Source organism: Myxine glutinosa, chromosome 2, assembly GCF_964187855.1.
Source record: "Myxine glutinosa chromosome 2, kmMyxGlut1.1, whole genome shotgun sequence".
In the NCBI taxonomy this organism is placed as follows: domain Eukaryota; kingdom Metazoa; phylum Chordata; class Myxini; order Myxiniformes; family Myxinidae; genus Myxine; species Myxine glutinosa.
The window spans coordinates 136,094,790-136,221,392 of NC_136262.1; the positions used below are offsets into that span (position 1 = coordinate 136,094,790).

General features: G+C 45.8%; 3 protein-coding genes across 8 annotated transcripts in view; 2 read left to right on the forward strand and 1 right to left on the reverse strand.

The window, feature by feature from the left end:
• Positions 1–9,541, forward strand: part of LOC137421217 (ubiquitin-conjugating enzyme E2 Q1) — a 122,189-nt gene extending 112,648 nt beyond the window's left edge. For all 4 annotated transcript variants that reach the window (XR_010983277.2, XR_013622379.1, XM_068107043.2 and 1 more), the window contains one exon: positions 8,402–9,541. Coding sequence is in view for 2 of the 4 variants with exons in the window: in XM_068107043.2 (XP_067963144.1) it covers positions 8,402–8,433 (32 nt within the window). In the remaining 2 variants the exon portion in view is untranslated. The remainder of the gene's footprint in view (positions 1–8,401) is intronic.
• A 26,972-nt stretch (positions 9,542–36,513) lies between these two features.
• On the reverse strand, positions 36,514–118,702 carry TM2D3 (TM2 domain containing 3). 3 transcript variants are annotated; one of them, XM_078771703.1, is made up of 6 exons: positions 118,551–118,702; positions 73,960–74,016; positions 73,661–73,815; positions 51,620–51,794; positions 43,850–43,925; positions 36,514–36,888 (listed from the first exon to the last, which is right to left on the reverse strand). In XM_078771703.1, the coding sequence occupies exons 1-6, from the start codon at positions 118,654–118,656 to the stop codon at positions 36,723–36,725; spliced, it is 735 nt and encodes a 244-aa protein (XP_078627829.1). In that variant the 5' UTR covers positions 118,657–118,702; the 3' UTR covers positions 36,514–36,722. The 3 variants fall into 3 exon arrangements, with proteins under 3 accessions (XP_078627829.1, XP_078627830.1, XP_078627831.1); XM_078771704.1 differs by lacking the exon at positions 118,551–118,702 and adding an exon at positions 78,999–79,137; XM_078771705.1 differs by lacking the exon at positions 118,551–118,702 and adding an exon at positions 78,999–79,131 and having other exon boundaries at positions 36,514–37,956.
• Positions 79,917–108,010, forward strand: LOC137421220 (neuroplastin). Its single transcript, XM_068107049.2, has 7 exons — positions 79,917–80,191; positions 80,622–80,817; positions 88,129–88,220; positions 88,351–88,490; positions 91,334–91,610; positions 96,543–96,561; positions 107,369–108,010. The coding sequence occupies exons 1-7, from the start codon at positions 80,110–80,112 to the stop codon at positions 107,433–107,435; spliced, it is 873 nt and encodes a 290-aa protein (XP_067963150.2). The 5' UTR covers positions 79,917–80,109; the 3' UTR covers positions 107,436–108,010.
• Positions 118,703–126,603: the final 7,901 nt, after the last annotated feature.

The window sequence follows — 126,603 nt, forward strand, 5'->3', positions numbered from 1 at the left end:
AAGCGTGTTGTATGTATGGAAGCGTGTTGTGTGTATGAAAGTGTGTTGTATGTATGGAAGTGCCACCGTGTATGGAGGTGTGGTTGGATTGTTGTTGCCGTAGTTGTATTTCCGGCAACAAGATTTGATAAATGCATTTGGGAAGTGGTTTTCTCCCAGTAGTTGAGTGACATGCAGCATTTCCATCCGGAGTTGTTCATGGTCACTGCAGTGTATTTTGGCACGATCAATTAAGCTACGAACACAACTTCTTTTGTGGCAGGTGGGATGGCCACGACGGTAATCCAACACTTTGTGTTGGTAGGTTTACGGTACACTTGCGTGTGTAGCTTGTCGTTTCCGTCCCTGGAAAGATGTACATCCAGGAATGGTCGAGACCCAGTCTGTTCTACTTCACATGTCAATTGTATTTCTGGCCATGTTGAATTGATCTTTGTGTGGAAACGGTCAACAATACACATTCAGGTCATTGGTTGCGACACACATACACAGAATAGGTTCAACATGTCGCAACCCGTGTGTTGCGACACACATGGTATTATTTTTTAAAAGATTTGTTTGTTCTGCTGATTGGTGCTTTTGTGTGTTTATTATAATGTAGTCAAATAGTCATGGTCTTTCTTCAGTTGGTGTCATTCGCACCTCTATCTTATTAGCCAGCTCCTCTTCCAGATCACGTTGTTCCTCATCATCCTACCCTCCTCTACCTCCTCACCTCTGTCACTCTTTGCCTTTCTTCCCATTATCATTTGTATCTGTTTGTGTTGTAGCCATTAATTGGTGTCCTTCACCACGCATCCCCCTCGCTTCAGATGCAGAGCACCTTCTGAGTGGAAGGACGTCCCCTCTCTCCTCTGCATTCCAGCTTTCATTATTTTTTTCATTGCTGTCCTGCTTGGATCTTTCCTTTGAGACAGGCAGTGGCGTCGTAGCTTTGCACTTTGATGCAGGACTCTGTCTTTTTTAAGGAGGTGCAGCTTTCTTAGCAGAATGCACCCCAACTGCCTGGTGTGTCCACACCGACTTCACAGAGGGCTTTCTGTTGGGGGCCTGTGACCCTTTCTTCACAGTTTTTACTCCTGCCAGGGAGTAATGCATTTGATCGTGTCCGTGCGTGTGTGTTTGTGAACAAGTTATCAGGAAAAGTTCTGAACGGATTTGGATGAAAGTTGGTGGGATGATTGCCCTTGGGATAAGGAAGAATTGATTCGTTTTTGGTGAAGCTCAGGAAATTATTCCAGATCCAGGAAGTTTTTTGGGGAATTTTTTTTTCTGTTTTCCTTTAAAAACCATTTCCTCTGCAATAATTGGACCGATTGAGAGCAAATTTTTACCATAGGAGGGACTCTGTCTGCAGAATATTTTAATGGTAATTATGACGTCACAGGTCACGTGGTTCGGCCGCCATATTTTTATGAGTGAAAAACACTAAAATCCAATTTTCTCCAAAACGCCTGAACAGATCGAGGCCAAACTTTGCAGGCAGAATCGCATACCCATGACGAACAAAAAAGTCAGCGAGCATGACGTCATGCATCACATGGTTTCAGAGTTATGACGTTTTTAAGCACAAACATTTAAAACCTAGCTCCTCCCTCATTTGTGATCCAATCGAGGGGAAACTTCACAAATCTGTTCAGCATATCAGTCTACTAAAATGTCCTTTTGGAATTTGCGATAGGTCACGTGGTTTGGCAGATATCGTTAATTAAACGCAAATAATGAAAACATTTCTATCTCTTGAACCACTTCATTGATCCACGTGAAACCTCATACTGTAGTAGAAGTCATGAAGAGTAACAAGTGTGCAAAATTTGAAGATGACTCGATGTACGGTCTGGAAGCTAGAAGTTGTTATTGCGTGAAGAAGAAGAGTCTTCGACTGTGGACGATTAGTTATTTATTTATCACATGTACAGACTTGCAGCCTGCAGGCATCGTTTGACACAATGTCCCGGGTTAATTTGAATCTCAAAAAAAATTATTATTCCAGATTTGTCAATGGCTGAGGTATATTAACAAACAAATAAACAGATTTGGCCGAATTCCGACTTTTTTTTTTTTAAAGATCGCACATTCACCCAGGGTTGTGAGAGGCTGAAGAAGAAGAAACCTCGCAAAGGCTTCCCAGACCAAAAAATAATTCTGGCTCTGCGATTTTCAGGTTTCTTTTTTTGGGGAGAGGGGATGTTAAACAAAACGTATTATTCCAACTAAACCCACGGCGGGAGTATGCGCTCTACTGAGTGGCATTCTAGTTTTGTTAATGCTCGCCAACACACCCGCCCTTTCGAGCGTCATGAGCGGGGTTTCCGTTGCACTACCGGAGGCCTCCCGGTAGCTCCCTTGGTTGTTCGCATCATGTGGTATGTCTGCCACGATGTTCGTCGCTTTGCTCAGGGCCGTATCGTCTGTTGTTGCAAACTGTGTACGTTTCTCTGACCTTTGGCTGCATGCTGCGATTTATCTCCAACTCGACAGCTGTAACGCTCCCATTCCTCATGCACGTTCTCCGTAAACCCACTTGAGGCCTCCTGATAGCTCCCTCGGCCGTTCGCACCATGCGGTCGGTGTCTCCGCCATGATGCTCCCACTTGTGCCCGCTTTCTTCCTTCTCCGAGTGCCGCCATAGGGACCGCTCAACGTCTCGTCAGAGATGGTAGTTTGGCCGATTTGTTCAGGGCCGTGGTTGTTATGAGGCATGCACGTTTATCTGACCTCCGCACGTGCATGAACGTGGGTGTGTGTATGTATATACAGTCACGTGAAAAAGTAAGTACACCCCAAGTAAAGTTTTGACTTTTTCAACATATTTTAACATACAGCTATTTGATCTTCATTTCAACAATATTGCTAGATAAAGGTGATATAATATAACAAATATCATGAAACATTTACATTTTGTAATCCATTATATAATTTAAATTAACATAAATGCAAATTTCGCATGTGGAAAAAGTAAGTACACCCCGACATTAATCACTACTTCAAATACCTAAAATAAGAATCAGGTGCATCAGCTCAGGTGCAAATGATTAGAACATCGTTTGAGAGGATCTTGGAGGAACCTGTCTTATTTAAACCTCAGACATTTCGTTTGGTTTGCTCTTTGTTGTTGAAGTGTGTGGCGTCACCATGCCTAGATCAAAAGAGCTCTCTGAGGCCTTCAGAAAGAAGGTTATCGATGCATACGAGTCTGGAAAGCGATTTAAAAAGATCTCCAAACAATTTGAAATCAATCATTCGACTGTCCGGAAGATCAGCTACAAGTGGAGAAAATTCCAAACAACTGCCAACTTGTTCAGGCCAGGCCGCCCCAGCAAGTGCAGCCCGAGAGCAGACTGCAAGATGCTGAAAGAAGTCTCTAAGAACCCCAGCGTGTCATCACGGGACCTACAGGTAGCTCTTGCCACTGTTGATGTCAAAGTGCACGAGTCTACCATTAGAAAGAGGCTGCACAAATTTGATCTACATGGGAGGTGTGCCAGGAGGAAACCTTTGCTGTCCAGAAAGAACATCAGGGCAAGACTAAAGTTTGCCAATGAACACCTAGGCAAAGACCAGCACTTCTGGAACAATGTGCTCTGGCCAGATGAGTCAAAGGTAGAGCTATTTCGCCACAGTACCAGAAGACATGTTTGGCCAAAACCAAAGACAGCATTTGACCACAAGAACCTGATACCAACTGTAAAGCATTGTGGTGGAAATATGGTTTGGGGCAGCTTTGCTGTATCAGGGCCTGGGTAGCTCACCATCATATAATCCACTTTGAATTCTTCATTGTACCAGAGGGTGCTTGAGGATAATGTGAGGCCATCTGTCGGAAAGTTGAAGCTCAACCGAAGGTGGACCTTGCAACATGACAATGACCCTAAACATACCAGTAAATCCACCAAGAATGGCTGAAAAGAAAGAGATGGAGGGTTCTGGAATGGCCAAGTCAAAGCCCCGATCTAAATCCCATCGAGATGTTGCGGGGGGATTTGAAACGAGCTGTGCATGCAAGAAACCCCTCAAACATCGCACAGCTGAAAGAATTCTGCATGGAGGAGAGGGCAAAGATTTCTCCCAGTCGATGTCAGAGACTGGTAGACAGTTATAATAAACGCCTACTTGAGGTTGTTTCTGCCAAAGCGGGCAATACCACCTATTAGAGCCAAGGGTGTACTTACTTTTTCCACATGCGAAATTTGCATTAATGTTTATTTAAATTATACAATGGACTACAAAATGTAAATGTTTCATGATATTTGTTATATTATATCACCTTTATCTCTCAATATTGTTGAAATGAAGATCAAATAGAGCTGTATGTTGAAATATGTTGAAAAAGGTCAAAACTTTACATGGGGTGTACTTACTTTTTCACGTGACTATATATATATATATATATATATATATATATATATATATATATATACAGTGGTACCTCGGCTTACGAGTGCCCCAACGTACGAGTTTTTCGGGATACGAGCCGTCGCTCGGGCGGTTTGTTGCTTTGGGATACGAGCCGAGATCCGATGTACGAGCTCAAAAAATTTATTTTTTTGAATTTTCCGGTTGTGGCTTCCGGTTCCGGTCACGCGGTTATCTTGCCGTGAAAGCATCTCTGCTTGGATATAAAACACGCAATCGTCGAAATACATGAGCGAGGAATCTCCTTGCTCCAGCCGGTGACGTCATCGGCGGGGATCCCCGCCTCCAGAGTGGCTGGTCACGTGACCGCCAAAGCGTGTCGCGCGTGCGGGTATAATGAGCTACACCTGTGGATCACGTGACCACGGAAGCACGCCTCGCTTGAGAGGCATGGCTTTCGGTTTGCGTTTTGCTTTATAAGGCGCGATAAATGGGCTTTTGAGTGTTAGCGGTTCATGGCGTTGACGGTTCATGGCGGTTCATGGCGGTTGACGGTTCATGGCGTTGACGGTCAAAAACCCATTACATCAATTTTACCAGGCACTGTACAGTAAGTACAGTGGACACCAAATGCACGGTGGAAGGCTAGAAGTAGAAGATCGTCCAAGACAAGTGAGAATAAGCCATACTTTGGAGGAGATGACGTCATTCGCTGGTCCGATAACCAAAGATGTGGTATAAAAAACCAGGTGAGCTAACAATGCAGCAATGAAGGAATTCGGCCAAGGCACCGGCACACAACGACCTACCTACATCGAAAGACTCAATGCCAATGGTGACAGAAGCCAAGACGGCCGGCTTAAACACCGCCGAAAGACCACGGTGTACCAACTTACGATGCAGAACATCTTGCACTTAATATGATGACAACAGGTGCCATCCTCTGACGTACCATTACAGGTACAGGTACAGTACACGTGAGCACAGAGCAAAAGTTCACTGAAACCGAGATTAAGAAAAAAGAAAAAACACCTCGTGGTCCGTGCTCGATATCCGAGTTTCAATCTTTTCAAACACATGATGCTCTCGGTCACGGTATCTCCTGCGAGCTGCTTCTCCTTCAACCACACAAACAACAACTTCTCCATATCTTCATGGATAGAGGTCCGGAGCTTTGAAATAATCGTAACGCCCTTGGCTGGCGTTATAGCCTTTATGGACTCCTTCTGCTTCAAAATCGTACATATCGTAGAAGGAGTACGATCGTACTGCCTCGCCAAGTCGACAACACGCACACCTCACCTGGCATGCTCTTCTCCTCTGCTTAATAAAACCAGTTTATTTCTTTACATTCTCTTGTATTATGTACAGTATATACGAGGTCGTGCTTGTTTATACATTATTTGTTATTTATAAAGTACATTTTTGTTATTTAAAAGCACCTAACAAAAAAAATTGGTGTTTTTTTTTTGGGGCTGGAACGGATTAATAGCATTTCAATGCATTTGAATGGGAAAATTTGCTTTGACTTACGAGCGATTTGGCTTACGAGCTCCGTCACGGAACGGATTAAACTCGTAAGCCGAGGTACCACTGTATATATATATATATATATATATATATATATATATATATATATATATATATATATATATATATATATATATATATATATATATATCTCTCTCTGTGAGAAATCGTAGAAACTCCACAGTACGAGCAGGGCGTCTCATTTGCATTAAATAAATAATCGGGAGATTAAATCAGACGCGGACGTAGCTTCAGGACGGTCGATCTTTAATTCTCGACAAGCTTTCGACCAACAAAGGTCTTCTTCTTAGTTGACCCCAAGTATAGACCTCTGCTGTTCTTCTTAACTTCTTAGTAGCTTCTTCGTTCTTAGTCGTCCCCAAGGATAGACTTCTGCTGATAACAAACAGCACCACAGAAATGTGTCTTCTAATGTTACGTTTACAAACAAAACAATTAAATTCAGGATTGAGCATTTTGAACAATTCTTTCATGTTTTGCCCCAAAATATCACTTGATATTGAGATGTCAATGGTTCTGGGAGTAATAATAATTTATTTATGATATATTTGGTTTGTTAGAATTAAGTTTTTCCTTCATCATTGCTCAAGGAACATAGATAAACCATAATGGCTGATTGTCGCTAAAGGCGCCGTATTCGCGTATTGGGTCATGTTGTTTAGAGGCTTCCTATAGATTTCCAGTAGCTTGTTGGCAAGCTGGTCCATATACATTTTGTTCCTAGATATATATATAATGATTTTTGGCAGCCAACCTTTTACAACACGCTATATCTGTTAAATCCATTTGGCTCCCTGGGTATAACCAGGATTGAAACAACCAATAGCAAAGAAGAAGGTCACCATAAAGCCTGAGGCCACATATGGGAGTGTAAACAGCAGCATATTGGAGATGGGCACACCAAGTCGATCCCTTTGCATATTAACAATAGATAGTTATAATTCATCGTAGCATATATACATTTGTGGATTTTTTAAAACGTCACTACTCTTTTTCATATAGTTTACTACACGAGGCACAGTGCACATTGTTTACTGACCCCCTACCTGAGGGAGGAGGTATTACTCGCCATAGGCACAAAATAAATTTGTCCCATCACCTTCCACCTCCTGTATTGTTCAATGGTTACGTCTGATTTTTCATTTAACTGGCAGGATAATGACATTTTGAGGGCATCACCGTGCAACAAACACTAATGCCATCAAGATGAGAGACGGTAAACATGAGATTCATGCATGGGGCGGGTTTACAGCATCATGAGGAAGAACCACCTTTGGAGGCCATTTTTCATCCGCAGAGCAGGGGGTGGCCTTTTTTGGGCACCGTGGTCCCATTTTTGAAGCAATGTTTTACAGCTGGATGCCCTTCCTGCCACCAACCCTGTTGGTCGCCTCTTCCGACACGCAGGGAATTACCAGTGAACAGGTACTCAATTTGCTGATCTCGGAAGGATGACAGGCTGAGTCAACCACCCTGGTGTTAATTCAGCGATCGACCGGGATTCGAACCCAGGATCCTAGGATCCCAAGCCGGCACCCTAACCGCGTAGCCAACACCAGGCTTTTACAGCATCAGGAGAGAAGTGTGTTTAAGGGATCAAACAGACCAAGGATTTAAAATATAAGTGGTTTCAGTCATCCTGTCTCGATTCTCGTAAAGATTAACTTATAAAATGGGAAGTGATATCTGGTTGTCCGTCTGTTAACTTTTTCCTATTTTTGCTACTCCTCCCTTATCTTATCACACTGCCGATTGTTCTGAAATATAACCCATGACGAGAAGACACCAACCCGCACAATTGCTCGGTATCGATTCTTCGATTTAGGATCATGAGGGCTCCCATGCAGGTGGCGGCGGGGGGTTACACCTTAAAACTTCGGATCCAATCTCGTCCGTTATTTACCAACTGATTCCTCTGAAACGCAACACAGCCCTTCAACTCAATGGTCCGCAAGATCACTCAATGTTTGATTTTTAGATTTAGTATTTTTGGAATTCAGATCATGGGACTCCAAAGTAGGGGTGGGGGATTGGGTGGGGGAGGGTTTGGATCCCTATATATCCCTTATTTCCCAACCGATTGATCTAAAACCCGATAAAGCAGTTCTACTCTGGTCCGCAGGATCGCCCGGTCTTAAATGTTTTGATTTCCAATCAGTCTCCCTGCATATCAGCTGTGGTCTAAAGTGAAACCTCAACAGACGACTCTCAGCCCACTTGGGGTTATATTTTATATTGGATTGATGCTTATAAACAAATGTCTCCATCTGAAAAGTATTTTCAGCACACCACTTACCCCACTGAGCAGAACATCAATCGTCAGGATAGTATCCACATAAAGTACACAGAGAGGAGGACGACGAAGAAGAGGTGTTAGGAAGTAACTAAAATGAGAGAGGACTTAAGGGGGAGTTCTGGCAAATCAAGTTACAAATTTGATATTTAAAATGCAAGGTGCATGCAGGTGACTGACTATATATTGTTCTTCCCCCAGGTTGGTTCACACCTCCAAAGGAAGATGGCTAAATCCCACGTTTCTGTGCACTGATGGACTATGTACAATTTCCACGTCGGATGTCTTTTGCTCCCCTCTGCCCTCCTGCAAGATCTTTCACTCCAGTATATGAGTGGTAGCCACTGGGGTTGGGCCGCATCTGACGAACGGATGCGTGCGCAATCCCGCGGCCAGTCGGAAAGTAGGACTCACGAAGCTGAGGGAACGTTTCTGACTTTGCCGCCTCCTGCGAAGCTGCTTTCGATGTGACGATCCACGGAACTCCTATCAATTCTGCCTTTTCATTAGTTTTTTCCCATTTCCCCAATTTTTGACTTCTGGTTGTAGACATTGGTAATAGATTTAATCACTTTTGCTTGTCACATTATTGCAGATTTAATATCGGGCATCATGCTTTTGGTGCATATAGCATGACATTGGTAATCCTTAATATGGGATTGTACTATAAAAAAGACAAACCACTACCTGCTGCAATTAAAAAAAAATTCAGTATTATTACTTTGCTTTTATTCTTTTTTGATGATGATATGCATAAATGCCATATTCAGATATTTTGCAAAACTTGCATTTGTAGCAAGTGAAAACTGACTTTTGATTTGGTTTCTATTGTAATTTGGCCTCTGGTATGTACATGTAAAACTTTTTTTTCCCTCTTACTGGCACAAATATGAATGTCTTCCCCCTGCAACAGAGGTTTAAAAAATAGAAAAGAAAACCTTTAAAAAAAAAAAAATTTTCTCATTCGATTATTTGCCATTTAAATGTACACTGTTTGCAACTCGAGATTCTGCTTTTTGCTCGGTTTACAATGATATATTTCCATGAGCTGGAGCCATGTGAATATCCGTTCCGGAGACGATGTGCGGATCGTGCAAGTGTCTTTGGAACGCAGCGTGTATATTTACCTTGTCTGCCCCATTTTAACAGGTAAGTATTTTCTATATATGGGACGGTGCACCACTTTGGGTACGTCGGTGGCTTGTTCTTCGAGCCGCTGTGTGGCAAGTGGTTGGGATTAAACTTATGGACCCAAGTCTTAACTGCTTTCCCCACAGCTATCCGCTGAAATGTTGACATTTAATTGTAAAGTTGCGGTTCCATTAAAGCTTGTTAATTAGTCTTCTGTGTTTATATTATCTTTTTATGGTGCTGCTTTGGCTTGCTGTGTAATTTTTTTTACGGCATAGCCCGTAGGACAATGGCGTCTGGAATAACCATTTGTCCGAATGTCCCCACAAACATCCACCAATGAGAGCTGAGAATCTGGTCACATGACAGGGGGACACGTTTAGTAACCATGACAGTTTCATATTTTACTAAAAGGAAATTTCACTAGAACAACACTTCGACATCACGACGTCGACCGATATTCCTCCGCCCACATTATTACATAATAATACTTGTACCAAGTTTGATTTAAATTGATTCAGCTGTTCTCAAGTTGTCACATTTTTTACCTCACATTACTTCTGACCTCTTGACCCCAAAATGTAATCAGTTCATGTTTACATCATTATCCATAGCTGTACCAAGTTTTAATTTAAATCCCTTCAGTTGTTCTCGAGTTATAGACCCATTACTGACTTTGACCTCTTGACCCCAAAATGTAATCAGTTCATGTTTACATCATTATACATAGCTGTACCAAGTTTTAATTTAAATCCCTTCAGTTGTTCTCGAGTTATAGACCCATTACTGACTTTGACCTCTTGACCCCAAAATCTAATCAGTTTATCTTTCCATCATTTTATATAATTGTCCCAAATTTGGTCAGAATCTCATCACTGGTTCACAAGTTATTGTGGTAACAGGACTTTTACCTAACATGACCTATGACCTTTGCCATTTGACCTAGTGACCCCAAAACCTAATCTGTTCCTCTTTATATCATACATACCTGCACCAAGTTTGAATTAAATCACTTCAGCCGTTCTCAAGTTATAGACCTATTACAGACTTTGACCTCTTGACCCCAAAATCTAATCTGTTCCTCTTTACATCATTATACATAATTGTACCAAATTTGGTCAGGATCTCATCACTGGTTCACAAGTTATCATGGTAACAGGAGTTTTACCTAACATGACCTTTGGCCTTTGACCTCATGAACCCAAAATCTAATCAGTTCCTCTTTACCTCATTACACATACCTGCATCAAGGTTGATGAAGATGCCTTGAGCCGTTCTCTAGTTATCGCGGTAACGAAAACCTATCACGGACAGACATACATAATGCCTCCGGCGACTTAGTCAACGGAGGCACAACAACCTTGTGTGGAACGTTTTGGGGTCCCAGCAGGTGTTGTAAGGTAGGTCGGAGGTTTCAGATATTCCGAAATACAATTGATTTTGAAATGCGATCAACACGGATCTTGCTCCCGAATCCACAAGTGAACAGATGGTTCATTGGTTTGATATCTCGATACAATTGTGATTTAACATTACTAGTGCACCCGCAGACTCCGGGAGGGGCAGCGTCATTCCTCTTTGGGGTAGATAGATTACAGTAGATCTATGGTCGGATCTCAAGAACATTGGGTGTGTGTTCATTTACCAAGTTTCTTGTGAAGAGATCGCAAAGTGGTTTAAGCATTCGAGCAAGCACTCCATTCAAAACCCTTAAGGAACGGCTGGCTTGGCAAGCGCTAGCTAGCTGCTTGGTAAATGAGCACACCCCGGTCTTCCTCCCTTTCTGTTTTATATCAAACAGCAGGAGCGAGTTTCAAAAATTCGCTACCAAAAATGCCGCGGTAGCGGCAGAAAGGGCCATATTATTAACCCAACATTTGTGGGTCATAGTCGGCGAAGCCCGTGTTGTCAAGAAACGCGTACGTATTACGTCGAAAACCAGATTATGCTGTATCCCTTGGCTTGAGAATTCCGAAGCGCAATGGAGGCCGCCATCTTGCGGATGCGGAAGTATGCATAACAAATTGAAAAACGTTCAATAGGAGTTTGTTTCACCCGTCTTTGTTTGATTCACAATCTTATGCACCTCTAATTGATAATTAAAATACTTTAAGACCAACCTCGGCCCGCACGGGCCAGGTTATCTTAAACGAAAATCGTCACCAAACACCGGAACCAATGAGATTCGAGCATTTGAAAAATACTTCAAAAAAGCTTATTACGCGTTTCGGAGGCTGAAAACGGCGTCAAATATTCTAAAATTGACGAAGAATTATTTTTTAGAAATCTCGCGGCCGCAGGGGATAGTTTTTCACGGCCGGAAATATCCGAAGTTGAGACGGAATTCACCGAATTAATCAAGAAGAATGAATGAATATTGAATGAACTAGTTAATGAATGAACATTCACCGAATTAATCAAGAAGGAAATTTTAATAAAATTTAATCTCATCCAGAATGTAAATGGTGTCATTTTGAACTAGGTACGGTACCTACTACCAACTACCTAACCTTGAGTGGAGCCATGCGTGGAGATTTCCATGGATACCATAGGAGGAGAGTTTGGTGAGCAGAGCTGGGTGCCAGACCGTATCGAAGGCACGTGATATGTCAAGGGAGACAGCTCTGATTTCCTGTTTGGCATTGAGGACCTCCATCCATTGTTGAGACAGCAGAAGCAGCATGTCCAGAGTAGAATGACCTGGTCTGAATCCAAATTGATGATCGGAGATCAAGCCATTGGAGAAGAGGAAGGATTTCATATCCGAAGCAATGATGGATTCCATGACTTTGCTGATAATTGGGAGCAGGCTGATTGGTCTGTAGTTGCAAGGATCTGTTTTTGCACCTTTTTTGTGTAAAGCGGTAATGTTAGCTGATTTCCAGGATGCTGGCAGATGACCTTGAGCAAAAGATAGGGTGAAAAGAACAGAGAGAGGGTGAGATCGAGCGGCAGAGCAGGATTTTAGGACCCGTGGGCTGATGCCGTCTGGTCCAGTTGCAGAATCAGAGTCGAGGTTTGACAGAAACATGAGGTGAAACTTGTCACATTTTAAAGCAATTCCATTTTCTCCAGCCTTTTCAAAAACCCACGACGTTGGGTGTTGTTGTTGTGTTGCCCCACTCAGTTCTGGTTGAACAGACCAGGGCCACGGAGATACCCGATCGATCTCACAGGAGCGACCCAGAGATCCCTCACATTCAAGATGGCGTACTCTTGCCTACGTGAAGCCAGGACCGTGCAGTCTTCCTCGATATGTTTTATTGTGTGTGGAGCGGCCTGCCGGGGGTTGCAGGTGTCGTCAGTGGTGTTGTCGAGTGTATGTTTTGTCGTGTAAACGTTGTGAGTGGTGTCCAAAGCAAAGGCGTGAAAGGTGACCCCACCCATGAGTGTTTTTAATATGGCTGTCATCACCATCCCCCATCACCAGGATATCATCAATGTACACGCAGCACCCAGGAAGGTCTTTTAATAAATTATTCATGGTAATTGAAATATAGGGATAGCTGTATTCACACCAAATGAAAGCGTTTCGGTGTTTGTACAACCCCTGGTGTGCATTTACCTTCCTGCTCCCAGGAGCCAACTCCAGGTACTTGGTCTTGCTCAACTCAGAATATTGTTTATGGTGCCCGAATAATCACCACGAATCCGCAACTGGCCCTCAGGTTTGGTGACCGGCCCAGTGGGAGAGGCCCACTCCGAGTGCTGGACTTTCTCAATGACCCATCCTTTTCAAGCTTGTTCAAAACTTTCACAGACAGCAAAAGGAACAGTTCTAGCCTTCATGAATACAGGTACTGCACCTTCAGAGTAACCTGTGTCCCTTTCAGCTTCCTCAAGGCCTTGCTGTCGAACAACTTGGGGGTATTGCCTAACAGCATTGGTAGCAATGGGAACAGCAACATTGAATATATTGCAGCGTCAACGGCTATCATCGACCACCTTGCTACAGGAGGTTCAAATCCGGGGTAGCCAGGTGTTCGTTTTAGTTTTTTTATGAAGCGGTTTTAACTCCTGTGGAGATGTTCCAAATTATGGTGAACTACACATGCGCGGGACCCGAGGAGAGACACGTGAACCTTCAAGTTTTTATAAACCAACGGGTTTTTTTCCCAAACACACCAAACAGGGAAGATTAAATCTGACAGCGGCATGGGGGAAGGGAAAAATGGGAATGCAATCTACGATATAAAACAATATCAGTTTGTGTATTTGTACAGATGTCTGTCCCCCTTCCTCAGGGTACGTTTTAAAGGCCAATCTTTTAACCCGAATGTGTGTTCACTTAAGTCTATTTTCGAGGATAAAACAAACTCGAAAAAACATTTTCCATAAAAGAGTAATTATGTTTCTTACCGGATAATCGGAAAAATCACGTTTGTGAAGTAGAGTAGCTGAACTTCCTGCATCAATTTTCATTGGGCTCTCCGTTCCGTCGGCAAGGGGCACCCGACATGTATCGGTTAAAATACATTTACCCCTTCATGTAGCTGTATGAATCAAATTGGTGCCGCTTTATATGAACATTTCTAGAGCATTACTTGGTTCCTCCTAAGAACACAAGGGTAGTCCAGTGACGGAGATGTGGATAGAATGAATGTCCACACCTCAAGAACAATTTTAAACATTTAATTCTCTGGAGACAATTCACTCAAATATATAATAAGGATTACAACACAGTTTAACAGTACTATGCCGGCGTACCCAAACAGGACTCAACACAACGTATCCAGCAAATCTTCTCTCGATTCAGCTGACTTCACTCCCTTTATAGTGGATGAGGACAAAGGACGAAGCAGGGTTGGGCTGTCTTTGAAGTGGAAGTGTGAAGAGAGGGGGAAGATTGGGGGACAAAGAGTTCCTGATAACACCATCAGACATTCTTTTACCAGTTGGTCAGCAAGAAACACAATGGGAATTGCATCATTGAGGTGCCATGAGTCGCCAGTAAGACGAGATAAAGCATTTGTCAAACTCCATCTCTTAAGCTGGTATTTACACAGCGCTGCAAATGACAGATATGTAGATGCGGTTTCCATTACAAAGGCAATTTATTCACCAGGCTGGCGCCACTGCAGTCTCCGCTGAACTCAATTTAAACATATTGTTGCAGTTTTGTGAATAAAGGCAACCCCCCTATATTTAGTTAAACCACAACATGTAGCCTCCTATAGTGAGTTATTTCTTATTAAATGTAAAGCATAGACCCCTTTCCAGTGTTAGTATGCGTTGAGGCAGGCAGGATGATGGTAGGCCTCGTTGAAGCCTAAAGTGCCTCGTCATAGGACTAGGCCAGGTCCTGCAGGCCCAAAGGAGGAGCTAAAGGGAGTGGCCAAGGGAGTGGCCAATGAGAGCTGCAACCAATGGGAGCTAAAGGGAGTGGCCGAGGGTGACCAATGAGGGGCCGTCACGTCACGTGACCCCCGGCGGCCAATTGAGGCCCATGGAACATTCGGGTGGGGTTTCGGGGGGTTATAAAACCCGGCCCAGAACCTGCTAGCCGATCTCTCTCTTGCTGGGTTCCTGCTATACTCTCTCTCTCTGATGCGCGCGCTGGGCTCCTGCTATACTCTCTCGCTTGGCTCCAGCATACTGAACACTCCTCTGGTTCCTGGTACGTGCACGTCATTGATCGTCGTCCCTGCCGCTATCATTTCTGGCTGTGGTGTCCTAGGTTGGAGCGATTCTTGGGGCTTCCGTCCAACGAGCCCATTCGCACGAACTGTACGACCGAGCCCATCCGGGCGAGCTGCACGAAGCGGCCGCGCTTTTTGCGCATTACCCTATTCCCCCCTTCCCCGAACGAATGAGGGCCCTTGTCTGGGGACATAGGTAAGGCCGTTAAGATTCTTCGCTTTGTCCATGTTCTGTATATACTCTGTGAATAAATCCTGTGTTTGGTACTTCCAACCTGGCCGTCATTGTCCTTTCCCATATTGACCTAGCATTGCCCTGAATTAAAACTGCTCGATCGGGTTCGATAGCCTAAACGGCGTGAGTCACGCGACGCACAACCGCTCAGGCGTTAAGAATCAGCGTGACTCATGCGGGGTTCAGCCCCCGTTCTCACGGCTGCGTGTGTCTGAAGGTATTCAGGTTGTGACCGTTAACTCTTCCACGCGCAGCTGCAGGCTCGGCGGCTGGAGTTGCAGAGCAACCCGTCGACCACGAGTTTAGTAGTTGTGGTTGGCGGCCTCATGGACCCGGAGTTCGAGGGGGAGCAGGGCCTAAACCGCCCTTAGTACGTCGACGAACCCGGGATCCGCAACAAAATTGGTGTCAGGAGTGGGATTCGGACCTGGAGTGCGCTTCACATACTCAAAATTACGAGCATGCAAAATTTAGTTTAAAACAAATTGTTTTTCAATTCGGGCGATGGCGGGCCAAGATGACCAGGTACCGGTGGGTGTAGAGAATGTGGATGAATTAATGACCCAGGACCAGCAGGAACAATTGAAGGAGAGAATTAATGAGGGTTCAGCAGGAGGAGGTGCAAATGGCGTCGATTCGCACCCGGGGCCGGCCGGACGGGTTGAGCCCGCGGTGCCGACGGATATGGGCCTATTTATGGCACAAATGAGGGCATACATGGTCAGGACGGGTGAAGAAATGAAAAAGATGAGGGACGAATCAAGGTACAACATGAAAAAGATGGGGGACGAATCAAGGTGCAACATGAAAAAGATGGGGGACGAATCAAGGTGCAACATGAAAAAGATGGGGGACGAATCAAGGTGCAACATGAAAATGATGGGGGAGGACATTTGGCGTAAGCTGAGCGAAGAGGTGGCAGGGGTACGTGACGAGGTGAGGCGGTGCGAGGAACGTGTGGAGAGGGAGATAAAACGGAGTACAGCTGAACTACAAGGGGGAATGGAAGAACTGACTCGGGAAGTAGAAAAGCTGACGGTGGGACAGCAGGAGTTAAGGGAACAGGTAGAGAGAAATGGTAATGTAATCGGGGGGTTGAAGGCGGCGCAAAAAGAATTGAAGCGGGAAGTGGTAGCAACCAAGAGGGAGTGTAAAATGGTGCATGAGGGACTGCGAAGAGGATGGATTACGTAATAGAGACGATGGGAATGAAGGAACGAGAAATTAGGACGCGAATAGAGACGACAAAGGCAACCTTAGAAGGGGAGATTTCGGGGGCGCACCGGGAGATAAAGGAGGTGAAACAGAAGCTGGAGGAGGTAGAAGAAGGAATGATTGAAATTTAAAAGAGACGAAGCGAGACAGGGAATGAATTAAGGGAGGAGGTGATGGAATATGTGCAAGGTTTGTGTTCGCACCGTGATGAAATGCTTGCTGACCAAATAAAAAGTTTACAGGTGCTGGAAGAGAAGCGGGGGAAGGGAATCCCCGAGGTGAGTGGCGATGATTTCGGAAATGTGTTTGGTGCGATCGGGTGCTCGGCGAGCTTGGGAGAAAGGCGAGACCCGGGCGTTCGTGAAGGGCCCATTGAGAGGTGTGCGACTGGTACGGAGTGCGTGGAGAAAGAGTGTGCACCGGTGTGTGCAAGTACGAGTATGGAGTGGATAGCGAGATGTGATGACGCGGCTCAGGCATCGACAACGCCCCGGGTAGTGCTTCGTGGGACGAGTAGCGCACGCGAGCCCCCGGTGAGTGGTGCGCCGTGGGGACCGGAGGGAGTCGGTGCTGCGTCGGTCTCACAAGGACCGGCGTGCACGATTCGTGCCTCCGGCACCCGCACGGTATTGTTGGCGCCGTACCGCGGCAAGAGCGATCGGCGGGTTTTGAGGGGTAATTTGGAGTTTCGCAGCCACGCACCTTACTGGGTGAGGTGCTCTGACCGTGGCTCGTTGGGTCATCGTGCGTGGAACCGCAGGGCCCCGCGCAGGGATGGACCTCGGCACTTGGGCCCATCAATTCCTCCCCCCTCGGATCGTCAATGCCGGCCGGATACCACCCCATACAGGCGACCAACCACCCGCATGGATTGCTCGGCCCTTAGAGGCCGAGCCGCGACCAAGTACCTCCATGGATGGGGGCTCATAGTTTAGAAGACTGGGGGGAGTATTGTGCCCCCATGTGGGGGTATGGTGGTGTGACCATTCCCCACGAGGGGGAGCCCATGAGCACAAGTTTAGGGGGGATGGCAGTGTTAGGCCCATGGAGGGGCCAGCAATGGTTGCCTCCATGGGGCACCGAAACTAGCCGAGGGAGGGCTAGGATAATGATTAAGGATCTAGAGAGACCTTAGGGACCAAGATTTAAGTAGTGACATGAACAGTAGTGGGGACGTAGAGAGTTTAGGTGGTTGTTAAAAAAAAATGGTGTGCATAGTTTAAAGGGACGACGAGGGAAGCACGAGTTATAGGGGAAATCAGTTAGATAGATGATGCTGTGTGGTGGTGTGAAAATATTTGGTGTGGAAATAAATGGTGTATGGAAATAAATGGTGTGAGAATAAATGGTGTGGAAATAAATGGTGTGCAATGCATGGTGTGGAATGCATGGTGCGAAGGATTGAATGGGGGGAGTGGAACCCATTCACGGAGGCCCGGCGGGGTAGTTTAAAGTGAGGTAGAGGGTGCAGGTAAATTACCTGGATATTGACACCTGTGGTGCTGATTGCAGAAAGGTAGTGTTTTGTGAGGTGCATGAGACGGTGGAATGGCTGGGCATGTGGTTTAATTGGTAGTTATAGTTATTGGGACACTCCGTCACTGGTAGCTCGTCGGCCAGGTAAGGCCGTAGGTGGACTCAGGGAGCCAGTTAGGTTCGTGAGTGGGGCCCGAGGATCCAGGGAAAGGACCCGGGTTGCCCAATGCCAAGGTGGGCATCGAGGGGGTAAGCGCCAGGGAGGGCCTTCCCCAGGTAGGTTAGAGTGAGGAGCAGGCAAGCTCGGGAGGCGGCTCCAGTGAACGGAGGGGCGCAGGTAGGTAGACCTGCTGGTAGAGCCACACGACCCAGCCCTGAAATTGTGCGAGGGCACAGGTAGAAAATTTGTGGGGTTAGACCCAAATTCGGAGGGCACCACAAGTGTGGGCAATGGGAATTCGGGTTCTTAGAACCACATAGTTTAAAGAGGCCTACTGGCAGGGTGCGACCCCATGGAGTTTAAATGAGTAATGTTGTTAGTGTAGTTGGATGTGAGACCCCTTCGCACCATCCACAACCATCCACCACGGAGGAGAAAGCTCTTAGCTCTTTCACGAGCCTCGATTCAGTATACAAAAAAAACCAAAAAAAAACAAACAAAAAAAACTTTACACCGAGAGGCTCTGTAAGCTGTTTGGTAAGTGAGATGCATCACGACGTGAGTGGAACGTTGTTTTATTCCGTCCCTTCCTTCCTGGGAGAACCTGGAGGGATTTGGGGACGAATTTGGTGTTAGATGGGGACATGGGAGACAAGACGTAGAGACGAATTGTAAATACAAGGAGGGCTAGGGTAGTGTAATCAACGGTGGGGGTACGTACGGTTAGGGACGAGCTTACTCCGCCGCGTTCCTCTCACCACACCAGGTATGGTGATACCTGGTTACCTTGTTTTTGCGTGTGCCACTGTTGCTTTTCCTTGTGCTCGTTGCGCTGTCTTCCTCCCCGCCCAGGACCATTTGGAGACCCACCTGTCGCAGCATCTTGCTGCCAAACCATCACCTTATGGACCATGAGCCTTGTGGCCCCGCACCTCTGCTGTGGTAGCTCTTGGATGCCCCATCATCTTGCACCTTTGGACCACCTGTTGGGTGGCATTCTGGCCAACCATGGACCACCTGTTGGGTGGCATTCAGGCCAACCATGGACCACCTGTTGGGTGGCATTCAGGCCAACCATGGACCACCTGTTGGGTGGCATTCGGGCCAACCTTTGGACCACATGTCAGTGGCCCTGTTCACCAGAGAAACGGCTCGATTTTGAGGAGGTGAAAATTGAGATGCCCCTTTGCTTCAAATGGCCTGTATGCCGGTCTAGGGCAGCCGGTTTTTGTTAGGGAACCTCTCAAGACAAGAAGCCGCAAAATAACTCCAGCAGCAAGTGCCTCCATTTCCTTTCTCCATTTTTTCCCTCGAGTCCAGGTCCTGGGTTATAATGTTTGTAAATAAAGGTTAAAGTTTTGTAAATGTAAATGTAAGAATGTTGCCCACCGGCTATGTGTTTAGTTTCAAAATTCCGGAAATACGCGAACAGTTGTGGCTGTGAGTCTGTTCGTTAGCTGCTCAACACATTAGGAGGGACATATCTAGTGTAAATGATGTCGCACACATGGGGTTAGAGTTCAATGTTAGGGGGATTACATCTATGTGTCACACTAATGGTAAAGGTAAACTTTGAATGCCGACTACCGGTCGCTCCGCCTAAGGTCGACTCGGGATGAGTCTGATTGGAGAGGGGGGTAGTGTTGCAGTTTTGTGAATAAAGGCAACCCCCCGATAGTTACTTACACCACAACATGTAGCCTCCTAGAGTTAGTTATTTCTTATTAAATGTAAAGCATAGTCCCCTTTCCAGTGTTAGTATGCGTTGACATGCGTTGAGGCAGGCAGGATGATAGTAGGCCTCGTTGAAGCCTAAAGTGCCTCGTCATAGGACTAGGTCAGGCCCTGCAGGCCTGAAGGAGGAGCTAAAGGGAGTGGCCAATGAAAGCTGCAACCAATGGGAGCTAAAGGGAGTGGCCGAGAGTGAACAATGAGGGGCTGCCACGTCACGTGACCCCCGGCGGCCAATTGAGGCCCATGGAACATTCGGGTAGGGTTTCGGGGGGTTATAAAACCCGGCCCAGAACCTGCTAGCTGATCTCTCTCTTGCTGGGTTCCTGCTATACTCTCTCTCTCTGATGCGCGTGCTGGGCTCCTGCTCTACCCTCTCGCTTGGCTCCAGCATACTGAACGCTCCTCTGGTTCCTGCTACGTGCCCTGCCGCGATCATCTCCGGCTGTGGTGTCCTAGGTTGGAGCGATTCTTGGGGCTTCCGTCCAAAGGGGCCATTCGCACGAACTGCATGACCGAGCCCATCCGGGCGAGCTGCACGGAGCGGCCGCGCTTCTTGCGCATTACCCTCTTCCCCCCCTTCCCCGAACGAATGAGGGCCCTTGTCTGGGGACATAGGTAAGGCCGTTAAGATTCTTCGCTTTGTCCATGTTCTGTATATACTCTGTGAATAAATCCTGTGTTTGGTACTTCCAACCTGGCCGTCATTGTCCTTTCCCATATTGACCTAGCATTGCCCCGAATTAAAACCGCTCAATCGGGTTCGATATCCTAAACGGCACGGGTCACGCGACGCACAACCGCTCGGGCATTAAGAATCAGCGTGACTCGTGCAGAGTTCAGCCCCCGTTCTCACGGCTGCGTGTGTCCGAAGGTATTCGGGTTGTGACCGTTAACCCGTCCATGCGCAGCTGCGGGCTCGGCGGCTGGAGTTGCCTAGCAACCCATCGACCACGAGTTTAGTAGTTGTGGTGGCGGCCTCGTGGACCCGGAGTTCGAGGGGGAGCAGGGCCTAAACCCCCCTTAGTACGTCGACGAACCCGGGATCCGCAACAATATATTGTCGTAAGACAATGCAACATCCTTCAGATGAATAAAAATAATTATCACTAAAGTATTTCTGCAATCATAAGGAATTAGCGTGTTTCTCTCACGAGCCCTGACAATTAATTGGGGATTGGGAGCAAATATCGCATTTCGAGATGCAGGTAATAACTTGCCTACGAGAAAGAGAAATATTTGGAAGTCAAAAATGGACTTCCACAACAGCAAGCATACGAGATTTTTTGAATGCTAAGAAAACCCTCAAATTCACATTGGTGTCTATCAGTTCATCCGTCCGTCCCCCGAAAAGGTGATGTCGCTCATATCCCAAAAGCTATACATTGAAACTAGCTGAAACATTAAATATACATCTGCTAATATGTCTAATTAATGACTTTCAAAATAAATTCAAAATTTGTGCTCATTGAGGAGGTATATGGGGGAGGAGGAGGATTTGAGCCCTCCCCCCCCCCCCCCCCCCCCCAAAAAAAAATAGGTATTTGCTCTCTTCTCTGAAACCTTCGTCGCCCATGATGTACCAAAAAGTTTGTTCATGGCATAAAAAATATTAGGGTCCGAGTGGGTGTGTGGGGGGTTTGAATGACTGTTGCTCCTGATCCAGGTGAGCTTCAGGACCCATGGTCCTATTTTTGCTTGGCTCATAGGGGCCAATCCCCAAAAAGTTGAACACAGAAAAATTTCGACTCCGGTGGTAATTATTGGGAAAATGACAGGGGCATAGAAAAGGCCCATTATATAAGGGTATATGGCACGTGGCAAACTATAGAAAAGGAAGGACATTCCATAACTTGTAGAAAATACCAAACAACAGAAAATAAGGGAGATTCAAAAAATCCCGTGTGCATGCTGGACTACCCTTGTGTTCTGAGGAGGAACCAAATAATGCTCTAGAAAAGTTCATATAAAGGGGCACCCTACATGTGGCACATAAAATACATTCACTTCTTCATGCAGGTGCATGAATCAAATTGGCACCCCTTTGGACACACAACGGAGGTTGTAGCGACTTCGTTTTTTGCCCCCCTTCCCAAGGGGGTCGCCCACCTTTGGCAAAATCTGTCATTTATCATGGCATATTTCCAAGGCCGCTTCTAATAATAGATGCAACTAGAACGACACCAGGTAGAGCGCACACCTCCACCAGGCTGAGCAGTTTACGTTTTCTATGCACTGATAGGCCAGATCTGGATTCGGACCTGAACCAAAATCGAATCGGCTTGTTCTTATCACATAACCAACTCATCCACCAAGTTGTCATAACTCGCCCATAACTTTTTGAGATATCTCACTATGTATCATATTAGGCCTCAATGGTGAAGAATCACTGATACATTATAAAAATCATTGTATCCAGATTCGGATCTTCACCAAAATCTAATCAATTCTTCCTTGTTACACACCCAACCTGTCCAAGTTTCGTTCGAATCCACAACTTTGCCATATTGTGCTATATATATATATATAGTTGTTAGCCCTAAAATCACTGTGAATCACTAAAAAAAATCACAGTATCCGCACAGACACTTTATTAATGTTTATAAATCGCTTATCGTGACGTTTTGTGGCTATCCCAACAACAACAACAACAACATGCATTTTAAGGCCATTTTCCCTGCGAGAGCGGGGGTTAGCCTTGCGGTCCCCATGACAATCTTCTCCATCTTGCCGTATTTTCTGCATCTCTCCTTGTTAACCCCCTTGCCTGCATTTCTTCTTCCACCATTTTTGGCCAAGTCTTTCTCGGTCTTCCCCGTCCTCGACTTCCTTCTACATTCATTTCCATCACTCTTCTCGACCAGTCACTTTCATCCTTCCTCAACACATGACCAAACCATCTCAACCTGTTCCTCTTCACAACATCAATCACAGGCTCTATTCCCATCATTTTTCGCAATTCATCATTTGTCTTCCTCTCTCTCAACGATACTCCGCACATCCATCGAACCATTCGCATTTCCACCCTTTCCAACCTTCGTTGCTGCTCTACGTTCATTACCCATGTCTCGCTCCCATAAATCATAACACTTCTCACACATGCAGCATACACCTTTCCCTTCAGCTTCAACGACACTCCCCTCATCATCAGCACGCCACTCAGTTCCCGAAACTTCTTCCATGCACATCTCACTTCAGCAACCGTTGCCGAGTCTGATCCACCTTCTACATTCAGCATGTCTCCGAGGTAGCAAAATGTTTTCACACCTTCCAGCTTCACGCCGTCTCCAAGATCCAACTCAACATTTCCTCCATCTGCAGCTCCCTCTGTGCACACCTTACATTTGAATGTAGCTGCCGCACTGGTTAATGACCCTCTCAGACCACTACATTTTTGATGAACCCACTCAGCGCACATTGTACATTGAATGGAGTTCACTCCGACACCCTTCCTGCACACAGCACAGGGCCACTTCCCAGTTCTTTCCACCTCACCACATGCTTTGCCACTTGCCATCACCTTTGTCTTTCCGATATTCACCTTCAGACCTTTTGTCTCCATACATTCCTTCCACTTGTTCATCATTTCTTTCAGTCCATCCATACTTTCCGCAATAAACACCAGATCATCTGCATACAACAACTCCCACGGTAAACCCTCCTTTACGTTCTGAGCCAGCACCTCCATCACAGCTACAAATAGTAGTGGACTTGGTATCGACCCCTGATGCACTCCCACCTTCACCTCAAACTCACCAGTTCCCGTCCTTCGTCCTTACAGCTGTGAGCGCTCTTTTGTACATTGCCATCACTACTCTGATCAACCATTCCTCCACTCCTAACTTCCTCATTGCCCATGTCAATACTTTGCGTGGAACCCTATCAAATGCTTTCTCCAGATCAACAGATTTCTCCAGATCTCCAGAATTTGTGGGTACCCCAAAATATTATAAACCACAAACACGTTTAGTTACCTTTTGAACAGTCGCTCCTGCTGTTTAACACTAAAGTGAAAGGGAGAAAATCTGGGGTGTGTTCAATTTTCAAGCAGTTAACTAGCGCTTGCCAAGCCAGCCGTTCCTTATCAACAGTTTTGAATGGAGTGCTTGCTCGGATGCTTAAACCACTTGGTGGTAACTGAACACACCCCAAAAAACGTTGAGGCCTGAGCCGAGAGCTACTGTAATCTATTGTTATGTCGGTGGGGTAGGGATTACCTTAGAACAGGTAGGATGTATAAATTAACATGCTCTGGATGTCAGGTAAGAACCATCACCATGTATTAAGTTTTGTTTAGCCGGTTGAATAACTCTTCCATCACAATCACCAATAACTATTTTGTGAATAATTGTGGCCATACGAGGATGGCCCTTGTGTTAACTAGTTGTAGGGATTATGTTAATTCCCCTGTTCGTCAAACCTCAGTGATCTATCCTTTATCCTTTGTGGCACTGCACCATAGACACTGGTAGGAAATGGCCATTAAACCACACTAAATAACAATAAAAACCACCAGGAAGCCAGGACATTGAGCGCTACCGCTAATTACACCATTGGGAAGCACACATAGAGGTCAAGCAGGCTGAAGACACACCCCGAGGAGCCGTGATTGGCCAGGGCAGAGTAAGAAGGCATTCACTGATTGGTAGAGAGAAGGGCGAGCATGAAGCGGCATGCTGATTGGTGAAGAGCTGAGCCAGTGGTGTTGGCCTGTGGAGATTGGAAGAGAAGTGCCGATGACGTCAGGGCGGGACGTTAAAATAACTCTCAAACCGGCATTTTCTCTCTTGCTCTCTTGCCCCCTTGCTTCTTCTCCCTCACGCTCTTGTGCCCCTTGGTTCCAGACTCAGGTGGAAGACAGTTGTGCGTGGACGAAGGGCTCCAGGAAGCGATCGGACCGACCGTGTTCAGATGCCACCAGTAGTTAGGCAGCTCAGCAATTTTTGTGGGAACGACTTTACAAAAGTACCATTTTTATTTAATGGTTCATTGGACCATATGCAATAGAATTAGGACCGGAGGCAAGACATTTACAGTGTTTGACTTTTGCGCAAATACGACTCGCACAGCATAATATCGAGCAATACATTTATGCAAATAAATCGTCAGCTATTGGAGTTGGACTAAAATCGTAAATACATAAATTGCTGGACAAATTACCTTGAACAACATGTCGTCTGTTCTAAAGCTATATTGTCATTACATCCTTGTAGTTGCGTACATGTTAGATATATGAGAGGTGCGCGAGTCACAAGTATAACACATTTGTATAAACACTCGGTATTATATTACTAATTATTATTACATGGAAGCGTAAGATTTATTATGCAGGCATGCATAAGTTTTACAAATAACACTGCATGTAATGAAATAAAAGTTAGCCTCCTTGTTGAAAATATATACATAATTGGTTTTTGTCCTTGGTTTTTGTCCAATAAAAAGGTGAAGAACACTATATTTCTTGCCTCCGGTCCTAAATCTATTGTATATGGTCTAATGGACCACCAAAATAAAAATGGCGCTTTTGTCAAGCCGTTCCCCATTTTCGATAAATATGCTGCTAAGCTGCCTGACTACAGGGAGACGTGCAGAGGCAGCAGGAAGAGCCGTGGCCTGGAAAGTGTGGTTTTCCGTGCGAACGAGTGTACGAGAGCGGCTTACCACTGCAGCGTACGAGGCCTGGTTCCCACCAACGCGCGTGTTTCGCGCGCAACATCGCCAGTGCTCCGGACGACTTTTGACGAACCTGTCGAGATCCCACCAGTGCTAAGATCGGATCCCACCAGATCGGAGCTAAGTGCACACGCCCCATTATTTTCCAGTTTATTCTTCCCTTTGTCTGTGTTCAAGTCTGGTGTGGGGAACGTCCCGTTTAGGAATTTAGTTTTACCGTCACGTTTCTTGTTACCGGCATTCCGTTTAACAAACCTGTTATTTTTGTACATTCTAATTCCCGTCTTTGTTCAAGTTATTTTCTTTGCAGGCTTTGGGACTGCCGGGAGGATCGACAGGTAAGACCCTTCATCCCTCCCCCTTCTCTTTCTCCCTCCCGCATATAATGAAGTCCGCATTTGAACTGAATGCCTCGAAGTAACGCTTGATTACCATCCGCGACTCTCCCGGTGTTAACTGAGAACAGTCACGCGACACTATATACCCTATGGAGGAAAATAACATGAGACTTCCTGCCGCTCCCGTACGGACTGGGTGTACTGGTATCTAACATTAATCAAATTAAAGGTGTGTTACATATTTATGTGAATGTATGTGAATTACTATTCAGGTCTTTGCTTAGCAATGTGTAGTCAATTAAAGGTTGTTGTGATTAAAGGGTCAGGAGCCCTTCTGGGAAAAAGGAGACCGGAAACGGAAGAAGAAAAGACACGAGGTCCTGGAGAAGCGACGATTCTTCTTCTTCCTCGCCGAGCTCGGACGCGAGCGGTATCGCTATTGAGCAACGAAAGAGAATCGGCGTTTAAAAGCCCGTCTGGCGAGAGGAGTTACCGGGACGTGTAACTACCCTTTGACACGTCAAGTCACTGTGGGTTCGTGCACGGCACCAAGCGTCCGGCACAGTTCGCCTCACCGTCTACAAGGCCGCGTACGGGTCGCACCTGGGGCCTCGTGCGCTGGGCAAGCCGCGTGTTGCTTTGCCCGCTTTGCTTTACCCGCTTTGCTTGGCCAGGAGGTGTGCGCTGCAGCCGTTGTTCCCGGTACGGGACGTGCCCGGTGGAAGCACATCAGGAAGGGTCCGTTCAACCGCCCACGTGCGGAGATCGACCTACAGGAGTACGGAGACATTGAGAGAGACATTGACCATGGAGGGAGTCGGGAGTGGGGCTCACGTGAGGAATGTATAAGATGGCCATCTTAGAGTTACTGTAGATGAGTTTACATCTTTGTAAGATTGATTGCTGATTGTTGATGGTTGTTGATTGCTCGGGGAATATATCCTTGATTATTCCGGATCCTTGGTGTGGGGTTTCTTATTGATTGGAATTCATATTGATTGCGTTACGAACGCGCATAAATAATAGATCTTTCTGGCAGAGTTCCTCTCACGGTCCGGGGGTCACCGAGACCAGGTAGTCACCGGGAGGACCACGTAACAGAATTGGGGGCTCGTCCAAATTACGATTTGCGGATTCGCAATTGGGTCTACGTCCGGGATTTAAAATGGTATAACATAATAAAATAATATTTTATTAATTAAAATTAATTAATTAATTATTAATTGGTAAATTTTGGTGAAATTGTGGTAAAGTCTTGGGTGAAGGTTAACATGTGTTAACGATAGTCACCATGGCGTTTGTTGCACAGAACTTTGCGGTAACACCTAGTGAGGCACAGTTCCGAGCGTTACTAAAAGCGGACCTCTTGAAATTGGCCAAACATTTTAACTTGGAGGTCCGAACTAATTTGAGGAAGGCAGAGTTGCAGACCACGGTGATAGCCTATGGTGGGATTAGGAACATGGGACGAGTTAGCCTGGCAGTGGCTACCCGAAGAACCAGAAGACGTTGGGCTCCGGAAACGGGAGTTGCAATTACGGAGCCAGGAACGGATTAAAGAAGAAGAAAGGAAAGCAGAAGAGAGGAGAGAAGAGAAACAAGCAGAGGAAAGGAGAGTGGAACGAGAACTCCAGGAAAGGTTAAAAGAAGAAGAAAGGAAAGCAGAAAAGGAAAGAGCAGAAGAAGAAAGGAAAGCAGAAAAGGAAAGAGCAGAAGAAGAAAGGAAAGCAGAAAAGGAAAGAGCAGAAGAAGAAAGGAAAGCAGAAGAGAGGAGAGAAGAGAAACAAGCAGAGGAAAGGAGAGTGGAACGAGAACTCCAGGAAAGGTTAGAAGGGAGAAAAGCAGAGGAGAGGAGAGCTGCAAGGGACCTCGAAGCAGAGGAGAGAAAAGCGGAAAGGGAATTAAAGGAACGTGACATGGAGCTTCAGCAAGAAATTAAATTCAAGGAGCTGGAGTTAATGAGAGAACGGGGAGAGGTACCACCCTTGCTGACGGGGTCGACACCTAGCCAGAACACCTGGGATGTGGGCAGACATGTGAGGCTGGTTCCACCCTTCAGTGAAAAGGAAGTCGCTAAATTTTTTCCACACTTTGAGAAAGTGGCTCGACAGTTAAACTGGCCAGAGGAGGCCTGGACCATACTAGTGCAAAGTGTGCTGGTGGGAAAAGCTCAAGAGATTTATTCGGCGCTACCAATGGACCAATGTGCAGATTATGAGGTATTGAAGAAGCACATCCTCAAAGCCTATGAGTTGGTTCCGGAAGCTTACCGGCAAAAATTCAGGAATGCCAGGAAGAGGGAGAGTGAGACCCATGTGGAGTTTGCTAGAGTGAAAGAAAACATGTTTGATCGGTGGTGTGAGTCAAAAGGAGTCGGGAAAGACTTCGAAACATTGCGTGACTTGATCCTGGTGGAGGAATTTCAACAGTGTGTCCACGAGGACATCAAAGTGTACCTGCAGGAAAAGAAAGTACCGAAGTTGTGGGACGCAGCCACCATGGCAGATGATTATGCCTTAACACACCGGATAGGGGTCCACGAACCTAACTCCTCGCCTAGATCTCCGCAGGGGAGGTGTGGAACAGTAGGTGCGGAGAACGACAATACATGGCGGCGGCCTCGAGATGAATATGGGGACAACGCTGATACCCGAACTGTTCGAAATCAGGGGGCTACGGGCCCAAGACAAACTTATTTTTCGGGGGGCCCGAGGCAGACCACGAGTTTTTCCTCCGGGCCTACTTGCGCTTTTTGCAAGAAACCTGGACACTTGATGTCCAGTTGTTACCTCATGAAAAGGGAAAACCCAGAGCGGAGTCCGACTATTACCACTCCGAATGCGATGGCAAGCGTAAGAAATCGCCCACAGAAGAGTTACCAACCATTTATTTATGAGAGGTTGGTCTCACTCAAGGGAGACTTGACTAACCCAAGACCGGTTAGGGTTTTGAGGGACACAGGAGCCCATCAATCCTTAATGCTGGAAGGCATTTTGCCATTGTCAAAGAGTACCGCAACTGGTGATAGTGTTCGGTTACAAGGGATCGGTGGCTGTGTTAGTGCCCCACTTCATGTCATCCATTTGGAAACCGATTTGGTGTCAGGACCGGTCACCGTCGGTTTACAAGCCACGCTTCCTGTAGAGGGAGTATCTGTGATTATCGGGAATGATTTGGCCGGGGGGCAAATTTATGGTAACCCGAGGGTTGGTAAAGAGCACAGCAGGGAAAATAACACCACACCAGCTCGGGATGGCGACAAAAGTTCCAAGTTATTTGTAGGGGGACTGAACTTCAACACAGAGGAAGAAGTTCTGACCTCTGTCTTCAACAGGTATGGGCCGCTGGTGGAAGTGCGGGTGGTAAAAGACAGGGAAACGCAACGGTCAAGAGGGTTCGGCTTTGTCACGTTTGCAAGCACAAGAGACGCCAGAGAGGCAGAGAAGAATTGGAATGGTAAGGATTTGGAGGGTCGGACCATAACAGTAGGGAAGGCATTTCGTAGGCGTCGAGAGGTCTACAGAAGAGGACAACTTGGCAGTAGTTTTAGGGTTGGCAGCAGCCGATATTACTATGGAGGCTCCCAGAGTTACGGCACCTCCCGAAAGAATGAATGTCAGAGCACTGGCCGAGAAGGAGACCGCCAGTCAGGTAACGGCTGGGACAAGGGGTCCCACCGTAACTGGTAGGAGTCTGGAGAAGTTGAAGCCCTATATACGGGGGAGCCGCTGAGCCGGGGCTCCTACACGGACTAACCGTGAACGCCGCGTTCTTAAAGGCGTCCAGGTAGTGAACTTTCCTGCATGGACTAACCGTGAACTCCACGTTCTTAAAGGCGTCCATGTAATGAACTTTTCTCCCCGGACTAACCGTGAACTCCACATTCCTTAAGGCGTCCATGTAGGGAATACTCCGCTGGGCCTCCCGAAAAAGTGCTATAGAGAGGTTTAAATTTGGGGGCTTTGGTCACCACCTCTTAACCGTCATTCAAGAGAAACTAGAAGTGGTTGACGCTTGGTCCAGAGGGAATTAATCTGGGGGATTGTGTGAAATTTTGTTGCTTTATTTTTAAGTGATGACTGTGCCCGGGGGGAACTGATGATTTGGGGGGGGGGGGGGGTGAGTTATCTGGTTTGTTTATCCAAGTTGGCCGGCAAAGAAAGTTTTCGCTGGGTTCAAACTTTCTTTCTTGAAGGGGGGGAGTGTTACATATTTATGTGAATGTATGTGAATTACTATTCAGGTCTTTGCTTAGCAATGTGTAGTCGATTAAAGGTTGTGATTAAAGGGTCAGGAGCCCTTCTGGGAAAAAGGAGACCGGAAACGGAAGAAGAAAAGACACGAGGTCCTGGAGAAGCGACGATTCTTCTTCTTCCTCGCCGAGCTCGGACACGAGCGGTATCGCTATTGAGCAACGAAAGAGAATCGGCGTTTAAAAGCCCGTCTGGCGAGAGGAGTTACCGGGACGTGTAACTACCCTTTGACACGTCAAGTCACTGTGGGTTCGTGCACGGAACCAAGCGTCCGGCACAGTTCGCCTCACCGTCTACAAGGCCGCGTACGGGTCGCACCTGGGGCCTCGCGCGCTGGGCAAGCCGCGTGTTGCTTTGCCCGCTTTGCTTTACCCGCTTTGCTTTACCCGCTTTGCTTGGCCAGGTGTGCGCTGCAGCCGTTGTTCCCGGTACGGGACGTGCCCGGTGGAAGCACGTCAGGAAGGGTCCGTTCAACCGCCCACGTGCGGAGATCGACCGACAGGAGTACGGAGACATTGAGAGAGACATTGACCATGGAGGGAGTCGGGAGTGGGGCTCACGTGAGGAATGGCCATCTTAGAGTTACTGTAGATGAGTTTACATCTTTGTAAGATTGATTGCTGATTGTTGATGGTTGTTGATTGCTCGGGGAATATATCCTTGATTATTCCGGATCCTTGGTGTGGGGTTTCTTATTGATTGGAATTCATATTGATTGCGTTACGAACGCGCATAAATAATAGATCTTTCTGGCGGAGTTCCTCTCACGGTCCGGGGGTCACCGAGACCAGGTAGTCACCGGGAGGACCACGTAACAGGTGCAACAATTTTATTACCAATTTTTAAAATTTATTTATTACATTTTAAATGGTTGCAGGATAGTCGGGCAGGATCCTATTTGGCAATTCAAATTCTCTCATTGTAAATTGTGTGATTAAGTCTCCAATGAAAACAAGAATTTGTTAGAGTAGATCGCCTTGTGACCCTGGTCCTCCCCGTCCCCTAAACTGTTCAATCCTGTCTGAGATATATTTTGCAAGTCCTGAGATGTGCTATTGCTCATTTCCTTTACTCTCAAGATAAACTGAGGGATCAAAACAAATGAAATCTTTTTAAAATACCACATGTGGAACCGTGATTTCATGACCAGGTGCAAAAAAGACGAAATTTAATTGAACATCTTGATCCTCTCATCCAGGTTTCTTCCAGTACATTTTTAGGAAATGTAATCTATCTTATTTAAGCCGACTGCCGAACCACCCGTGCACTGTAGCAAGGTATATGTCATCACACCTACAAGGCAGCTCGAGCGGAACAAGCACACTCTCCAGTGAATGACTCGCCCAGATCACTGTCCCAGCATCAGTGGCCTCTCTCATCACACACACCTGCAAACCGAATGCTGCACACACCCCTGTGCAAGTACTCATTTGTTCACCAATATGCAGAATGAAGCTCAGGTTTGCATCACTTCTTGCAAAGGTGTGACTGTGCCGCTGATGCAGTGCTTCCTGTGTATTCGTGCAGGAATTAGGAATTTATCTCCGGGGGGGGGGGGGGGGGGAGGGTCAGATTTAGAGTGTCAGAGTTAACTGAGAACAGTTAACTCAGAACGGATCCCAACTGGAAAGAATTTTAAAAACTCTGAAATTTTGCTGAATCTGCACAGCTGTTTGCCATGTACCCATGAATTTGGACTTCCGGTCCGGTCTGTGAGAGGCCGCTGGCGCTGCTTGTTCGCCGCTTCTCCGACTGGATAGATGTACAGGGTCTACTTCTTCTACTTTTCCGACCTGACATCTCACACCTGTCCTGCCTTTTGTTGATTGTGGATTGGATTGTGGACTTTGTGGACTTTGATTTGTGGATTGTGGACGCCGACACATGCGCCGCGTATGGGGACGCTGGCGCTGTTTGTTCTCCAACAGAAGGCGCACGTGCCGCGCGTTCTCCGGCTGGATAAAGGTACGGAATCTGCTTTTCTAATTATCTTGGCAGCTTTTTGGCCGACGGGTCTGCTCTCTGCTTGATCTGCCCGGCTCTTCCACCGCTGCCTCCTGCCCGCTCCCGGGCATCTCACACCTGTCCTGCCTTTTGTTTTCTTGGGTTGCTCTCCTGTGGGTTGCCTGGACGGCTGGCTGGCTCCCTGTTGGCCACCGCTGCGGTCGTCGAGCTGCAGGACACTCGCTGGCTGTTGACGCTGGCTGTTGCCCGGCTGCCTCCTCGGCTCTCGGCCTGCACGTCCTCGGCTCTCTATTGGTCCTGGGGCTGCTCATCTTCATTCCTCGACCCTCCTCACGTGTCGTGCTCTGGACCAGGCTGTCGTGCCTGGCGCTTTGGTCAGCCAGCCTGTGGCTGCCGGCTGACCTCTCCGGGCTCTGTGCCCCTTCGCTCCTGCCCGGCATGGCACTGAGGTACTCTGCCGCTAGGCTTCTTCAACTCAACAACCACTCCACTCCACCCTGCATCTCTGTCATCAAAAACCACGGACTCCTACGACAACCCAGATACATCCAAAGAGGCTCCGGTCACAAGTTTGTTTACTCCCAGACAGGTCACTCCATCCCCTCACTCTGGTCAGCTGAGCGCACTCTCACCCATCGATTACGTCATCACAACAACATACACGAACGCGCCCCCTGTCTGCAAGCCCTGGCAAAATCACCTGAGTCCATCCACACCATACAAAGCAATATGAAGCTTACTCTGTTCAATACCCGGTCCCTCAACAATAAAAGCCACATCCTGAACGACTTCATTCTGGACAATAAACTGGACTTTCTCTGTCTGACTGAAACCTGGCAACAACCTCTGGACTACCTCTCACTCAACCTCACTACACCCAATGGTTACTCATACATCAATAAACCATGCTCGGAGGGCCGAGGTGGTGGAATTGCTGTAATACACCGACAGGACATCAAGACCAGCCTCATCTCCATCTCATCTGCTCCATCATTTGAACACCTGGCTTTTAAACTTTCTGGTCACACACAGTCAGTCATGGCAGTTGTCTACCGCCCTCCCAAACCACACCCATCATTCCTGTCTGACTTCTCTTACTTTCTGACCCAGCTCTGTTCCTTCTCCCCCTCAACCCTCCTCCTCGGTGATTTCAATATCCACATGGACTCCACAATAACCGATGACTTCATTGATATTCTTAATTGCTTTAACCTCACTCAACATGTCAACTTTCCCACCCATAACCGTGGTCACATTCTGGACCTTGTCTGTTCTATTGGACTAAATCTACAACATCTCTCTGGCTCTGACCTCACCCTCTCCGATCACTTAGCCATCACTATGACCATGAACATTCCCACCCCAGCACCAAGGCAAAAATGCATAATCAACTTCCATAAGCTAAACTCTTTCACCTACCTCATTCTCATCTTCCCTCTCCGAAAAAATGTCCTCCTCTCCCTTCGTTGATTTGCACAGCCCCTCTGACCTCACTGACTACAACAACCACACTCAATCCTCCTGCCTCGACCAGCTTGTGCCTATAAAAACCAAAACGGTTTCCTTCACCCATTCTGCTCCCTGGTTTACCCCTGAACTCCGCCTGATGAAAACCCGTGCCCGCCAACTTGAAAGACTCCGTAATAAAACAGGTCTCACAATCCACTCCCAAACCTACAAAGACCACCTGCAGCACAACAAAGATGCCCTCTCCCGCGCCCGCTCCACCTACTACTCTCAAATAATCCACTCTGGCTCCCGAAACCCAAAAGCACTCTTCTCCACAATAAACAAACTCCTCAACCCCTGGATACCACCACCCAGTCATTCACAGTCGACAACTGCATTTCTTTCCTTTCATTCTTCCAAAGCAAGATAGACAACATCTATAGCAGCTTAACCACCACCGCACCTGCTCCCCCTCAAACCATCTGCCCCCCCTTATCCTGCCAACCCCTATCTCAGTTTTCCCCAGTCTCCCCTACTGACCTCTCTGAACTCCTCACAGGAATGAAAACTGCCACCTGCACTCTGGACCACATCCCCTCCAGCTTTGTTAAGGCTTGCCTTCCTGCTCTCTCTCCACTTATCACTGCAACCATAAACTCCTCCCTGTCTACTGGCATCGTCCCACCATCCCTCAAAATCGCTGCTGTCACCCCCATTCTGAAAAAACCTGGACTCAACCCTGACACCCTAAATAACTTCAGACCCATCTCCAACCTACCCTTTCTGTCAAAAGTTTTGGAACGCGCTGTTGCCACTCAACTCAAACATCACCTCTCTGCCAATAACCTGTATGAAACATTCCAATCCGGATTCCGCCTCAACCACAGTACGGAAACTGCACTCCTCAAAATCACCAACGACCTTCTCCTCTCCTCTGACGCCGGTAACCTCAACATTCTCATCATCCTCCTTACCCGACTTGAAACCACCTTTAACATCACTGGCACTGCCCTTTCTTGGATCAAATCATACCTCTCCGACAGGCACTAGTTCATCTCCATCAATAACTGCAAATCCCCCACTGCTCCCCTCCCCCAAGGTTCAGTTCTCGGTCCCCTCCTCTTCATCCTGTACCTGTTCCCCCTTGGTCACTTAATCCGTCGTCATGGTCTCCAATTCCACTGCTTTGCTGATGACATCCAGCTTTTCATTTCCGCCAAGTCAATTTCCACCGTCACCCACTCGATCCTGACAAACTGCATCACTGAAATAAAATCCTGGCTTCAAATCAACTTCCTCAAACAAAACTGTGATAAATCCGAAATAATCATTATTGGACCAAAACCGCTCACCAAATCCACCCACAACTTCACCCTCAACATCGACGGTATCCCAGTATCCACCTCCCCTCACATCCGGAATCTTGGCATCATCTTTGACCAAACCCTCTCCTTCGACAAACACACTAAACAGATCACCGAGACAGCCTTCTTTCATCTGAAAAACATTGCCCGTCTCCGTCCATCCCTCTCCTCCCCAGCTGCAGAAACCCTCATCCACGCCTTCATCACTTCCCGTCTGGACTACTGCAACAGCCTCCTCTATGGTTCACCCTCAAATATCATCAATAAACTTCAATACATTCAGAACTCCGCTGCCCTTCTACTCACCCACTCCCGGGCCCGGGACCACATCACCCCCGTCCTTCACAAGCTCCACTGGCTCCCCATCTCCCAGAGAATCCAGTACAAAATCCTCCTCCTGACCTACAAAGCCCTCCATAACCTGGCCCCATCCTACCTGACTGACCTCCTCCCCAGACACACTCCCACCCGCACCCTCCGCTATGCTGCTGCCAACCTCCTGCCCCCCCCCCCCCCCCCCCCCCATCCGGACCAAACTCAGATCCTGGGGGGACAGGGCCTTCTCCATCGCTGCTCCCACACTCTGGAACTCACTACCTCAAACCATCAGAGACTCTTCACTCACCACATTCAAATCATCACTCAAGACCCACCTGTTCAACACCGCATTCAACCCCTGACCGTCTCTTCTCCTTCTCCTTCCTTTCTGTTTGGTTATTTAATTATGTATTTTTGTCTTTTTTGTCTTTGTTTTACGTACTATGTCAAAGCGTCTTTGGGTTTCTTGAAAAGCGCTATACAAAATAAATGTATTATTATTATTATTAGAGTGTTACTGAACTTTGGTTTCTGCAGTTACAACATCACACGTGGATTTACTGTATCCCACTGTGGGAAGGCTTACTTCCTGCTTCTTTCAAACCCTTGAAAAATATTCACAACATTGCAGCCAAGATTGTGGTTTCAGTCCGAAAGGTTTCGCTGGGTCGTACGATTCTTCGTTGTCCGTATGCAGCACAAGAAGGCCCTGGGGTAGCATCAATGCCTGAGGATGCGGATGGCCCACTGATGAAATGCCCTCTGCTGGTTAGAGCAGGAATTTGCAATTTGTCCAGGGTGGCAGAGATATTTTCACCTCCTCTTTGCCAAGGACACCATGGAATCTTTAACATGCACCAACAAAAGCTGGCAGATGGGAAGTCCGTCTAACGTGCATCTGAGGGACGGCAAACAGGATGAATCACCCTGAATGTGAAACACCAGGATGATAGTCTATAGCTGGGTCGGGATTCGAACCCGGGCCAGACAGCTTTGAGGCGAGTGTGTGTACATCTAAGCCATCCTTTCAGCCCTGGGTTCTACAATGCCAATGTATTTTTTTGTTTGTTTGTTTTTTTACTTCAGGAGGCCATTAGTACCATCAAAGCTTGTGTTCTAGTTGCCAACACATGGCGCTTGTCCGTGCTCTATTACATTGAAATGGAGAGCATCAAGCAAGGAAGCAGCACATACGGTTCCTAATCTTTCGTACACAGGTGCAGCAGATCAAGGTGCAGATCAAGGTGCCGAGCTATGAGACTCAGCGTGGACGCTCAAACCATTACACCACTGAGGCCGATCGATAGAGGACTATTGTATCATAATGCAGTAACTTTCTCATCACACAAATTCAGCCGACAACTGATGACAAAAAACTTTTATAATTTAATCAACTGCCACTTATTTCCTTTTACTACGTGGATTTTGCAGAATATGTACAAATTACAATCCCACGTCTGAGTATGTCACATTAAAATAAACTCGACCGTATGTACAAATGAAATTATAATTACATTCAGGCAATAATCTGGTAGGGTTGAAACGGGATGAGACATACGCGGGCAAGCAGTGCCGTCAGATATATAGCGAGCCGTCGGCTGGTCCAATGTACCCTATGGCGATGAGAATGGCGTCGAGGAGCGTCCATACACCCAGGCCACCGAAGCTGAACAGCTTGCCGAGGCCCTCTCGCCACTGGCCCAGGTAGAAGCGATCGGCGCCAAATCCCCCGAGGGTGATGCTGTTGCACCCCGGATTAGGAAAGAAGGGAAATGATGAACAATTTCACACAATGCAATTCAGGCCGATTCATAATACGCAGTCTCAGTACGAACAACACCCACAACTCATTAACAGTAGGCTCGGATAAATGTCAACAGAACATATTGTTACATTTGTGGGGGGTAGGGATACCTTGGTCCAGGTGGAGTGTATAGATTAGTGTGCTCCGATTGTCATGAAGAAGAAGAAACCTCGATGTATCATAAGTAGGGAATTTGTGTAGACTGGATGTCGGGTAAGCTTGTATCTTCGCCCCCATCAGAGGGGTGGGTCTTACTAATTAGCGAGGGATTATGGGTAATTAATCCCCTGTTTGCATTTGCCTCTGCAATTTATTCCTCTGTTCCTTATGACACCGCACTCGACACCTAGCCAGAAATCGCCCATTAAACACACTAATTACAAACCAACCGGAAACCAGGCATGAGGCATTACCGTGGATAACACCGACTTGGTGAGTGCAGAGGACAGGCAGGGCCATGAGCCAAGCCCCAAAGAGCAGTGATTGGCCGGGATTTGATTTGCACAGAGGACTGGTAAGAAGGGACTATGGGATTGGTGAAGCAGATACTGATGACGTCAGAGCCACGCATACAAAACTCTCGGAACGGCGGACATTTTTCTTCTCGGTTTGGGTCTGGTGGTGGACGTCTGGTGGTGCGATTGTGTGCCGACATCTTCTCGTTTCTTCTCGTTCTGGACTTTGTTAGCGAACGGTCGCATTTTGATTCTCAGCATCGACGTCCTCTCGCCCTTTTCGTTTTGGAACTGGTGGTGAATGGTCACTATTGCTGTTGCGCAAGGAAGCTTAATCGTGAACGGCCATGTTCCGAGATCTTGCTCGTGGTCGTGAGGAGAAAGCTGCGGACTGAGAGTTGCGGTTTCCCGCACAACGCCAACGAAATAAGCGCGGCTGGAAGAGCGAACTGTGCATGGGGGCCTGGTTTTTCCCGTCCACGCACTCCGCGCCAACGAACGTGCGTTTCCTGCCAATAGTGCCAAGGCCTCCGACGATCTTTGACGATTCCTGACGAGATACACGAGTCGATTTGAGATAAGTGCCACAAAATAACATTTCTTTTCAGTTATTTTATCCTTTGTAGTCAGGTTCACTATGTTTTTTCGTTCAAAATTTTGGTAGATTAGCAAAACTATACATTTTTGGAATATTCAGAGCATGAGGAATCCAAAACTTAATGTTTACATTTGCGTAGACACCTTTGCGAAAATGACACTCAGGACAGTGATGAAGATCTGTAAAAGCATATTCCTGAACGGTATAGACCTCGTAGATCCTGTGTATAGGACTTATAGTTCAATCTGATACTACCTATAACTTCCTATAACAACCTGTAACTTCAAAGGACTTGCAATATCATGTATTATGTAATACAGTTATATCACAAATATAAAGACAATGGTTTTCAATTACCTTTGTTTGTTGCTTTTCTATAATCCTGAGCACTATTTTGAGGCCTTTATTGGATTCCTTGACCCAGAAAACATAGGATTAGCATATTTAATTAAGTCTCTAGGTTGACTAGAAGCCGAGATCGCGCAAAATATGTATTTTATGGCGGCCATTTTCAAAATCCAAAATGGCGGCCATGCATGTGTCTGTGCAAATGCCAACATTGATTTTCAGATTCTCCATGCTCTGAAGATTCCAAAAATGTACAGGTTTGCTAATCCCAAAATTTTGAAAGAAATTACATTTGTTAACATAGTGAACCTGACTATCTTCATCACTGTCCTGAGTGTCATTTTCGCAAAGGTGTCTACGCAAATGTAAACATTAATTTTTGGATTCCTCATGCTCTGAATATTCCAAAAATGTATAGTTTTGCTAATCTACCAAAATTTTGAACGAAATTATATTTGTTAACATGGTGAACCTGACTATTGTCTGTGTTGGGGTCTGTTTGGGAGCACTCCATTTAGGAATTATAGTTGATCTTATCGTTATTATAGTTTATAGTGGTAATATAGTGATAGTATAGTGGTATTATAGTGGTAATAAACCTGTTTATTTTTGTACATAATTCCGTTTTCGTTGAGTTCATTGAGCTCACAAAAATGCGTCACCAAAAATATCAGCTCTATCAAAGCAAGCTTAAGGCACTGAATGCAACATGGACACCAGCATTGCGGTTTTGTTCAAAATGCTTTGGGTGCTGGTTTCTCTTGGGAAGCTTGTGTCATCTGAAAGAGCAGAGATAAGTCGCCATTTTGTGTCCCTCGCCCCGTCTGTGCTTGTGACTTGACGCCTTAGTTTTTATCGGATTATTTTACTTTATTGTATATATAGTTATTTATCGATTTCATTCTCCGTTTATTTGTTCGGGATTAAACCCGTTTGGTTTTATTCAAAGCTTTATCCCGGTGTGTACCCTGGTTAGAATAGGTACACCGTATCCCTGCGTGTCGTAAGAGGCGACAGAGAGGGTTGGCGTCAGGAAGGGCATCCGGCCATAAAAAAACATTGCCTCAAAAAGAGAACCATGACAATTACAACTACGTATGGGCAGGGTACAGCCCGAAGTGGAGATCGGTTTCTGAGGTTTGGGACATGGAATGTAGGGACAATGACAGGGAGATCAGGAGAAGTGGTGGAAGTATTGATCAGAAGAAGAGTGGACATATGTTGTGTGCAAGAGACGAGATGGAAGGGAAGTGGTGTGAGAATGGTGAAGGGTAGGCAGGGACAGAAATACATGTTTGTGTGGCAAGGGTGCCTGGAGGGCATGAATGGTGTTGGTGTCCTGCTTTATGAGGAGTTTGTAGACAGTGTGGTGAGTGTGACTAGAGTGAGTGATAGGTTGATGATGGTGAAAATGATGATCGGAAAGCTCTTGGTGAACGTCATTTCGGGATATGCTCCGCAGGTTGGTCGGAGCGATGAAGATAAGGACAAGTTCTGGTGTGTGATAGAGAAGCTGATGGAAAACGTGAAAGATGAGGAAGTTGTTGTGGTAGGAGGAGACCTAAAAGGACATGTGGGAAGGAGTATGGACGGTTTTGAGGGAGTTCATGGGGGTTACGGATATGGTGTGAGAAATGGAGAAGGTGAAAGGATTTTGGAGTTTGCTGATGGAGCTGATTTGTTGATTTGTAATACTCAGTTCCAGAAAGGGGATAAAAAGCTTGTTACATCCACGTCAGGTGGCTCGACGACAACCGTTGACTACCTGATGGTGCGTAGGCGAGATAGGGGGCACCTCCGGGACACAAAGGTGCGGGGGAGGAGGCTGTTTCACAGCACCACTTGGTTGTCTGCGACATAAGGGTGAAAGGTGCGAGGAGAGCTCGGCGGGTGAAGTACCAACCGAGAATGAAGGTGTGGAGGTTGAAAGAGGTGACAGTAAGGGAGGCATTAAAAGAGAGGCTGAGTAGGGTAGAGGATGATGTGGCTTGAACGTGGTTGGATGTCAATGAAAGATAGTCTGTTGGGAGCCGTTGGTGAGGTATGTGGATGGACAAAAGGACCACCGGAAACTCGGACACTCGGAAACATGGTGGTGGGATGATGAAGTTGGAAAGAGGATTGACGAGAAGAGGAAGAAGTTCAAGGAGTGGCAGAAGGCGAAGGGTACGGGAGCAGAAAAAGCAGAGCATGAAAGTTATAAGGCAGCCAAGAAGGCTGCAAAGGAAGAGGTAGCAAAGGCGCAGGAGGCATGTAGGAAAATGTTCGGAGAACGCTTGGATTCGGAAGAGGGTCAGAGAGCGGTGTTCAGGATTGCAAAGCAGATAGCGAAAGAGAGGTGTGATGTGATGGGGGTGAGTTGCTTGAAGGATGAAGTGGGACAAATCGTTGTGGACCCAGATGGAATTAAAGGAAGATGGAAAAGATATATGGAAATCCTGTTGAATACAGAGAATGAATGGGATGGCAACATAGAGAGTAACCCAGTTTTAGGACCGGCAGAGAAGATAACCGAGAAGGAAGTTGAGGAAGCGATAAAAGCAATGAAGAGTAGAAAAGCGGAGGGCCGATGGGAGTTGTGGGAGATATGTTGAAGGCAGCAGGAAGTTGGGGTGTGAAGAGAATGACAGAGATCTGTATTCTGGTGGTGAAAGAAGGCCGCATTCCAGTGCATTGGGAACTGAGTACCCTTCGTCCCTCTATACAACGGGAAAGGTGACCCTCTGGAGTGTGGCTCGTACCGAGCGATAAAGTTATTGGAGCATGGAATGAAAGTATTGGAAAGGGTGTTGGAGAGGAGGATAAGGAAGAAGGTGAAGATCGATGAAATGCAGTTTGGATTTATGCCAGGAAGAGGAACGACAGACGCGCTCTTTATTGTGAGGCAGTTGCAGGGGAAGTGCATGAAGAGGAAGAAGTTGTTTCTTGGGTTTGTTGATCTGGAGAAAGCATTCGATAGGGTTCCACGCGAAGTATTGACATGGGCATTGAGGAAGTTAGAAGTGGAGGAATGGTTGATCAGAGTTGTGATGGCAATGTACAAAAGAGCGCGCACAGCTGTAAGGACTAAGGACGGGAACAGTGGTGAGTTTGAGGTGAAGGTGGGAGTGCATCAGGGGTCGGTACTAAGTCCACTACTATTTGTAGCTGTGATTGAGGTGCTGGCTCCGAACGTAAAGGAGGGTTTACCGTGGGAGTTGTTGTATGCAGATGATCTGGTGTTGATTGCGGAAAGTATGGATTGACTGAAGGAAAAGATTAACACAAGTGGAAGGAATGTATGGAGACAAAAGGTCTGAAGGTGAATATAGGAAAGACGAAGGTGATGGCAAGTGGTAAAGCATGTGGTGAGGTGGAAAGAACTGGGAAGTGGCCATGTGCTGTGTGCAGGAAGGGTGTCGGAGTGAACTCCATTCAATGTACAATGTGCGCTGAGTGGGTTCATCAAAAATGTAGTGGTTTGAGAGGGTCATTAACCAGTATGGCGGCTACATTCAAGTGTAAGGTGTGCACAGAGGGAGCTGCAGATGGAGGAATTGTTGAGTTGGATCTTGGAGACGGCGTGAAGCTGGAAGGTGTGAAAACATTTTGCTACCTCGGAGACATGCTGAATGGAGAAGGTGGATCAGACTCGGCAATGGTTGCTCGAGTGAGATGTGCATGGAAGAAGTTTCGGGAACTGAGTGGCGTGCTGATGAAGAGGGGAGTGTCATTGAAGCTGAAGGGAAAGGTGTATGCTGCATGTGTGAGAAGTGTTATGATTTATGGGAGCGAGACATGGGTCATGAATGTGCAGCAGCAACGAAGGCTGGAAAGGGTGGAAATGCGAATGGTTCGGTGGATGTACGGAGTATCGTTGAGAGAGAGGAAGACAAATGATGAATTGTGAAAAATGATGGGAATAGAGCCTGTGATTGATGCTGTGAGAGGAACAGGTTGAGACGGTTTGGTCATGTGTTGAGGAAGGATGAAAGTGACTGGTTGAGAAGAGTGATGGAAATGAATGTAGAAGGAAGTAGAGGACGGGGAAGACCGAGAAAGACTTGGCTAAAGATGGTGGAAGAAGAAATGCGGGCAAGGGGGTTAACAAGGAGAGATGCAGAAAATAGGGCAAAATGGAGAAGATCGTCATGGGGACCGCAAGGCTAACCCCCGCTCTAGCAGGGAAAATGGCCTTAAAATGCATGTTGTGTTGTTGTTGTTATAGTTATTATAGTTGAATTATAGTTGTAAATTGATCGTGCATTTTCTTTGTGACCGGCGATTTCTTAATAAAGTCGGCATTTTGTTGTACATTTTAAACCTGTGTCGGTTTAATTAATTATTGCAGGTATGAGGACTGCCGGTGGGATCTGTGAAGGTAAGCTCTTCGGCTTCTCCACCACTTGCCCCGCCCCCATGGGATGGCAATAGCTGGTTCATTCTTTCAAAAGCGGGAATGCCACAAGATTGCCTGTAGGAATGGACAGCACAGAAAACATTTAGATTTGGTGGTGGTAAGGAAGCAACAGTTGTGGAGGGTTAAGTAAGGTTAAGTAAGTAAGTAAGTAAGGCAGTGACGGGAGAGCATGTTACCACCCAGCACAATCCTGTTGTGTTTGGTTATTCGGAGGGTTATTAGTTGGGGGAAGTGTTGGGAAAACGTCACCCAAGAGTAGAATGAGAGGATGAGGGCCAGGTGTGATCAACTTGGTGAAGAAGCAGAAGATCGACAGGAGAGCAGATGGGAGAATCTAGTTAAAAAGAGCGGTAGGCCTCATAAAAAACAAACTTGTGAGCATCAGTGTGGAGTCGATTGGAGGATGGTTGGAAAAGCACAAGTGGCTTTGAGTCAAGTGCGGTGAAAATGGACATCACATCGACGATGATACTATCAATGATGTTCATAAATCGAACGGAAAAATGGGTCGAGTAAGAGTAAAAGATTGTATTTCCCATTTATGTTTTATTGAGATAAAATAAATTTGGATTTGGCGAAACATTTTAGGACAAAATTGCAGACAGTTTATTCAACAGACTATTTAACCCTGGGTTCTCTGATTGGATGGTTAATTGACAAAAGTTCTGTCATCACGAGTTGGTAAAAGTGATGCTGGTTCACAATAAATGTTTCTTCCAGTCATACAAGTTGAACATGCTGAGAATTTGTGACGTCATAAAACTGCATCATAAAATGCAAACCGTTTAAACAAGTCATGGTACTGAGATTGGAAGCACCCGATGGTTGGGTCGGCTCAGGTCGAGAAAACTTAACGGTGAAGTGTGTGAAGTGACACTCCGTGTTGTGGGAAACAGTTGACCCAAGGCCGCCTTAAGAAACCAGAATGTGTCAGTGCCGAATGTTGTGAAACAGGCAGGTTGGGCCAAATGACCTTGTGCTTTCCCCCCCCCCCCCCCGTCCCCGTCCCCGTCCCCGTCCGATTTATCAGGATTTACCACACTGTTGTTCCAGAAACAATGCCAAACGCCCAGTGACTTTCCAGCCTGCACAACACACCTGAGAGCCAAAGCTGTTGACCACTTGTAACCTCCGGTCCAGTTGCAGTATACCATCTTTTGAAACGTGCGCTTTCCTAGTGGGAGGGGGGAGGGGGGGGAGAACATGAACATAATAGCAGCACATGCACAAAATGTACGTCCTGAGTCTGCTGCAAACAGACCAAGCCCGCACCGGTATACTGAACTCACCTTACAAGAAATTACCAAAAAAATGTAACATCTGAACGACAAATGGTAAGGATCGCAGCTCTACTTTGGCAAAGGAAAAACACAACACTGAACAACGCCTAGTTTACAGAGACCAATTTATCAGACTTTTTGATTCAAACCCACTCGGTCTTTGTCCCACAAAGAAAATTCATAAACTTAAATTTGATACTGTAGCCGACTCGGTCTCCCTAACAGGTGACGCGAGACCGCCAGAGATGAACTCCGAGACGATCTGCACATGCGGCGACTCCGCGGTTTCAGTGTGGTTAGGATATATAAATTTGGCCACATGGTGGGTTCGGCGTGTGCGTACGGTTTTAAGGGGATTTTGTTACGCCAGAGGGCGGTTCCATGGCTCAAAACGCACAGCGAATATACTTAAAAGTTTATTAAATAATGAGAATGGGGGCACAGCAGGAGAAAAATAAAACATGAAATATGTCGGGCAGAGCACAATACTTGAAAAATCCCTAAAATAAATTGTTGACCTTTGGCCGATGTTGACCTCAAGAATAATTGGTGGTTGAATTCATTGACCAGATATGCAAATCCTGTTCAAATCTCAAGTCAATCAGATGAAAATTGATGCTTTTACAAATTTGACAAAGTTGGTGACCTTTGTCCAATGTTAACCTTTTGACCCTTTGACCTCAAAAACAATAGGCTTCTTGCTTATGACCAACTCTACCATTTTGTGAAGATTCGTGAAGATCGGTTTCAAATTGTGACCTGTAGGTGATTTGACATACAGACAGACAGACAGAAGAACGTAAACGACTCGGTTTCAGTTGACCAAGTCTCATCAACATCGTGTGTGGAGTTTCAGAGAAGAGAGCAAATACCTATTTTGGTGGGGTCAAACCCCCCCCTCACGCCCCCCGTAGTCCCTCTTAATGAACGCAGATCTTTAATTTGTTTCGAAAGTTATTAACAAGACATATTGACCGATGTACCAGGGTGTTTCAAAAAGATTGATACAAGTTTGACTTCCTGCCATTTCTTTGCTTTCTGGCCTACACCGTTTTCCTTTTCAGGGTTTGGTGGTGTTATTGTGGTATTTGTTCCCTGGGATTTCTAGCCCCGTAGCTCAACTATGCCATTGACAGTGGAGCAGAAGACAAACGTAGTCACATCAACAACATTTTCTGGGGGACAGAACAACCTGAGGAAATCACTGAGAGGTACCTGAAAGGGCCTACGGTCACATGCTTCTGCACCTTCAATGCCAGACGGGAATTTTACAGCCTTACTGGTTTGAGAATGACAACAGCAGGACGGCAAAGATCAACGGTGAGCGCGACCGGACCGTGCTCCAGAAGTTCCATAATGATATAGTCCAAAAGGTCACCCCAAACCAGCTCAGCATGACCTGGTTTATGCAGGATGGTGCACCCCGCATACAGTTGGTGGCACCATTACTTTCCTGCAGCAGCTTTTTTTTTTTTTTTTTTTTTGTATACAAGATCGAGGCTCGTGAAAGAGCGAACATTAATCACACAGAAAGACAAACAGACACATAAAACAAATAACATCGGGAGTGGTAGACAAGATGGGGAGAGAGGGGGAAGGACACAAACACAACATTTGAGAGCAGGGACCGAGAGACATGGAGACATCGAGAGATCTGTGGGAGGGAGAGGGCTTTGGGGGGGAGGCATGTGAAGGGGGGGGGGGGTGGGAGAGGTATAAACATATGGACACTGCCAGGACTTCCAGGAAAGAAGTTGGAATTTCAAACAAGGTGGATCTGGGGTGAATTAGTGGGGGTAGAAAAGATCAAGGTTTTGGATGGGGGAAGATAAGAGATGGTGGTGAACAGCTGTTTTAAAGACCTGGAGGGAGGAGTGGGATTGAAGAGAGTGTGGGAGTTTGTTCCAGAGGCGGGAGAAAAGAGGAATGAAAGAGTGAAGGTGAGCAGAAAGCCGAGATTTCGGCAGTTTAACCATCAGAGGGTTGCTGGCAGATCTTGTGCGACCTGTAGGAATATTTGGGGGACAGAGCACAGAGAGAGCTGGGGGAGCAAGGCCGGAGAGGAGTCGGTAGAAGACAGAAAGACCACCTACCTGCCTGCGGTGAGTGAGTGAAAGGCCCTCAGAGGTAGCTTCATCGCGGGAGATTCCAATGATTTTGAAAGCTTTGGATTCAACAGCGTGAAGCCGGGCCAGGTGTGAGGCAGGAGCACCAGCCCATAGGGGAGAACAGTATTCCATTGAGCTGCGGATGAAAGCCTTGTATGTGGTGAGGAGCTCAGGTGTGCCGAGGAAGGACTTCGCACGACGGAGGATGCCCAGTCGGCGACTGGCTTTGGAGGCCAGCTTGGAAATGTGGTTTTCCCAAGAAAGATCATGGCAGATAGTGAGACCCAAAAGCTTGAGCGACAGAACTTCTTGGAGAGGATTGTTGAGAAAGTAGATGGGAGGGTTGTCCAGTCGATCTTTTCGGAGAGACAAAGTAAGAGAGTGAGATTTGTCAGGATTGAAAGACATGTTCCACTTGTTTGACCAGTCTGTGATTTTGTCCAGGTCTTCAGAGAGTGAGGAGGCTGCAGACTGCCGATCTGAGGGAAGAGGAATGGAGCGGCAGAGAGTGGAGTCATCAGCAAAGAGATAGAGAGGATTTTCCAGAGAGTCGGAGAGATCATTGATAAAGACCAGAAAAAGCACAGGGCCCAGCACACTGCCTTGGGGAACTCCAGCCTGAACAGGAAGGGGAGATGAGAGAAATCCATTCAGGGCCACACGTTGACTACGACCAGAGAGGAAGTCCGCAAGCCATGCATGGAGATTTCCATGGATACCATAGGAGGAGAGTTTGGTGAGCAGAGCTGGGTGCCAGACCGTATCAAAGGCACGTGATATGTCAAGGGAGACAGCTCTGATTTCCTGTTTGGCATTGAGGACCTCCATCCATTGTTGAGACAGCAGAAGCAGCATGTCCAGAGTAGAGTGACCTGGTCTGAAACCAAATTGATGATCAGAGATCAAGCCATTGGAGAAGAGGAAAGATTTCATATCCGAAGCAATGATGGATTCCATGACTTTGCTGATAATTGGGAGCAGGCTGATTGGTCTGTAGTTGCAAGGATCTGTTTTTGCACCTTTTTTGTGTAAAGCGGTAATGTTAGCTGATTTCCAGGATGCTGGCAGATGACCTTGAGCAAAAGATAGGGTGAAAAGAACAGAGAGAGGGTGAGATAGAGCGGCAGAGCAGGATTTTAGGACCAGTGGGCTGATGCCGTCTGGTCCAGTTGCAGAATCAGAGTCGAGGTTCTTCAGAAACCGCCTCGTTGCCCTGGGTACCGCTCATGACTGGGCACCCCATAGCCCAGACTTGAACCCTCTGGACTACTGGTTCTGGGGGGCTGCCAAGGGCTCTGTCTACGTCAACCACCCTGCCACAATGGATGATCTGAAACAGGAGGTGTCAGAATACCTCCAGGCAGTGCCACATGAGACCTACAGGACAGTTGGACAGAACTTTGGAGTCAGGATCAATGCCTGTCGAAACCGCAGACACATCGAGAACATCAATAACAAGGATTTTGCGTAAATGTCAATTTCAGACCATGGGCTCTCACTAACTCTAGCAGTGACTTTACTGCAATAGCAATCAGTGATAGAAAATACCATGTCATAAGCTTTCAATAAATGCTTGGTTCACGTTCCTGAGGTTTCTGTTTCTTTGTAAATAAACGTTTGAAGTTGTATAACTCTTTATGAAACACCCTGTATATTCCAAATTTCAGCTAGTTTCAATGTATAGCCTTTGAGATATGAGCGTCAACACATTTTGGGTGGACGGACAGACACCAACGTGAATTTGAGGGTTTTCTAAATAAAACTCAAGAAAGCGGAAACGGACGTTGCTGAAATTTGGAACATTTTACCTTCATGTACAAAGTATTTACTTCTGAAATTTGCAGCCAATTTCGTCCAGTAGAAGCTGAGAAACGTATTTTCAGTCGCCATGTTAAAGCTGCATACAGAGAAACGATCCCATGTATAAAGGGACGGGCGCTTTGCGCTTCCCTTGATACATCCTCCACAATTCCAAAGTAGTGCTGAACTAATATTCCAACAAAATACACAAAGCCCTCTGTATTCACAAAGGCTACATTTCTGGAAAACTTCACGAATGCAGAATTCGCGAATACGGACACCTTGGAATACGGTGTCCGCATCATGGGGGTTACGGATATGGTGTGAGAAATGGAGAAGGTGAAAGGATTTTGGAGTTTGCTGATTTGTTGATTTGTAATACTCAGTTCCAGAAAGAGGATAATAAGCTTGTTACATACAAGTCAGGTGGGTCGACGACAACCGTTGACTACCTGATGGTGCGGAGGCGAGATAGGGGGCACCTCCGGGACACAAAGGTGATCCCGGGGGAGGAGGCTGTTTCACAGCACCACTTGGTTGTCTGCGACATAAGGGTGAAAGGTGCGAGGAGAGCTCGGTGGGTGAAGCACCAACCGAGAATGAAGGTGTGGAGGTTGAAAGAGGTGACAGTAAGGGAGGCATTAAAAGAGAGGCTGAGTAGGGTAGAGGATGATGTGGTTGAGCTTGAAAGTGGTTGGATGTCAATGAAAGATAGTCTGTTGGGAGCCGTTGGTGAGGTATGTGGATGGACAAAAGGACCACCGAGGAACTCGGAAACATGGTGGTGGGATGATGAAGTTGGAAAGAGGATTGACGAGAAGAGGAAGAAGTTCAAGGAGTGGCAGAAGGCGAAGGGTACGGGAGCAGAAAAAGCAGAGCATGAAAGTTATAAGGCAGCCAAGAAGGCTGCAAAGAAAGAGGTAGCAAAGGCGCAGGAGGCATGTAGGAAAATGGTCGGAGAACGCTTGGATTCGGAAGAGGGTCAGAGAGCGGTATTCAGGATTGCAAAGCAGATAGCGAAAGAGAGGTGTCATGTGATGGGGGTGAGTTGCTTGAAGGATGAAGTGGGACAAATCGTTGTGGACCCAGATGGAATTAAAGGAAGATGGAAAAGATATATGGAAATGCTGTTGAATACAGAGAATGAATGGGATGACAACATAGAGAGGAACCCAGTTTTAGGACCGGCAGAGAAGATAACTGAGAAGGAAGTTGAGGAAGCGATAAAAGCAATAAAGAGTAGAAAGGCGGGAGGGCCGACGGGAGTTGTGGGAGATATGTTGAAGGCAGCAGGAAGTTGGGGTGTGAAGAGAATGACAGAGATCTGTAATCTGGTGGTGAAAGAACGCCGCATTCCAGTGGATATGGAACTGAGTACCCTCGTCCCTCTATACAAGGGGAAAGGTGACCCTCTGGAGTGTGGCTCGTACCGAGCGATAGTTATTGGAGCATGGAATGAAGGTATTGGAAAGGGTGTTGGAGAGGAGGATAAGGAAGAAGGTGAAGATCAACGAAATGCAGTTTGGATTTATGCCAGGAAGAGGAACGACAGACGCGCTCTTTATTGTGAGGCAGTTGCAGGAGAAGTACATGGAGAGGAGGAAGAAGTTGTTTCTTGGGTTTGTTGATCTGGAGAAAGCATTCGATGGGGTTCCACGTGAAGTATTGACATGGGCATTGAGGAAGTTAGGAGTGGAGGAATGTTTGATCAGAGTAGTGATGGCAATGTACAAAAGAGCGCGCACAGCTGTAAGGACTAAGGACGGGAACAGTGGTGAGTTTGAGGTGAGGGTGGGAGTGCATCAGTGGTCGGTACTAAGTCCACTACTATTTGTAGCTGTGATGGAGGTGCTGGCTCAGAATGTAAAGGAAGGTTTACCGTGGGAGTTGTTGTAAGCAGATGATCTGGTGTTGATTGTGGAAAGTATGGATGGACTGAAGGAAAAGATGAACAAGTGGAAGGAATGTATGGAGACAAAAGGTCTGAAGGTGAATATCGGAAAGATGAAGGTGATGGCAAGTGGTAAAGCATGTCGTGAGGTGGAAAGAACTGCGAAGTGGCCATGTGCTTCTGCAAGAAGTGTGTCGGAGTGAACTCCATTCAATGTACAATGTGCGCTGAGTGGGTTCATGAAAAATGTAGTGGTCTGAGAGGGTCATTAACCAGTGTGGCAGCTACATTCAAATGTAAGGTGTGCACAGAGGGAGCTGCAGATGGAGGAAATGTTGAGTTGGATCTGGGAGACGGCGTGAAGCTGGAAGGTGTGAAAACATTTTGCTACCTCGGAGACATGCTGAATGGAGAAGGTGGATCAGACTCGGCAACGGTTGCTTGAGTGAGATGTGCAAGGAAGACGTTTCGGGAACTGAGTGGCGTGCTGATGAGGGGGGGAGTGTCGTTGAAGCCAAAGGGAAAGGTGTATGCTGCATGTGTGAGAAGTGTGATGATTTATGGGAGCGAGACATGGCTGATGAACGTAGAGCAGCAACGAAGGCTGGAAAGGGTGGAAATGCGAATGGTTCGGTGGATGTGCGGAGTGTCGTTGAGAGAGAGGAAGACAAATGATGAATTGCAAAATATGATGGGCATAGAGCCTGTGATTGATGCTGTGAAGAGGAACAGGTTGAGATGGTTTGGTCATATGTTGAGGAAGGATGAAAGTGACTGGTTGAGAAGAGTAATGGAAATGAATGTAGAAGGAAGTAGAAGACGGGGAAGACCGAGAAAGACTCGGCTAAAGATGGTGGAAGAAGAAATGCGGGCAAGGGGGTTAACAAGGAGAGATGCAGAAAATAGGGCAAGATGGAGAAGATTGTCATGGGGACCGCAAGGCTAACCCCCGCTCCTGCAGGGAAAATGGCCTTAAAATGCATATTGTTGTTGTTGTTGATATACCGAATATTGTGTTTTTATTGACGTATGATCATCCTGGTACTCAATTAGCCGACCTCGGAAGGATGACAGGCTAACGCCAGGGGGGTTGACTCAGCCTGTCATCCTTCCGAGGTCGGCTAATTGAGTACCAGTTCACTGGTAATTCCCTGCTTGTCGTAAAAGGCGACAAAAAGGGTTGGCGGCAGGAAGGGCATCCGGCCGTAAAACATTGCTTCAAAAAGGGGACCGAAAAACAACAACAACCACGGTCCCCGAAAAAGGCCAACCCCCACTTATGGGGGAAAAAAATGGCCTCTAAAGGTGGTTTTTATTGACGTATGATGATGATGATTAAGATTACGTTCGAGGGGAACTCAGGACGATTTAGGCAAATTGTGGAGACACACACACCCATTACCAATATGTCAATACATTCACCTTTTCACTTAAACTCATCACCTTCTTCGGCCTCTTTCCAGCACATCATTCCCAATCTCTACCATTAACCCTACCTAACCCAATCATCCTATTTGCAGGTAATTGATTCCTTCCCCCCCCCTTTTCCTGTTCATTCACCCCCCTTGTTTGTTGTGTTCAGCTGTTCCCCACTGTGACCTCACCTAGATTAGGTCTAGAAAAATAAAAAACACAAAAGGATAGCTGAAGTGAGATTGCTGATCGTTAGAAATGTAAATGTTGAAGAAGAAGGGTTAATTGTACCCTTGGAAGGCCGACTTTAACCTTCTGATAACTATATGAAGACTTTACACATCAAACTACAATGGCGTTCTATACCATGTCTCACCAAGGCAATGGACGTCTGGCAGTACAGTGCACATGACAGTGTGCCGTTTACGAGGGCAGTTCACAGCACGGCACTTCGTCCTGTTCTCACACTTGTACAGCTCCGGTGGCAGTTGCCAGCAGTACCGGCATGGCAACGACACATGGAACACTCTCTGGGGGCGATTTCTTTCATCCTGTATCCATCAAGAAACGAGACAGAGAGCGAGACAGAGAGCGAGACAGAGAGCGAGACAGAGAGCGAGACAGAGAGCGAGACAGAGAGCGAGACAGAGAGCGAGACATAGAGCGAGACATAGAGCGAGACATAGAGCGAGACATAGAGCGAGACAGAGAGCGAGACAGAGAGCGAGACAGAGAGCGAGACAGAGTTACCAGATGAGCAGCAAGGGCAGATTATATATCAGGGCCAACAAAATTATTGCCTTTTTGGAGATGACATACATGCAATAACAAAAGAATATTATATGCAGCTCCTTCAACAATAAAATGTAAAATGCAGGTTATGGTTTGCCAACCGACCCCTACTTTTTTCTTTTTTTTTCTTTTTTTTTGTATACAATATCGAGGCTCGTGAAAGAGCGAAAACTTTTGCTTTGCGGGTTTGTAAACTTTTAAAATGAAATTGAAGGTATTTCAGAACTTTTTTGTTTGATTCAAAATGAACTCATTTGGATTTATTGGATGAACTCAAATTTGTTCAAAAGTTCATTCAAAATGAACTCATAATGAATTTCAGAATCATTGGAATCTCCTGCGATGTAGTCAACACCGAGGGCCTTTCACTCACTCACCTCAGGCAGGTTGGTGGTCTTTCTGTCTTCTACCGACTCCTATCCGGCCTTGCTCCCCCAGCTCTCTCTGTGCTCTGTCCCCCCAATATTCCTTCAGGTCGCACAAGATCTGCCTGCAACCCTCTTATGGTTAAACTGCCAAAGTCTAGGCTCTCTGCTCACCTTCACTCTTTCATTCCCCTTTTCTCCCGCCTCTGGAACAAACTCCCCCACTCCCTTCAATCCCACTCCTCCCTCCAGGTCTTTAAAACAGCTGTTCACCACCATCTCTTATCTTCCCCCATCCAAAACCTTGATCTTTTCTACCCCCGGTAATTCACCCCAGAGTCCTTGCAGTGTTCATATGTTTTATTCCTCTCCCACCTCCCCCCAAGTCCTCCCGATGTCCCTGCTCTCAAATGTTGTGTTTGTGTCCTTCCCCCTCTTCCCCCTCTCTTTTGTGTCCTTACCCCTCTCTCCCCATCTTGTCTGCCGCTCCCCTTGTTTTTTGTGTTTCGGTTTGTCTTTTTGTGTGATTAATGTTAGCTCTTTCACGAGCCTCGATCTTGTATACAAAAAAAAAAAAAAAAAAAAAACTCACAAAAGTTCAAGTGTCCTGAGCTGAGGTCGGTCACGCAATCCTGATTTTGACTCCGAGCTCAAGGTTCTAACACGCCGCACTCAAGGTTCTAACACGCCGCGCTCAAGGTAAACTCAGGGCCTGTATGAACCAACATCGTCGTCCAGCTTATGAAGAGGCTTTGAACTCTGCTGTGTATACCAAGGATGACACACACACACACACACACACACACACACACACACACACACACACACACACACACACACACACACACACACACACACACACACACACACACACACACACACGTTTTTTTATATTTTTGTTTCTCACAATTCTATCTCTTATGATTTTCAATTCTTATTTCTCTTTTTCAATTCTTATTTAAAAATGCATATAATTAATTGTACAGTATTGGTTGTTCCTAAACCTAAATCTTCTTACTATAATTCACCAAATGTCCATCTGTCCGTTCAAAGGTACCGCAAAAACGGCTCAACCGATCGCAACGACATTTTGGATGGGTATTCCTGGGACTAATGGGAGTAAAATAGGCTACATTGTTTTTCCAATTTTTCCAAGTTTTAGTCAGGTTCACGATGTTAACAAATATAATTTCGTTCAAATTTTTGGGAGATTAGCAAACCTGTACATTTTTGTAATCATCAGAGCATGGAGAATCCGAAAATCAATGTTGGCATTTGCACAGACACCTGCATGGCCGTCATTTTCGATTTAAAAATGGCCACCATAAAATACATATTTTGCGCTATCTCGGCTTCTAGTCAACCTAGAAACTTAATTAAATATGTTAATCCTATGTTTTCTGGGTCAAGGAATCCAATAAAGGCCTCAAAATAGTGCTCAGGATTTTAGAAAAGCAACAAACAAAGGTAATTGAAAACCATTGTCTTTATATTTGTGATATAACTGTATTACATAATAGATGATATTGCAAGTCCTTTGAAGTTATAGGTATGGGTTTATAAAGCAAGAAAGCAGCCTTGTTAGTATCAGATTGAACTATAAGTCCTATACACAGGATCTACTAGGTCTATACCGTTCAGGAATATGCTTTTACAGATCTTCATCACTGTCCTGAGTGTCATTTTCGGCATTACAGTCCGCGTCATTTTCGCAGTCACTTGATCCCACCAATGGTTTTCTTGACCCAGAAAACATAGGATTAGCATATTGTTACAGACACGACTTTGATGTTATGGTGGGCCGAGCGGAATGGCCGCCGTGTCCGCACAAGTTACCCGATTATACTCGAACGTTGCCGAGTCGCGCTACGCTAAATCAATGAAGGAAAAGGACACAACGGCTGGGATTAAAATGACACGACACCAGGGATACGGTTCTCAAGACCTCCGGAGGAGGTTATATTAGGGCGGAAGGTCAGATTACAACGACAAGAGGGACAGCATAGAAAGGCAGGCACTTAGACACACTCTTATATTAGCCCCGACAGACGACAGATAAACGGGACAAAACTGACTCACACGGGGATTGATGGCAAGGAGGGGCAGGTCTTCGATGGCTCAAGGTGCACCTTGGCTCAGGGGCAAAATCGACCCGGTCCAGTCCAAAGATGCGGGAGGTCTCACTCAGCGCTTGGAGGTGGTGACTTGTCTTCTCAAGCTGGGGGCGCATCTGACGTCACGTCCGGTAAGTCGCTGCGTATATCCGGCGGGGAGTGACACGCCCTCGGCTAGTTAGCTCCGCCCCAGATGGAATCGGTCCGCCCTTCTTATTGGGTGCGGGGGGGGGGTTACTGGCTCCGCCCCTGACGAGGAGCTGACAGCCAGCCCCTTCGTGGTAACCCCGTGGAGCGCATGGGCAATGGCGGCTAACCACGCCGGTGTTGAGGACGCACACTCCCCGCACGCCGCGCCGCGCCCCTCTGTTGTTGTAGTTGTTGTTGTTGTAGTTGTTGTTGTAGTTGTTGTTGTAGTTGTTGTTGCAGTGGACATGGGGAAGATGGGAGGAGGTAAGGGGAGGTCCTAAACTCACTACTGGTGCCATACGATCACATTCTGGTGCAACGAAGAGTCAGAATTAATGGAAACGAGTCCTTAACTGACATAGACTAAGAATAACTAGCAAAATGTCCGAAAGTTGTCTACGTGAGATGCGGTGGACCTGGGCACGACATTTAATGGGGGAAAAAGGGGAAGGTCGGTTCTACAGAGTGTTATTTACAGGCAATGGGACTAGGGAATGGGGGATTGGGGATAGTTGGGGAGTATTGGGGAAATAGGGGAGTATTTACAAGCGGATATTGAGGCCAAGTCCCATATCCGCAACATTGCACCCTTCTCTACCCTCGGGGCGTCCCGACCCGATAAATTTTTACCTATTTTAGTGTGGCACTCAGATGTAGTTCCCTCTACTATTAACTCTACCCTGAGTGCGACAGTTTTACAGATATTCACAAATGAGTAAATATGTCCCCCTGCGACGTTGCACCCTTCTCCTCTCAGAAACACACCCACAGGATAACCGAATCCGGAAAGAATTTGCAAACTAAACATACAGCCGGTAGGGAGCATTATTTACAAGACTACGCTGCTATTTACACTACGATCCAGGACCTGTTTTTGGAGGAACACATGCAGATGTTATGCATAGAGAGAGCACGCATGCCAGCATCGATACACCAACCCACGAGTGCTCTGTGGCCTTACGGCCTTTAATAATGTGCAGAGCACCCCGTCCAAGCACCAAAAGCACCACCCCATCACACAGTCAGCACCATCCGGTGCACCAATAAAGTGTCTATAAATCACCGGTGGTGTCGCAGCCGGCCGATGTTCTGCCGCTGGTCTTGCCTTCGTGTGGTGCACTTGGCCTTCTGGCTTCTTTAAAAATAAAGAAAGGCGCCAACCGCGTCCATTTCCTTATTGTGGCCGTCAGGGGGCCAACTCTTAGTGGTTCACCTGTTTGGCATAGGTGCCACGTTGACCCATAGATCCATCCACGGGTGGTGCTTGGCCGCAAAAGACTGCGGTCCATGGTGGGCGGCCACAAACATTGCGGTCCATATGGTGTATCGATCCAGGCAGCAAGCAGCGAAAGTGCAGGCCCACAACTGCGGAGCCAGCCCCTCTCGCTCCTCTCTCTCTGCCCCAAAGCCAGATCCTCGGAGGTGGGAGACAAAAGAAAAGACAAGTGAGTAAGGTGGTAAGGGCGCAAAAGTGCACGCAATGTAAGGTAATGCACACTGGGGGCACATGGGAACCAGGTGAGACAGGTACGTTCCTACCGTACGCTCCCCCCCCCCCCCCCCACCAGGTAACCTACATGGCCCCTCCCTTACCCCTTACTGTATCCACAAAACACAACACTACCCATAAACATCTATTTTACTAATCAACAAACGTCCCTACTGTCTTCCCCGTTCCTCCCATAAACCAAATTCGTCTTCTCTCCCTCCTAACCAATCAAATTTGCTATTTCTAACTCTCATCAAAATTTGCCATCGCCAACTCAACATCAAAATTTGCCATCACCAATTCATCATCAGTCCCTCCTAAGGAGGGAGAGATGGAATCACCCCAATGTCTCATCCACGTCGTGATGCGTCTCACCAATCCACCCAGCAATTCTCATTTCCTGCACACAGAACAAAGAAAACACAGGTGTGGAGTCATCATCATCACCACAGGTAAGTGGCTGCGTATGGTGCGACAGGTTCATCAATCCTAACTATCTCCTAAATGACTTTAACAACTTTACACTACCCGGGGTCTTTCCCTGCCAATCCATTGGCCAACTTACACTATGGGTTCTAAAAACCAATTCCCATTGGCCAAACTGTGGTGCTTTCCAATTTGGGGTCTCACTCCCCCGATTCATCTCCCGGTGCCCTCGCACAATTTCTGGGCTGTGGCGTGTACCTCTCCCAGCGGGTCTACCCACCTGCACACCTCCACCACTGCAGTTGCCTCCGAGCTTACCTGCTCCTTACCCTAACCTAACTACCTGGGGAAGGCCCTCTGGCGCTCTCCCCACTCGGTGCCCTCTCTGGCACTGGGCTACCCGGGTCCGTCCTCCGGATCCTCGGGCCCCACTCACAACTACCGGCTCCCAGAGCCCACCTGCGGCCTCACCTGGCCGACATCCTCACAGTGGTGGAGTGCCCAACCAACTACACACACTAACAGGCTACACGCCCAGCCATTTCCACAACACTAATGCACCCATTCACAACACCATTCTGCAACCGCACCACAGATGCCAATATCCAACCACAATTTACCTGTACCCTCTACCTAACACTAACACTACCCGCCCCGGGTACTCGTGAAAGGGGTCCACTCTTCCCCCATCCACACCTTCGCACCATGCACACCACTACGTACCACTTACTCCAACTCTCTCCACACACCTGTACCTGCACACCTGTGCTCTCACACCTGGTGCCACCTGCACCCTTCTCTCCCCAAGCGCATTCGCGCTGATCCACAACACTCATTACTCACACACTGCTCCACACACCTGTCCAGTTGCACACCTGTGCAATCACACCTGTCCAGTTGCACACCTGTGCAATCACACCTGTTCAATTCTCACACACACGGCATCATCTCAGCTAACTACTCCCTTCTGAAACTTGCGCTTCCCAGTCGTCCCTTTAAACTATTGCGCTCCCTCGTCATTATAATCCACACTAATCTACCTGCGTCCCCACTACAGGTATCAGTCACTAACTAACCTTAACGTCACCTACTGTCATCTTCGCTAGATCCCTATCAATATAACCTAACCCACCCGGGCTAGTTTTCACTGCCATACACCCCATAAGCTATTGCTCCTTTGCCCCCACCATGGGAAGGGTGGCAGGGATGCCCCCCCTTACCCACCGGGCCCATCGCTCACTACCAATTTTGCACATCAAATTTCAACAAATCAAAAATTTGCCAATCACTGCCCATCATCTGCCAATCATTACTGCCAATCCTTTGCCAATCATCAAATTTTGTTTTTCTCCAATTTTGGGGCCAAAACACTAACCTCATCACCCGTCTACTCACTACTGCCTCTCGGTGCGCCAATTCCCGTCCAAAGCCCGGCTTCGTAAAGCCGAGCAATGAATGCGGGTTGTTCCGTGCCAGCGGCTGGATGCGTCCGGCATTCGGTGCAGGGACGGGGGCTTACCCGGGCCGAGATCCCACGCACCATCTCGGCGTGGAGCCATCCAATGTCCCGATCTCGACCTGCCGGACTGCCTCAACAAAAAGTGGTCGCCATGACGACCCTTTCTATCGGGCTGCCCGCTCCGCCTAGTGGAGCACGGACGCGGCCGTTCAAAGCGAGGCCCAGCACGCACCGAGGGCCCGATTCGGCTAAAAGTCGACCTAACCTCTAAACCGGTTACCGTCGATGCTTCACCTGGACGCTTACACCCCGCAGCCCGTTCCTTGCTCACACATCCAGCCGTGCCCATGCTCCTCGTACCTTTCCTTACACACCTCGGTACACTCATTCCACTCACAGCCTTGGTCACACACCTGACCACCGAACACTTTGGCACACATTCGTTGGTCGCACACCTCACCAACACACCTCTTCGCGCCCCCTCCTCTGTCACCTCCTCTGTGACAATCACAGGTGTGCTCTCATTCGCACACCCAACCACATGCCTCACCACCAACTCCAGCGTGCATTCCCACTCACGCTCTACCATTCCAGGTGTGCTTCCTTTCTCACCTGTCACCACCAACTCACGCTCCGTGTCACTCTCACTACTCTCACCTCCATTCTTGACAGCGCACTCACCCTTACTCTTGACAGCGCACTCTTTCCTCATGCACCTGTCCGTCACACACCTTTCTCGCGCACACTCTCCCGTTACACCCTCTGTAACACTCACCACAGGTGTGCATTCTTCCTTGCCTTTGACAGCGCACTCTTTCCCCATGCACCTGTCCGTCACACACCTTTCTCGCGCACACTCTCCCGTCACACCCTCTGTAACACTTACCACACCGCGCTTCCATGTGCCCCCTCGCACACGCGCTACGACCGACTCACTCTCACTCCTTGGCACGCACTTTTTCCTCACACACCCCAGAGTCGGACTTTCTCGCACACCTCCTTTTTCGCACACCAGACCTGTCGCACACTTCACCAACGGCCTCTCACGAACACCCGGGTCCATCTCGACCCCCAAGCTTCTTAAATCACCTGGCGCATCATACGCACGACCATATTGGTCACCACTTACACCGGGTCCTCTTCCTCTTCGCTTCTCCTCCATCACCTGCGAATCCCTCATCCGGTTAATGAGCACATCATCACGATCCAAACACAGACTTTGGACCAATTCTTTTACTTCCTCTTTTATCTCTTTGTTATCCCCTCTCCGTCGCTTCTTAATTTCGCTCACCCCTTCTTCCACTTCTTCTAATTTCTGCTTCACCTCTTTTATTCCCCGGTACGTCTCCTCAAGCTCGTCCTCCAAGGCTACCTTGACCGTTTCCATGTGCGTCCTCACCTGCCGGTCCTTCGTCTCCATTACCTCTATCACCTCGTCCAGCCTCGTTGTCAGTCCCTCACGTACCATCTGACATTCCCTCTTCGTCGCTACCAAGTCATCTTTTAGTTCTTTCTGTGTCGCTTTTAAACCTCCTAATACCGCAGTGTTCCTTTGAACCTGCTCCACTAACTCCGTCTGTCCCACCGTCAGCTGCTCCACCTCCTGCGTCAGGTCCTCTATGCCCCCTTGTAACTTTACAGTCCCCTTTCTCACCTCCTTCTCCATGTGCTCCTTACAGTGCCTCATCTCCTCGCGCACTCCTCCGACCTCCTCACTCACTCCTCTTCTGATCTCCTCTCCCATCACTTGCATCTCCTGCCCAGATGCCACCCTCATCTGCTCCATTTCCTCCCTGTGAGCATCCAGTTTGGTTTCTACCCCCATTCTGACCCCCTCTATCTGCTGCCCCATTTGTTTAACTTCCCTTTCCGCTTGGTCCCTCATGTCCCTCAATTTGCCTTCCATACTGTTTTCTAACCCCTCTAACCCATTTTTCACTCCCTCTATCTGATTCTCCTGGGCAGCCATTCTATTTTCTACCCCCATTAACCCATTTTTCACCTCTTTTATCCCGTTGTCTAACCCCTCAAATTTGTCGTCTAACTTCCCAAATTTCTTGTCTAAACCCTTAAAATTATTGTCTAATTCCTTAAAATTATTGTCTAATCCCTCACCGGTACCCCTCGCTTCGTCCCTCATTACCCCCATTTGGCTTCCCATTACCCCCAATTGGTTTCCCATTACCCCCATTTGGCCCTCCAATCGCTCACTCTGAGCATCCATCCGGTTTTTCAAACCTCCAATTTGGTCTCCCATTTCTTCCATAAAGGCCCTCATTTGCAGGAGGAAAAGGTTCGAATCCACCAGGGGCGCTGCCACGGTCGCGGGCACCGCGACCAGCGAGGCGCCATTTTGCGCACCCGCAATGTCGGGCGCAACGACGCTAATTTGTGCGTCTGCTACCCTCGCTGCTTCGCTCTCCTCGCGTCCCTCAATTTGGTCCTGGACCGACCCTGCCTCACTCTCCTCTACCGGACCCCAGCTGTCTTGATCCGCCATAGCGCGACTTTCAAAATTCGGGTTTTTATATTTTGTAAAACACAATCAAATTTCGCCTTTATAATTTCGAGCGCGTAAACGCGCTCCGGATCGAATTCTACTTCCCAAAATTTGGGCCTAACAAATTTAGTCCCAGGTCCGAATCCCACTTCTGACACCAATTGTTACAGACACGACTTTGATGTTATGGTGGGCCGAGCGGAATGGCCGCCGTGTCCGCACAAGTTACCCGATTATACTCGAACGTTGCCGAGTCGCGCTACGCTAAATCAATGAAGGAAAAGGACACAACGGCTGGGATTAAAATGACACGACACCAGGGATACGGTTCTCAAGACCTCCGGAGGAGGTTATATTAGGGCGGAAGGTCAGATTACAACGACAAGAGGGACAGCATAGAAAGGCAGGCACTTAGACACACTCTTATATTAGCCCCGACAGACGACAGATAAACGGGACAAAACTGACTCACACGGGGATTGATGGCAAGGAGGGGCAGGTCTTCGATGGCTCAAGGTGCACCTTGGCTCAGGGGCAAAATCGACCCGGTCCAGTCCAAAGATGCGGGAGGTCTCACTCAGCGCTTGGAGGTGGTGACTTGTCTTCTCAAGCTGGGGGCGCATCTGACGTCACGTCCGGTAAGTCGCTGCGTATATCCGGCGGGGAGTGACACGCCCTCGGCTAGTTAGCTCCGCCCCAGATGGAATCGGTCCGCCCTTCTTATTGGGTGCGGGGGGGGGGTTACTGGCTCCGCCCCTGACGAGGAGCTGACAGCCAGCCCCTTCGTGGTAACCCCGTGGAGCGCATGGGCAATGGCGGCTAACCACGCCGGTGTGAGGACGCACACTCCCCGCACGCCGCGCCGCGCCCCTCTGTTGTTGTAGTTGTTGTTGTTGTTGTAGTTGTTGTTGTAGTTGTTGTTGTAGTTGTTGTTGCAGTGGACATGGGGAAGATGGGAGGAGGTAAGGGGAGGTCCTAAACTCACTACTGGTGCCATACGATCACATTCTGGTGCAACGAAGAGTCAGAATTAATGGAAACGAGTCCTTAACTGACATAGACTAAGAATAACTAGCAAGATGTCCGAAAGTTGTCTACGTGAGATGCGGTGGACCTGGGCACGACATTTAATGGGGGAAAAAGGGGAAGGTCGGTTCTACAGAGTGTTATTTACAGGCAATGGGACTAGGGAATGGGGGATTGGGGATAGTTGGGGAGTATTGGGGAAATAGGGGAGTATTTACAAGCGGATATTGAGGCCAAGTCCCATATCCGCAACAATATATTTAATTAAGATTCCAGGTTGACTAGAAGTCGAGATAGCGCAAATTATGTATTTTATGGCGGCCATTTTGAAAATCTAAAATGGCGGCCATGCAGGTGTCTACGCAAATGCCAACATTAATTTTTGGATTCCTCATGCGCTGAATATTCCAAAAATGTATAGTTTTGCTAATGTCCAAAAATTTTGAACGAAAATAAATAGTGAACCTGACTATTTTCCAATTTTCCAGTTTTTCCAAACACGATGGAATAATATTTACCGATATGAACAGTGATGTGGCTTTTATTGAAATTCTACAAATACTGTTTAGATTTTGATGACAATTATGAACCTTCCGCGAATGCGGAAGTGGACAGATGACGGCCAGATGCACGGGGAAGTGGGCAGATAGTGGACAGATGCGCGGGTTTGATAATATCCAAATACAACCGTTATTCAATCGTAACGTTAAATCGTTAAACGTTAATCGTGTTAATCGTTTTGTTAAAGTATCAATTGATGATTGGAATTGAGTGAATGCAATTTCGATTTTGAATTCGTAATTGTGTTCACCCAACCGTACGGAAATTCACATCAGGATTTAAATATTTGTTTATGTCACGAATGTTGTTAAAAGTTAATTTTTTTATATTAATGTTATTTCATTTGTGATTGAAGTTATGCTGTTTGGAATGAAAAAAAAGAGATAGAGTTCAAGTGAATGACGAAATGCCGTGATGGTTTCTACTTTCTAAACGTGAATTCGCGGATCCCCAAATGCAGATTCGCCATTGACTGGGTATGGAACAAACGTTTGACAACAGGTAAGTTTTTCATGGAAGTCCTTCACGAACTTGCTGTCCATGTCTGACGTGCGACTGAAGGTCCTACAGGAATGTGGAATTTATTGGTTTCATGCTTTAACATTCACCGTTTCTGCATTGTCTATTTGCTTATGGCCTCCCACCAATGCGTAGCACGGGTACCTCACTAGTTACTATAAATGACCAAATGTCCGTCCGTTCGAAGGTACCGCAAAAACGGCTCAACCGATCGCAACGATATTTTGGGTGGATATTCCTGGGACCCCTGGGAGTAAAGTAGGCTATATTGTTTTTCCAATTTTTCAAAGTTTTCCAATTTTTCCAAACACGATGGAATAATATTTACCGATATTAACAGTGATGTGGCTTTTGTTGAAATTCTACAAATACTGTTTATTCTACGTTCCAGGAGAGAGTAGATCGACTCCTGACGAACTCTTCCTATATAAACGTGCGGCTCCGAAGTAACATGGCAGCGTGTGCAAAGTGACTGAGAAACAGGTGTAGCGGCCACTTCCGTGTTACAGACATGGCACGCACTCTTCACACAAACGTGCGACTGAGAAAGACGTGTAGCAGCCGCTTCAGTTTTGCAGAATTCAATCTTTTTTCAAAATGGGCGCCATGTACTGTTTAGATTTTGATGATTTGCGTGTGATATGATTCAACGGATGTTCATATGAATCGTTTAAAAAAAAAAAAGGCCTTCAATTTCTGATATTGTACACCGCTCCTTTCCTATGCCATCTCCAGGCACTGCAAAACGTCATTGCCGGGCACCGAAGGGGGCTCGGCAGTGACGCACGCTGAAAGGGAGTACTCAGTTTTCATTCTGGTTGTTTGTTTGTTTTTTCTTGCTTTCTTGTTTGTCCGGGCTATATCTCAGCCATCCTTTGAGCTAGGAAGCTGAAATTTTGCCACAATAGTGAACACGTACTTTGTCAAAAAGGTTATTTTTGTTTTTTGATTAAACAATTAATTGAGGAGTTATTTAATTATTAGCGATTAATTAAGTACTTCTTTAATTAATTAAATTTACTTTCTCTTCTGGCCATTATCTCAGGCACCTTTTGAGTTAGGAAGCTGATATTTGGACATGCCAATGACCAGGTGATTTGGCTGCAAAGGCTATTTTTGATTAATTAATCAATTAATCGATTAATTACTGAATTATTCGATTAATGACTAAAAAATTAATTTTTTTAAAGTTAGATTCTGATGAAATGGTGGTGGTTTATGTGTTCTATGACCGAATTGATTAATAATTTAATTTTTTAATAATTTTTATTTATTTATTTTCATTATTAATCATTTATTTATTTTCTTTCTCATTTGGCCAATATCTCAGGCACCTTTTGAGCTAGGAAGCCAATATTTGGACATCACAGTGACCAAGTGATGTGGCTATCAAGGATATTTTTGATTTATTGATAAATCATTTAATCGATTAATTATTTATTGATTAATCAATTAATTTTTTATTAATGACTTACTTAATTAAATTTCTAAAAGATGCATCTTCGGATGAAGCACTAGTGGTTTAGTTATGTTATTAGCCAATTGATTAAGAAAATATTTTGTGATAATCTTTGATTGATTTTAATTATGCAATTAATCAATCAATTATTGTGCACCTCTCCCTCCAAATGCAGTCTCTATGAGTTGCACGGGGGTATTGCTGGGTGCCAGATAGTGTAGCAGCATAGCAAACCTGTTGTGCATTTTGTGATACAAGCACCAAATTTGGCACAAATGTACATTAATATGTTGCGAACATTTTCAGATATTGGGCCACTTGAAATTCCGTAATTTTTTTTTTCAAATTTTTTCAAATTTCGTAATTTCAAATTTTTCGGGTGACACCGTCACAATTTCGGTCTTCGAGGCCGGCCGATATAGTGGGGCGGCTTAGCCCAAATATTCAAAAGAATTGTGCATTTTGTGATACAAGCACCAAATTTGGCACAAATGTACATTAATATGTTGCGAACATTGTGTGGTCAGCAATGAAGACGAGAGTCTGAATTACATGTATGCAAAAGACCTTGTGAACCAGTGAAGCAAATACACGGGTAAGCATGAATTAAATCTAGGGCATGATATAATTTCCATGATGTTTACCTCTACACTCAATGGTGGAAGGAGGTAATGTTTTGATCCCAGCTTGTCTGTATGTCTGTTTGTCTGTTAGTCCACAAAATTCCAGACAAAGCTTGTAGTAGTGGTAGTTGTAGTGGTAGTGGTGATAACAGAAATTGTTATAGAGAACTTCACTTATATTATTATTATATGCAGAAAATAACTTCATTTCTATATGCCCTGCAGTGGACAGGTTAATTGGTTTATGCACTGAAGGGGTCACCCTGGTGTGCACTGCTGTGTTCTGCCTCACTGAGTTGTTCAGGTATGATGTACTCAGCACAAGCTTCCGGTCGGCCCGGAGGTGGGGGTGCGGGGCCTGTCACGGAACGTCAAAACAAACGGCCTGCCGGGGCCGCCCAAAAGTCGGGCGTGAGGGGCGCGTCCACTAATGGAACGCCTCTCGCTTCCCAGATCGAGGGCCACGTGGTCAGGAGAACCTCGTCCCTTCCGGTCACACTTTGCCTATCGGCCGGCCTCGAAGACCGAAATTGTGACGGTGTCACCCGAAAAATTTGAAATTACGAAATTTGAAAAAATTTGAAAAAAAAAAATTACGGAATTTCAAGTGGCCCAATATCTGAAAATGTTCGCAACATATTAATGTACATTTGTGCCAAATTTGGTGCTTGTATCACAAAATGCACAATTCTTTTGAATATTTGGGCTAAGCCGCCCCACTAAGAGGCAATGCCGCGCTGGAGGATATTTAATTATTTGGCAAGGGGGCGGTGTACTTTGAATGTATCTATACTTGTTTTGCCTTTTCATTTGGGCTTCCCAAATGAAGCCCCACCCATAGGGCGGGTACCGTTGCTAGTATAAATAATTTATTTAAAGGATTTCTGTAAATGATGTTAATTTCACAACATCCCATATTCAAATTTATTTAAATTGTAAGCCTCAAAACATAGTTCCTCTGCCTAAAGCAGGAACTTATTTAATTTGGAAGCAATTGACCTGGAAGAACCTGGAAGCAATTGACTAGTTTCCCGACTGCACGGATCATCAGCTGGGCACCGTTCCTCCTCGGGGTTTCAATCCTTTCAGCCCAGGACCTCTCCAAACGGCGGATCCACAACCTCGATCATGGATCCACATCAATAGATGGCACATCAGTAGATCCACAACCTCAGTTGCGTCCAGGCAGTCAGTCAACCCATCAATGCAACATCACTTATTCCAACTTTACTTGCAATATGATTTAATGTATTATCATATATTTATAACTTTCCTTACACACTCGATAATATGATATCATGAAATCATGCACATCTTACCTTAAATAAACCATATCTACCAGCCAGCATGACCACACCACCTACCTCTGGATAAAACTGTCACCTATAACGGTTTTTGGCATGCTGCCGTATCCTAGCAACCACTGATTCCTAGCAACATTGATTTGTAGTATATTTAATTCTTATATTGTACTGTATTTACATAAAGATATCATGGATAATATTTTTAATATTCTTATTGTATTTTACTAATTCGATTTGGTGTCGTTTTGTGATATTAAAGAAAACTTGTTTTAATCTACCAACTGTAGCTCCCTGCGCTAACATACGTCTGACTAGTTGTTGTAATTTATTGACCAGTTCAGAGCTGTGTGTGTTTGCTCTCACAGCCCTAATTATTTCACCTGCAACCGTACCATAAAATAGCTTTTTAGGAATGTTGCTGTCTAAGAAAGGCATTCGGACAATGTCGAATGGAAATGCATCTCGTTTATCAAATAATTTGGTGTGAAATTTCTTATTATGGATTTCAATTTGTAATTCTAAAAAGGAAACTGAAGTGGAAGTTTGGTTTTCCTTTTTAAATTCAAGTTCTTTTGGATATATATCATCATGAAGCTGCTCAAATATAAATCCATCATTAATTGCCAACAAATCATCAATGAATCAAAAGATGTTTCCGCATCTCGCATTTGTTAGTTTATTCCTGCACAGGTTGTGGACCCACAAGTGCAGGAACAAATTGGCAAAGAAAGGGGCTGGAACTGAACCCATGGGTATCCCCATTGTCTGCTGGAGTATCTTGGGATCTGAACCCATAGGTATCCCCACTGTCTGCTGGAGTATCTTGGGATCTGAACCCATAGGCATCCACACTGTCTACTGGAGTATCTTGGGATCTGAACCCATGGGTATCCCCACCATCTGCTGGAGTATCTTGGGATCTGAACCCATGGGTATCCCAACTGTCTGCTGGAGTGTCTTGGCATCTGAACCCATGGGTATCCTCACCGTCTGCTGGAGTATCTTGTTGCCAAATGTAAAGAAACTGTTGTTTCGTAGAAATCGAATACTTTCTTTTAGTTTAATTTTTGAAAAACTGCATGAATATTGATTATCCTTTGCAGACCAGTTTGCTCTGTTTTGATATACATTAATGTATACTTTATTACCTCCTGCAAATGCTTTATCTACCACTCTGCCCAATGCGGTTACGAGCTTGTCATGTGGAATGTTTGTGTACAATGTGGAAAAATCAAAGGTTGATAGACATTTTGCCTTTCCCTTGTTGTTAATGTTGTGGATAACGTCGATTACCGGTTTGGAATTGCCAATGATCCAGAATTTCTTAATACCAGAATAAAACTTCACCCTTTCATGGTAGTTTTTTAAGCATTTATAGACAAAGGTTTCAAACTACATTCTCTACTTGCGATGATGAACCTCATCTTACAAGGGAGTTTGTGCATTTTTGGGATCCAGTAAATGAATGGTAATTTATGGTGTTTATCTGGAACTAGCGGTCTTCTCACCTTTGAGCGATTTGTATGGTGTTGTATCAAGTCTGTTTTGTTGTTACCCTCACCAGAGGAGAGGGTATTGCATTCGAGTCCGTTTCTCCGTTTGTCTTTGTTTGTTTGTCCGCACAGAATAAATATGATTTTCTGTACATCCGTTGGTTCGATTGACAGGAAATTTTCACCATAGGTGCAACTCCACCTGTATAATTTTTTAATCATAATTATGACGTCATAGGCCACGTGGTTCGGCCGCCATCTTGGGAAAAACCAAAAAAACTTTGCACCTCTAAATCTCGGAAAGCGCTGAATAGAAAAAAATTGAGACATGGCTCATTGTAAAGAACTCTCCATGGGGAATAAAATATGTTAATGATGATGTCATAATCGACAAGTACAAAACTTCATCCGATCAAGATGAAATTTCTTGACCATAATCTAGGAATAAATTCGTTTAGAAAAAAAATATGATGTCATCGGTCACGTGGTTCGGCCGCCATATTTGTTTGAACAAAAAAGCCTTAAAAACCACTGAAAATACATCTTGGCGAGGGTTTGCAATCTCCGATTGCTCTTTTTCTTGATATTATTTGCTTTGTCAATTGGAACAATAACATATTGTGTTTGAAGCTGCCTTAAGCAATCACGTGTCTCTGGATTGTTTAAAATTGCCTTCGGATTATTGATTCGAACTTTTCTTTTCAAATCAAATCAACTCTCATTTTCACACGTTTCTCTACCTCCACCAACCATAAAGTCATTTGTGTGTTTGGTACTTGAACCTACATGGTCAGAGCTTTGATAACAGTCAAGAGGTCATCTTAGGCAGAGAAAAAAGTGGTTTACTCATGGTGTAAAGGAACCCATTTGGGAAAGAGTTGAATCACCATCCTCAACGAAACGGTCGGTTTGTCATTTACTCTGTCACAGACGTGGGACAAGGCCATTACATCTCTCCCACGTCGTCTGCAATTGTCATGGGACACCCAAATTGGTCAACAGAGGTGGATTCTCAAGGTGGACAAGGTGAGTGGATTCGCCCTGAAACGTCGGATCTGCCGACTTGCAAGTCCAGCTTTTTATGCATCCGTTGACGAAGTCGCCGGAGGTATTATGGTTTCAGGTTTTCCATCCTTCCGTCCATGATCGGTTTTCTTTACCGTGACAAGTTGAGAACTGCCGAAGGGATCTTCGTCAAACTTGGTCCAGATATGTATAATGAGGTAAAGATGAACTGATTAGATTTTGGGGTCCCGAGGTCAAATGCCAAAGGTCAGACGTCATGTTAGGTAAAAATACTGTTGCCGCGATAACCTGTGAAGCAGTGATGCGATTCTGACCAAATTTGTTATAAGTATGTATAATGATGTAAAGATTAACCGATTCGATTTTGGGGTCAAGAGGTCAAAGGTCAAAGTCTGTAATGGGTCTATAACTCGAGAACGGCTGAAGTGATCCAATTCAAACTTGGTACAGGTATGTATAATGCTGTAAAGATCAAGTGATTAGATTTTGGGGTCAAAGGTCAAATCTGTAATAGGTCTATAACTTGAGAACGGCTGAAGTGATCTAATTCAAACTTGGTACGGGCATGTATAATATTGCAAAGAATAAGTGATTAGATTTGGGGTCAAAGGTCAAAAGTCAAATCTGAAATAGGTCTACAACTTGAAAACGGCTGAAGTGATGCAATTCAAATTTCGCACGGGTATGTATAATATTGTAAAGATTAAGTGATGAGATTTTGGGGTCAAAGGTCAAAGCTGTAATATGTCTATAACTTGAGAACGGCTGAAGTGATCTAATTTAAACTTGATACAGATATGTATAATGATGTAAAGATTAAATGATTAGAATTTGGGGTCAATACGTCAAAGGTCAAAGTCTGCAATAGGTCTTCAACTCGAGAATGGCTAAAGGGATCTTATTCAAACTTGTAACAGACTTGTATAATGATGTAAAGATTAGCCGATTAGATTTTGGGGGTCCCGAGGACAAAGGACAAATGTCAGAGGTCATGTCAGGTATAAATTGTCATGTCAGGACCCAGGTACATTCACCGTGGCTCCGGTCGTAAGTTTGTTTATTTGCAATCAAGTCACTCCATCCCCGTCCTCTGGTCGGCTCAGCGCACTCTCACTCTTCGTCCCAGCGCACCTGGTCACAGCAACGCACATGATCGCACCTCCTGCCTATGAACCCTGGCTAAATCACCTGAATTCATCCCTGCTGTTCAAAACAACATCAAGCTCACCCTGTTCAACACCCGGTCCCTCAACAACAAATGCCTCATCCTGAACGAATACATCCTGGATAACAAACTGGACTTTCTCTGTCTCACCGAAACCTGGCAACAACCTCTGGACTACTACACACTTAACCTCACCACACCCAATGGATATTCCTACGTCAATAAACCACGCTCGGAGGGCCAAGGTGGTGGAATTGCCGTTATCCACCGTCAAGACATCAAGACCAACCTCATCTCCATCTCATCTGCTCCATCATTTGAACACCTGGCTTTAAAACTCTCTGGTCGCATGCAGTCAGTCATGGCTGTCGTCTACCGCCCTCCCAAACCACACCCATCATTCCTGTCTGACTTCTCCTACTTTCTGACCCAGCTATGTTCCCTCTCCCCCTCAATCCTCCTCCTTGGTGATTTCAATATCCACATGGACTCCACTGACTCCACAATAACCACTGACTTCACTGATTTACTCACCTGCTTTAACCTCACTCAACATGTCGACTTTCCTACCCATATCCGTGGTCACATTTTGGACCTTGTCTGCTCCACTGGATTAAATTTGCACCATCTCTATGGCTCCGACCTCACCCTCTCTGACCACTTAGCCATCACTCTGACCATCAACATCCCCGCCCCAACACCAAGGCATTATCGCACAATCAACTTCCGTAAGCTAAACGCTCTTTCACCTACCTCATTCTCATCCACCCTCTCTGAAAAAATGTCCACTTCTCCCTTCATTGACCTCCACACCCCTTCCGACCTCACTGACTACTACAACCACACTCTCTCCTCCTGCCTTGACCAGCTTGCGCCTGTAAAAACCAAAACAGTTTCTTTCACCCATTCTGCTCCCTGGTTTACCCCTGAACTCCACCTGATGAAAACTCGTGCTCGCCAACTTGAAAGACTTCGCAATAAAACGGGTCTCACAGTTCACTCCCAAGCCTACAAGGACCACCTACAACACTACAAAGATGCCCTCTCCCGCGCCCGCTCTGCCTACTACTCTCAAATTATCCACTCTGGCTCCGGAAACCCAAAAGCACTCTTCTCGACAATAAACAAACTCCTCCGCCCCCTGAACACCACCACCCAGTCATTCACAGTAGACAACTGCATCTCCTTCCTCTTTCTTCCAACGCAAAATTGACAACATCTACAACAGCTTGACCACCGCCGCACCCGCTCCCCCTCCAACCACCTGCCCCCCCTTGTCCTGCCATCCCCTGTCTCGGTTCTCCCCAATCTCCCCTACTGACCTCTCTGAACTCCTCATAGGAATGAAAACTGCCACCTGCACTCTTGACCCCATCCCCTCCAGCTTTGTCAAAGCCTCCCTCCCTGCTCTCTCTCCACTTATCATTGCAACAATAAACTCCTCCCTGTCTACAGGCATCGTCCCACCTTCCCTCAAAATTGCTGCTGTTACCCCCATTCTAAAAAAACCTGGTCTAAACCCTGACACCCTAAACAACTTCAGACCCATCTCCAACCTACCCTTTCTGTCAAAAGTTTTGGAACGCGCTGTAGCCACTCAACTCAAACATCATCTCTCTGCCAATAACCTGTATGAAACATTCCAATCCAGATTCCGCTCCAACCACAGTACTGAAACTGCTCTCAAAATCACCAACGACCTTCTCCTCTCCTCTGACGCTGGCAACCTCAACATTCTCGTCCTCCTCGACCTCAGCGCTGCCTTTGACACCATCGATCACACTATCCTCCTCACCCGACTTGAATCCACCTTTAACGTTACCGGCACTGCCCTCTCTTGGATTAAATCATACCTCTCTGACAGATGCCAGTTCATCTCCATCAATAACTGCAAATCCCCCACTGCTCCCCTCCCCCAAGGTGTCCCCCAAGGTTCAGTTCTTGGCCCCCTCCTCTTCATCCTTTACCTGTCCCCGCTCGGTCACTTAATCCGCCGTCATGGTCTCCAATTCCACTGCTTCGCCGATGACATCCAGCTTTTCATCTCCACCAAGTAAGTCTCCACCAACACCCACTCTATCCTGACAAACTGCATCACTGAAATAAAATCCTGGCTTCAAATCAAATGCCTCAAGCTTAACTGTGATAAATCTGAAATAATCATCATTGGCCCAAAAACGCTCACAAAATCCACCCATAACTTTGCCCTCAACATCGACGGTATCCCAGTATCCACCTCCCCTCACATCCGGAATCTTGGCGTCATCTTTGACCAAACCCTTTCCTTCGACAAATACACTAAACAGATCACAAAGTCAGCCTTCTTTCACCTGAAAAACATTGCCCGTCTCCGCTCATCCCTCTCCTCCACGGCTGCAGAAACCCTCATCCACGCCTTCATCACCTCCCGTCTGGACTACTGCAATAGCCTCCTCTATGGTTCACCCTCAAAAATCACCAATAAACTCCAATACATTCAGAACTCCGCTGCCCGTCTACTCACCCATTCCCGGACCCGTGACCACATCACCCCCGTCCTTTACAAGTATCACTGGCTCCCCATCCCCCAGAGAATCCAGTACAAAATCCTCCTCTTGACATACAAAGCCCTCCATAACCTGGCCCCATCCTACCTGGCTGACCTCCTCTCCAGACACACTCCCACCCGCAACCTCCGCTCTGCTGGTACCAACCTCCTGACCCCCTCCATCCGGACCAAATTCAGATCCTGGGGGGACAGGGCCTTCTCCATCGCTGCTCCCACCCTCTGGAACTCACTACCTCACACCATCAGAGACTCCTCCTCACTCACCACATTCAAAACATCACTAAAGACCCACCTGTTCAACACTGCATTCAACATTCAACCCACAGCATTTAACCCCTGACTATCTCTTCTCCTTCTCCCTCCTTTTGCTTTAAATATTTCCCTATTGATTCTTGTCTTTTTGCAATTGTTGTTTTCATGTATTGTTATGCATTATGTTTGCCACTCTGTCAAAGCGCCTTTGGGCTTCTGGAAAAGCGCTATACAAAATAAATGAATTATTATTATTATTATTAAATGTGAGGACTTGTGAACAGCTGAAGGGGTTTAAATTAAAACTTCGTACAGGTATGTATAATGATGTAAACATGAACCGACTAAATTTTGGGGTCAATAGGCCAAAGGTCAGAGGTCATGTCAAGTAAAAATGTGCTAACTTGGGCACAACAACAACAACAACAGGCATTTAAGGCCATTTTCCCTGCTAGAGCGGGGGTTAGCCTTGCGGGCCCCATGACAATCTTCTCCATGGGCACAGCTGAATGGATTAAAATCAAACTTGATACAAGTATTATAATGATGTAATAATGTGGGGGGAGGCATATCAGTCGACGTCGTGACGAAGAGTGCCGTTCTCCTTCAATTATAAACTTTGACCGAGTCGCTGCTGTTGTTTAACACTAAAACCAAAACGGAGGAAACCTGACGTTCTTGGGGCATTATGACCACAGACTTACTGTAATCTATAAACCCAGAGAGGATAAGAACGTGTCCCTTCCTGGCGCTCCCGTAGGGGGTATCTGTACTAGTTAAATACACCACAGCTACCAATTTGTGGCACAAATATGCGTGAATATAAATGATGTTTTTCGGAAGATACTTTCAATTTTTACGGAAGATACATAACATTGTATATTAAATTTTTGCATGGACCCTCCAGGAACCCCCTGGATGAGTCCCATGGATCTCCTGGGGGTCCAAGGAACCCAGGTTAAGAACCCCATCTCTAAGCCATCTTGTTAGGCCAGAGGCCTTGTTAGGCCATATTTAATGTGCCATAATAAGCTTTTGAGGACTCACAAGTAACATGTGGAAATGTGAAACAGCATTTAGGATGGAAAGAAAATAAAAACAACACACCAAGCAGACAATGGAATCACACACGGTGCAGTTTCCTGATGTCTCCTGTCCATAGATGCATTCATGATCATACTTGCAGCTGAAGCAGTCGAACAGCAGCTCACTGCAGCGACCCTTGTTCGGGCACATCGCTGTGGGCCGTTCGTTGCTCGTAGCTGGAAATTAAATGCATACAATCATTGCAAGGATGAACACTGAATGTATGGCTTAATAGGAGTGCGCATTCTATCATGGAAACAAAGGAGGCAAACTCGTACCAGCGCTGGTCAGAAACACAAGACCAGAAACCAAAAACTTACTGGATATCCTGCAGCTGTCATTTCCATCAAATCCATTCTCGATTCCACAAGCTCGACCTAAGAGGGCAGAACAGGATTTGAATTGTGCAGACATGACGAGGTAACGATACATTATAGGAAACCTGACAAAGCTTCGGAATTGAATTGTGCAGATATGACGAGGTAACGATACATTATAGGAAACCTGACAAGGCTTCGGAATTGAATTGTGCAGATATGACGAGGTAACGATACATTATAGGAAACCTGACAAAGCTTCGGAATTGAATTGTGCAGATATGACGAGGTAACGATACATTATAGGAAACCTGACAAGGCTTCGGAATTGAATTGTGCAGATATGACGAGGTAACGATACATTATAGGACACCTGACAAAGCTTCGGAATTGAATTGTGCAGATATGATGAGGTAACGATACATTATAGGAAACCTGACAAGGCTTCGGAATTGAATTGTGCAGATATGACGAGGTAACGATACATAATAGGACACCTGACAAAGCTTCGGAATTGAATTGTGCAGATATGATGAGGTAACGATACATTATAGGAAACCTGACAAAGCTTCGGAATTGAATTGTGCAGATATGATGAGGTAACGATACATTATAGGAAACCTGACAAGGCTTCGGAATTGAATTGTGCAGATATGACGAGGTAACGGTACATTATAGGACACCTGACAAAGCTTCGGAATTGAATTGTGCAGATATGACGAGTTAACGATACATTATAGGACACCTGACAAAGCTTCGGAATTGAATTGTGCAGATATGACGAGGTAACGATACATTATAGGAAACCTGACAAAGCTTCGGAATTGAAATGTGCAGATATGATGAGGTAACGATACATTATAGGACACCTGACAAAGCTTCGGAATTGAAATGTGCAGATATGATGAGGTAATGATACATTATAGGAAACCTGATAAAGCTTCGGAATTGAATTGTGCAGATATGATGAGGTAACGATACATTATAAGAAACCTGACAAAGCTTCGGAATTGAATTGTGCAGACATGACGAGGTAACGATACATTATGGGACACCTGACAAAGCTTCGGAATTGAAATGTGCAGATATGATGAGGTAACGATACATTATAGGAAACCTGACAAAGCTTCGGAATTGAATTGTGCAGATATGATGAGGTAACGATACATTATAGGAAACCTGACAAAGCTTCGGAATTGAATTGTGCAGATATGACGAGGTAACGATACATTATAGGAGACCTGACAAAGCTACGGAATTGAATTGTGCAGATATGACGAGGTAGCGATACATTATAGGACACCTGACAAAGCTTCGGAATTGAATTGTGCAGATATGACGAGGTAACGATACATTATAGGACACCTGACAAAGCTTCGGAATTGAATTGTGCAGATATGACGAGGTAACGATACATTATAGGAAACCTGACAAAGCTTCGGAATTGAAATGTGCAGATATGATGAGGTAACGATACATTCTAGGAAACCTGACAAAGCTTCGGAATTGAATTGTGCAGACATGACGAGGTAACGATACATTATAGGAAACCTGACAAAGCTTCGGAATTGAATTGTGCAGATATGACGAGGTAACGATACATTATAGGAAACCTGACAAAGCTTCGGAATTGAATTGTGCAGATACGATGAGGTAACGATACATTATAGGAAACCGAATAAAGCTTCGGAATTGAATTGTGCAGATATGACGAGGTAACGATACATTATAGGACACCTGACAAAGCTTCGGAATTGAATTGTGCAGATACGATGAGGTAACGATACATTATAGGAAACCTGACAAAGCTTCAAAATTGAATTGTGCAGATATGACGAGGTAATGATACATTATAGGAAACTGAACAAAGCTTCGGAATTGAATTGTGCAGATACGATGAAGTAACGATACATTATAGGAAACCTGACAAAGCTTCTTAATTGAATTGTGCAGATAGGATGAGGTAACGATACAATATAGGAAACCGAACAAAGCTTCGGAATTGAATTGTGCAGATATGATGAGGTAACGATACATTATAGGACACCTGACAAAGCTTCGGAATTGAATTGTGCAGACATGACGAGGTAACGATACATTATAGGAAACCTGACAAAGCTTCGGAATTGAATTGTGAAGACATGACGAGGTAACCACCTTACGTAACCAAGGTACGAGGTAACCAACCACCAAACCTTCAATCACAATGATTACACTGCATAAAGGATCCTTGACACATACAGTACAACCACCAAACCTTCAATCACAATAATTACACTGCATAAAGGATCCTTGACACATACAGTACAACCACCAAACCTTCAATCACAATAATTACACTGCATAAAGGATCCTTGACACATACAGTACAACCACCAAACCTTCAATCACAATAATTACACTGTACAAAGGATCATTGGCACATACAGTACAACCAAACCTTTAATCACAATAATTATACTGTATAAAGGATCCTAGACACATAGTACAACCACCAAACCTTCAATCACAATAATTACACTGTATAAAGGCTCCTCAGCACGTACAGTACAACCAAACAATCACAATAATTACACTGCATAAAGGATCCTTGACACATACAGTACAACCACCAAACCTTCAATAACAATGATTACACTGTACAAAGGATCATTGGCACATACAGTACAACCAAACCTTCAATCACAATAATTACACTGCATGAAGGCTCCTTGGCACATACAGTACAACGACCAAACCTTCAATCACAATAATTACACTGTATAAAGGCTCCTTGGCACATACAGTACAACGGCCAAACCTTCAATCACAATAATTACACTGTATAAAGGATCCTCGACATGTAAAGTACAACGACCAAACCTTCAATCACACTAATTACACTGTATAAAGACTCCTTGGCACATACTGGCACATCCTTGGCACATACAATCACAATAATTATACTGTATAAAGGATCCTCGGCACGTACAGTACAACGACCAAACCTTCAATAACAATAATTACACTGTACAAAGGCTCCACGGTATGTACAGTACCACCACCAAACCTTCAATCACAATAATTACACTGTATGAAGGCTCCTCAGTATGTACAGTACAACCACCAAACAATGACAATAATTACACTGCATGAAGGCTCTTCGGCACGTACAGTACAACGACCAAACCTTCAATCACAATAATTACACTGAATGAAGGCTCCTCAGTATGTACAGTACAACCACCAAACAATGACAATAATTACACTGCATGAAGGCTCTTCGGCGCGTACAGTACAACGACCAAACCTTCAATCACAATAATTACACTGTATAAAGGATCCTTAACACGTACAGTACAACGACCAAACCTTCAATCACAATAATTACACTGTACAAAGGCTCCTCGGCACATACAGTACAACAACCAAACCTTTGATCACAATAATTACACTGTATGAAGGCGCCTCGGTACGTACAGTACAACGACCAAACCTTCAATCACAATAATTACACTGTACAAAGGATCCTCGACGCGTACAGTACAACGACCAAACCTTCAATCACAATAATTACACTGTATAAAGGCTCCTTGGCACATACAGTACAACGCCAAACCTTCAATAACAATAATTACACTGTATTAAGGCTCCTTGGTACGTACAGTACAACCACCAATCACAATAAGTACACTGCATGAAGGCTCCTCGGCACGTGCAGTGCAACCAAACAACCACAATAATTACACTGTATAACTATAAAGGCTCCTCGGCACATACAGTACAACCACACCAAACCTTCAATCACAATAATTACACTGTATAAAACGCTCTTCGATACGAACAGTACAACCACATTTATTACACTGCATGAAGGCTCCTCGGCACATACAGTACAACCACCAAACAATCACAATAATTACACTGTATAAAGGATCCACGGTACGTACAGTACAACCAATCACAATAATTATACTGTATAAAGGATCCTCGGCACGTACAGTACAACGACGAAACCTTCAATCACAATAATTACACTGTACAAAGGCTCCTCAGTATATACAGTGCAACCACCAAACAATCACAATAATTACACTGTATGAAGGCTCCTCGGCATGTACAGTGCAACCACCAAACAATCACAATAATTACACTGTATGAAGGCTCCTCGGCATGTACAGTGCAACCACCAAACAATCACAATTACACTGCATACGCCATAAAGGATCCACGGTACGTACAGTACAATCACAATAATTACACTGTACGAAGGCTCTTCGGTACGTACAGTACAACCACCAAACAATCACAATAATTATACTGTATAAAGGATCCTCGGCACGTACAGTACAACGACGAAACATTCAATCACAATAATTACACTGTACAAAGGCTCCTCAGTATATACAGTGCAACCACCAAACAATCACAATAATTACACTGTATGAAGGCTCCTCGGCATGTACAGTGCAACCACCAAACAATCACAATAATTACACTGTATGAAGGCTCCTGGGCATGTACAGTGCAACCACCAAACAATCACAATTACACTGCATACGCCATAAACTGATAAAGGATCCACGGTACGTACAGTACAATCACAATAATTACACTGTACGAAGGTTCCTCGGTACGTACAGTACAACCACCAAACAATCACAATAATTACACTGTATAAAGGATCCACGGTACGTACGTACATACAGTACAACCACCAAACCTTCAATCACAATACTTACACTGTATAAAGGATCCTCGGCACATACAGTACAACGACGAAACCTTCAATCACAATAATTACACTGTATAAAGGATCCACGGTACGTACAGTGCAAGCACCAAACAATCACAATAATTATACTGTATAAAGGATCCTCGGCACATACAGTACAACGACGAAACCTTCAATCACAATAATTACACTGTAGAAAGGCTCCTCGGTACGTACAGTGCAACCACCAAACAATCACAATAATTACACTGTAGAAAGGCTCCTCGGTACGTACAGTGCAACCACCAATCACAATAATTACACTGTATGAAGGCTCCATGGTACGTACCACTTAACATGAGGATGAGGACGGAATGTAATAAACAAAAGCTCCACCAAAGCCGCCATCCCCAACTCGGCCCCATATTGCCTGGCTCTCTCAAAGAGTCAAAGTACGATTTGACCGTTGACGGTTGGTCGGGGGTCGGGCGGTTACTTCGTTTATTAATGTTCGTAACAGCCTGATTTTTTGTAACAGCCTAAAACTTACTAATATCGTAAACGACGTTATTTTAAAAATCACTTTAACAAGTCAATTTTTTTACATTCATTTTTTTTTTTGGTTTACAGGAAGAGTGTGAAGCGCTCACAGTGTAACATTTGAGAAGCCGTAAAAGCGCCATCTCACTACTCCCCAAAAATATGTCACTCGAGTAACCCGTAACTTTTACAGAGTGGGAAGAAAATTACAAAACGTGAACAGGACAATGTTTATGGGCGAAACGCGCCTGATTAAATCTTAATGACACGTTATAAAGAGTCACAATAATGAAATACACGACCTATTTCAAACCTCTTCTTCTACAAACCTCCAGCCCCACTATCCTACCGTTGTAGTACCCGTTTCTGTCTCCTTCCTGTACAAATACAAAATCTTGGTATCATTTAATATCTGGGTATTATTAAAATAAAAAAATTAAAAGTCCAACCATCCGAGCTGTTGAAACAATATGCACACCTTAAAGAGTTAGAGACGGGAGTAGAGTTAGCCTACATAACAAACAGCTTCACTCGTTTCCAATTTGATTGGAATAGTAAATAGAAGAGATTTTTAGAGGTGAGTAAATACAAACAATAAATCAAAACAGAGGATTCTCCCTGCTGGGACCATACAGGTTGCTTATGCCTTAATATGGCAAATTAAATAATTGTTATATATATATTTTTTGGAAATGGCCGAACGTATAAAAAATGTTATTTTTTTTTCAATGTCAGAAATACACGTCACGAGGCTTTAAACAACATTAGTCGGAAGTGACCGGGACCGCGCACATACATAAGGGTCGTGACTCGTGAGTCGTGACCTTTCATTGCGCGCTCTGAACGAAATCGGCGGCCTGTGACACGCAGGGTCGGGCTCGCCTCTACGTTTGGGGTGTTCATATTACGACGTGATCGCCATGAAGATGCACGCAGTGTACTGGATGACGATGGCCATGGCGGCGATACTCGTCACTCTCGGTGTATCTGGTACATTGGCAGGTGAGATGAGTAGGTACCAATGTTCAACTGGGCTTCGGGTCTGTACAAGCGATTACGGATTAGTCCTGGGCTTCGGGTCTGTACAAGCGATTAGTCCTGTTCTGGGTCCATAAGTTTGGTAAACCTAAACGATTTCATTATTCTTGTGTTCTGGGTCCATAAGTCTGTTAAACGATTGTGCATTCGTTTTTTGTTTTTGGTCCATAAGTGTTAAACGGGTTGATTAGTCTTTTGTTCTGGATCCATGAGTCAAACTTGTTCATTCATCTTGTGTTCTGGCTCCATAAGTCTGGTAAACTATTCATTAGTCTTGTGTTCTGGGTCCATGAGTCTGTTAAATGATTGTTCATTAATCTTGTTTTCTGGCTCCATAAGTCTGGTAAACTATTGTTGTGAATTCTTTTTTTTTTTTTCCCCCCATCACATGCAGATTTTTCTGTTGAGCCAAAGCCAGAGACTTTCTACATCGGTAACTTGGGTAACTCTACTTTGCTGCTAAGCTGTTCTGTTCATGGCAACGTGAGCTCGGCATCTGCGCACTGGGAGTGGGAGAAGAGCACGAATAACGTGAAGGAGAATGTGAAAGGAGGTCCCTTGAGTTCTTCATGGAACTACACGGAGTTCAGGTTAAAGTTTATTTTCGTACTTTTATTCGTGTAAACTGTAATGACTGTTGTTACAAAAGGAAGATGGGCCATGGACTATGAATGGTGGTCACCTTGCGGTGATGTGTGCTCGAATGCAGGTGGCAGTAGTGTACAGTATTAACTAGAACGGCACGCACTCTGTAGAGTACATACCTCGGCCAGGTTACACATACCTTGGCCAGGTTACACATACCTCGGCCAGGTTACACATACCTCAGCCAGGTTGTAACCACTGATGGCCCAGATCTGAACCAAAATCTAATCTGCTTGTTCTTGTCACCGAACCAACTCCTCCACCAAGTTTTGTCATAACTCGTAAACAACCTGTTGAGATATCGTGCTATGTATCATTTTGGCTCAATCTCGCAATGGTGATTAATCAGGTATAAACATTTGAGTATCATTCCAGTCAAACACCCAAACTTTCCACCCAATTTCGTCCAAATCCTTTTGACATGTCCTGCTCACATACGGACAAACAGATACTGGACAGCTGTGGAAACGTAATGTCTGTCCACCCTAGGTGGCAAAGGTAAGAATTGAATTCCAAGCTTCTTCAACCTGAGTCAGTTATTGGAGAATGAACATAATCTCTATTAGGTAATCATAAAAAAAAAACTATGTGGGTCAGTAATGACCGAGGGAGGGGGTAATCTGCCTATCCCATCACCTGATCTGGTCCACACATGGTTGACGCATCGTGGGTGACTCATTGAACCTTGGGGCAACTTGGGATGGGAGCGACAATTTGTTATAAAAGGGCTTCTGACTGAACATAGGGGAGGCAGCCGCGATGGGGACGCGTGTGCGTGCCGGGGTTTTAACATCGGTAGGGCCTCACTTGAAAGGTATTATGTGACTGAGCCCAACGGTGCAGAGTCTGATCCAGAATAGCCAGGTGGTGAGGTGGGTTAGCAAAAGGTGAGGTGCTTGATTTATTTTGAACAATTCCCACTGATTTTTACCGTAGTGGGGAGAAATCCCTGCTGGTTCCTGACAAAACCTTGCTTCCAAAATGATGCATCATTTAATTGAAGTTGAAGCTGAAGGGAAAGGTGTATGCTGCAATTGCTGCATGTGTGAGAAGTGTTATGATTTATGGGAGCGAGACATGGGTAATGAACGTAGAGCAGCAACGAAGGCTGGAAAGGGTGGAAATGCGAATGGTTCGGTGGATGTGCGGAATATCGTTGAGAGAGAGAGGAAGACAAATGATGAATTGCGGAAGATGATGGGAATAGATCCTGTGATTGATGCTGTGAAGAGGAACAGGTTGAGATGGTTTTTTCATGTGTTGAGGAAGGATGAAAGTGACTGGTTGAGAAGAGTGATGGAAATGAATGTAGAGGACAGGGAAGACCGAGAAAGACTTGGCCAAAGATGGTGGAAGAAGAAATGTGGGAAAGGGGGTTAACATGGGGAGATGCAGAAAATAGGGCAAAATGGAGAAGATTGTCATGGGGACCGCAAGGCTAACCCCACTCTAGCAGGGAAAATGGCCTTAAAATGCCTGTTTGTTGCGGCTCCAAGCATGGATTGGTGCTCGTACACGTAAATTGAAAGCTTCGAGCTTCGAGCAGCGTGCAGCAACCTCAAGTTGCAGACGTGCCAAGTTACACAACTGATAAGATTATTCAGTATCTCGCATACGATGTAGATCACAATGTCAGAACCCTTTATAGGTGGAATACCTTCCATGCAATGGGTATCATTCCTGCTATCATACCTGGAACGACCTGTGCCAAAAGTCTCACTGAAGAGAACAAAAGAGCAGTTTGTATGCATCAGCATCCATTTATTCAAAAGCCAAGTTGGTGGTCTGGCACCACTGGTCTACAACGAACTTGTGGACTTCAAAATACAAGAGCCATCGTTCTGGATTGATCTACCCTGGAAAATATTAACTACTTCATTCTCCAAGGTTTGGATGGTCTGGAATGTTGCAAATGTTTCAGAAGGGAAACTGTCCAGGAAAGTACTGAATGATTGGCATGCACCCATGTGACATGTCATGCATGTACTGTATACAAGCATTACTATGGCATATCAATCATGACATTTGATTAGCTGTTATGGTGGAAGGGTCTGATATTGCAACTGGTGTCATGACAGGTACTTTGGTTAATGTTGACCAGGTCAAGCAAGTTGGGGGCAACATGGAGAATGACCTTGTTGACAATATACATGATCTTTCATTCCAAAAAAAAGAAGCAGTAACCGTTGGAGGACGACAGTGAAAATTAACGATGAAATGCAAATGTGCAAAGTGACCCTCGGTTGTTATTTCAGAGACTGAATATTGTTGGGAAAATGTGTGAAGATCCAGCATTATTATTCAAATCTGATCTCGGCAGTTTCCCACTATCACTTTTGGACTCTCCACCCTTCCCAAGACAAGTGGATAAACCAGTTGAGCAACTGCCTGGAAAAGGGTGAGCTGTGCGATTGATCCTGCCGGAGGGGATGCAGATGTCCTGATTGTTCAGACAGCTCTGGAATCTGTTAAATGCATCAACACCATTTTATTTGGTGATGACACAGGCCTGCTAATTCTGCTCTTACCATGTGGACATGGATGCCAATGATGTCTTCCAGCCCGAACCAAACCTGAATGTGAAGAAAAGTAGACGTTTTGGACTATGAAGAAAATAGATTGTATTGTGATAAATGTTTCAACCAGCCCATGCAAGACACATTGGAGGATGTTGTTGCAGGTGCAGAAAAATCACGTGTGTCTATAGTGGAACCTCCAATGAAGTGATTGACGTACAAGCGATTATGGGAAATGGTCATCTTCACCCAGGAAACTATGAGTGAAGACTGATTGATGGACACTTGCTTCCTGTACAGACCTGTGTGCACCCTCAGCTCTCACTCCCCCACCACATACCCTCCCAGATCCTCCTGTGTTCCTGCTCCTCCATGAGCCTCGGTACTGTATGTATATAATTTTTTTTTACCATCATCTAGGTACACATGGTCATCTCCGGTGAGTCCACCAAAACCTTAGCACTCATGATGAACAACAATAGCTGGCTGGAATCATTCCATGAGCTTCTTGAATTGTTCAATGCAGATCCAACTCGCTTTAATGCTTCTTTGATAATTGGTAAAATGTTTCCTCTCACGTGATCCTGAAGCCAAACCGAAATCCATGCAATGGAAGCATCCACTGCTTCTATATACAGCACAAGGCTGCGGGGTATCACAGGTGACTGAGGGTGTGGTTGTGCCGCTGATGCACAGTACCCTCTATGGATTAGGGCAGGAATTCAGAATTTGGCCATGGTGCTGGCGATAGCTGACCCACTCTTCACGAAGAATTTATCTTATATCTTAAACTTAATCTTAAGTTCTAAGAATGGAATCTTAAACGTCCGGCAACCTGTCAGCAGACGAAACGCCCAGTTTATTGTCCATCTGGGGGATTGATCGATGGCAGTATATTGCTGGCCCGAGATTCTAGCCCAAGCTAAACAAATCGCATGGGGTGAGGGCTGGCGAACGAGGGGCCAGGGCATATTGGTTGAATTGTGACCCATCCACCATTCGGGAAAAATCTGAGTCATTCACTCGCTGACCTGGATACCCCAGTGGGCATGTGATTTTATTTATTTATTTTTTCTTGTGGGGCTTTCTTAAGGGCTTGGAGAAACTAGTCGGAATGTGGCAGAGTGGTCTTGGAGTATCGCAAAATGATGCACTTAACTGCTTCAAAATTGTGGAAACTACATCGAAATTCACAACTAGTTTTGTACATTTCTGAATTCAACATTTTTTTACATAAAAACGTGAAATATATACCTCATAGGAAAAAAGCCCTTAAAAAATGATGGGTTGGAACTGGAACAGTGACATGCAGCCTCATGAGCATGCCGAAGTCTGGGCCGAGTCAGGTGTGGTTATATCTTCTTTATTTATTAGACATCCTACGGCCGTAAATGAACACGTTTTACTCTGCGCGTGCGTTGCACATCACGTGCAGTGAATTTTACCTCCCTGCACCTTGTATTTATTACTAGCAGAAGTACCCGGCATTGCCGGGCGGGGGAGGGGAACGGGGGGGGGGGGGGGGAGCGAGCCCCTAGGCAAAGCGAGCGTTTTTTTTTTTTTCATAGCGATTTTTTTTGTCATAGCGTCATAGCCATTTTTTTTTTCATAGCGGTCATAGCGTCATAGCGTTTCATAGCGTCATAGCGATTTTTTTTGTCATAGCGGTCATATCGTTCATAGCGTCATCACGTGATCGCTCTGAGCGAATCAGCGCCCACCTGCTCTGATTCCGTTGATTCCGTGCGCTGAAATGCGCTGAGGTAAATATGAATAAAAAATATGGATCGTCAAATATTTTGAGTTCGGCCATGTTCGTCCCATGCTCAATGGCCATGTCTATGTCAAATATCAAGCACGTAAGCCTCTCCGTTTAGGAGTCTATCGGTATTACACACACACACACACACACACACACACACACACACTGTGTTTTATATATATAGATTTAAAACAAACAAAAAAAAAAACATTTCTGTACACCAACCTTGAGGCTCAGTTTGCAAGCCACCATCTGCAATTCCAATAGAAAAGACATAATTACTTTTTTATGTAAAACGTTTTTCGAGCTTGTTTTATCCTCAAAAATATAGAACGTGAGTGACGGTTCACTTGTACTGTAGTGAACACAATCGTGTTGAAAGATTGGCCTTTAAAACCTACCCTCATGAAGGGGGACAGACATCTGTACAAACACAAACTGACCCTTTATATCGTAGATTCCTGTAAATATTTTTTGATTTCGTCTCTCAACAACAGAATTACAGGGGTTCAGAACTGAGAGATCAATGGGCCTGGCACACCTCTAGATGTATTAAATGGTCCTTCCTGGCTCTTCCCAGATGTCAGTTTGACTCGCTTAAAATGCAACTCCACTGACTTTAAAAAGCAGATGTCATCTGACAAAGTTAGCTTGTGCATGCCTTCTGATTCTGTACCCTCTACAGCTTTGCTTATTCCACCTTCTTTTGAGAACAACTTCAACGTCTTGGCAAAAAAGTCCAAGTCACCCAAACCGGCAACATCAATTGGGGTTTTGCAAAAAAACTCACCCCATTAAAACTATAAACCCTTTAAAATCCTTTACGTTTACCCAGCCAAAGCAAAGTTTGAGTTCTGTATTGGCGATTCAAAAATGAGAGCAATGAGACAGCTAAAGTCTTGTGAAGGAATATAAAGGCCTCCAGCTGTTTTGCTGTGACATTTAATTTGGCACTAGAAGAATCTTAACCAAGATTATGGAGTTATTAGTGATCTGTAACACCAGGTCCAATGTCAAGTGGCACCCTTGCACTTTTTTTCAAATAACTGACAATTTTCTCTAAAAATAAGTTGTAAAATTGACAAAACTATTTGACCTCCACAATTATTTATTTCACCGTTAATATTACAGAACCTTTGTTTTTGATTCAGAACTTAATATATCCTTTTAAATCAGAAAAGAAAAATAAATGGCATTGACAAAATTATTGACACCCGAGACTTAATATTTAATAGCACAGACTTTGGACAAAATAACTGGTCAAGCGCTTCCTATAGCCATGAATGAGCTTCCTCCACCTCTCTACTGGGACTTTGTCCCACTCTTCTTGTGTAAACTGCTCCAGTTCTCCCAGATTTGAAGGGTACCTTCTCCCAACTGCTGTTTTCAGATCTCCCCACAGGTGTTCAATGGGATTTAGATCTGGACTCATTTCTGGCCACTTCAGAACAGTCCAGTGTTTTGTCTTGAACCATTCCTGGGTGCTTTTTGAAGTGTTAGGGGTCATTGTGCTGCTGCAAGACCCATGACCTTTGACGGAGACCCAGCTTTCTGACACTGGGTTCAACATTGCACTCAAATTCCTTGGTAATCTCCTGATTTCATGATACCGTGCACACATTCAAGGTACCCAGTGCGAGAGGCAGCACAGCAACCCCAAAACATCACTGAACCTCCTCCATGTTTGATTGAAGGGAAGGTGTTCTTTTCTTTGAAGGCTTCATTTTGTTTTCTGTAAACATAGATGATGTGCTTTACCAAAAAGCTGTAATTTGGTCTCATCTTTCCATAGGACATTCTCCTGCAAGGATTTTGGCTTGTTCAGGTGTGTTTTGGCAAACCTCAGTCAGGCATTCTCAGCAGTGGGATCTTCCTGGGTCTCCTACTATAGAACCCCCTTCCATTGAGTTGGCGATGGATGTTGCGAGTTGAAACTGTCATACTTTGTGTCTGAAGGTCAGCTTGAATCTGTTTGGCAGTTTATCGAGGTGCTTTCTCCACCATTCGAACAATCCTTCACTGCAATCTTTGATCACGCTTTCTCTTGCGGCCACGTCCAGGGAGGTTGCTACAGTGCCATGGGCCTTAAACTTCCTGATAACATTGCGTATGGTGGACACAGGTGTGCCAGGCCATCAAGGTCTCTGCAGATGGACCTGTAGCCTTGAGATTGTCCATGCTTGATGACAATCTTGTCTGACCTCAGACAATTCTCTGGTTTTCTTTCTTTTCTCCATGCTCATTGCGGTACACAGTGACACAAAACAGCAGAATGACTCCTTTTTCCCCATTCAAACTGGTTGAATGAGTGATTTTTATAATGCAGGCACCTGCAACTCACCACAGTTGAGTTCGAATCCAAAGTAAAGGAGAATCACCTGCTTGAAATCTAGTTATTTCAAACAACTTATAAAAGGTGCCAATAATATTGTCTGGGCCATTTTAGGATTTCTTTGTGGAATAAGCTGATATTTAGTATTTTTTTTTCCAGCTTTTTTGTTTTGTTCCAATGCAAACCAAAGAAATACAAATGTGGATACGAAAATATTTTTAATTTCAACAATTTTCTGGAAGAAATGGTGCATTATTTGAAAAAAGTGCAAGGGTGCCAATATTTTTGGGCACAACTGTACAAAGCATGAACAACCTTTGCTGTGAATATAACTGAGCGTATAAAACTGAGGCATTCCTCCTTGGGCAATTGCACTGGGTAATGCTAAATGGTATTTCCACACACTTTTAAACTCATTGCCTCGTTTGATCAGTGGATGAAATGGTCAGTTTTCTGTAAACATAATTATTGTGGCATTATTTCTGCTCTGGGAGCTGTGCTGATGTTTCTTGAGAGGAATGCAGATGATAAATGGTACATGTACAGGTTACTCAAGTACCTCATAATTTATTTCTTTTTGTTCGCAGGCATATGTGGTGGTGTTTTCAGCCAAATGTTGTTGTGAATTATGCTGTGTTTGTGCCAGGATTGAGAAGGCAACCGCCAATGACTCTGGAATATATACATGTGTCGTGAAGTCTGCCAAAGGAGTAAAAAGTGCCAATATCTCAGTGTTTGGTAAGTTTTGGTGCTGGTAAGGTCGGCGAGTATCTTTAGAACCCATTAAAAAAAGAACTCGTCATTTTGCAGTTGGAATATTATAAGGATAATAGGTTTTGCTTGTAACTGGTTGCTTTCCTCCTTGCAGCTGCACCAGAAATGACCCAAGAACACAAGAAGCATTATGAGAGCCGGAGCGAGGGCGAAAGTGCAATTCTGAAATGCAGCTGCGTCGGTTACCCTCAAGCAGAATGGACGTGGTACAAGTTGGTCGACAATAAGTACGAGGTAATCAGAATGTGGGAATTTTCAACCTTTCATATCACCGGATTACCCAATGCGATGACCGCTGATCGAGTTCCTCCACTTGGGGAGAAAGCAGAATTAAACTATGGATCAAGACATTAAGTGAAGATTAAGTTTTAACTGTGGTCTCGCAACTTGAATTCTGTTTTTTTAATTGTCTGCTCTTTCAAATTTTGTTCAATCTTTGAACCAATTAGACTTGATGTATGTTTATAAACGTTCTGGCTGTATATTTTGTGAAGAAGGCATACATATATGGGGGAGGAGGAGGGGAGAGTACACATCTGTGTGTGTGTGTGTGTGTGTTCGCATGATAATGTAAAGTGCCACGAGGGTCTTTAACTCTGCTTAATGGGGCTATATGACTCCTTTATTATTATTATATATGTATACATTGTATATTTGTATTATTGTATTATCCCTGGTGTTGGGCTAGCGGCTAGGGTGCTGGCTTAGGATCCTAGGATCCTGGGTTCGAATCCCGGTCGATTGCTGAATTAACGCCAGCGGGGTTGACTCAGCCTGTCATCCTTCCGAGGTCGGCTAATTGAGTACCAGTTCACTGGTAATTCCCTGTTTGTCGTTAAAGGCGGCAAAAAGGGTTGGCGTCAGGAAGGGCATCCGGCCGTAAAACATTGCTTCAAAAAGGGGACCGAAAAACAACAACCACGGTTCCCGAAAAAGGCCAACCCCCGCTTTGTGGGGAAAAATGGCCTCTAAAGGTGGTTATATATTTATATATATATATGTATATATATATATACATTGTATATTTGCTTTTTATCATCTGTGGAAGGTTACTGATCATCAAGTTTGTCCCTGTAGCTCTGGGGAGGCTTGTACCTGTTGTTGGGTTAATTTCTACAATTGGTGCCGCAATTTTTTGGAGTTTTGAGGAAAGATTACTCAACCCACAGGAGTACTAAACCATCATTTTTTTTTTCTTTATACACTCTAAGTCACCGGCGATCTTGATCACCGGCGACGCGACATTATGAAAGTGAAATACGAGTGTGAAACGATAAGCAGAATATTCGGGACGTCATTAAAGAGTGAAATGTTACCAAAGTCAGTGTGCCGCCGCTCAGCGCATTTCACAATGTGCAATCATTTCTGAATTGTGGAAGCATTGTTCGATCAGCCTCTTGCGTTCGTGACATCTCGTGATTGTGATAATCGTCCTCTGCGTGGCAAATTTCCATGAAGAGCGCCTTTTGGAAACTCAAAGATTGGTGTTTAAGGACGGGGGGTGGGGGGGGGGGGGGGTGGGGGTTGCTCCCTTGATTTAAGGAAAAACTTAAGGACATGGAACCATCCTCATATTAAAAGGCGTCCTTAAGAAGAAACTGGAGGAAATATTTAAGCAAATCCTCAAATCTTTCCTGAAGGATGTTTTATGCAACCGGGCCCTTGACCTTTAATCCAGAGGGGTAAGATTTAAATTTATATTAAATGCAGCTTGCTTGAGGCTATCTAATGAGGGCAATTTCATTCCGATTGGACAAACCTTCGTCGGATTATGGTGAGAAAATGTTAAAATGGCGATAATTAGGTCATGTCAGCTTAAAATTATGTACAGGTCAAAAAATTATAAGGTCAACCCCACATACTCGATATTCATATAGATGCCAAATCTCGTTCGGAAAGTACCAGTTGGGTTCAGCCAAGATAGTTTGGAAATCGATGCAGTTTGGCAACTTAGAGAGTGTATATAATATTTAAAAATATTTTCGTCCGGAATTATGTTTTCCCATGCAACATATAACAAGCATCATTTAAAATCACGTGTTCTTGCTTTCAGCCACCTCTTCCTATCCCTAATCTGATTGGTTGCCAAGCATAGCAATGGCACCTAAGTATTTCCTCAACATAAGGAAATTCTTCATTAAGGATTCAGTGTACCTTAAGGTAAATCTTTCCATAAGGATGAGGGAATGTCATGCAACCGGGTCAAGGTCTTGCACTGAGTACTAAATCACCATTTAGGGGTTTTTTTTTTTTTTTTTCTGCCAATTTCCGAGCTCTGGCTGGGACTTACAGAATGAAATTTGCATTAATAATGGGAATAAAAAATATGTGGGTTTGAATTTTTTGACCTTGACCCTGAATTTTAAGGTCATGACCTAATTAATAATTTTAACATTGTTCATAAATCGACTAAGGGTTGTCCAATCAGAATGAAATTGCCCTCTAAATAGCCTAGATCAAGGAGCATTTATGCTTGCTTTACATCATATCCCTCCAGGTTAAAGGTCAAGGAAGGTCAAATGGTGGTCTGAATAAATGTTTTTTTTTGTCATCGCTCAATTTTGCCAATGCGGAATCTCAGACTGCTTGACCTTCCAAGATGTAGTGTACTTGTACTGATGTGCACTTGATTTAATTTGTGTGCTTGACCTACCTTTTTCGGATTGTGACCTAATTAACAAAACACATTTTTGATCACAACTTGAATAATTTTCAATTTTTCATGTTTAGTTTTATGGGTAGATTTTAGATGGGGACACATTTTCTTAATCTCCACTGTATCCCTAAATGTTGAAGTCACGGTCATGTGGTGGTCCGCAAAAATATGGCCATCATTGGATCACAGGCCGAGGGTAAGTTGCGGGTAATCACCAAGGGTAAGCCTCCCCCGGTCAGGGCAGGCTTACCCTTGGTGATCGATTTGTGATCACAGATATCTAGTTTCTTTTCATTTATTTATTTTCAATTTCCTGAGCTGGAGCTGGTTTCCTGAGTAAATAAGACAAAAGGTTTCTGTGATGTCACAGCAGCTGTAATGCTAAGCAGTCACTGATGTGTGTTTTGTATTCCTCTTCAAGCTCGTGGATTTAAACATGAGCCACGTGACTGTGCGCACTGATGGCGCGTACACTCATCTTGCTTTCGACGACACTGAGAAGGAGCGTGACTCAGGCAATTACTCATGCAAGGCCAAGAATTACCATGGAGAGGCCAGTGAATCCATCATGCTACGTGTACATCGTCGCATGGATGCAGTCATTGTTTTTCTCATCATTGTTGCTGAGGTTGTCATACTTATTGTGATCATTTTCATATACGAGAAGTATTCCAAGAAGCGCCAGCTGACCCAGGACGGTAAGGAAGTGTCTACATGGGAATAAGTAATGCAAGATTGCTTTTAATGTGGGAGAGATGGTACCAGAAGGTGCTACAAGTGTTGTATGAGTCTTGCATCTGATGGATGGGAACCAAAGCCAGATGTTCTAACATTTCAAAAGGGCAAGACTTTGGTACTTTGTACTTTGTTTCCCGTGGCAAGACTTTGTATTTTGGCAGTACATTGGTAAAACTCCCTGCCTGTAGATTAAAACCAGTTATGTAAAGTGATGAGTGAAAAGGTATGATGACGGTGATGTCGGATTCAATTGATTAATTAAAATGGTAATTATTATTTTTATTTTTTTTGTATACAAGATCGAGGCTCGGGAAAGAGCGAACATTAATCACACAAAGACAAACCGACACATAAAACATATAACATCGAGAGCGGTAGACAAGATGGGGAGAGAGGGGGAAGGACACAAACACAACGTTTGAGAGCAGGGACCGAGAGACATGGAGACATCGAGAGGGCGACGGTTTTGGGGGTGTGGGGCATGGGAAGGGGGGGGGGGGGTGGGAAAGGTATAACACATATGGACACTGCCAGGACTTCCAGGAAAGAAGTTGGAATTTCAAACAAGGTGGATCTGGGGTGAATTAGTGGGGGTAGAAAAGATCAAGGTTTTGGATGGGGGAAGATAAGAGATGGTGGTGAACAGCTGTCTTAAAGACCTGGAGGGAGGAGTGGGATTGAAGGGAGTGAGGGAGTTTGTTCCAGAGGTGGGAGAAAAGAGGAATGAAAGAGTGAAGGTGAGCAGAGAGCCGAGATTTCGGCAGTTTAACCATCAGAGGGTTGCTGGCAGATCTTGTGCGACCTGTAGGAATATTTGGGGGACAGAGCACAGAGAGCTGGGGGTGCAAGGCCGGAGAGGAGTCGGTAGAAGACAAAGACCACCTACCTGCCTGCGGTGAGTGAGTGAAAGGCCCTAAGAGATAGCTTCATCGCGGGAAATTCCAATAATTCTGAAAGCTTTGGTTTCAACAGCGTGAAGCCGAGCTAGGTGTGAGGCAGGAGCACCGGCCCATAAGGGAGAACAGTATTCCATTGAGCTGCGGATGAAAGCCTTGTATGTGGTGAGATCAGGTGTGCTGAGGAAGGACTTCACACGACGGAGGATGCCCAGTCAGCGACTGGCTTTGGAGGCCAGCTTGGAAATGTGGTTTTCCCAAGAAAGATCATGGCAGATAGTGAGACCCAAAAGCTAGAGCGACAGAACTTCTTGGAGAGGATTGTTGAGAAAGTAGATGGGAGGGTTGTCCAGTCGATCTTTTCGGAGAGACATAGTAAGAGTGTGAGATTTGTCAGGATTGAAAGACATGTTCCACTTGTTTGACCAGTCTGATTTTGTCCAAGTCTTCAGAGAGTGAGGAGGCTGCAGACTGCTGATCTGAGGGAAGAGGAATGGAGCGGCAGAGAGTGGAGTCATCAGCAAAGAGATGCAGAGGATTTTCCAGAGAGTCAGAGAGATCATTGATGAAGACCAGAAAAAGCACAGGGCTCAGAACACTGCCTTGGGGAACTCCAGCCTGAACAGGAAGAGGAGATGAGAGAAACCCATTCAGGGCCACACGACGACAACTAGAAAGGAAGTCCGCCAGCCATGCGTGGAGATTTCCATGGATACCAAAGGAGGAGAGTTTGGTGAGCAGAGCGGGGGTGCCAGACCGCATCGAAGGCACGTGATATGTCGAGGGAGACAGCTCTAATTTCCTGTTTGGCATTGAGGACCTCCATCCATTGTTGAGACAGAAGCAGCATGTCCAGAGTAGAGTGACCTGGTCTGAAACCAAATTGATGATCAGAGATCAAGCCATTGGAGAAGAGGAAAGATTTCATATCCGAAGCAATGATGGATTCCATGACTTTGCTGATAATTGGGAGAAGGCCGATTGGTCTGTAGTTGCTAGGATCTGTTTTTGCACCTTTTTGTGCAAAGTGGTGATGTTGGCTGATTTCCAAGCAGATGGCAGTTGACCTTGAGCAAAAGAGAGGGTGAAGAGAACAGAGAGAGGGTGAGATAGAGCGCCAGAGCAGGATTTTAGGACCCGTGGGCTGATGCCGTCGGGTCCAGTTGCAGAATCAGACGCGAGGGTTGACAAACTTGTCCACCTTCTCAGGAGGAAAGGACACGGAGTCCAGGAGCAGCTGGGACGACTGGGTATGGTGGGTACAGAGAGGGATGGGTTTGGGACACAAGATTTAGAGGCAAACACAGAGTTGAGGCATTCAGCTTTTTCACGTGCGGAGTCAGCTGTGTAGCCGTTTGAGGTGATGGAGGGGGAACAAACACCAGAAACGGATTTGACCAGACGCCACCAGGATTTGGAAGAGGGAGACAGATAAGAGTTCGGTCTTGAGAACGGAGAGATATTGTTTCCTGGCTCTCCTGAGGGTGGACACACACTTGTTTCGGGCTTTGTGAAAGGAAATGAGATTTCCTTCCGTTGGATTTACTTTCCAGGAGACGAAGGCAAGTTGTTTCTGGGCAACAGCCTCTCCACAAGATTCCGTGTACCATGGACGGGAGGAAGGGTACGACAACTGAAGACGAGATAGGATAAATCTGTGCATCAGAGAGCAATTTACTTTGGAAGAATTCCCAGGATGAGTTGATGTCAGAGGTGGTAGAGATGGGAGACCAGTCCAGATGATTGATGGCTGCTTGAAGACCGTGCCAGTTGGCCTGAGTGAAATGCCAGACTCGGCGACGCTGAGCAGGCTCCCTGAGAATGGTCAGAGAGATGTCCACTTTTACAAGGACATGATCAGATGATCCGATTGGAGCAGAAGAAGAGCAGCAGACATTTTCAGGGAAGTTGGTCATAACCAAGTCCAGAAGAGAAGATGCTCCGTTGACAGATCCGGGTCGGGAAATTGACAGATTGTGTCAGTCCCAGTGAGTCGCAGAAGTCCTTTGCTGAGGAGCCATGGCTGGTGAGAGAGGTACCCACACCCAGCGAACTGGCATGATGACAGTTGAAATCACCACATATGAGGAAGAGAGTTGGGATGAGTAGATCGAAGTTGGTCCATATTATCAGACAGCGAGATGTAGATGGAGTCATCACTGTTTGGTGGACGGTACAGCACACATATGAACAAGACGTGGGAGCGAAGGGGAAGCCGTAGCCAGAGGTATTCCTCGGGGTGAGGTGGAGAGAGTGCAGGGCGAGTGAGGAAGAGTTTTTGATAAAGATAGCAACCCCACCTCCAGGACGAGGCTCAGGTCTATCATACCGGAGGAGGGAGTAACCCGGGAGAGATACTAAGGAATCGGAGATCATGAAGGAGGAAAGTTTCTGTTAAGCAGATCACGTCTGGTTTGACAGAAGCAACCTGTATGGAGAGATCGGTTAAGTTTGAACGAAGGCCCTGGATGTTTGAGGTCCATACCGTTAATGAAGAGGAAGGGGGAGCATGGGATACAGAACAGGGGGGAGGAGGGGGAGGAGGGGTAGGGTAAGAGGTGGAAGAGGTAGGGAGAGCTGTTGAAGGTGTGTCAGATTTCAGAATAGCTCGGAGAAAGGGAAGGATGGGGCGGACAAAAGGTTTGATGGTGATTGGGTGATGCACAATGAGGTGTTATTTGAGGATGGGGAAGAGCGAGGCAGAAGGTTGGGGGAGATGGAGGTGAGTTGGAAGGGGGAAGAAGCGGGGAGGACGCTTTGAGGCGGCGGAGTGAGGGGAAATTGAGAAGAAATGAGCGTGGGGAGATTTTAAGGGGAGGGGCGAGGGCGGAGTTTGGGAGGGAAGAGACAAGGGGAGGGATTTGAAAGGGATGGGATATGGGGGAGATTTGGAGGGGTGAGGGGGTAGTTTAGGAGGGAGGGGGCAAGGGGGGAGATTTGAAAGGGATGGGTGATGGGGAGGATTAGGAGGGGAGGGGAAAGGGGGAAGATTTGAAAGGGATGGGTGATGGGGAAGATTTGGAGGGGAGGGGTTATGGGGAAGATTTGGAGGGGATGGGTGAGATTTGATTTTAGAAAGTGTACGATTAATGGGAAACGAACATTTATTGCAAAATGAGTTTCTTGTGACCGAGGTAAAAATACGTTTCAGGACGCTGGATGGAGGATGGAGTGCAGGAGAGTTTAGGGAATGTAGAAAAAAGGCACTATAGGAGATGGAAATTTTTTTTGGGATGAGTCGATTTGGTGAGCAAGTCGAAAGCAGCCTTTTAAAGAAGAAGAAGAAAAAGGTGTTATAATATATGACGGAATACATAACTTGAGGGGAAAGTGTAAACATTGAAGGTTAATAACAGTGAAAACTATCTGGGGAAATGGGGGATTTAAGTATGTCGGACGAGTATGCCAAACACCCCTCGACACAAGCTGAGGAAAGCCTTTGGCTTGCATTGGACCGGAATAGGCTGTTTTGTGGGTATTATTTTATCTTGGTTGACGAAATAGTTCATTTTTTATTTTAACATGCCATGGGGAAGGTAGCCATTTATAAACCACCTCTGGCATGCATATTGCCTCTGGCCTTTGAGTCCACTGCAGAGTGGTTGGTGTTGCTGAATTAGAGAAGATCAAATGTGTTGACGTAATGGGGAGGATTAAGCCCAAATGGCCACCTCGTGTGCCTGTGTCTCTGCACAAATATAAAAGACATTCATCGAGGTCAGAGGGATTATGAAAGAGGAGCACTTGTGTTGGAGATTGTTTCCATGCAAGGCAAGAAGGCGGCAGGACTGTTCTTTCGTAATACAATTTGGAGATGCTACGCAGCATGAGGCTGGAATTTAGAGGGATTTGTCCCTCGGCACCTTCATTGTTTCCATGTTGAATTTGCATGCATATGTTGGCCATGGCAATAGGCCAAAACATTTTACTGACTTTCATAATTATCTCCTCCTTCTCCCCCCTCTCCCCCCCTGCTGTGTACATTTGTGAATGCAGTGGATGAACCAAAGCCTTTGTAAGTATATATATATATATATAAAAATGTATATATATTCCATCCCTTTCACTTGTATCATGCTTTGTGTGTTCATATGTAGTCCCAGCAAGTTCTTGGGCCGTTAGGATCATTTACGGCATTCTCACAGAAAATGTCAGTGCTTTCCACGTTATGTAATTGTGCACTATGCCCAGCAACGGCAATTGTTTTGTATTTTTGTCTGTCACTTTAATGTTGCTGGGCATACACAGCACACTTACTGTACAGCTGTACAGTGGCCTGCAAAATTATTCACTTCGCCAAAGTTTTCACATTTTGATGTCACCTGAGCTTATTCCATGATATTTTCAAATCAAACTTCATATAAAGTCTTCACAAACTACTCCAAAGTGATAAAGCCAAAAAATGCAGATAAAATATGAATAAATTGGATTCAAAGAGAAAATAAGATGATTCTCATTTGCATACATATTCAAACCCTTTGCCATAATTAACCTGAAATCACTTCAGGAGCAAATTGTTTGAAAGGTTTGAAAGGAAACCATGTACCAAGTTTGAAATCATTAGCATTAAGAGTTTAGAAAAAAAAAGTCCAGAAAGCTGTTCTTTGCGTGATGGACTGACGGACCAACCGACGGAGTGCAAACCTATTGTCCCCTATGGTGTACACCGGTAGGGGACTAATAAGTGGAAGATGCATAAAACCACCCAGATCAGGTCACCCATCTAAACTCAGCATCAGGAAAGGGGGAAACTGGTTCAGGATGTCACTGCAAATCAAACGATGACTGAAAGATCTACAAGGCTCTGTCAGAGATGAGGGTCAGTGTTTATCAATCAACAATATCCCGTTCCTTCCACAAAGCTGGCCTCTATGGACAGGTGGCAAGAAATAAGCCATTACTGAAAAAGACGCATCTGAAAGCTCGTACGGAATTTGCACAAAAGCATCTTAAAGATACTGCAGGCATGTGTAGAAAAGTTTTGAGGTCCTGATGAGAAACTTAACTTAAACAAAAACTTAACTTTTTGGTCTAAATTCAAAGCGTTACATCTGGTGCAAACCCAACACAACACATCACACAGTCAACAACATCCCAAATGTCAAGGATGGTGGTGGCATCATGTTATGGGGCTGCTTTTCATCAGCAGGGACTGACAAGTTTGTCAGGATAGAAGGGACAATGGATAGTGCAAAGTACAGGAGAATCCTTGATGAAAACCTACTTGAGTCGGCTATGAATCTTAAAGGGCCACAGACACAGAAAATCATGTTTGGTTTAATTAATAGATATTGCTTCACTTAACACTTAATCGTCCTTTTTTTTTGAATAAATATCACTCGATTGGCCCCCGCCACCCCAAAAACGGCGATTTGATTGCTCATGTGACTGGCTACGTCATCGAGGGAATTTTTGTTGCTGCTGGTAGTTTTTAATAATGATTTTGACTATCGGAAGATTCTTGGTCAGGCAGTTATCATTGCGTGCTGAGAAACCTTTCCCTCGATTACATCACACAGGTGACATCATGAATGAACATCACGATTTTAGGGGCGGGACTCCATTACCAGCTAAAAACTACCAGCAGCAACAAAAATTCCCTCGATGACGTAGCCAGTCACATGAGCAATCAAATCGCCGTTTTTTGGGTGGCGGGGGCCAATAGAGTGATATTTATTCAAAAAAAGGACGATTAAGTGTTAAGTGAAGCAATATCTATTAATTAAACCAAACATGATTTTCTGTGTCTGTGGCCCTTTAAACTGGATAGGAGATTCACATTTATTTCAGCAGGACAATGATCCGAAGCACAAAACTAAAGCCACATTGGAGTGGCTGAATAAGAACGAAATAAATGTTATTGAGTGGCCTAGTCAAAGTCATGACTTGAACCCAATTGAACATTTATGGCGAGACTTGAAGATTGCAGTCCATTGACAATCCCCGTCAAAGTTGGTAGAACTGGAGCAATTTTCAGGTGAAAAACAGGTAAAGATTTCACCATTTCCCTGTGCAAAGCTGGTAGACACCGAGACCTATCCATAAAGATTTGTAGCAGTCGTTGATGCAAAAAGTGTGGCAAGGGTGCCCGGAGGGCGTGAATGGTGTTGGTGTCCTGTTTTCTGAGTTTGTAGACAGTGTGGTGAGTGTGACTAGAGTGAGTGATAGGTTGATGATGGTGAAAATGATGATTGAAAAGCTCTTGGTGAACGTCATCTCGGGATATGCTCCGCAGGTTGGTCGAAGCGATGAAGAGAAGGACAAGTTCTGGTGTGCGATAGAGAAGCTGATGGAAAACGTGAAAGATGAGGAAGTTGTTGTGGTAGGAGGAGACCTAAATGGACATGTGGGAAGGAGTATGGATGGTTTTGACGGAGTTCACGGGGGTTACGGATATGGTGTGAGAAATGGAGAAGGTGAAAGGATTTTGGAGTTTGCTGATGGAGCTGATTTGTTGATTTGCAATACTCAGTTCCAGAAAGAGGATAATAAGCTTGTTACATACACGTCAGGTGGGTCGACGACAACCGTTGACTACCTGATGGTGCGTAGGCGAGATAGGGGGCACCTCCGGGACACAAAGGTGATCCCGGGGGAGGAGGCTGTTTCACAGCACCACTTGGTTGTCTGCGACGTAAGGGTGAAAGGTGCGAGGAGAGCTCGGCGGGTGAAGTACCAACCGAGAATGAAGGTGTGGAGGTTGAAAGAGGTGACAGTAAGGGAGGCATTAAAAGAGAGGCTGAGTAGGGTCGAGGATGATGTGGTTGAGCTTGAAAGTATTTGGATGTCAATGAAAGCTAGTCTGTTGGGAGCCGTTGGTGAGGTATGTGGATGGACAAAAGGACCACCGAGGCACTCGGAAACATGGTGGGATGATGAAGTTGGAAAGAGGATTGACGAGAAGAGGAAGAAGTTCAAGGAGTGGCAGAAGGCGAAGGGTACGGGAGCAGAAACAGTAGAGCATGAAAGTTACAAGGCAGCCAGGAAGGCTGCAAAGAAAGAGGTAGCAAAGGCGCAGGAGGCATGTAGGAAAATGTTCGGAGAACGCTTGGATTCGAAGAGGGTCAGAAAGCAGTATTCAGGATTGCAAAGCAGATAGCGAAAGAGGTGTGATGTGATGGGGGTGAGTTGCTTGAAGGATGAAGTGGGACAAATCGTTGTCGACCCAGATGGAATTAAAGGAAGATGGAAAAGATATATGGAAATGCTGTTGAATACTGAGAAGGAAGTTGAGGAAGCAATAAAAGCAATGAAGGGTAGAAAAGCGGGAGGGCCGACGGGAGTTGTGGGAGATATGTTGAAGGCAGCAGGAAGTTGGGGCGTGAAGAGAATGACAGAGATCTGTAATCTGGTGGTGAAAGAAGGCCGCATTCCAGTGGATTGGGAACTGAGTACCCTCGTCCCTCTATACAAGGGGAAAGGTGACCCTCTGGAGTGTGGCTCGTACCGAGCGATAAAGTTATTGGAGCATGGAATGAAGGTATTGGAAAGGGTGTTGGAGAGGAGAATAAGGAAAAAAGTGAAGATCGACGAAATGCAGTTTGGATTCATGCCAGGAAGAGGAACGACAGACGCGCTTTTCATTGGGAGGCAGTTGCAGGAGAAGTACATGGAGAAGAGGAAGAAGTTGTTTCTTGGGTTTGTTGATCTGGAGAAAGCATTCGATCGGGTTCCACGCAAAGTATTGACATGGGCATTGAGGAAGTTAGGAGTTTTTTTTTGTTTGTTTGTTTGTTTTGTTTTGTATACTGAATCGAGGCTCGTGAAAGAGCTGACATTTACTTCACAAACAAATCAACCAGACAAACAAAATATATAAAAAGAGGGAGCGGAAGACAAGAGAATGGGAAGCACACAAACACTTGAGAGCACACAACATTTGAGAGCAGGGAGATGTGTGGGAGGGAGAGGGCTCGGGGGGGAGGAGGCGTGGGAAAGGGTGGGGGGGGGGGGTGGGGGGTGGGAGAAGTATAAAACACAAGGACACCAAGGACTTCCAGGTCAGAAGTTAGTATTTCAAAAAGTGGAATTGGAGTGAAATTATCGGATAGAAAAGATCAAGGTTTTGGATGGGGGAAGATAAGAGATGGTGGTGAACAGCTGTTTTAAAGACCTGGAGGGTGGAGTGGGATTGAAGAGAGTGAGGGAGTTTGTTCCAGAGGCGGGAGAAAAGAGGAATGAAGGAGCGAAGGTGAGCAGAGAGTCTTGATTTTGGCAGTTTAACCATAAGAGGGTTGCAGGCAGATCTTGTGCGACCTGTAGGAATATTTGCGGGACAGAGCCCAGAGAGAGCTGGGGGTGCAAGGCCAGAGAGGAGTCGGTAGAAGACGGAAAGACCACCAACCTGCCTGCGGTGAGTGAGTGAAAGGCCCTTGGAGTTAGCTTCATCGTGGGAGATTCCAATGATTCTGAATGCTTTGCTTTCAACAGCGTGAAGACGAGCTAGGTGTGAGGCAGGAGCACCAGCCCAGAGGGGAGAGCAGTATTCCATTGAGCTGCGGATGAAAGCCTTGTACGTGGTGAGGAGCTCAGATGTGCCAAGGAAGGACTTCGCACGACGGAGGATGCCCAGTCGGCGACTGGCTTTGGAGGCCAGATTTGAAATGTGGTTTTCCCAGGAAAGATCATGGCAGATAGTGAGACCCAAAAGTTTGAGTGACAGAACTTCTTGGAGAGGATTATTCAGAAAGTAGATGGGAGGGTTGTCCAGTCGGTCTTTTCGGAGAGACATTAAGAGTGTGAGATTTGTCAGGATTGAAAGACATGTTCCACTTGTTTGCCCAGTCTGATTTTGTCCAGGTCTGCAGAGAGTGAGGAGGCTGCAGACTGTCGATCTGAGGGATGAAGAATGGAGCGACAGAGTAGAGTCATCAGCAAAGAGATAGAGAGGATTTTCAAGAGAGTCGGGGAGATCATTGATGAAGACCAGAAAAAGCAAAGGGCCCAGAACACTGCCTTGGGGAACTCCAGCCTGAACAGGAAGAGGAGATGAGAGAAACCCATTCAGCGCCACACGTTGACTACGACTAGAGAGGAAGTCCGCCAGCCATGCGTGGAGATTTCCATGGATACCAACAGAGGAGAGTTTGGTGAGCAGGGCGGGGTGCCAGACCGTATCGAAGGCACGTGATATGTCAAGGGAGACAGCTCGAATTTCCTGTTTGGCATTGAGGACCTCCATCCATTGCTGAGACAGCAGAAGCAGCATGTCCAGAGTAGAATGACCTGGTCTGAATCCAAATTGATTATCGGAGATCAAGCCATTGGAGAAGAGGAAGGATTTGATATCTGAAGCAATGATGGATTCCATGACTTTACTGATAATTGAGAGAAGGCTGATTGGTCTGTAGTTGCTAGGATCTGTTTCTGCACCTTTTTTGTGCAAAGCGGTGATGTTGGCAGATTTCCAAGCAGATGGCAGATGACCTTGAGCAAAAGAGTGTGAAGAGAACAGAGAGAGGGAGTGAAAGAGCGGAAGAACAAGATTTTAGGACCCGTGGGCTGATGCCGTCAGGTCCAGTTGCAGAATCAGTCGAGGGTTTACAGAAACTTTTCCACCTTGTCAGGAGGAAAGGACACAGAGTCCAGGAGCAGCTGGGTACGACTGGGTACGGTGGGTACAGAGAGGGATGGGTTTGGGACACAAGATTTAGAGGCAAACACAGAGTTGAGGCATTCAGCTTTTTCACGCGCGGAGTCAGCCGTGCGGCCGTTTGAGGTGAGGGAGGGGATGGAGGGGGAACAAACACCAGAAACAGATTTGACCAGATGCCACCAGGATTTGGAAGAGGGAGACAGATAAGAGTTCTGTCCTGAGAACGGATAGATATTGTTTCCTGGCTCTCCTGAGGGTGGACACACACTTGTTTCGGGCTTTGTGAAAGGAAATGAGATTTCCTTCCGTTGGATTTGCTTTCCAGGAGACGAAAGCAAGTTGTTTCTGGGCAATAGCCTCACCACAAGATTCCGTGTACCATGGACGGGAGGAAGGGTATGACAACTGAAGACGAGATGGGATAAATCTGTGGATGAGAGAGAGCAGTTTACTTTGGAAGAATTCCCAGGATGAGTTGATGTCAGAGGCGGTAGAGATGGGAGACCAGTCCAGATGATTGATGGCTGCTTGAAGACCATGCCAGTTGGCCTGAGTGAAATGCCAGACTTGTCGACGCTGAGGAGGCTCTCTGAGAATGGTCAGAGAGATGTCCACTTTAACAAGCACATGATCAGATGAGCCGATTGGAGCAGAAGAAGAGCAGCAGACATTTTCAGGGAAGTTAGTCATAACCAAGTCCAGAAGAGAAGATGCTCCATTGATTGAGATCCGGGTCGGGAAATTGACAGATTGTGTCAGTCCCAGTGAGTCACAGAAGTCCTTTGCTGAAGAGCCATGGCTGGTGAGAGAGGTACCCACACCCAGCCAACTGGCATGGTGACAATTGAAATCACCACATATGAGGAAGAGAGAGTTGGGATGGGTAGATAGAAGTTGGTCCATGTTATCAGACAGCGAGATGTAGATGGAGTCATCACTGTTTGGTGGACGGTACAACACACATATGAACAAAAGGTGGGAGCGAAGGGGAAGCCGTAGCCAAAGGTATTCCTGGGGGTGAGGTGGAGAGAGGGCAGTGCAGGGCGAGTGAGGAAGAGTTTTTTTATAAAGATAGCAACCCCCCCTCCAGGACGAGGCTCAGGTCTATCATACCGGAGGAGGGAGTAACCTGGGAGAGATACCAAGGAATCAGACATCATGAAGGAGGAAAGTTTCTGTTAAGCAGATCACGTCTGGTTTGTCAGAAGCAACCTGTATGGAGAGATCAGTCAAGTTTGAGCGAAGGCCCCGGATGTTTGAGGTCCATACTGTTAAAGAAGAGGAAGGGGGAGCATCGGATACAGAACAGGGGGGGGGGGGGGGAGCGGTACGGTATGATGTGGAAGAGGAGGAAGAGGTAGGGAGAGCTGTTGAAGGTGCGTCAGAGATTTCAGAACAGCTTGGAGAAAGGGAAGTATGGGGCGGACAAAAGGTTTGATGGTGATTGGGTGAGGCGCAGTGAGGTGTTGTTTGAGGAGGGGGAAGAGTGAGGCAGAAGGTTGAGGGAGCTGAAGGTGAGAGTTGGAAGGGGGAAGAAGCGGGGAGGACGCTTTGAGGAGGAGGGGTGAGAGGGGAGTCTAGGAGGGGAGGAGTGAGGGAGGGTCTCGGAGGGGAGGGGTGTGGGGGGAGTTTAGGAGGGAAGGGGCAAGGGGGGATATCTGAAAGGGATGGGTGATGGGGAAGATTTGGAGGGGAGGGCTGAGATTGGATTTTGAAAAATGTACGATGAATGGGAAACTAACATTTCTTGCAAAATGAGATTCTTGCAAAAGGAGGAATGGTTGATCAGAGTAGTGATGGCAATGTACAAAAGAGCGCGCACAGCTGTAAGGACGAAGGACGGGAACAGTGGTGAGTTTGAGGTGAAGGTGGGAATGCATCAGGGGTCGGTACTAAGTCCACTACTATTTGTAGCTGTGATGGAGGTGCTGGCTCAGACCGTAAAGGAGGCTTTACCGTGGGAGTTGTTGTATGCAGATGATCTGGTGTTGATTACGGAACGTATGGATGGACTGAAGGAAAAGATGAACACGTGGAAGGAATGTATGGAGACAAAAGGTCTGAAGGTGAATATCGGAAAGACTAAGGTGATGGCAAGTGGTAAAGCATGTGGTGAGGTGGAAAGAACTGGGAAGTGGCCCTGTGCTGTGTGTAGGAAGGGTGTCGGAGTGAACTCCATTCAGTGTATAATGTGCGCTGAGTGGGTTCATCAAAAATGTAGTGGTCTGAGAGGGTCATTAACCAGTGTGGCAGCAACATTCAAATGTAAGGTGTGCACAGAGCTGCAGATGGAGGAAATGTTGAGTTGGATCTTGGAGACAGCGTGAAGCTGGAAGGTGTGAAAACATTTTGCTACCTCGGAGACATGCTGAATGGAGAAGGTGGATCAGACTCGGCAACGGTTGCACGAGTGAGATGTGCATGGAAGAAGTTTTGGGAATTGAGTGGCGTGCTGATGATGAGGGGAGTGTCGTTGAAGCTGAAGGGAAAGGTGTATGCTGCATGTTTGAGAAGTTTTATGATTTATGGGAGCGAGACATGGGTAATGAACGTAGAGCAGCAACGAAGGTTGGAAAGGGTGGAAATGCAAATGGTTCGACGGATGTGCGGAGTATCGTTGAGAGAGAGGAAGACAAATGATGAATTGCGAAAGATGATGGGAATAGAGCCTGTGATTGATGCTGTGAAGAGGAACAGGTTGAGATGGTTTGGTCATGTGTTGAGGAAGGATGAAAGTGACTGGTTGAGAAGAGTGATGGAAATGAATGTAGAAGGAAGTAGAAGACGGGGAAGACCGAGAAAGACTTGGCTAAAGATGGTGGAAGAAGAAATGTGGGCAAGGGGGTTAACAAGGAGAGATGCAGAAAATAGGGCAAAATGGAGAAGATTGTCATGGGGACCGCAAGGCTAACCCCCGCTCTAGCAGGGAAAGTGGCCTTTAAAATGCATGTTGTTGTTGTGTTGTTGTTGATGCAAAAAGTGCTTCCACCAAGTACTGACCTTGGGTTGAATACTTTTGCAACCAGTGAATTTTGATTAGTACATGTTTTTTGCAAGTAATCCTGGCCTGTGACTTCCTTTTAACTATAAAAAAATTTCGTTTGATTTCTTCAGTTGAATGAATGAATGAATGAATGATCGTTTTAAGGCCATTTTCCCCTCTAGAGCGGGGGTTTGCCTTGCGGGCCCCATGACAATCATGGTTCCCTGTTTGAGGCAATTTTTTTTTTATGGCCGGATGCCCTTCCTGACGCCCAACCCTTAGTCGCCTCTTACGATGCGCAGGGATACGGTGTACCTATTCTAAATCGGGGTACACACCGGGATCATTCATCCCAGCAAGCTGGTACTCAATTTGCCGACCTCGGAAGGATGACAGGCTGAGTCAACCCCACTGGCGTTAATTCAGCAATCGACCGGGATTCGAACCCAGGATCCTAGGATCCCAAGCCGGCACCCTAACCGCTAAGCCAACACCAGGCGTTTGATTTCTTCAGTTATGAATAAAAAAAGTTCATTTGAGAAAATAATTGTTTCTATATAATTTGTAATACATATAATAATAATAATAATACATTTATTTTATATAGCGCTTTTCAAGAAGCCCAAAGGCGCTTTGACAGAGTACAAAAAACAAGTGCAAAAAGACAAAAATCAAAAGGAAAATAATCAAAGCAAAAGGAAGGAGAAGGAGAAGGAGAAGAGATAGTCAGGGGTTAAATGCTGTGGGTTAAATGTTGAATGCAGTGTTGAACAGGTGGGTCTTGAGTGATGTTTTGAATGTGGTGAGTGAGGAGTAGTCTCTGATGGTGTGAGGTAGTGAGTTCCAGAGGGTGGGAGCAGCAATGGAGAAGGCCCTGTCCCCCCAGGATCTGAATTTGGTCTGGATGGGGGGGGAGGGGGGGGGGGGACAGGAGGTTGGCACCAGCAGAGCAGAGGTTGTGGGTGGGAGTGTGTCTGGAGAGGAGGTCAGCCAGGTAGGATGGGGCCAGGTTATGGAGGGGTTTGTAGGTCAAGAGGAGGATTTTGTACTGGATTCTCTGGGGGATGGGGAGCCAGTGAAGCTTGTAAAGGACGGGGGTGATGTGGTCACCGGTCCGGGAATGGGTGAGTCGACGGGCAGCGGAGTTCTGAATGTATTGGAGTTTATTGGTGATTATTGAGGGTGAACCATAGAGGAGGCTGTTGCAGTAGTCCAGACGGGAGGTGATGAAGGCGTGGATGAGGGTTTCTGCAGCCGTGGAGGAGAGGGATGGACGGAGACGGGCGATGTTTTTCGGGTGAAAGAAGGCTGTCTCTGTGATTTGTTTAGTGTATTTGTCGAAGGAGAGGGTTTGATCAAAGATGAAGCCAAGATTCCGGATGTGAGGGGAGGTGGATACTGGGAAACCGTCGATGTTGAGGTTGCCAGCGTCAGAGGAGAGGAGAAGGTCGTTGGTGATTTTGAGGAGAGCAGTTTCAGTATTGTGGTTGGAGCGGAATCCGGATTGGAATGTTTCATACAGGTTATTGGCAGAGAGGTGATGTTTGAGTTGAGTGGCTACAGCGCGTTCCAAAACTTTTGACAAAGGGTAGGTTGGAGATGGGTCTGAAGTTGTTTAGGGTGTCAGGGTTGAGTCCAGGTTTTTTCAGAATGGGGGTAACAGCAGCAATTTTGAGGGATGGAGGGACGATGCCTGTAGACAGGGTGGAGTTTATTGTTGTAGTGATAAGTGGAGAGAGAGAAGGAAGGGAGGTCTTGACAAAGCTGGAGGGGATGGGGTCAAGAGTGCAGGTGGCAGTTTTCATTCCTATGAGGAGTTCAGAGAGGTCAGTTGGGGAGAACTGAGACAGGGGTTGGCAGGATAAGGGGGGGCAGGTGGTTTGAGGGGGAGGGGGAGTGGGTGCGGTGGTGGTTAAGCTGTTGTAGATGTCAATTTTGCATTGGAAGAATGAAAGGAAGGAGATGCAGTTGTCTACTGTGAATGACTGGGTGGTGGTGTTCAGGGGGCTGAGGAGTTTGTTTATTGTATAAATGACATATAAATGTCATTATTGGTAGGGGGTGAATACTTTTGCAGGCCACTGTAAATAATCATACATTTTGATGTGTAGTACAAACTCGTGAAAGTGCTGCCCACGGCCAATACGCAATGTTTCTAAAAGATGCGATTTTGTTTGATAAATGTGTAACCGTTACCTTGTTTAAAGGTTGATTCGTTGTCTTCCCTGCCTTTAAACCTCACAGGAAGGAAGGCATCGATAGTCAGAACAAGGATGGCGTTCACCAACGCAACCTTTCTCAAGACCTCTGACAGGTCAAATTTGTGTCTGGCCATCAAAGAGAATCGAGGATACTTTTTTGATTGGTCCAATGAGTCCCCCACTTAAATTTGTTTTCATTGGCCTTTCGTTACAAGTCAATATTTTAAAGGCAAATCTTGACTTTGTTGTTTGATGCCCATTCATCAAGTCATGAATAGAACACACTTTTAATTCCTTGCCTTTTTATTTATGCTTGGTTTTGAATAAAGTACTGACTGTTGCCTTTTTCTTTTTTTCTTTTTGTTTTTTTTGTGGGATAGTCAGCAATTAGATAGAAAAAGTGCCTTCATCAGCAGTTCTTATGCATCTGAGCTTGTGGTTTTGTGTATTTGCAATTGTTACCAGTTTAAGATTAGAATTAGAATAAAGATTCAACATCAGATATACTTTTTTAAAGCCTTTAATTGTGATTGTTGCTGGTGTTTTAATGAGTGTTCAGGTAATGTTAAAATAAAATGATTTTATGCAGTGTTCAGTTATGAATGGAGCTGTTAATGCTTCATATTTCCACATCACATTGAATGAGCAACAAGCTGTAATAAATCACTGAGTGTTTATAACTGAATTAATGCAAATTTGTGGCAAAGACTGCTAAAACGCAAATGGCTGTCATTTCTTTAAAAAAAAAAAAAATTATATATATATATATATAGTTTTAAATTAATGACATACAATGAATATGAACTTGGCTTAAATCGTAGTGCACTTCTGGTTCTGAAGCTGAATTAGGCAGGACACAACCTGTAATGACAGGTTGACATTAACAGGTATAGGCAATGTCAGGTGTGATTGAAGTGAAAGCTCGTAGTGCATATCATACCCACCATCACTCGTTTTCTGTCCTCAATTGCATGATCTCTTGCTCAACCTGGTCGACAAAGGCAGGGAATGTTGGGTCCATCAAGCATTGTTGGAGCAGAGCAGAGATTTGTGGTCGAGACAACGGTGCTTGGTGACACAGTCCAGGCCCCCTCATCACTTCCTACAAATACATTTATGGTTGATACTTTTCAAAGTGGAATGTGTAAATTGCTGATTAATTGGGAATGCTTAGAATTCTTGCATTTTCACATTCACTAAAATAAGCAAAACGATGTGGATTTTCCCAAGCGTAGGGGATTTAATGCTGGGTGTTCCAAAAAGACCTGGACAACTTTGTTCATATGTGTATGGGGGTAGGCAATGAAATACCTTAGTCCAGATAGGATTGTATAGAGTCGTGTGCTCTGAATGTCACAAAGAAGAAACCTTCCTGTAATTGTCAGGCCCAAATGTCCGTGTAAGCGTTGTGTCCAGGGTGAGGGGTAGAGCTATGCTAATTAGTTAGGTTATAAGGGTAAATCTGTGTGTAAATGCCTCTAGTTTTTTCCCTTTGTTCTTATGATACTTACACCACCAGCTATGTGATCAGCACCTAAATTAAATAACGCGATTGCCGACCGGATCCAAACACAGCTACACCACCCACCGAATCATCTCGATGGGTGCCAAGAGTGGCAGTGAGGCCATGCCCCGAAGGACGATTCGGTGGCGCTTGGAGCGATTGTGACGTCAGAGAGAACATTCGAAACTGAGGAGCCAAAAGGGACACGTCCCGCCATTTTCTCTCTCTGTGCTGGGCATCGTCACGAACGGACGCATTTGTATTCCCCGTCTCGCTCTTGGTCCGGGCTCTTGACACATATGTTCCCTCTCTTTGGTGCTGGCTTCGTGACGGCTGCGCTCGGTGCCGTGTGTGCACGGTTCAGAACTTGCACGGTTCATTCAACTCGAGGTTCAGTGAAAGCCACATGGGTCTGTGCAAAACTACGGGCACGGTCTATCACGCTCCCCCTTCCTTTGTCATTCCCCAGAAGAGGAGACAAAGCTGTGGACAAACTGCAATGTCTATCACTTAGCGTCATAGCTATAAACTTAACTTTGTGCCGACAGCAAATGATATTGGACAATTCATAAATTGTCACACGTGTTGTGGGAGAGAATCGGGTGATTCCTCAAAAAGTGATGGGAATGTGAGGGAAGAAGGACAGGGTGGCAGCTGAGGTTTGAGTGATGCGTCCAGTGACAGAAAGAAAACTTTTTCAAATACTTGCTTGGATTTAAATATGCAAGTGTCCATTTAAAAAATTCAATAGCAGCTACTCAGGTAACAACGCTGCTGATTGATAATAGCTTTTTGGCACCTTTGTGGGTAGATAATATCATTTACAATATCAGAAAGGTATTAGTCCACGTTTTGCAAATTTCATGTTTGTATGTGGTGAACATGTTTTGAACGTTTTAATGTTGCGTTCAATGTTTACATCACACATTTTCATCTACTCTTGTACAAAGGTCCCACATTATGATTTTAACCCTGCTGTATCAAGGTTGGACTTCACATCCATGGGCTGATTTTCATTACGTTACCAATTCAAACCAGGTGCTCAATTACATGAAATTAATTTTGTTTAAGAACATTTTATTTTCCCTTAAAAATATCATGTAATTTTTGAATGGCCCCATATTGGGTTTAAACAATCCGTGACCGTGTGACAAACCAACTCGTTCTGATATAACCGTGGTGGATGTCGTCATGGGTGAGAGGTGTTGTGTTAATCTTTTAATAGCGCTTTAAATGTTTCCCACTCGTGGTGTTCACCTTTTTAGGGCGCTTTAAATTAACGTTTCCCAATGTGCCTGTTGTCAGATTTTGTCGCAGCTTATGACCACTATGCGGTCATTCTTGTTTCGATCTTAGATCAAGCACGAATGTTCTTAGAACAACCCAATTAATTCCACAAAAATGAAAAGGTCAAACACGATAGTGACACCAGTGCATGACCGATGTATAAAGATGAATGTAGCTAACATGAAACCCTATATCTCACTTCATGTGCTTTGCCAAGTCGAGGTTACAACCAGATCCATAACAGTACACCTCGTTTTTAAACGAACAACAACAAGAAAGTAGAATTGCTTTTGTTACGTGTTCCTCCCCGACCTGGTCTCGGTATACCTCCGAACCCCGAGAGGAGCCACAGCAGAAAAATACGTTACTCTGGGTTAGAAATCAATAGTGAAACCACACCCACGATTACAAACAAACAAATATTGTATTGAAAATCACACCAGAATAATGGTACAACCAATGCAATAGCAATCAAAAGTACACCATACATCTTATGATGGTACCATCAGCTAAAGTCAGATAACTCACTGCGTTCCCAGTGAGTGAAAAAGAACCCTCCTCAATGTCTCTATAACGCCAAGGTGATCCCCTCCTGCGAGTAGTGATGAGGCGAGTAATGAAGCGTAGGCAAAGCGTAGACAGTCACGTGGTCCAAACCAAAGGTAAACTGGCAGCGGGATGGGAAGTCCCAAAGGCCCCCTCCAGACGTGCACGTTCACAGTTCAATCAGCGAACCGCAACGTAATTGAAGACGAAGCGGTCGCGCACACACATCCCCGACAGACGATAGGATGTTGAGAAGAGCTGACGCATAGCAAAACCTTGGTCGGGGAACGAAGCACGAGGTTCAAAATGGCCGACGGCTCTTGCTTGAGTTGATGCGGCCAGGCAAGGATTCGTCGGAATCTCAGCCTAAACCTGACTACGCAGGTTTCTCAATCCCGGCGATAATACATCTCACAGGTTGTCCTTTCAAGGAACTCAAAATTCCCTCATGACCTTCGGTAGACAGCGCTCGCTAAGGAGCTCGACGTCACGTGTCTTGTCCGACTTTTTCGCCATGCCTCTTCCTCTTCACCACCCTGTCGTCTTCCCGTTCGGTTTCCTGTATCATTTTAGGTTAACCTTTTTAACTTTTGATAACTGTACATGCACAATAAACCTTTTGAAGATAATAATAGTACATAATATCAGAAATATGTCAAGTGGGTGAAAACCACAACCACGGAAGTGACGAATCCGTAACACTTTGCAATATATATCCCCTACAGGTCCCAAAGAATGTTCTTTTTCCAAGCAAAAAGGGCACAACTCTGAAAAATTGGCAAACTTTTTCTGTAAATTAACATAATAAAGCCATGTACCAAGTTTCAGCTGAATCTATTAAAGGGTAAGGAAAAAAATGCAGAAAACCACAGGTGGGACGGACGAACGGAGCAAACCTAAAGTCCCCTCCAGGCAGGCGACTTATAACTGAAGGCTATTTAGAACATGTCTCGCACAGAAAAGCAGCACATCATGTAGCAGATCATGTGATGGAGCAAATCTGGAAGGGGGAAGGGAGTTTGAAAGTTTGGAATAAATCTCACGGGAAGGGGGGATAAACCATTATGTCAGAATATTTTTTGCGTGGTTGGCAGTCATCAGCCACAGCAGCACAGAGAAAATATTTCATACCCTGAGTGAGCTGGTCATGATACCTCGAGGTGTTCTAATTATACGCATATGCATGTTTGCCGATAATGGATATTGACATTTATTGTTTAATGACATACCATTTAAATTACATCTTGGAGAATATACTGTACTGTCAGCCCTGCGGTTAACACTGCCAGGTGACGAATAGCCGAAACGGTCCTTAATTCCCATGGTGCATAGCCGAAAATGGCGGTTGGTCCGTCGTGCGTGTACTGCTGGGGCAGTACAGAACGAGGTGCTTACCTGGACGGGTTGATTCCCGAAACCCACACCATGCAAACAAGACACAACAAATAAAATATGCCACAATAATGATTTAATGAAAGTCAAGCACGGCAAAATGAAGGTTGAGGTAAAATAAATCCTTATGCGAGACAACCGGCAAGCAGCCAACCGGCCCTTCCTCGCTTCCATAATAAAGCTCTCTTCTCCCCCCAAAAGCATCGTCAAACAACACCCCCTCGACCAACGTTGCAAAGGTTCATAGAGCTCCGAAAAGTTCTCTTCACGAGCGCACACGAGACAAAGCGACTGACCCAGCCGAAAACCAGACCGAGAGAGAGACTGAGCCTTCTTCTTCCCTTTCAAACCTTCTCGCTCTGACGTCACTCTGTCCAATCGGCAAGCTGCGTTGAATCACCCCATGGTCTTGCTTGACCAATGACGAACTTCGGGGCGTGGCCTTTTTCCTTACGGGGTTAATGTAGTGGGTGGGGTTAATTGTCGATCGACAACGTTCAGCTTCTGTCGGCATGGTGTTGGTTATTGTTGTTTAATGGTTTTTTTTTTTGGTTTTTTTTGTATGCTAAGTCAAGGCTCGTGGAAGAGCTAACACATATAAAATATAATAAAGGGAGCGGGAGACAAGAGGGGAAGAGAGAAGGAAGTGCAACAACAGTAGGGAACAAGGACATCAGGAGAGGGCTGGGGCAGTACAGGGTTCAAGGGATAAACCAATTGTTGTTAGAAATAAATTGTTGCTGTTATAACAAGCGTGAGTTTTATTTGATGGCCTTGTTGCAATTCGTAACAAGCGTTACGCCTAGGTCCCCCGTCGGTGAAGTGATGCGAGTTGACAAAGTGGAAGACGCAAGGCGGCCATCTTGGATTTTGACGTGGTGACCCAATTTTCAATAGCGTTCTCCCTTATGCGTAGATACACCCACACACCAGATTAGAAGTTGGTACTTCGCTTATTTTTCAAGATATTCAGCTCACAAGGTTCAGACATACATGGCGGTGGCCATCTTGGATTTTGACGTGGCGACCCAATTTTCAACAGCGTTCTCCCTTATGCGTAGATACACCCACACACCAGATTAGAAGTTGGTACTTCGCTTATTTTTCAAGATATTCAGCTCACAAGGTTCAGACATACATGGCGGCGGCCATCTTGGATTTTGACGTGGCGACCCAATTTTCAATAGGGTTCTTCCTTATGCCTAGATACACCCACACACCAAATTCGAAGTTGGTACTTCGCTTATTTTTCAAGATATTTCGTTCACAAGGTTCAGACGAACATGGCGGTGGCCATCTTGGATGTTGACGTGGGTTGCACCCACACACCAAATTCGAATGCCGTCCTTCGCTTACGCACGCACGGACGGACGGACAAACCATAGTCCCCCTTTCGCTCCATGGTGCGACGGGGGACAAAAATGTAGGAGAAGGTCACACGGGGCAATCACATACTGGAGAAACTAGCCTTAGACCCCACCTAGTTAACAAAACACCCCCCCCCCCCCCTCAAACAACCTCAAGTTCACAGTTCTCCGACTTAAATACAGTGCATTCAGAAAGTATTCAGACCCCTTCACTTTTTTCACATTTTGTTATGTTGCAGCCTTATGCTGAAATCGTTTAAATTCATTTTTCCCCTCATGAATCAACACTCAATACCCCATAATGACTAAGAGAAAACAGGATTTTAGAAAGTTTTGCAAATTTATTAAAAATAAAAAACTGAAATATCACATTGACATAAGTATTCAGACCCTTTGCAAAACTTTCAGACCCTAACACTTGAAATTTAGATCAGGGGCCTCCCATTTCTCTTGATCATCTTTGAGACGTTTCTACACCTTGATTGGAGTCCACCTGTGGTAAATTCAATTGATTGGACATGATTTGGAAAGGCACACACCTGTCTATATAAGTTCTCACAGCTGACAATGCATATCAGAGCAAAAACCAAGCCATGAGGTCGAAGGAACTGCCTGCAGAGCTCAGAGACAGGATTGTGTCGAGGCACAGATCTGGGGAAGCCTACAAAAAAATCTCTGCTGCATTGAAGGTTTCCAAGAGCACAGTGGCCTCCATAATTCTTAAATGGAAGAAGTTTGGAACAACCAGGACTCTTTCTAGAGCTGGCCGCCCGGCCAAACAGCAATCGGGGAGAAAGGCCTTGGTAAGAGAGGTGACCAAGAACCCGATGGTCACTTTGGCTGAGCTCCAGAGATGCTGTGTGGAGATGGGAGAAACTTCCAGAAGGACAACCATCACTGCAACACTCCACCGATCTGGGCTTTATGGCAGAGTGGCCAGACGGAAGCCTCTCCTCAGTGAAAGACACATGAAAGCCCGCTTGGAGTTTGCAAAAAAGCACCTAAAGGACTCTCAGACTGTGAGAAACAAGATTCTGTGGTCTGATGAAACCAAGATTGAACTGTTTGGCTTCCGGCTGGCCACTCTGCCATAAAGCCCTGGCCTGGTGCCACTAGCCTGGTGTTGGCTTAGCGGTTAGGGTGCCGGCTTGGGATCCTAGGATCCTCGGTTCGAATCCCGGTCGATCGCTGAATTAACGCCAGGGGGTTGACTCAGCCTATCATCCTTCCGAGGTCGGCAAATTGAGTACCAGCTTGCTGGGATGAATGATCACGGAGTGTACCCCAATTTAGAATAGGTACACCGTATCCCTGCGCATCGTAAGAGCGTGACCAAAGGTTGGCGTCAGGAAGGGCATCCGGCCATAAAAACATTGCCTCAAACAGGGAACCATGATTGTCATGGGGCCCGCAAGGCTAACCCCCGCTCTAGCGGGGAAAATGGCCTTAAAACGATCATTCATTCATTCATATTCCCCAGATCTGTGCCTCGACACAATCCTGTCTCTGAGCTCTGCAGGCAGTTCCTTCGACCTCATGGCTTGGTTTTTGCTCGGATATGCATTGTCAGCTGTGAGACCTTATATAGACAGGTTTGTGCCTTTCCAAATCATGTCCAATCAATTGAATTTACCACAGGTGGACTCTAATTAAGGTGTAGAAACGTCTCAAAGATGATCAAGATAAATGGGAGGCCCCTGAGCTAAATTTCAAGTGTCATAGCAAAGGGTCTGAATACTTATGTCAATGTGATATTTCAGTTTTTTCTTTTTAATAAATTTGCAAAACTTTTTAAAATCCTGTTTTCTCTTTGTCATTATGGGGTATTGAGTGTAGATTGATGAGGGAAAAAATGAATTTCAACGATTTCAGCATAAGGCTGCAACATAACAAAATGTGAAAAAAGTGAAGGGGTCTGAATACTTTCTGAATGCACTGTATGTGACACCGACGAAATGATTAGATTTTGGTGAAGATCCGGATTCGGCTCTAGAATTTTTGAAGTGATTCTTCACCATTGGGAGATGGGGCCAAAAACGATACATAGGATATCTCAAAAAGTTATGGATGGACCCCAAAGACCCAAAAGACTCCGAAGACCCAAAATACCCAGAAGACCCAAAACACCTTGAAGACCCCAAAGACCCTTAACTACCCCGAAGGACCAAAATACCCCAAAGACCCTTAAAGACCCAGAGAAACCAAAATACCCTTAAGACCCAAAAGACCCTGAAGACACCAAAATACCCCAAAGACCTAAAACACCCCAAAGACCTAAAATACGCTTAAAGGCCGAGAGGATCCAGAAGACCCTGAAAACCCAAATGGCAGTGAAGACACAAAACACCATGAAGACCCAAAACACTATGAAGACCCAAAAGACACCAAAATGGTCAAAGATGCCTATCGCTCCGAAACTACGTGTGGTGAGACGCGCGGAGCATGCCGAGTCACGCCAGTACAAACAATATATAAAGACCCCAACCCAAAGACACTTAGAGACCCAAAATAGCTAAAAGACCTTGAAGACCCTTAAAGACCCAGAGGACCCAAAAGACCCCAAAGACCCAAAATACCTCAAAGACCAGACCCAGAGGACCAGAAAGACCCTCAAAACCCAAAAGACCTAAAATACCCTGAAAATCCTAAAAGGCTCAAAACACCATGAAGACCCAAAAATCCTTAAAGACCCAAAAGACCACACGGACCCAAAATACCCTGAAGACGTAAAAGATCCAAAGGGTCAAAAAGTCCCAAAAGACCCTAAATACCCATTATTTGACCCGAACATCCTGAATATCCCCAAGACCCTTAAGACCACTTTTACCTTTAAGACCCTTTCCATACTTTGGACACCTTTGGATCCCTTCACCCTTACAACTTTTTTATACCCTTTACACCCCTTACGACCCCTTAGACCTTAACACCATTTAGACCACTTACACCCTTCAGACCAATTAAACAGCTTGGACCCTTGACCATTTAGAGCTTTGAACCACTTGGACCTTTTTTGATTACAAATAAATTATCATTAAATAATATAACCAATATTACAAATACATTTGCACAAAATAAATGTTTCTATTAGGATTGGTGTAAATCATGACAACACAGCAACTCAAATTCAGTCAGGTCATTATCCTCAGTTTGAACAAGTCCGCGCATCTGCGGTGACGAGGTGTGGGGAGGTGAGCACAGCGAGCTGATCCACACCAGTGTGTGTGTGTATGTTTGTATGTATGTATGTATGTATGTATGTATGTATGTATGTGTGTGTGTGTGTGTGTATATATATATATATATATATATATATATATATATATATATATATATATATATATATATATATATATATATATATATATATATATATATATATATTATATATATATATATATAATATATATATATATATATATATATATTATATATATATATATATATATATATTGTTACAGATACGACTTTGATGGTATGGTGGGCCGAGCGGGATGGCCGCCGTATCCGTACAAGTTACCCGATTGTGCCCGAATGTTGACTAATCGCGCTACGCTGGCTCAATAGGAAAGAGAAGACACCCGGCTGGGTTATAATGACACAATACGACACCAGGGTTTCGATTCTCAAGTATATTCGTACGGAAAAAGGTTAGATTACAGGGGCTAGAGGTATATTACAGGAAGACAGGCACTTAGACACACTCTTATATTATCCCCGGACAGACGACAGACACACGGGACAAAATGCTGACTCACACGGGGGTTGATGAAAAGGGGAGGCAGGTCGCGATGGCTCAGGTGCACCTGGCTCAGGGACAGAATCACGTACGGTGGTGTCCAGAGATGCGTGAAGGTATCACAGCGCTTGTGGGTCGCGACTTTGGTCTCAAGCTGGGGAGGTCGCTCAGCGCTCGGGAGGGTGGCGTCTTTTCCTTCCAAGCTCGGGGCGCATCTCCCCTCACGTCCGGCGCGGGGCCGCGTATCTATCCGGCGGGGAGTGACACGCCCTCGGCTCGTTAGCGCCGCCCCAGATGGCATCGGCCCATGGCTTCTCATTGGGTGCGGGGGTTACCGGCTCCGCCCTTGACGAGGGGCCGACAGGGAGCCCCTTCGTGGTAACCCCGTGGAGCGCGTGGTCAATGGTGGCTAACCGAGCCGGAAGGAGGACGCCCACTCCCCATACCGTCACCGCGCCGCCCCCCTCTTTTGTTGTTGTTGTTGTAGTTGGCGCTTCTTCATGGGGAAGAGATGCGGAGAGGCATGGGGAGGTCCTAAACTTCCTAACAGGTGCTATATAATCACATTCTGGTGCAACGAAGAGTCATAATTAATGGAAACAAGTCCTTAACTGACATAGATTAAGAATAACTAGCAAGATGTCCTATAATTGTCTACGTGTGGTGCGGGGGACCTGGGCACGACATTTAATGGGGGGATGAAGGGGAAGATCGGCTCTAATGGGTGTTGTTTACAGACAATGGGACTAGGGAATGGGGTAAGGGAGAGTTGGGGAGTATCGGAGAAAATAGGGGAATATTTACAAGCGGATATGGAGGCCAAATTCCATATTCGCAACATTGCACCCTTCTCTACCCTCGGGGCGTCCCGACCCGATAAATTTTTACCTACTTTAGTGTGGCACGCAATGTAGTTCCCTCTACTATTAACTCTACCCTGAGTGCGACAGTTTTACAGATATTCACAAATGAGTAAATATGTCCCCCTGCGACGTTGCACCCTTCTCCTCACAGAAACACACCCACAGGATAACCGAATCCGGAAAGAATTCTCAAACTAAACATACAGCCGGTAGGGAGCATTATTTACAAGACTACGCTGCTATTTACACTACGATCCAGGACCTGTTTTTGGAGGAACACATGCAGATGTTATGCATAGAGAGAGCGCGCTTGCCAACATCGATACACCAACCCACGAGTGCTCTGTGGCCGACGGCCTTTAATAACGTGCAGAGCACCCTTTCCCAGCATCAAAAGCACCACCCCACCACCAATCGGTGCAGTCACCATTGTTCATTGGAATAAAAATAACTTCAACAACCCCTAACCCTGCAGGTGTCTCTTGCTCTTCTTGTGGTGCACTTGGTGGTGTTAATTAACAGTGGTTCACCTTTATGGCATAGGTGCCACGTTGACCCATAGGTCCATCCCCGGGTGGTGCTTGGCCGCAAACGAACTGCGGTCCATTGTGGGTGGCCACAAACATTGCGGTCCATATGGTGTACCGATCCAGGCAGCGAACAGCGAAAGTGCAGGCCCACAACTGCGTCGCCAGCACCTCTCTCTCCTCTCTCTCTACCCCAAAGCCAGATCCTCGGAGGTGGGAGACAAAAGAAGAAACAAGTGAGTAAGGTGGTAAGGGCGCAAAAATGCACGCAATGTAAGGTGATGCACACTGGGGGCACATGGGAACCAGGTGAGACAGGTACGTTCCTATCGTACGCCCCCCCCCCCACCAGGTAACCTACATGGCCCCTCCCTTACTGCATCCACACAACACAACACTACTCATAAACATCTACTTTACAAATCAACAAACATCCCTACTGTCTTCCCCGTTCCTCCCATATACCAAATTCGTCTTCTCTCCCTCCTAACCAATCAAATTTGCCATTTTCAACTCTCATCAAAATTTGCCATCTCCAACTGAACATCAAAATTTGCCATCACCAATTCATCATCAGTCCCTCCTAGGGAGGGAGAGATGGAATCACCCCAATGTCTCATCCACGTCGTGATGCGTCTCACAAATCCTCACAGCAATCTCATTTCCTGCAACAAACAAAGAAAACACAGGTGTGGAGTCATCATCATCACCACAGGCAAGTGGCTGCGTATGGTGCGACAGGTTCATCAATCCTAACTATCTCCTAAATGACTTTAACAACTTTACACTACCCGGGGGCTTTCTCCGGCCTAACCATTGGCCCTCTTACACTATGGGTTCTAAAAACCAATTCCCATTGGCCAAACTGTGGTGCTCTTCAATTTGGGGTCTCACTCCCCCGATTCATCTCTCGGTGCCCTCGCACAATTTCAGGGCTGCGACGTGTACCTCTCCCAGTGGGTCTACCCACCTGCACACCTCCACCACTGCAGTTGCCTCCGAGCTTACCTGCTCCTCACCCTAACCTAACTACCTGGGGAAGGCCCTCTGGCTCTCTCCCCACTCCGTGCCCTCTCTGGCACTGGGCTGCCCGATCCACACCCGGGATCCTCAGGCACCCACTCACAACTACCGGCTCCCAGAGCCCACCTGCGGCCTCACCTGGCCGACATCCTCACAGTGGTGGAGTGCCCAACCAACTACACACACTAACAGGCTACACGCCCAGCCATTTCCACAACACTAATGCACCCATTCACAACACCATTCTGCAACCGCACCACAAATGCCAATATCCAACCACAATTTACCTGTACCCTCTACCTAACACTTACACTACCCGCCCCGGGTGCTCGTGAAAGGGGTCCACTCTTCCCCCATCCACACCTTCGCACCATGCACACCACTCCGTACCACTCACTCCAACTCTCTCCACACACCTGTACCTGCACACCTGTGCTCTCACACCTGGTGCCACCTGCACCCTTCTCTCCCCAAGCGCATTCGCGCTGATCCACACACTCACTACTCATACACTGCTCCACACACCTGTCAGTTGCACCCCTGTGCAATCACACCTGTTCAATTCTCACAAACACGGCATCATCTCCGCTAACTACTCCCTTCTGAAACTTGCGCTTCCCAGTCGTCCCTTTAAACTATTGCGCTCCCTCGTCATTATAATCCACACTAATCTGCCTGCGTCCCCACTACAGGTATCAGTCACTAACTAACCTTAACGTTACCTAAGGTCATCTTCGCTAGATCCCTACACACCATATCCTAACCCACCCGGGCTAGTTTTCACTGCCATACACCCCATAAGCTATTGCTCCTTTGCCCCCCTCACATGTGAAGGATGGTGGATTTGCCATCCCACCACATCGGGGGTCTCTCACTACCAATTTTGCACATCAAATTTCAACAAATCAAAAATTTGGCCAATCACTACCCATCATCTGCCAATCACTACTGCCAATCCCTTGCCAATCATCAAATTTTGTTTTTCTCCAATTTTGGGGCCAAAACACTAACCTCATCACCCAGTCTACTCACTAATACCTCTCGGTGCGCCAATCCCTGTCCAAAGCCCGGCTTCGTGAAGCCAAGCAATGGATGCTGGTTGTTTTGTGCCAGCGGCTGGATGCATCCCGCATTCGGTGCAGGGAAGGAGGTTTACCCGGGCCGAGATCCCACGCACCATCTCGGCACGGAGCCATCCCATGGCTCGATCTCGGCCTGCCGGAATGCCTCACCAAAAAGTGGTCGCCATGACGACCCTTTCTATCGGGCTGCCCGCTCCGCCTAGTGGAGCACGGACGCGGCCGTTCAAAGCGAGGCCCAGCACGCACCGAGGGCCCGACTCGGCTATAAGTCGTTCTAAACTCTACCCCGGTTAACGTCGATGCTTCACCTGGACGCTTACACCCCGCAGCCCGTTCCTTGCTCACACATCCAGCCGTGCCCATGCTCCTCGTACCTTTCCTTACACACCCAGGTACACTCATTCCACTCACAGCCTTGGTCACACACCTGACCACCGAACACTTTGGCACACATTCGTTGCTCGCACACCTCACCAATACACCTCTTCGCGCCCCCTCCTCAGTCACCTCCTCTGTGACAATCACAGGTGTGCTCTCATTCGCACACCCAACCACGTGCCTCACCACCAACTCCAGCGTGCATTCCCACTCACGCTCTACCATTCCAGGTGTGCATCCTTCCATCCCAGGTGTACATCCTCGCTCACCTGTCACAACTAACTCACGCTCCATGTCACTCTCACTACTTTCACCTCCATTCCTGACAGCGCACTCACCCTTACTCTTGACAGCACACTCTTTCCTCATGCACCTGTCCGTCACACACCTTTCTCGCGCACACTCTCCCGTTACACCCTCTGTAACACTCACCACAGGTGGACACTCTTCCTTACTTCTGACAGCGCACTCTTTCCTCATGCACCTGTCCGTCACACACCTTTCTCGCGCACACTCTCCCGTCACACCCTCTGTAACACTCACCACACCGCGCTTCCATGTGCTCCCTCGCACACGCGCTACGACCGACTCACTCTCGCCAGCACCCTCACTCCTTGGCACGCACTTTTTCCTCACACACCCCAGAGTCGGACTTTCTCGCACACCTCCTCTTTCGCACACCAGACCTGTCGCACACTTCACCAACGGCCTCTCACGAACACCCGGGTCCATCTCGACCCCCAAGCTCCTTAAATCCCCTGGCGCATCATACGCGCGACCATATTGGTCACCACTTACACCGGGTCCTCTTCCTCTTCGCTTCTCCTCCATCACCTGCGAATCCCTCATCCGGTTAATGAGCACATCATCACGATCCGAACACAGACTTTGGACCAATTCTTTTACTTCCTCCTTTATCTCTTTCTTATCCTCTCTCCGTCGCTTCTTAATTTCGCTCACCCCTTCTTCCACTTCCTCTAATTTTTGCTTCATCTCCTTCATCTCTTCGTGCGCCCCTTTAAGTTCTTCCTCTAACTCCACTTTATTTTTTTCTATGTGCTCCCGCACCTCCCGCTCTTTAACCTCCATTACCTCTACCACCTTGTCCATTTTCCTCGTCAGGTCCTCATGTACCGTCTGGCACTCTTTTTTTATTACCCCTACGTCCTTTTTCATCTCCTTCTGTGTCGATTTTAAACCCTCTATTACCGCTGTGTTCTTCTTTACCTGGTCCCCCAGCTCCTTTTGTCCCACTGTCAGTTGTTCTACTCCCAGCGTCAACTCCTCTATACCACCTTGCAATTTTACAGTCCCCTTTCTCACCTCTTTCTCCATGCGCTCCTTACAGTGCCTCACCTCCTCGCGCACTCCTCCGACCTCCTCACTCACTCCTCTTCTGATCTCCTCTCCCATCACTTGCATCTCCTGCCCAGATGCCACCCTCATCTGCTCCATTTCCTCCCTGTGAGCATCCAGTTTGGTTTCTACCCCCATTCTGACCCCCTCTATCTGCTGCTCCATTTGTTTAACTTCCCTTTCCGCTTGGTCCCTCATGTCCCTCAATTTGCCTTCCATACTGTTTTCTAACCCCTCTAACCCTTTTTGCATCCCTTCCATTTGATTCTCTTGAGCGGCCATTCTGTTTTCTACCCCCGTTAACCCATTCTTTACTTCTTTTATCCCGTTGTCTAACTCCTCAAAATTATTGTCTAACTTCTCAATTTTCTTGTCTAACTCCTCAAAATTATTGTCTAACTTCTCAATTTTCTTGTCTAACTCCTCAAAATTATTGTCTAACTTCTCACTGGTACCCCTCGCTTCGTCCCTCATTACCCCCATTTGGTTTCCCAACCGCTCACTATCAGCCCTCGTTTCCTCCCTCATTTTCTCGCTATTCTGGGCCATAAGGGCCTTCATTTGTATGAAAAAAAGGCCCCAATCCATCGGGGGCGCTGCCACGGTCGCTGGCGCGGTGATCAGCGAGGCGCCATTTTGCGCGCCCGCTTCTTCGTGCGTGACGGCGCTATTTTGCGAACCTGCCGCCCTCACTGCTTCGCTCTCCTCCTGTCCCTCATTTTGGTCCTGGATCGACCCTACCTCACTCTCCCCTACCGGACCCCAGCCGTCTTGATCCGCCATAGCGCGACTTGCAAAATTCGAGTTTCGTAAAACAAAACAAATTTCGGCCGCTCCAAATTTTGACCAAATTTTTTTTTTCCTCTATTCGTTTTTTTTTTTTTTCTTCAAAATTTGGTCGGGCCTCGAATCCCACTCCTGACACCAATTGTTACAGATACGACTTTGATGGTATGGTGGGCCGAGCGGGATGGCCGCCGTATCCGTACAAGTTACCCGATTGTGCCCGAATGTTGACTAATCGCGCTACGCTGGCTCAATAGGAAAGAGAAGACACCCGGCTGGGTTATAATGACACAATACGACACCAGGGTTTCGATTCTCAAGTATATTCGTACGGAAAAAGGTTAGATTACAGGGGCTAGAGGTATATTACAGGAAGACAGGCACTTAGACACACTCTTATATTATCCCCGGACAGACGACAGACACACGGGACAAAATGCTGACTCACACGGGGGTTGATGAAAAGGGGAGGCAGGTCGCGATGGCTCAGGTGCACCTGGCTCAGGGACAGAATCACGTACGGTGGTGTCCAGAGATGCGTGAAGGTATCACAGCGCTTGTGGGTCGCGACTTTGGTCTCAAGCTGGGGAGGTCGCTCAGCGCTCGGGAGGGTGGCGTCTTTTCCTTCCAAGCTCGGGGCGCATCTCCCCTCACGTCCGGCGCGGGGCCGCGTATCTATCCGGCGGGGAGTGACACGCCCTCGGCTCGTTAGCGCCGCCCCAGATGGCATCGGCCCATGGCTTCTCATTGGGTGCGGGGGTTACCGGCTCCGCCCTTGACGAGGGGCCGACAGGGAGCCCCTTCGTGGTAACCCCGTGGAGCGCGTGGTCAATGGTGGCTAACCGAGCCGGAAGGAGGACGCCCACTCCCCATACCGTCACCGCGCCGCCCCCCTCTTTTGTTGTTGTTGTTGTAGTTGGCGCTTCTTCATGGGGAAGAGATGCGGAGAGGCATGGGGAGGTCCTAAACTTCCTAACAGGTGCTATATAATCACATTCTGGTGCAACGAAGAGTCATAATTAATGGAAACAAGTCCTTAACTGACATAGATTAAGAATAACTAGCAAGATGTCCTATAATTGTCTACGTGTGGTGCGGGGGACCTGGGCACGACATTTAATGGGGGGATGAAGGGGAAGATCGGCTCTAATGGGTGTTGTTTACAGACAATGGGACTAGGGAATGGGGTAAGGGAGAGTTGGGGAGTATCGGAGAAAATAGGGGAATATTTACAAGCGGATATGGAGGCCAAATTCCATATTCGCAACAATATATATATATATATACTGTAACGGTTTTGAGAAGTGTAACGAATTTGAGAAGTGTAACGGTTTTTGAGAAGTGTAACAATTTTGGAGGAAGTGTAACGAATGTGAAAAGTATGGTTTTGTGGTGTGTAACACCCTCCTAATGTAAATAATGGTCGCAGCCGTCCTCCTAGTTAATTCCATGAAACTTACACACAGGCCACGATATATCTTTTTAAATAGTGTATTTCCTTATTCCATGTAGGCTAAATATGTGTTTCCCACTAGATTGACTCTGCATTGTATCAAACGAAATAAGCGTAGGCCCTTTCAATTTCCCCAATCATCTCCACTCTCCAAAGTTCCTTTCAAAAGCGGTGCGAGTGGTGTTCAATCTCGCAAGCCGCCATTGCCCATGTGCTAATCTCGGAGAAGAGGGGGGTAGGAGCCGCCAACTCACAGGCGTGGCACGTCGTCATGATCAAAGGGGGAAATCGGACAGCCCTAACAGCCAATCAGCACCGCGGTGAGCGACCCGGTAGGCGTGCCCTCGCAGCCGGCGGCTTGATTCGGCCCCGAGTGATAAAAGCGACTGGAAGGGACTGCTTCAGGAGATGAGCGAAGAGGTGACATACGAGAGGAGCGGTGAGCGGTGAGATGCGAGACGCTCCAAGCCAAAGAGGAGAGGTACTCAGAGAGGAAACCAGCTAAGGAGAGACGCGCTGAAAGGAGGGAGACGGCTCCACCAGAAGGAGAGGAGCAGGTGTGCCCGAGCCAGCGTGTGACGTCTAGAGCATCGGCAGCGGATACGCGACGGAGGGTTTTCCCGCCAAAAACGCGAGGAATTGAGAGCTGCTGCCTCCGACCCTGCCTCCCTCTCCAGCAATCCACCTCAAGCCATACCTGCCTGCAATATCCCCCGTGTAAGTGTGAACGTCGTCTGTCCTAATCGTTGTCCTGGGGTTAAGTAAATTGAATAGTTTAAGCTAACGACGCACTGTGTGACTGCTTCTTCCATCCATTGCTGTAAATAATTTTGGTCGCTCTTTCTTTTTGCTTGTGTGTGTATAATAAATCTGTTCTTCCTCCGTACTCTGTCTTCTTCTCTTTTCCTTCTCTTTCGGTCGCTTTAGAGGTTTCCCGATTGAATATCTGTGGGGCGATCTGGTCAACGTCGGGTGGAATCGGGCCAATTGGGGATCCTGTTAGGTCGCGGTTGGACCATCCGCTCGGCCCATCGTAACATCTAAACCGCGATCTGTAACAATACATATATATATATGTATATATATATATATATATATATATATATATATATATATATATATATATATATATATATATATATATATATATATACAGTGGAACCTTGACTTACGAGTTTAATTCGTTCTGTGACCGAGCTCGTAACTCAATTTGCTCGTTTCTCAAATCAAATTTCCCCATTAAAATGCATTGAAATGCTATTAATCCGTTCCAGCCCGCCAAAAACCACACCAATTTTTTTTTAAATATGCAGTATATATAAAAATATCTCACGCTTTATATTTCACCTGTATGCAGCATACAAGTTGGCAGGATGGCCTGGACTGGAGGTACGCACACTTGACTCTAAACTGTCCAGCCTGGGTTTGAATCCCGACCCAGCTATAACCTGTCATGTCGGTGTTTCACAGGCAGGGTGATTCATCAATGTGTGTACCGCTAAACTGGGCGCCCCGTTTACGTCCCATTAGTTGTTGGATGTTAAGGATCTCACCGTGTCTTCCACAAAGAGAAGGCGAGCTATCGCCGGCACTCTGAACAAGTTGTGGCCTGGCATGCTCTTCTCCTCTGCCGTTATATACGTCCTCCTCGGCATCTTTTTCCAGAAGAGCCCTGTCTCGTCACAGTTGAAGATTTGCTGGGGGATGTATCGTTCGGCTTCTATCAGTTCGGCAAAAGTTATAATAAAATCTTCAGCTGCCTTCACATCTGCCTCGCCAACTCGACAACACGCACACCTCGCTCATGTTGTTCGACGATTGCGTGTTTTATAGCCAAGCACATCATCCTCTTCTTCTTCTCAGCACTGCCCTTGGCACTCAATTTCTTAGGACCCATTGTTAAAACTAATAAATTTTCCAAAATAACCAAAATGCGAAAACACAACAGCAGCGATATACGGCAGAGATACTGTACTTG

Excerpts from the sequence above, each read along its gene's own strand:
- TM2D3 (XM_078771705.1), bottom strand. The coding sequence starts at position 79,074 with ATGGGGCCGAGTTGGGGATGGCGGCTTTGGTGGAGCTTTTGTTTATTA. Across the intron at positions 73,816-73,959 it reads TGACAGCTGCAGGATATCCA|CTACGAGCAACGAACGGCCC; the intron begins GTAAGTTTTTGG and ends TTTAATTTCCAG. Across the intron at positions 37,957-43,849 it reads TCAACAGCTTTGGCTCTCAG|GAATCGTCAAAGATCGTCGG; the intron begins GTGTGTTGTGCA and ends GTATCTCGTCAG.
- LOC137421220 (XM_068107049.2), top strand. The coding sequence starts at position 80,110 with ATGAAGATGCACGCAGTGTACTGGATGACGATGGCCATGGCGGCGATA. Across the intron at positions 80,192-80,621 it reads TGTATCTGGTACATTGGCAG|ATTTTTCTGTTGAGCCAAAG; the intron begins GTGAGATGAGTA and ends CATCACATGCAG. Across the intron at positions 88,491-91,333 it reads TGGTCGACAATAAGTACGAG|CTCGTGGATTTAAACATGAG; the intron begins GTAATCAGAATG and ends TTCCTCTTCAAG.